Genomic DNA, 144179 nt, shown 5'->3' on the forward strand with positions numbered 1-144179 from the left:
AAGACGACATTGAAACTTTATCTGTTAATAGCTTAGCACCCACTGCTTCGCTCGCGTAGACTATATTGTTTGCACTGATTTTTTTTTTAAATTTTCCTTTAATTGATTTTTTTGTGTTGTTCACAAACTGTAACACCTTCTAAACTTGTCACGCTAAATAAAGCATTACAAGCATGGTCTTTTCCGAATGTATTTCCGACCAAAAAGCGATTCTGGTAGCTGGAGTAGAAGGCTTTTGTTAATCATGCCTTTTGCGCTCTTGTGATGATATTTACGTTCATCCCATAACACGTATTTTTTTATATTAACCGGGAAGTGAAATACCAGTTTTCATACCATCAACATTTTGTTAAAAAATGCAATGAAATGTTTTCTTAAAAATCTTCATTCCCTATTTCACCCCCTTAAGGCTTGAATTTCCAAAATCGGTGTAACACAATTTTTTTTATTTCCAACCGAGAAGTCAAAATACCAGTTTTATAGATGTAGCTTTAAAAATGCTTTAGTAGTTATGTAATAATGATTTACTTAAAAACAGAAATTTACCACCATTTCTCACTGATAGGGGTTAAATTTCCGAAAACGGTGTAACACGTATTCCTTTACTTCTGACCGAGAGACGAAATACCAATTTTCGTAGGTCTAGCTTCGAAGTGGCCTTAATAGCGACATACAGGGTGATTCAAAAAGAATACCACAACTTTAGGAATTTAAAACTCTGCAACGACAAAAGGCAGAGCTAAGCACTATCTGTCGGCGAATTAAGGGAGCTATAAAGTTTCATTTAGTTGTACATTTGTTCGCTTGAGGCGCTGTTGACTAGGCGTCAGCGTCAGTTGATGCTACGATGGCGACCGCTCAACAGAAAGTTTTTTGTGTTATTGAGTACGGCAGAAGTGAATCGACGACAGTTGTTCAGCGTGCATTTCGAACGAAGTATGGTGTTAAACCTCCTGATAGGTGGTGTATTAAACGTTGGTATAAACAGTTTACAGAGGATGGGTGTTTGTGCAAAGGGAAAAGTTCTGGACGGCCGAGAACGAGTGATGAAAATGTAGCACGCATCCAGCAAGCATTTGTTCGCAGCCCAGGAAAATCGACTCGCAGAGCTAGCAGAGAGCTGCAAATTCCACAATCAACTGTATGGAGAGTCCTACGAAAAAGGTTAGTTATGAAACCTTATCGTCTGAAATTGGTTCAAGCACTGTCTGCAGCTGATAAGATTAAAAGAATCGATTTCTGTGATTTTATCCTTGCTCAAATGGAAACAGATGAATCTTTCGTTTCAAAGATTGTGTTTAGTGATGAAGCAACTTTCCACACTAACGGGAAAGTCAACCGTCACAATGTCTGTATATGGGGCACTGAGAATCCGCGGGAAACAACTCAGTATGAACGTGACTCGCCTAAGGTGAACGTTTTCTGTGCCATTTCAGCCAATAAAGTTTTTGGTCCCTCTTTCTTCGAAGGTGCTACTGTAACTGGACTACAGTATCTGGAGATGTTAGAGAATTGGCTGTTCCCTCAGCTCGAACAAGAAGCACAACAATTCATATTTCAGCAGGATGGAGCGCCACCACATTGGCACTTATCTGTCCGAAACTACCTGAACGTCAACTACCCGAGGCGATGGATCGGCCTCCAGGCAGCCCGTGACAGAGCACTTCATCACTGGCCTCCAAGAAGCCCTGATCTTACCCCCTGCGATTTTTTCTTATGGGTGTATGTTAAGGATATGGTGTTTCGGCCACCTCTTCCAGCCACCATTGATGATTTGAAATGAGAAATAACAGCAGCTATCCAAACTGTTACGCCTGACATGCTACAGAGAGTGTGGAACGAGTTGGAGTGTCGGGTTGATATTGCTCGAGTGTCTGGAGGGGGCCATATTGAACATCTCTGAACTTGTTTTTGAGTGAAAAAAACCTTTTTAAATACTCTTTGTAATGATGTATAACAGAAGGTTATATTATGTTTCTTTCATTAAATACACATTTTTAAAGTTGTGGTATTCTTTTTGAATCACCCTGTATTTTCAAAAAACTTTTCATCTCCTATTTCACCTCATTAGGGGCGGAATTTCAGAAAAATTCTTCATAAACGACGCCTTCAGTATAAAAGCAACACCCTTTACAAATTTCAAGCTTTTATACTTAGCGATTTGGACTGAGCGTTCATTAGTCAGTGAGTGAATCAGTCAGTCGGGACATTGCCTTTTGCATATAGACACTATCGGTATATCTTTCTGAATATCCCAGCTATCTTCCTCCTGTCCGACGGTGACTCGCATCTCTGTCACATTACAACACTTTTCAGTGCATATATCATCCCTACATGTTTCTGTTTTTCCTCGTTCCAACTCACCTACCTGCTAAGCATAACCTATTACGTCTCGCACTTTCTTTGATCAGTCAACTTCTTCATCCTATTTGCTTCCTTTTGTACATCCTTGAGAGATATCATTACTCGTATTCGTCAAAAACGTAATGAGAAAATTTATTAACATAACACTAACAAAACTGGCATTCCTTAAATGCCATACATTCATTCATTAAAGTGTCTTATTATTATTGTTTTTATTATTATTTTAATACTACTCGTGTACAACGCATTTTGTAATATTGGCCCACTTAGGATTTCTAGTTATTTGTCAGAGCGAACCTGAAGCCCATTATCTTGCCACGTGAAATAAATGCGTAAATAAATACGTCTGGTTGTGAATCTCAGAAGGACGAACATTTAAAATAGCACAGATCGACCGCGACCCACAACTGTATCATGTATGACATTAAACGACTATACCTGCAGCTGCCAGACTTATTTAATCATAACAAAATTACTTTCCGTAAGATTCATACCTCGCACCACTAAATTATTCACGTATACAACACTGAAAATTGGTCAGTAACGGTAGAAGATACCAACATGTTGGATGCCTTTGAGAGGAACATATTCCACGGCATAATAAGTCATTGTTGTGAAAGACGAAGGTGAAGAAGGTGATGTTGCATTCCACTTCATACAATGGACCAAGATCCAACCATTATAAAAGTAGTGATTTCAGCAAGACGGCGTGCGTGTAGACAGATGGGTGACACCGAGGCTCCAAAGATGGTATTAAATGGAGACCTCAGTGGAGAATTAGAGCGCGGCTGACCAAACTTAAGATGGACAGTTGATGTTAAAGAAAACCTACAGAAAATGGGGTACAGGAGTTGGAAAGCACTAGCACAAATCCGGAGCATTTAGCGAGAAATCGTGGAAGAGTCGAAAGCCCACAATGGGCTGCAGAAGTGGGACTCCCAGCCGGCAGCTGCGGCCATTGTGTGCGGTTGTTAGCCTGTGGCGCCTGCCTAACAAATGTCAGCTGTCATCTCGTAGCCGGTGCGCACGGCGCGCACTTCCTGCAGGAATGCCTTCTCGATTTGTGAGATTACATTTTTATGACGGCCCGTGTTTCTGCCTCCCAATTACGGGCGAGTCGCTCGTTACTCAGTTCTCACTGCGCGCTGCTCTCTCTGCTTCCCTTGTAAAACATCTCCCCGGTATGCCCGCCGCCTTTTCCCTCGCAGCGCCGCCGCCGTTTTTCTCCCCATTTACGCAACAACCGGGGGTCGTTGAACGACGCGCAAGTGCGCACCTAGCACGCATTCCTCGGCCATGCCAGACGCGGTAGCTTCCAGTGATATTGGAATAGACATGGTAACGCGAATTCCAAGGACAAGCCACCAGAGACTGCCAGAGGAGCAATTCCTTATAAACAATACCTTGTCCCCATTGTGGCTTTAAAGATTCATGTTGTGCAACGCAATGATGATGGCTTAACGGCAGTGAAACGTGTGGGTAAAATTGGAAGACAAGAAGTTGTTTTGCTGAAGATGGCATTCTGAAATACAGGGTAAGACAGCTAAGAAAGGCCACCCAAAATAGGGTGCTCTACTTATGGGTTTTACCCAACCCACAGAGCCTTCAGATACCACACACATATTTTCATAGTCTCTCGCTCGCTGCGCGAAAATTAAGTTACTCTTACAGAAAAGTGAACAGGACCTTTTTGTTGGAAATAAACGTAGCTAACTTTCGTACTGGGATACGTTTTCGCTATAGGACATAGTTCTCGAATTATTCAAGAAAAACGTACGCGTTTTTGTGGAATAACTCGGAGACCGTGGCCTCAGGCGAAAGCGTATCCCGACACAAAATTTAACTACATTAAATTTCCTACAGAAAGGTCCTGTTCATCTGAGGACTAGTAGTTAGCGCGTAGCGAGCAAGGGAATGTGAAAATCTCACCTATGGTATTTGAAGGTGTTGCGGGTTGCATAAATCCATAGCTGAATTAAGCCTGTGTATCCAGAAAGAGTAAATGCAGGGTGTTCCAAAGTCTTTGCATCAAACATTTAGGGGTGGTAGATTACGTCATGGGGTACAACTTTTGCTAGAGACGAAACGTTCGGTGTCCGGACTGCAGCGCCTAGAACCGCTGGCCACAGCGGCCGGCAATGTTTGATACAGAACTGAATGCAGTTTATCAAAAATGGCTCTGAGCACTATGCGACTTAACTTCTGAGGTCATCAGTCGCCTAGAACTTAGAACTAATTAAACCTAACTAACCTAAGGACATCACACACATCCATGCCCGAGGCAGGATTCGAACCTGCGACCGTAGCGGTCGCCCGGTTCCAGACTGTAGCGCCTAGAACCGCACGGCCACTCCAGCCGGCTGCAGTTTATCTTTTAAGTTTTATTCTTGCCTAACACTGTTAGTTCCCGATGGTCCTGCTAGCTGGCATGCGCGAATGAGTTGATCCAAAAGTACCGATGGAGCTGTATAACGGTCCAGAGCCGGCACGATGTTGTTTATGGTTTCATGGACCCAAATCTGCCACTGCAGTTCACAGAATTCAGGACTAAATATCGCAAGCCAACACCTCAAAGACAGACTGCTGTTGATTTGTACAATCGTTTCACGGAAACAGGTAGTGTGTCACATAGGACGCCAGGTCAGTGTCTGTCAGGAGTCTCCAACGAAGCAAATGAACAAGATCGGCAGTCTTACATTCGTAGTCTGGGTCAATCAGCGAGATGTACCAGCTCAGAATTGAATATGCCTAGTGTTACAGTGTGGAAGGTATTACGGAAACGCCGGTCATTCGAACCCTGCAAACTGGAACTGTTGCAAACTTTAAAACGAAGTGACGAAGAGAAAAGAGCTGAATTTTGTGTAGAAATGTTTAGTAAACTGCAGACTGAAGATTATTTTCTTAATAATGTTGTGTTCAGTGACGAAGCCACCTTCCATATTTGCGGTAAAATGAGTCGGCATAATGTTTGGATATGGGGTGAGCAGAAAGACGTCACATACTCGAACATGTACGAGATTCGCTCAAGGTAAACGTTTTTTGTGCTGTAAGCTGATTATAGATGGAACATTTGTCGTGTTAAAAAAAGTAGCCACTTTGAACATTTGTATATAAAAGTTGAAGTTATACTGCATTCTGTGTTGTATCAACCATTTCTGCAACTTAGTTACCTTTTTCACAATTGAACATTACTTTTGTATAACTAATTTATAAACACCTGGTAATACAAGCCGCCTTGTGCCGCCAGGAAACATCAGTGGACATTTTGCCTGTAACAAAAGCTGTTCTCCACGACGTGATCTATCAGCCCTAGACGTTTGAGGCAAAGACTTCGAAACATCCTGTATATTAATGTAAATAGTATACACAGTGACTCGGATATTTCCTCATACGCAAATAATTTTTAATGTTTATAACTGCAAATTTTAAAACTTTTTTTTTAAAATAGAACTTTTATTCTTATTTATGTAGTGGTGGATAGACCCTTCACAGAGCACTTCAACTACTAAACACATGTGGAGCTCGGTCAAATAACAAAGATAACAGCTTTGCAATAAACGTTGTGCTTTCGTCAGGAGAAGAGGTCGCACAAACGTCTTCCGGTCTGTCCGGTACTGTACGTGTGCTTGTTATTTAGACTGTAATATACATTGGCCAAAATGTTGGACTTGAGGACTGATAAATGCTGAATAATGATTCCGGGCAACCTATATCGTACGCTGCTTTTCATCTGGACTTAACCGCAGCGGGGTGTAATACGGTTTTTCATGTCTTCGGGAGTCGTAGGTTGTTCCTTGTAAATCTCGCGCTTCAGTGTTCCCCAGAGGTAAAAGTCAAGAGGTGATGTACGACGAGAGTACAGGCCATTTTGCGTTTCCTCAACGATCTCCGGACGCCCTGTTAAGAAGGTTTACAATCATCTGCGGAATGGGAGGAATATTTACTATGCTGCTACCACACGAATTGCTTTATGTCCAGTTCTGAAAAGTTCAGCACCGCATATGTCACGAACTGTAAATACGTGAGTCCCACCAGTGAGACAGGGACCAATTATGCTTTCCTTCAAAAGCACGCTACATATGTTGACAAACCAAAGTCGTTGTTTATCTGTTTCTCTCAGCCAGGGTTGATTTTCAACAAACCATTTCTCCATATTGCGAAGACTGATATGTCCTTGGTATGTAAACGAAGCTTCATCCCTAAAACAAGTACTGCACAGAAATGCCGCCTCACTTAGCAGTTTTCGTAACCGCCATGCGAAAAACTGCAACTGCTATGAAGTGAAATATGGAAAGCATGAAAGGTGTTGAAATCTAGCAGTTCCTGAACACTCCTTTTGATGATGCCACTCGCACATTCAAGCTTCTTCGTTGTAACATATAGATTGTTTGTTACGGCTGCTAAAATGTTACATGCATCCCATCCATTTATTGCTGTTCCTTTTCATAGGCGTATTTTGTTCCTGACGCTTACAGTTTCATGGTTTTCTTTTATTTTTTTATTTTTTTAACTAAGTTTGTGAGGGTTTGGCATGATCAGAGGCCCTATCAGTTCACAACAATACTGCTGCTCTACCAGTTTGGCGATATTCTCCATAACCGAAAATCATTTCCACTTTTTCGACAGCCGTGTACATTATGGAAGTTGAAATGCCTCATGACCAATGTTGTCTAATCGTTACGACACACAAATCTGTGGTGAATGAAGTTGCGGAAACACGCTGGTCTTCGTTTCACGAGTCCCTGGCCAATGATCAGCTAGGTGAAAAGAGACTACCGATGTCCTTTTTTTCTGACCACGCCTGTTTCCCTCTGATACATTTGTATGAGCGGCATCCTATGTGCTTAACACCATATTTTTCCAGCCAACTGAAGATGCCTTGTATAAGGCTAAACACGTCATTTGAGGATAAATAAAATACAAGAAAATCCAGTTTAGCAACCAGGACTTGTTGTTCCTTCATATTGTTATCAATAGTTGCTGTATCGCACTGCAATAGAATGGAGAAAAAAAAGAAGTAAGTTAATGGGAAGCGTGGAGTAAGCATCGCATATTGCTTTCATTGTCTGCGGAATCATGCTTTGACGAACCGCTGTTGGATGCGTGAGTTGTCTATTCGACAAAATTAAACCGATATAAGTGAGACTTCCGCTGAACTTCGCAGTGTTTGCCGTTGAAAACAGACTGCGTTGGACAGCCAGAAGAATAAGCTAGTAAATGCTGTAGCAATCGGAGTTCACACATGAGCTTTCCTTTGTGTAGGTGAGTACGCGTCAGCCCTTCGCCTTGAGGCTTGGGGAGCAGGTAGTGGAGAAACGCCCCGCCACGCGTCCACACGTGGGGAGCACGTGGCGCGTCTTAGCTGCAACCCTAGCCTCTCGAGCGGCCAACCCTTCCCTACCTGTTCGCGTGTCAGTCGCGTGTCGTGTCGTTACTTCCCGCCTTTACTTTGCAGCCCCTCCACATCGCCAGGCACCTGTTTAACGACGACTGAAGGCATGCTCTTTGCAACTGGGGCCGCCAAGTTCTTCAATAGGGCTCACTGTAGGGGCATCGGTTACCGTTGAAACAACGGGTTTTCGGTTACGCCAATTCTTTGGTCTCCAGTTTCATCTGACTGTTAAAACCGCTCCAAATAAACAGTTTTCTGAAATAACCGATTTACCGTTTTTTATTGCTATTACTTCCGGTAACAAACGTAGACTTCGAACAAAGATCGAAAAATTCTGCTGAACATGAAGCAGTAGGAAATCACGAGAGCTGTGAGGTTGAGGCTACTGCAGAAATCAGTCTCACTGTCTCCAGTAAGTACTGCAAGGTGAAGGTGACGGTGGCCGAGCGGTTATAGGCGCTACAGTCTGGGACCGCGCGACCGCTACGGGCGCAGGTTCGAATCCTACCTCGGGCGTGGATGTGTGTGATGTCCTTAGGTTACTTAGGTTAAAGTAGTTCTAAGTTCTAGGGGACTGATGACCTCAGCAGTTAAGTCTCATAGTGCTCAAGGGCCATTTGAAGGTGACGGGAGCGGTGACAGCGAGAGAGAAAAGTCGTAAGTTGATGACTTCCCTGCGTCGTCTCTTTTGGATGGCATCAAATTTTCACCCTGAAGCAACCATAAAATTAAGTGCTCTTTTATTTCTCCATGTTTACAGCTCGACAGTAAAATTAAAGGTAAATCAATAAAATTTACCTTCTCTTCCATAGAACATGTTGCAAGTTTGTTGTGCCTCCTCCCGTTTTTAATCTTTTAAAGCAAATGGAGCATTTTACCTAATTGCTACCACACTTCGTAAAATACTTTCTAGCAAGAGATGATACCATTCTGTAGTACAACTAATGTCCGAGGACGACAGCGAGAAACTACAGCTTAGACCAGGTGGGTGGCGAGTCTCGCACTCTGCACGTACGTGCTTACAGTCTCATAGGCCACGCTACAGGGCAACAGGTGTGTCTGCTATGCTTTGCAAATTCTTATTTCATATGTTTGTACTAATTTGTAACTAGAGCCGTTGTTACTAAAAAAATGCTGATCACTCTTCTCAATTTACACAATTCTGGTAATGTTCGTTTACGACAAAAATGTTGCACCTTAGTTTTGAGTCCTCGTTAAACTTCAGATCCCCCTGTAAATGAAATGGATGGGTAAGAATAACATGCAGTCTGTCAATGGATATTGAATGACTGATGCATGTTCTTTTGTTTTAATTTTTTCACTTGGAATATCTTTTGTATTACTGTGTATTGGTGACAACGCAACGGAACGTTACATCACCGCTTCCAGCATATGCTTTTTATCTGAAGATGACCGTTGGGTGGTGGCGGCATTGAGAAATGCTGAAGTGTTTGTATTGTAATACGGCATTTCAAAGGCCGGAGGAAGGCAGCGGAATACCACCTCCAGTTGAACTATGGCTAGTAATGCACAGTAGTATGCAAACATCCTTCGGTTTGACGAGAGCTTCACATTTTACTAATTGAAGGGTAGTACGCCAATTCTAATCCGTTAGAATACGATCTTTGTAAACATATTGGGCATACCAGCGATCACAATGAACAGTAATAAATTATTGTATAGAACAGTTTGATGGTATAAAAACATTTTTGTTCATAAGTCGTGTTCGGTTTCGACCTGATGTGGATCACCATCGGACCATACTCCAGTATGAAGTCGACATCAGTGGGTGATATCCACAGTTCCTTCTCCGTGCCATTGTCAACACACGTAATCACTGGTGTGTTGTCCAAAGATATCCTTATTGCGTCAAAACCAGACGCCACTTATTAATAAAAGTATTTCTGTACGATGAAGACTGCTCTCTACGGCGTAATTCAGCTGCCCCTACCGATAGGTTTTATGCAACCCACAAAGCCTTCAAAAGTCATGCGCCAGATTTTAATATTCTCTCGCTACATACAAACCTGGAATTCGTCAGTAGGAAAAGGGAGAGAAGGAAACATAGTAGGTGAATATGGATTGGGGGAAAGAAATGAAAGAGGAAGCCGTCTGGTAGAATTTCGCACAGAGCATAACTTAATCATAGCTAACACTTGGTTCAAGAATCATAAAAGAAGGTTGTATACCTGGAAGAATCCTGGAGATACTAAAAGGTATCAGATAGATTATATAATGGTAAGACAGAGATTTAGGAACCAGGTTTTAAATTGTAAGACATTTCCAGGGGCAGATGTGGATTCTGACCACAATCTATTGGTTATGAACTGCAGATTGAAACTGAAGAAACTGCAAAAAGGTGGGAATTTAAGGAGATGGGACCTGGATAAACTGAAAGAACCAGAGGTTGTAGAGAGTTTCAGGGAGAGCATAAGGGAACAATTGACAGGAATGGGGGAAAGAAATACAGTAGAAGAAGAATAGGTAGCTTTGAGGGATGAAGTAGTGAAGGCAGCAGAGGATCAAGTAGGTAAAAAGACGAGAGCTAATAGAAATCCTTGGGTAACAGAAGAAATATTCAATTTAATTGATGAAAGGAGAAAATATAAAAATTCAGTAAATGAAGCAGGCAAAAAGGAATACAAACGTCTCAAAACCGAGATCGACAGGAAGTACAAAATTGCTAAGCAGGGATGGCTAGAGGACAAATGTAAGGATGTAGAGGCTTGTCTCACTAGGGGTAAGATAGATACTGCCTACAGGAAAATTAGAGAGACCTTTGGAGAGAAGAGAACCACTTGTTAGAATATCAAGAGCTCAGTCGGCAACCCAGTTCTAAGCAAAGAAGGGAAGGCAGAAAGGTGGAAGGAGTATATAGAGGGTTTATACAAGGGCGATGTACTTGAGGACAATATTATGGAAATGGAAGAGGATGTAGATGAAGATGAAATGGGAGATAAGATACTGCGTGAAGAGTTTGACAGAGCACTGAAAGACCTGAGTCGAAACAAGGCCCCGGGAGTAGACAACATTCCATTAGAACTACTGATGGCCTTGGGAGAGCCAGTCATGACAAAACTCTACCATCTGGTGAGCAAGATGTATGAGACAGGCGAAATACCCACAGACTTGAAGAAGAATATAATAATTCCAATCCCAAAGAAAGCAGGTGTTGACAGATGTGAAAATTACCGAACTATCAGTTTAATAAGTCACAGCTGCAAAATACTAACGCGAATTCTTTACAGACGAATGGAAAAACTGGTAGAAGCGGACCTCGGGGAAGATCTGTTTGGATTCCGTAGAAATGTTGGAACACGTGAGGCAATACTAACCTTACGACTTATCTTAGAAGAAAGATTAAGAAAAGGCAAACCTACGTTTCTAGCATTTGTAGACTTAGAGAAAGCTTTTGACAACGTTAACTGGAATACTCTCTTTCAAATTCTGAAGGTGGCAGGGGTAAAATACAGGGAGCGAAAGGCTATTTACAATTTGTACAGAAACCAGATGGCAGTTATAAGAGTCGAGGGGCATGAAAGGGAAGCAGCGGTTGGGAAAGGTGTGAGACAGGGTTGTAGCCTCTCCCCGATGTTATTCAATCTGTATATTGAACAAGCAGTAAAGGAAGCAAAAGAAAAATTCAGAGTAGGCATTAAAATTCATGGAGAAGAAGTAAAAACTTTTAGGTTCGCCGATGACATTGTAATTCTGTCAGAGACAGCAAAGGACGTGGAAGAGCAGTTGAACGGAATGGACAGTGTCTTGAATGGAGGGTACAAGATGAACCTCAACAAAAGCAAAACGAGGATAATGGAATGTAGTCAAATTAAATCGGGTGATGCTGAGGGGATTAGATTAGGAAATGAGACACTTAAAGTAGTAAAGGAGTTTTGCTATTTAGGGAGTAAAATAACTGATGATGGTCGAAGTAGAGAGGATATAAAATGTAGACTGGCAATGGCAAGGAAATTGTTTCTGAAGAAGAGAAATTTGTTAACATCGAGTATAGATTTAAGTGTCAGGAAGTCGTTTCTGAAAGTATTTGTATGGAGTGTAGCCATGTATGGAAGTGAAACATGGACGATAACCAGTTTGGACAAGAAGAGAATAGAAGCTTTCGAAATGTGGTGCTACAGAAGAATGCTGAAGATAAGGTGGGTAGATCACGTAACTAATGAGGAGGTATTGAATAGGATTGGGGAGAAAGGAAGTTTGTGGCACAACTTGACTAGAAGAAGGGATCGGTTGGTAGGACATGTTTTGAGGCATCAAGGGATCACAAATTTAGCATTGGAGGGCAGCGTGGAGGGTAAAAATCGTAGAGGGAGACCAAGAGAATAATACACTAAGCAGATTCAGGAGGATGTAGGTTGCAGTAGGTACTGGGAGATGAAGAAGCTTGCACAGGATAGAGTAGCATGGAGAGCTGCATCAAACCAGTCTCAGGACTGAAGACCACAACAACTACAACACATACAAACCATTAGTCATATACAAAAATGAACAGGAAATTTCTGTAGGAAATTTTAATATAATTAAATTTTGTACTGGGATAGGTTTTCACTGGATGCCATGGTTTTCAATACAAACGCGTTTCAAGATCACTTCAATTCAAAAATTGTGGCCTCTAGCGTAAAAGTATCCCAGTACAAAATTGAACTAGGGTACATTAAATTTGCTACAAAAAGGTCCTTTAAATGTTTTCTGTAGGACTAAAAGTTCGCGAGTGAGAGAACATGAAAATCTTGCACGTGGTATTGAAAGCGTTGCGGGTTGCATAAAACCCATGGGTAGCGGCAGCTAAAACCCTGTATAATATTTTATTACGTAAGGAGATGGTTTAGTGCATAAAATTTTGCGAGATCAGTAGCAAATTAGTGGAGTGTCAGGATTATGTTAATGCAAGGAACAATAATGGTTAATATTGTCTGAGTTCCGGCCACGGAGTGGAACTACAGCAACTGGCCGCGGTGGCCGTGCGGTTCTAGGCACTTCAGTCCGGAACCGCGTGACTGCTACGGTCGCAGGTTCGAATCCTGCCTCGGGCGTGGATGTGTGTGATGTCCTTAGGTTAGTTAGGTATAAGTAGTTCTAAGTTATAGGGGACTGATGACCTCAGATGTTGAGTCCCATAGTGCTCAGAGCCATTTGAACCATTTTTGGAACTACAGCAGTCGTATTACTGCTTGTTTGCAAGCTTTTCACTTCTCCCCGTTTTCTTCGTTGCGTCGCATGAGTTAACCAGATGATATTAAAGCATGTCTGCTCAGAAAGTCTCCTTGGACGCTGGACTCGGCCTTAGCGTTTATAGTCATTTCGCTAAGTTGCGCAGAGCAAATCCCGTTAAGAAAAGAAAAAAAGCCAAAATCCTTTCATAACACTAGCTTGAGCTCCGGCTCTATCGACCAAGCCGTCGACGAGATGTGAGACCTTAACCTTTTTCTTTTTCCTTTTTTTTTTTTTGATTCCTCATCCAGTATGGGTTTTTAATTCACTGCATAAAATCCGATGTATCCTCGACAGCCAGTTCCTAGTGTTACATCTCGCAAGCACTGTTTTGGGGGTTTTGAATTCTGGTGTGGCATCACTGTATATTCAGAAGAGTTTCTGCTGTATTTACAGAGATCTGTAACTGTGAAAGTACTGAAGGGCTCGTTCTATCCCTTCATAAAAGCCTCACAGAGAAATCGGAAGAACCTTTATAATTAAACTGTTGCCCTTTAAAAGACTGCTAAGACCTATCCATATAATTATGAGATCTATAGTAAATGAATGAGATATTTCGGAAAAGCTTTGAGTCGTATCACGCAGTCATGCGTTCACCTCTCAGATGCGTAACCAAAACTACAAAACTCAGTGGTTGACCTGTCAACCGATGAACGCGTCACGGCGTGTTAAGTATGGCATGGCATGGAATGGAAAGGCATGAAGAGAGGAGGCAGGAGGTAGTCGTAACAGACTACTATCTATAGTTTACACTTCGTTCTTTTTTTGTTTTCTTCTTTAATGACGCACTTTCAACGCTGTGTAATCTGAACGTGAATGATGAAAATCTCAGTGATATACATACTGCAGACACCCTCCTCGCCATTCACTTCACCCCCTTACTTTATCTATCTCAACGCAGAGATCATTTTGGTGAGCTCGTTAAATAATTAAGTTCATTCTTAATTTTCATTTGATGGACATTTCCTCATAAAAAGTATTATCTTGCACCTTACAGCATATCACTTCTTCCCGGGTGTCGCCGTCAATTGTTTCACAGGCAGTTAACCTCCCGGATGCCACTCGTGTTGCGTGACTGTACGTTATTTCCTGTTTTGCACAATGAAAAGTTTATCTGTGCTCCAGTACTAACAAGGGATTCGACATATTAAACACCATCATTCCGTTGTATGAAATTTTTTATTTCTGATTGCAGTGATACCAAACATTTTTCGTCGTAATGTTCTACACTTGCTTACTCTAGACTTCTAGCTACAAAAGATCAAATGGTTCAAATGGCTCTGAGCACTATGGGACTTAACTGCTGTGGTCATCAGTCCCCTAGAACTTAGAACTACTTAAACCTAACTAACCTAAGGACATCACAAACACCCATGCCCGAGGCAGGATTCGAACCTGCGACCGCAGTGGTCGCGCGGTTCCAAACTGTAGCGCCTAGAACCGCTCGGCCACTCGGCCGGCTACAAAAGATCGAAAGCGGCACTGCGAGGTTGGTATTTGTCTGGAAAAGTTTCGAATGCATTGTTTTTAGCGTCCTGGTGGCGTATGAATATGAAAACCACTTAGTAAGTATAAGTACTGAAACTAAAGATAGCCGTTGAGTTATCTGTGTAAACAATAATGAAAGGTAATTCTTGGACATGCTTTTCTCCCGTCAAGATATTCCGAACGAAATGGTAGTTTAAAAAGAACTTTCACACGTCCTGTAGAACTACGGTATTTGGAGATAAAACATAAAGGCAATGTTTCAGCTGTGTACCTTGTAAGCTTTCTAAACATGAGACAGTAAAAGATTGTGTAAAACTAGGTTTAAAAATTAACCTTAACATTCGTGATATACAAGCTGATACTTCTTATTTAAGCCGCAAATCTACGTACACAATTCTTTTGGCTTACTGAAGTTTCGAAGTGGCTTACAGCATAGGAGATCTCTTCTGATTGCGGAATTATCAAAAAATACGCCATCGTCGTTGGATTCATTGCTATGTAAGTAATAGATCTCGTTTTGTTCCAGAACGAGAAACTCCCCTGTAAGACACCAGTGGAGAACTCAACTATGCGACTAATGAATGATGGCAACTATTCTCAGCTCAGGAACGATGAACTACCTCATGTCAACAGTACCGAACATTCCCCTTTTACAGCATATTGCGCTGCATTCAGTTTCTAAATCCGTGCCTAGAAATCCAGAGTTTTCAGTTCCAAAACTGAAACGTACTGAGTACAAAAAGACAAGAGAATAAGACAGCTTCGTAATAAAATAGCAGAAACATTGTATTTCCCATCTCAAAAAATGTTCAAATGTGTGTGAAATCTTATGAGACTTAACTTCTAAGGTCATCAGTCCCTAAGCATACACACTACTTAACCTAAATTATCCTAAGGACAAACACATACACCCATGCCCGAGGGAGGACTCGAACCTCCGCCGGGACCTTTCCCATCTCAATATAAACGGTCAGCACTCCTGCAAAACACGTGGAAATCTGTAAGGACCCATCGTAATGTTCAGTTCATGAATCGCCATTTCATATCTATCCATACTAGAGCACACGTTGAACCGCTTTCTGTTATGTTTAATCTCCGTATTTATGTTTCAGTATTCATACCCTTACTGATTTGGATTAACTAGAGACATAGAGAAGACTGAAAGAAGAGCTGCCCGTTTCATAAAGGGTTTGTCTGGTGAACGTACCTCACAAAAATTTTCATAAATTCCGGACGAAGAAGCTGCAAGAATGTGGTCGTACATTCTACAGAACCTTACCATCAAAAGCCCTGCGAAGAAGACTGATATATGGCAGTCTGAGTGACTAACTCTGGATTGTGCAGACCTCCAAACCGATGTGCTTATTTTAAAGTAGTCACACTCACAAAAAGAAATTGCGGTACTGGTCCACGTGTCACGGAGAATGAATATGTGCAATGAATTATCTGTTCTCAAAAAATGAACGAAGATTAAACGCGTGACACCAGAAACTAAAAACAGTAGAATTTCGTCCCTGAAATGCATAAATGTGTAACAAATGCCAAATTTCTTCTGTCGCATCTCCCAGTTTAATGTCTTTTTGGGGATATTTCGTTTGGTCTTCATATCATGTTGCAATGACGCCACAAAGTAATTCATTGGTACAGGGACTTGGTAGTACGATGAAGTGCAGTAGAAAACCTAGATGTTTATCGCATCTATACCTATAATAATAATAATAAAAAGAAACAGCGACGTTTGAGAACTGACGTCGCAAACATGCAGAGTACCGTTGTATTTATCCCTTTAAAGCTTTAAGCCAAGTTCTTTCCAGATATCGAATGCCAGTTGTTCAGACGCTTATGAAACGCATGCGCAAAATACGTGATACTTTGGAGCTGAATTTATCTATACTAAAGATGTAATGACGTTCAAAATATGCGGCGTGCTAATAGACAAACTTTACGCCGGACCAGTATCACGTGATTGACGTATGTCGGTTCAACCATCTGAATGCCCCTGCCCTGAATATTTGTACTCTGTTATTGCGTTACTTTGTATTCTTTCCTGGTTTTTTGGTGGCTATCAATTCATCAGTTACATTTTGTTTCTACATCTATATAGGAAGCACTTTTTAAATGTTACATGTTACGTACACATTCAAACATGAAGACAAAATGAAATTAAATACTGACGTGTTAGTCTTTCAGATAGATTCCTATGATGTTATGGATTCTGAGATCATTCGCACTTAAAAGAACAGTAATGAATCTGGTCCATTTTGCAGTATAGTTTGGTTTGCTGTATTCGTTACTTAGGGCACGCTAATATTTCATGATTGAAACTGGCTTTTACTTTACGGTAAGGACTGTACTTTCGGGGATGTATAACGTTAGTTTCATAGGTATGACTACGATAACATTTGTGTCCTACCTGCATGAAGCTCTGCTACCGATTATTCATTCTCACTCTGTCAAACCATGATTTCCTCGCCAATTCCGGTTGAGAATGGGCGTAAGATATACCTTTGTTACTTCCGATTATTGTCCACTCCATATTCCGTTGTTCCGAGATTGTTGGCGTATTCTCCGTGTGAAGGAACTGCGTATGAGTCTAATTCCCTGGAACATCCTTTGCGCAATAATTGCCTTAGCATTTCTGTCGGTTATTTCGTTTTCAGTGACGTGACGTTTCAATGTTCTTTGACCCACACGAAGCTTACATCATGTCAACTTTTCTTGCAATATGAATCAAATTCGCTATATCTTGTGTGTCGTATTTCGATGTGATGTTTCTATGCCGTGTCATGTTCGTAATCCGTTAAGATCAGGGCATTTTTAAATCCGGTCCTTATTCCATAGGTAGCCGCATCTTGAAGTGCAAGTATTTCAACCATGTAATTAGATGTTTCATTTGCTTTACTACTTCCGACAGTCATTTGCTTTCGTGACAAAGACAGGTATGTTTATTGTCAGAAACTCAGTTTCCTGGGGAATTTATGTGGCAAGTTCATCGTGAATAGTTTGTACAAGAAATCTCTCACATTACGTTAGTTACAGAACGCCTTAGAACTACACAACATAGATATGAAACCATGAAAAGATCTATGTAATTGACTGTCGGAATCATGTTAGGCGATGGAAATTATAGCAAGCTGTAATCGCACAGCTAGAGGTTCCTGTATGTATACTAGCCAGTATCTGCTGTTACAGTTACTTTGCTGCTAAAGCCTGCACTGGAGCAGATATTAACATGTATGTATGTGGATTTTTACGATAAAAATTACTCTGTGCTTAAAAATTAAAGAATAATGTCAGTATTACGATTTTAGTACGATGTATGTGCATTACATGTGATCGATAACAATAATAATTTTGTATTAAATAATTATTATTAGCCATTCAGGGTAGAATGCCACTATATTGGTATGAAAGCTCACCTGCAGAGGATAGATGCGTTGATGACATTAGCAAGCGCTAAAGGTAGAGGCATGTCCATGATGCACTCGTAATTACACTTACATCCTATTCCCGTCGTATTTGCAGGTGTCTTACGTTTAAGGGTACCTTCGCAGCTACTATAATCTGTCAAAGCGACATGAAGGCTTGTTTGTTCCACGACAATCCATACAATGGAATCTTCGCTTCATAATCTAACTCATGTTTGTGGATAATGTGTAACATAAATAACGTACAATTGAAAATCATCGTAGATAATTGTTGTTGGGGTCTTCAGTCTGAAGATTGGTTTGATGTAGCTCTGCTAGCTAATCCCTACAAATTCCTTTACCTCTGCATAGCTACTATCACCTAGACTCATTTCAGCCTCGTTATTGTGTTCATGTCTTGAGTACCCTCTACAGTTTTTACCTCCAGTAACAAAGTAGCCATTCCTTCATGCCTGAGGATTCGTCTCATTAACATATTCTTCATTTTAGCGAAGTTGTGCTACAAGTCTCTCTTCTCCCTAATTCTGTTCAATAATTCGTCATTAACTATTGTAATGTAATTTTCGGTATTCTGCCGTTTAAAACCACAGAATGCTATTCTTCATGGACTGACAGGCGTGACAAATTAACATGATTCTAACTCAACGATGAATTAACGTACCTTTGCAAACGAACTAGATGGCTAATATTTAGCAATAAACAACGTGTGAGGCATCTTCTCGACTTCGACTTCCCACAGTTACAGAAATGCTTCACAGATAATTTCAAAAAAATCCTTTTCCCTGATTACGAAAGCACATTGTAACTTATGGAGCATGTGAAGATACAACAGGCTGTGCTGTATCAAAATGTGGCCATGATCATACCATATTTCTTAGTGTATGGTGTGCATATTTCGAAGTCCGGCTTCGGGAAACGTAAATTCACGCCAGGCGCATGCTTGTCGTTAGATCTCCGACGTATCTAATGGTTTAAGTGGTTTATAAATTTTTTCATACGAATTGAGCCACTACGGACTGTGAGTTAACAATCGATATCGTTTTCCATTTTTAGCTTTTGTCCGTCTGTCAGTTTTATGTCCCGCCATTAGCTCTTGAGCCCACCACTTAGCGCCTTCTTCCAGTCTTCTGAAAGGTGGTCTTCATCTTTTGAGTTTTTTTCCCAGATCATAATCTCGGTAGTGTTTCGCCATTTGTCAATGATTTTGTCCTCTGGGATACCGATTTCCTTAAGATCTTTATCACATGCATACAGCCATACAACTCTTTGTGCCTTGAGCCATATGAAATTTCACATTTTCTTTGTTAGACGATCATCTGACATTTTGTAGCTGCGCCTATAGAACAGAAAGTTATTTTTTGAAATCGATGATACTTCTGGTTCTATCTTTGTGTGCAGTTTCTCATTTGATCTCAAACATAAGTACTCCTTAACAAATGTGCAGTCTAAAATCTTCCTTAATATTATGCGTTCTCTTTTGACGAATACATCGACTACTCCCCGGCTATTCACTGTCAAAGTCTCCGAAGCATATAATTCTTCTGGTTTAACAATAGTGCTGTAGTGTCTTAACTTCGCTCCAGTGCTCAGCGACTTCCTATTATAATTTTTCATGCGGTAACTTACTCCAGTTTGCGGATCCTAGGATTAATCGCTTCCTGTTTTAACTATTCTGTTGGACGCCTGATGTAGGTATCTTAATTCCCTCAGACCATTAATCTTCCCTTAGTTAAACTAACTTCCATTCTTGTCCCTCGCTAGTGCTTCTCGCGTATTTTGCCTTTTCAAAGGAAACCCGAACCGCTACTACATAAAACAGATAGTGGAGAAACAGTTGCCAGACTCAGATTCATCGGAAGAATCTTAAGGAAATGTAACACCTACACGAAAAAGCAAATGGTTCTGAGCACTATGGGACTTAACATCTGGGGTCATCAGTCCCCTAGAACTTAGAACTACTTAAACCTAACTAACCTAAGGACATCACACACATCCATGCCCGAGGCAGGATTCGAACCTGCGACCGGACTGAAGCGCCTAGAACCACTCGGCCACCGCGCCCGGCCCTCCTACACGAAAGAAGTGGCTTATAAGGCGCTTATTCGCCCGATTCTTGAGTGTTGTTCACCTATCTGGGACCACTATTAGGTAGAACTGATAGAGGAGATAGCAAAGATCCAACGAAGAACGGCGCGTTTCGTCACGGGATCGTTTAGCTGGAGAGCGAGCGTAACGGTGATGCTAAACAAACTCCACTGGCAGACGTTACAAGAAAGGCGTTGTGCATCACGGAGAGATTTACTACTGAAATTTCGGGACCGCACTTTTCAGGAGGACTCGGACAACATATTACTTTCCCCCCACATACATCTCGCGTATTGGCCCCGAGGAGAGAATTCGAGAAATCAGAGCCAGTACAGAGGCTTACCTACAATCATTCCCACGCAGTATTCGCGAGTGGAACAGGATTGGAGGGATCAGATGTGGTACCGAAAGTATCCTCCGCCACACACTCCTAGGTGGCTTGCGAAGTATGATGTAAATGCAGAAGTACTCTCTCCACTGTCTCGTGTCTACCGATCATTCTTTAGGATTGCTGAATTAATATTGTGGGCAAAAATTATAATATCTGCGGGTGTGGGTAAAACAGTTGAGGTAGCGGATAAGGGAGTTGCGGACAGCACAGCACTGGTACGCATGGCGAGGCGGCTGGCCGCGGCTATGAACCCGTCCGCAGCGGCAAGCCGGCTCGGCTGGCAGCCGCCACTCTGCATGCGAAGCCCCGCCCCCCGGCGCGGCCGGCGAGTCGCGGCGGCCGGCGCGGAGGCGGCGCGCGCCGATTGGCCGGCGTCGCGGCCGTCAGCCCGCCCCACGCTAATTAGGAGCCGGGACACGAACCCGGTCCGCGGCGCGTGGGCGGAGCCAGGCGCAGGTCGTTAGCCGCTTCTTTGTCGCGCGCCGCGGGTCGTTAACTCCCGCGCAGGCAGTCGTTACGTGGCGCGCTTTACAGCTCCTCCGAAGGACTCGCGCTTGTTTGTCCGTCCGCGACGCAGGTATTTGTTGCTCTCCGCGCGCTCCTCATTGAAACTTGCACCTCCCGGCCATGGCGAGACGCAGGTACAGCAGCTCTTTATGCTATTCCCACGCAGTTCGCCACATTTCCATTTCCATCGCTCGCGTAACTCGTCGGTGCTGACGGCAGCATAATCTCGCCTTCAGTGTTGCAAAATGGAAGAACATGTGCAGGAAGACTTTCCATCGATTATTCATAGCCAAATTAGTTCCAAATGTTGAACTATTGTACTGGTGGAAAAGATAGACCTGAACGCCACCGACATAATTGCGACAGTTGTTCAAGGATTATTTGCTGTTTCAGGTTATTCCTGTTTTCAAGAAAGGTCGTCGAACAGACGGACAAAACTATTGATCCAAATCGTTGACATCGCCCAGTTGGAGACTTTAGGAACGCGTTTTAAGCTCTCGTGTTATGACATTTCTGAGACTGAATATCGCCTCTGTAGGAATCAACAAGGGTTTTGAAAACAACAATCGTTGAAACGCAGTAGCTCTATACGTCCAAGAGGCCCAGAAGACAGTAGATACCGCCGCCGAGGTGAATCCTGTCTGTCTTGAATTAGGTAAAGCATTTGATACAGTTCCGCAGTGCCGCCCAATGAACTAAATATGAGCGTGCAGAGTATCAGACGTGCTGTGTGACTGCACTGAAGAGTTTCTAGCGAAAAGAACAAAACGAGTCACTCTGAATGGAGAGAAGTCTTAGGACGTAAAAGTGATTTCGGGCGTACCGTTAGGAAATGTTACAGATCTATTACTCTTCGCAATACGTGTAAAACGACACATTAGACAACATCGAAAGTTCCATGAGGCTTTTCGTCGATGATGCTGTTGTATACAGAGAAGTGGCAACGCTAGAAAATTGTAGCACGATGCAGGAAGACCTGCAGGCAATCGACACTTGGTGTAGGGAGTAGCAATTGATCCTCAATATAAACGAAAGCAATGTACTGCGAATACATAAAGACTCATTATTATACGGTTACAGCATTGCAGAACAATCACTGGTAGCAGCTGCTTCCATAAAATATCTATGAGTTGTTCAAGGATTATTTGCTGTTTCAGGTTATTCCTGTTTTCAAGAAAGGTCGTCGAACAGACGGACAAAACTATTGATCCAAATCGTTGACATCGCCCAGTTGGAGACTTTAGGAACGCGTTTTAAGCTCTCGTGTTATGACATTTCTGAGACTGAATATCGCCATCTGAAGTAAGTTACAGTGGAAGAATCCTCGGGAAATGCAGTCCATGAACAAAGTAAGAAGCTTGTAAAAGACTCGTTCGGCCAATTTTTGAATATTGCTCGTCAGTATGCGGTCTGTACATACAGGACTGAAAGAGGAAATAGAGAAGATACAAAGAAGAGCAGTGCGATTCATTACAGGTTCATTTGGTAACCACGAAAACTTGTTGGAGATGGTCAACGAACTTCAGTGGCAAACGCAGCAAGACGCGGCCTGCATCACCGTGTCGTTACTGTTCCGAGAGCGTACGTTTCTAGAAGAGTCAACAAAGATATTACTTCCTCCGACGTAGTATTATGCGCGAAAACACCACCAACATAAGCGATTCGAGCCCAAACGGAGGCTTACCGGCAATAGTTATTTCCGCGAACCATTCGCGCTTGGAAAAGGAAAGGGGGGAAGTGACAGTGGTACAGAAAGTACCCTCCGCCACACACGTTAAGGTCGCTCGCGGAGTATGGATGTAGATATAGTTATAGATGCAAACTGGTATTAATGAGTCAAAATATCCGGCATTTCGTTGCAGAGTAGTTAAATTTCTTTTGATTTTTTAGTCCGCTTCATCTTCTGATATGTACTGCTCTAACATATGTGCACAATAAGTAGTAGAATATCTAGTGCGGCTCTTCTGGGCGGCGACAGTAGTCTGGATGCTGTCTTAAGGCACGACGCTGATAAATGAAATACGTGTTGTTGCACTCCGACTGGAGCAGGGTGTCCACTTTTATCCGCGTTTGGCGCATTGAAATCCTCTTGTGAATGTAAGGCGGAAGTGTGACGTACTTCGCGTTGTGTGTGCCCTCTGTGGTCCCTGGCTTTAACTATGTTGGATTAATCTGGAGGCTACCCTTGCCACGTGGCGTCATCTCTGTGTTTGGGTGTCACCGTACGTACTGGAGAACACAGAGTAGTTCATTCCTTATAAGGGAAACTCGCCATCGCACCCTCGTCAGATTTAGTGGTAAGATGGCCCAGTGGACAGCCCATCAAAAACTGAACATAGATCAAGCATGAAAACAAGATGTACTGAATTGTGCAAAAAGAAGCAAAATAGTGAACTGCCCAAACTCAAGAAGTGTAACATCGAGAGGATTCGAATAGCACCAGCGTCGTGGTTGTGCGGTCATGGTGTTGGACACTGAATAGGGAGACCCGTGTTCAAATCTCGCACGTGTCACTTTTTTTTCCACAAATTTATGAACTGTCCGTCCGGTCATTGACACGTTTGTTCGCCAAACTCAAGTTTGTGTCTGTGTCGTGGTCCAACGCCGGTTTTCAAGAGCGAGGTCTACGGAAGGGCCCTCCAGACGTACGTACCTCCTATTTGTTCTGCACAAGTACAACATGTTATGATCCTTGCGTTCCGACTGGGAAGTTTTGACTCTTGAATTACTTTGTGTAATATAGTTCGCACCTGTTTACTTGTTGTTTTCATTTCTGTGAGATGCTTATGTGGGATCTCGCCTGCTTTCACTATTCATCACATTTACTTGCGACGGTTAATATATCGTTACTACATGACTCCTATTCTGTAACCAGTGAATAGTATGACAATTGTCAAGACTACAGAAGGAGAACAGACACAACAGTGACCGGACGGAAAATTCATAATTTTGCGAGAAAATATTCGATATGAGGGAGATTTGAATATGGATTTCCAGCTTGACGGTCCAACACCATAACCATACAACCTCAATGGCGCTGTTCTCGCAATTTGCTCTATGTTTGTAAGGGATCCGTGATCCCACGAACATAGATGCTAGTATCCGACACCCAGGTCGATAGCAGTAGATTGTCGAGCGCTGCAGGAGGCAGTGAGATTAGTGTCGAATGAGCAACAGTCTGGGAGAGACGGGCAAGAATTGCGGTCCAGCTGGGTACAGTGTCAAGGGCGGATTTGCCGAGTGAGTAGTAAACGGTAAATTCACCGGAGTATGACAAATGAGCGCGTCCCCCTGATCGTCGTGGGGTTGACCCTCATCGATTCCGATTCGCGAGTGATATAAAACCAAAAGTGACAAGTGCCGAATTACGTGTTTCGCGTCAACCGCATCGGCCAGCGTCAACCGTGGATTGCAGTGAGGATTGTTGTAAATGTTAACCGTCATTATTGCGTGTGACGAAGTACTTAAAATCAGCAACCATTAAAAGATATAACCGTAATCAAACGTGTAAGGCGAAGGTAGCAATTGCCTTAGAATTTGTGTGTTAGTAGAAAATACATATCAGTTTGTACATCGCAACGTTTATGGCCTTTAATGATAGACAAACTTTCAGTCATTAAGTATTCCGTCTCAGAACAGCCGCACTTGGTTGAAATACCCCCCGAAACCACAGCAGAAAAACCGATAGCCTTTCATCCATTAAGCACACGGTCATATAATCATAATTAACTGTTTGGCGGCTTCGGTAAATCACACATAACCCAGTAAAGGACAAAACGGGGGTGTTTCATGTTCCATATCTTGAGCTCGAAGCGTTCACTGTTTCTATTTTGTTTCTTTTTACAAAGTTCAGTAGACTTACTTCCTGTTTTCATGCTTCATTTATGTTCAGTTTTTGACGTGCTACTCACTGGGACGTTTCACCGCTAAATCTGAGTGGGGTGAGATGGGGAGTTCCCTCTATAAGACGCTAACGTAAATTTATCAGAAAATCGCATACAACGAGTAACAATTTGTGCATCTTAACTTGATCGCCAGCAGTTAGCTAGTAGCACAACACTGAGTAACTTTCCGTTGATGAACAAGTTGCGTTAGAAGCGACACCTAACAGAGATTCACAAAAGAAACATCAATAGCAAGTGCTTTTGTCTGAAATACGATCGGAAAGTGCCATACAAAACAAACCTGAATGACGGGCGGGGCTACTATAATCATTCTCCAGGAAATGAAATCACCAGTTCGTCATTCCTTTCAGTGCTGTCGCCTTCCAGGCGCCGAAGACAGCAGAAGAAGTGTTTCTTGCAGCTTGCATCTAGATTCGTTGACTCGCTTTCCGTAAAATCACCTTTCCTCCGGGCCATTCTCGAGGTGGGTGACCTTCCGATAAAAATCTGATTTAGTGGCAGCTCGTAACTGTGGAAGAGACAGCACTGGGGAACGGGACGGAGAAATCGAATGAGGGCGCGAGACTTTGTGAGAACTAAAGAATGGACCCCGCTAGACGGCCGTTCGGACTGAATCTCCCCACGAGGGGGGGGGGGGGGGGCGTCACGGGGTGCGTGGGGCAGCGACCGCCACCTCTCAGCTTCCAGATTTAGACACACAGCTTTGGATACGCAGCCGTCAGCACGTAGCCTGGTATGGTATCAGACTGCTCAAACCTAACGTGGCACTTTTCACGTTTCGGAATCATTGCTAGAGGTGAAATAAGCAATATATAACAGGTAACACAGTTAAAATACAGAATGTGAAATAACCGATGGTTCTTTAGTCGAAAGAACAAAAACAACATTTACATTCATGAACTAGCATGTAGATATACTTGGGCTACATTCGAAGCATCCATCAAGTCACTGAATGGTAAAGAAAAGGAAGTAGGTTTGTGTCATACGCAGCGAAGTAAAACATATTAAGTAAATCTGCAAGCTTTCGTGGTCGTTGTCACTAAAGTTAAAATTTTCTGGGTTGTTAGGCCGCGTGATATTTCCTCTAAAATAATCGACGTTTCGACCCCTCTGCTGTGATCTTCTTCAGGATCTTCCTGTGTTCTAGCAGCAGTGGACACCGGAAGATCCTGAAGAACATCCCAGCAGAGGGGTCGAAACGTCGATTATTTTAAAGTTAAATATGACGCAGCCTAACAACCCAGAAGATTTTAACAAGTTAAGTAAGTTTGCATCCGTTGGCTGAGTTTACGGATGCGCGAAACATCCTAGAATCTTGTGATAGGTCTTTTGCCAGGGTCTATCTCTCGGTATTTTTGGTAGTTTAAGTCTACAAGCACAGCCATTCTTCCAAAAGCATGCATTATATTAATTTTTAAATCGACAGTTTCAGGACAGTCTCTTTTGTGACTAGAATGTAGCAATAGCAGGTTAATGGCACCGTTGGGAAAATTTTGCGAAAACAAAAAGGACCTTTTTTTATCTAGAGAGCATTTCATAATTCTTTGAGATATAGCCATTATTGTTTTGCGTTAGTCGGATTTGAACTAACTAAATGTTCTTGCTGGTCTGTTTGTCGTTGGTGAATATCGTTCCTCTAGCTGGATGTTCTAGTAAACAGATGTTTGCTGCTTTAAGAAAATCTGTTTCTAAACGAGCTCATGAGCATAGAATTTGTACCAAGAACTTTTGGATCAAGTTCCACCAAACTAGCGTCTTTTAGCGCTTCGCAGTAAATTTCTGTAAGAACGAAGTAGCATAAAAAGGGGTATCCTTTTTAATAGGTTAATAGGCTTGTTGAATTATTCATCTTTAGAATTAACTGCTGTTAAATTTGAGAAATTTACGAGACATTAAAAATATAGTAATTCACCGCACGATAGGGACAATCGCTTTCATTCCATTTTCTGTAAAGCGAGAGGCTTGTTTCTAATAATTGGTAGGATACTGGCAGACTGCAATATGTGTGCGAAAGAGATTGCTTTCAAGACACTTGTACAGTTCTTACTCACTGGGAGAAGTTGTTTCTCGAGTGTTTGGAATCTCCATCAGGTCAATCTGACAGTAGAAATCGTGCGCAGACGCTTCTTTGGCTGCAGAGGGAATGTAACAGAAATAATGAAATACCCAAAATCTCGCGAAAAATCACGCCAAATATCTCTCGAGAATTTTCTCAGCATGTACGAATTTTCTTGAGCTTCCTAAATATTCCGACTCACTTGCAAAAAGCATTTCACAAATACCACACAGAAAGTGTCAGCTAGAAATAATATGTCCACAAACAGAATGGTACCAGGTCGGGTATACAACCAGAATTTAGGTTTTCCGTGATTTCCCTAAATCGCTTCAGGCAAATGCCGGGATGGTTCCTTTGAAAGGGCACGGCCGATTTCCTTCCCCATCCTTCCCTCACCCGAGCTTGCGCTCCGTCTCTAATGACCTCGTTGTCGACGGGACGTTAAACACTAATCTCCTCCTCCTCCTACAACCAGAGATGGTGAGAATTACCGCCCTGTTTTACCGCAGTTTACTCGTCCTGTTTGTTTCAGATCCAGTGATACTAAACAAGTTGACACTTAACATGTATGTTTAACACTTCTCTGAAAGTAACACTCATCACTAGTTTCTTGAAGCCAACTACAGGTGATAGGGTTTACCGTTCGGTAGGAATCACTCCACCAGAATTTATAAGGCAAGCTGTGTCGATGCAAGAGAGATCTAAACCACTTGCATCACGCGTGCACTCATTGTATGGATATCAACCTGTCCACTAACGACTGGTGCCTAGGAGTAGTCATACAACCGTAAGTGTAAACGAACCTCCACAGACTGATAGGTTAACATTATAGAGCAGGGTGGACGCAAAAAATCGACCTTCACCCATCACCTTCAGAACACGAAGAATTCATGTCTACCTGGAAACCCTTAAACAGGTTTCTTACTGGTGCTTGAAGATCCACGATGAGTACGTTGAAGTGGGGCTTCCCGTCCGATCTAGGCTCTGAGAATGTGCTGGATTAAAAGCTCAGTCCACTTCATGAATTGCATCCAGTGCCCTTTGAAATGAACAGTAGGGTGAGGGAAAAGGGAGGGAACTTGATGTCAGTGACAACTAAGTTGAATTCTTTTATCTTGGCGGCTCGCGCATGCCCGCCGAGACGCGCGAGATTGCTGCGTTGCCAGTTGCACACGACGCACGCGCCAAGAGAAACAGCGCCATAGTATAGTATAGTTCGCAAGCTTACGTTTAGGGGGCAGCGCGCAGTTCATGAAGTAAAGCCACCACGGCCGCATTAACCCTTTCGCTGCTACAGAGACGTGCTCCCCGCATTCCGCGCTGTGCGCGATTTTGTCACTGCACTGCTCGCCTGTGCTGACACATGGTGTTTCCGACTGCTTTGACACACTTATCATTTGATTCCACAAAAACTATTTGGCCCAAAAAATTAGATTTTTACACATCATCTTGACTGATACCTTCCCCCCACTTCCTTTGACTGACTGAAGTGCTTTAAAATAAAGCCAAACGCGCCCGGTGTAAATAAAACTTTTTATTACAGTCGCGAAAGACGGAATATTTCTCAATATTACATACGACACCTATGTGGTACTTAAATTAAATGAGATATTGTTATACAGTAAATTTTATATGAAATTTAGGTACCTTGTCCACATTTCATTCTCAACATTGTGGCAACTAAAATCGACCATACGGAAAGTATACGCTATGGACTTTTACCTCTGCAAATTCTTCAAAATTTCGTGCAATGGTTTACTACATTTAATGCTGCACAATAACTGGGTTGAACATCGAAACAAAATTAAGTCATTTATGGGGGGAAGGTATCAGTCAAGAAGATGTGTAAAAATCTAATTTTTGGGCCAAATAGTTTTTGTGAAATCGAATGATAAGTGTGTCAAAGCAGTGGGAACACCATGTGTCTGCACATGCGAGCAGTGCAGCGATGACAAAATCGCGCACAGCGCGGAATGCGGGGAGCACGTGACTGCAGCAGCGAAAGGGTTAATGAAGAGACAAAGCACTAGAAATTTCAAAAAATTGCATTCAAACGAATAAAATTCATGAAGTAAGACACTTCGATATTGTTTTAAAATAAAAAAAAATTTAGCATCGCACAAGGTTTGAACTCTTTACCTACCTCTTTCCAACCCAACGCCTTAACCGTTACACTAACGCAGCTCGTCGTACAACGTCACTCCATGAGTGGCTATAACAGGTCACGCAAAATTCTGACAAACACTGTTGGTATGCCTATGAATTACTCGCACTTCGTCGAAGTACAATAGGAAATAAACAATTACCGCTGTTCTTTATTGCGAAAAAGCGGTTCGTGAAATTGATACAAACACCTTTCCTTGCTATCGCCTGAATTAAGAGTCTTATTGCTTGTTTGGTTTAATTAATTAATAGAAAATGAAGCAATTGGTATAAAGAATGGTTTTTCCAAACTTTCAAAAAACAAAGTCTGTTATCAAGACATTGCTTTTGTTCTATTACTTTGTTTATGACTGAACGTTTCTAAAACTGAAGACACTCGTCTGTGCTCTACTCTGCAGTCGAGATCTGGCAACGTCGTTCTCTGTTCATTGGCTGACTATATTTTTGCACGTCAGATGCGCAGAACGATCCTAAACTCGGCCGCCAACATAAATGACGCGCACTTTAATGCCAGTGATTTGGAATAATTTTGAGCAGACGCTATCTGAGCTGCTTTTTCATTAAGTACCATCATGGCATGTAATTTGTGTCTTTATCATTGTTTGCATATGATGCGAATAAATAGATCTGCAATGAAGTTCCACACCAGCGCACACAACGTTGCACACTGAAATACATTGAGGGAGCTAAAGTCATGGGACAAAGATATGCACACATAAAATGGCGGTAGTATTGTGTAGACAATGTATAAAAGGGCAGTCAGTTGGCGGAGCTGTCATCTGTGCTCAGATGATTTAAGTGAGAAGTATCCGAAGCGATAATGGCAGCATGATGGGAATTAACGGACGCTGAACGCGGAATGGTAGTTGGAGCTAGATGTATAGGACATCCACAATGTCAAGAGTGTGCCGAGAATAGCAAATTTCAGACATTACCTCTGGCACCGGACAACGCAGTAGCTAGCGGCCTTCATTTAACGACCGAGAGCAGCGGCGTTTGCGTAGAGTTTCATTGCTGACAGACAAACTGCACAGTGTGAAATAACCGCAGAAATCAATGTGGGACCACGAGGTACGTACCCGTTCGGCCAGTGCGAGAAATCTGGCGTCAGTGGGCTATGGCAGTAGACGACCAACACGAGTACCTTTGCTAACAGCACTTCATAGCCTGCAGCGCGTCTCCTGGGCTCCTGCCCATATCGTTGGACCCTAGACGACTGGAAAACCCGTCTGGTCAGATGAGTTCCGATTTCAGTAGGAGCTGATGGTAGGGTTCGAATGTAGAACAGATCCCGCAAAGCCGTGGACCCAAGTTGTCAAAAATACACTGTGTAACCTGATGATGGCTCCAGAATAGTGTGGGCTGTGTTTACATGGAATGGACTAGGTCCACTGATCCAACATCCATTGACTGGCAGTGGTTACGTTCCACTACTTGACACCATTCACAGCCATTCATACGTCTTGTTCCCGAACAACGACAGAATTTTTATGGATGACAATCCAGCGTGTCATCGGACCACAATTGTTCCCGATTGGTTTGAAGAACATTCTGGAATGTCCGAGTAAATAATTTGGCCACCGAGATCGGCCGGCATGAATCCTATCGATCAATTATGGGACATAATCGAGAGATCAGTTCGTGCACCAAATCCAGCGCCGGCAACACTTCCGCAGTTGCGGACGGCTATAGAGGTAGCATGGCTTAGTATTTCTGCAAGGGACTTCCAGCCGGACAAAAGGAGGTCCAATACGGTATTCGGAGGTATCCCATGAATTTTGTCGCCTCAGTGCATTCGCTCTGGAACGATTCCCATATTCGCAACGCGACGCTATATTCTCTTTCTTTCTGTGTGTGTGTGTGTGTGTGTGTGTGTGTGTGTGTGTGTGTGTGTGTGTGCGCGCGCGCACTCCTGCGTGTCACCAAGCGCTGGTGCACTCATCGGTACCGACCGACCACCGCGTCATCCTTTGCCACATTGGATGAGGTATCGAAGGGTCAGCACACTGCTGTCCCAACCATTGTCCGTTTTCGTGACAGGAAGCTGCTACTACTCGGTCAGGTAGGTCACCGCTTCCCACCACGGAAAAATCCCTGGCAGTATCCGGAATCGAACCCGGGTCTTCCGCGTGGCAGTCGCCCGCGCTCACCATTCGACTACGAAGGCGAACGCGCTCCGTCATAGGTCGATGTAAATCTGCCTACTCGATTCCACCGCGCGTCTCGGCCGTTAGCTGTTTTGCACGCCCGCACTCGGCCGGCAGTGGAGATACGTGGAGGCGTGCTGGTAGCTGGTCCTGCTGCGATGCGAGGTTTTGCGACGCGGCGCGGCAGGACGTTCAACCGCCGGCGACCACTTAGCGCCCAGAAAAGGAGACGGAGGCGTCCCCGTGTGGCAGCCGGGACAGGCCGGAGATATATGGCGGCGCGGCGGCTGCGACGGCCGGCTCAGCTTCCCGGAACGCGGCGCAGCGCGGCAAAAATCGCGGGCTGTTCCGCGACGCAAATCTCCGGCCGACCGCCTTATTTACCTGTCACGCCGCCTATGCGGTCGCCAGCCTCGAGCCGACCCCTCTCACCAGACGCCACTTTTTCGCAGATGACGAATCTGGACGACCATATGGTCACGATCTTTAACGTCATCAAATCCCCATGCGACGTGTTTCTTATCTACACTGAATAAGGACCACACGGGAAACCCTTAACGAGAACTTCATTGCAACAAGTACGCACTTACGCTGGTGCTCACTAAAACTGCGTCAGAAGGAATGTTAGCAAATAACTAAATGTTACTTGTTATGTGTTTTAAGAAGTACCTTACTTCTGAATAATTATTAATTGAAATGCCTTTCTGAAATACCTAAGAGCAGTTTTAAATGTAATGATATCTGTATCTGACTAGAATAGATAGTCGCTCTCCCGGAAATCACTCATAACTAAAGGAGTAGCTCGGCTACCGCCATTCGAGTCCTAGCCTAGGCTTTGAATGAGTTAAACATCTCAATGGAAAAGAGCGTTTGGCGTCATTGGCCGGAAGGCCCCTTACGGGGCAGGTCCGGCCGCCTTGGTGCAGGTCTTATTACATTCGACGCCACATTGGGCGACCTGCGCGCCGGACGGGGATGAAATGATGAAGAAGACAACACAACACCCAGTCCCTGAGCGGAGAAAATCCCCAACCCAGCCGGGAATCGAGCCAGGGCCCCTTAGGACGGCAGTCTGCCACGCTGACCATTCAACTATCGGGGCGGACAACATCTCAATGAAAATTTAGAGCTCAGAGAAAAACTGTTATCTGGTTTGAATAGATAATATCAGTGGTCATACAAATTATCGACTGAAACACTGAATTAAAGTTTCTCTAGTGACTCGTATAGTGTGGAATGTTCGTTAAACACAGAATGAGTCTCAATACGAACTGCTAACTGAGCGTGCCCGTCTCACGCGTCGCTGAACGCTTTGTAGAGCTTCAACTAAATAATCCGGCAACCTTAAATCGCTTGAGACTTCACGACGCTGCAGCTAAAGTCTTCTTGAGCAAACTAAAACTTGAAATACATCCATCAGAAAGGCGATGGCCGGCTGAACACTACAGGAATGCGATGTAGCTCCTCCCTTACTGGGCTGATTACTGATGTCGGAAAGAATAATATTAATCTCCAAAATAATGGCTATGCTGGTGCAACGTTTCACACTTTGCAAAGCCGGACCGCGTGCAGGTCAGTTGGTTTGGAATACAGCTGTCCAGGCAGATTTCTATTCTGTCTGAAGTATCCCAGAATGGTATCTTTAATGAAAAGTCTCAATGATCAGTTTACACTTCGTACACTTGATAGTGTGTAGTGCTTAAGAAAACTTTGACTAACTCCGAAATTAAACCTTGCAGGAGGCCAGCAATAAGAAGCTGTAAGTGCCTAGCTCATTAAGGTCCGTCTCTCTTCGGTCAACCCCAGAAAAATATTCTATCCTTCTTTCTTATTACGGAAACAAGAACTCGAAGAATTTACGATTAGATTATTAGGTGATTCGCCGGTATATACCTTTAAATTTGCAGATTCCACGTATTATTTAATGTCTTTCTTGGGTTCGTGACTCGAAGTGCCCCTTTTTATAAGTATTAGGTGACTTACTTACAAAATTACGCACGCCGCTTTATTGGCGTCACAAATGTCGTATTACAACATGTACAGTATGGTAGGAAGTTCAAATGTTCAAATGTGTGTGAATTCCTAAGGGACCAAACTACTTAGGCCATCGCTTTCTAGACTTACACACTAGTTAAACTAACTTATGCTAAGATGAACATATACACCCATGCCCGAAGGAGGACTCGAACCTCCGGCGGGAGAGGCCGTGCAGTTCATGACATGACGCCTCAAACCGCGCGGCCACTCCGCGCGGCATGGTAGGAAGTATATACGATTAAATTTGTAGATTATATGCGGGTATAGAGAGTGCGAAATTTACTACACAGAGCTGTCACCTCTGATGGGATCAAAGGTTCTATGCAAACTGTGTGTGGAGACAAATTGAGGCTGGGTAGTAGCTACGGCGTCATCCGTGCTGCTTCAACTCTATACACTAGTTCATCAGTCGAAGTCGTTACTGAGAGGTGACGTGACGATTTTGGCAGACCAGATATTATCAGTGAGTGAGAGATCTGGTGAACGTCCTATAGCCACTCAGGTCACGTCAGCACGGCCCGCATGCGGCCTTGCATTACCGTGTTGGGAGACGCAGACCACGCAGATTAGACCAAGCATTAACGCATCAGAAATCACCCACCGTATGTGCCGCAGGTGATCGTGTTGTCTACACAACGGTATCCCACACAATGCAGCAACGTTCGTTCTTCTCGGAACCTTCACACTTGAATTAAATCCATTGTAATGATGTACGCAGAACCAGGACGTATCTGTAAAGACAATTGCTGTGTCAACTGTTTTCCTCGGTCGCACCAACAGTCAGTGAACCTCTTTCTGTTTCCGCGTCGGAGGAAGCGGCAACAATGATGGCTGTGCCGAGAGTCGTTGGTGCTAGACACATCGTCGCACTGACCTTGGGTATACTTGTCATCCTGCATGTAAACCCCTGTTTTGATTCAAGGTACGTGACGTGGCTGTACGATATTGCCTGGTAGCATGCACAGTGTGCGCGTCCTCTCGCACGCTAGTCGCGTGGAGCTATTCGGATCCTGCATGGCGATAAGTAAGTCCTTCCGCAAGCCATCGATGTCTGCTGCCGTCAAATTCCAACACGGATAGTAGACGTTCTTCTCCTAACGCCAGACATAACAACAATCAGCGTTCTGGTACGTACAGTTTTTTGGCCCAGATGTTAAGATGTCGGCAGGCATAATGTTGTAAGAACGTACTAACCTCCAGATTTTTCAACGTGGTACCCTTACATGTCAACTTTACGGTGACACTGCACTCCTTCCTCATGTGCATCTTTTCAGTAGAGCATTCGTCTCCGATAACATTTTTATGGATGAAAATGCTCGACCGCATCGAACAACGTAGGTGGAGGACCTCTCGGAACGAGAGGGTATTCGTCGAGTGGACTGGCCTGCCCGATGCCCCGAATTAAGTCCGTCGATCACGTGTGAGAACTCCTTACAAATTTTTTGCCAGCATGGGAGTATGCTACAAATAATGCATTGCCATCCGCTGTCAACTCACGTCCTATTCAGAACCAAGTTCCGCCGTTTGTAACGTGGAAGGGACCATGATGAATCGTGGTAACTTCATCCTTATTATTGTCTTTCAATAAAAGTGTCGTCTCTGCTCATCTCAGTTCACATTTCTCTCAGTTACGTTCTGTAATTCACTGTAGCACTTCTATTTATGGTCCCAGTTTCAACGAGCTACGTTACTTGGCAGTGACGCATCATGCTAAAGTTCCTTCATACTTATGTTTTGCACAAAAGTCTATATAAGCACAGGACACATAAAAGTATGGCCCAATTTTAGATTCTTTACTCGTCTATAATGCGAATGTTAAACCAACGGAAAAGTGCTAACTTTGAAGGACTACGTATCTCAGATTTCATTATTCCTAGTTAAACGAACAATTATTTCTCTCATTTCTTTTGTGGGCCGTTGGAAATGTCTAAAATTATCGCAGGGAATTTGTTTGATCGAAAGCAAAAATAGAAATGCAACTGCAAAGGACACGTAGGGTCTGTCTACAAGCTGACGAGCGCGCAGCACTTGTGGTGGGGGAAGTGGTGTTCGTCGGAAAAAAAACTTCGAAGCAGTTTCCCGCCCAGCAATGTTGTGCAGCGTGCGGAGATTTACGTATCACTTGTTCTTGTGCCTTTCTTGTGTTAGTTATTTTACTAATTACTGTATTCCTTAACTATTACAACTCGTCAGTTTGCCGGCGGACTATAATAGCCATTCTTCTTTGCGGGGTTGAAGGCATAGAATACAGGGCTCGGAAAATATTTTATGAAGCTTAAAATAGGCAACCCAACTTAAATCATCGGCCCTGGGTGAGGATGACGTACACTGCCCAGTCACATTACTGTAACCACCTGCCAGAAGCTTGAATAACCACCTTTTGCAGTGCGGGAAGCTGCAGCATGTGAAGGAACAGTGCCAGTGAGGTTTGGAAGGTACCGGCAGTCATGCCGACTCCAGTCCTGTGGCCAATTGCGTTAGGTTTCTCGGTTAAGGGTCCATGGCGCGAACAACCCTATCGAATTAGTCTCACAGATTCTCGACTAGGATTAAAACCGGAAAGTTTGGTGGCCAGAGGAGTGCAGTAAACCAATTCTGCCGCGCGGGGTAGTCGCAAGGTCTGGGAAGCGTTGTCACGGTCCATGCGGCTCCCCCCCCCCCCCCCCCCCCCGTCGGAGGTTCGAGTCATCCCTCGGGCATGGTTGTGTGTGTGTGTGTGTGTTGTCCATAGCGTAAGTTAGTTTATGTTAGAGTAAGTAGTGTGTAGGCTTAGGGATCGATGACGTCAGCAGTTTGGTCCCATAAGAGCTTACTACAAATTTCCAAACCCATTCCGGTATTCTTCGAATCACCCACATACAATGCGAGCTGTGTGCATTGTCATGCTGGTAGAAATCATTGTGCCGAGGTAAAAACAAAGTGGCTGTAGGGGTGGACATGGTCCCCAAGGATAGATGCATACTTATTTTTATCCGTCATGCCTTCCAGAAAGAAGAAATCACCCAGGAAATGCCACGAAAGCGTTCCCCAGACCCTAAAGCTCCGTCCACCAGCCTGGACCCTTCTGATGATTTTTGTAGGGCCGTACACGCCAACGATCATCTATCCGATGCGCATAAAACTTGATTCATCTGAAAAGGCCACTTGTCGCCACTCAGCGCTAGAGGGCGTCCAGTTGCGGTATTGCCGTACAAATTCCAACATTCGTCGCCGATGAACAGCAGTGAGCATGGGTGCAAGAACCAGGCGCTTGCTGCGAGGTCCATACGCAGCAAAGTCCGCTCAACAGTCGTTGATGAGACACAGTTGGTACCCTCTTGGTTTATCCGGGCGGGCAGTTGCTCAACAGTCTATTCGCCCGCACACATCTCCTCAGCCATCATTCACCCCCATCATCTACGGTCCTCGATGCACCACAGTCGCCTCGACACCTGTTTTGGATAGTCCCATTTTGCCATCCACGGTATACTTTAACCACGATGGTACGCAAACAGTTTACAAACTTAACCGTTGTGTAAATGCTTCCTTCTTTGCCCGAAAGCCAACCATCATGTTCTTTTGGACATCAGATAAGTCTCATCGATTCCACATTACGACAACGACTGCGTTGTTTCCGCGTCCTCCCCCCCCCCCTCCCTCGGCATGCTTATTATACACTCTAGTGCTACTGCTGCCAGCGTCCGCATGTGAGTGGTTATTTGACGTTGACGTCGAACATAGGCGGTGGTCACATCAATATGTACTTCAATATTTCATGCACTTTAAGGTAGGCAACCCATCTCTAAGTTGAGTTGTCTACTTTAAGTTGCATGAAATACTGAAATACTTTCCGGTCCACCCAGTGTGAGTTATAACTTATAACTTATTGCTTGTCTTTTATCCTTTCGTATTTTACATCCATATCTACATTTATACTCCGCAAGCCACCCAACGGTGTGTGGCGGAGGGCACTTTACGTGCCACTGTCAGCACCTCCCTTTCCTGTTCCAGTCGCGTATGGTTCGCGGGAAGAACGACTGCCGGAAAGCCTCCGTGCGCGCTCGAATCTCTCTAATTTTACATTCGTGATCTACTCGGGAGGTATAAGTAGGGGGAAGCAATATATTCCATACCTCATCCAGAAACGCACCCTCTCGGAACCTGGACAGCAAGCTACACCGCGATGCAGATCGCCTCTCTTGCAGAGTCTGCCACTTGAGTTTGCTAGACATCTCCGTAACGCTATCACGCTTACCAAATAACCCTGTGACGAAACGCGCCGCTCTTCATTGGGTCTTCTCTACCTCCTCTGTCAACCTGGTCCTGGTACGGATCCCACACTGATGAGCAATACTCAAGTACAGGTCGAATGAGTGTTTTGTAAGCCCCCTCCTTTGTTGATGGACTACATTTTCTAAGGACTCTCCTAATGAATCTCAACCTGGCACCCGCCTTACCAACAATTAATTTTATATGATCATTCCACTTCAAATCGTTCCGTACGCATACTCCCAGATATTTTACAGAAGTAACTGCTACCAGTGTTTGTTCCGCTATCATATAATCATACAATAAAGGATCCTTCTTTCTATGTATTCGCAATACATTACATTTGTCTATGTTAAGGGTCAGTTGACACTCCCTGCACCAAGTGCCTATCCGCTGCAGATCTTCCGGCATTTCGTTGCAATTTTCTAATGCTGCAACTTCTCTGTATACTACAGCATCATCCGCGAAAAGCCGCATGGAACTTCCGACACTATCTACTAGGTCATTTATATATATTGCGAAAAGCAATGGTCCCATCACACTCCCCTGTGGCACGCCAGAGGTTACTTTAACGTCTGTAGACGTCTCTCCATTGAGAACAACATGCTGTGTTCTGTTTGCTAAAAACTCTTCAATCCAGCCACACAGCTGGTCTGATATTCCGTAGGCTCTTACTTTATCAGGCGACAGTGCGGAACTGTATCGAACGCCTTCCAGAAGTCAAGGAAAATGGCATGTACCTGGGAGCCTGTATCTAATATTTTCTGGGTCTCATGAACAAATAAAACGAGTTGGGTCTCACACGATCGCTGTTTCCGGAATCCATGTTGATTACCTGAAAGAGAGTTTTCAGACACCCTATATCGTACGTTTAGAGGAGAAAAACCAATCTGACCAATCTGAACGCAGTCCGCCTACTCGCCGCTGTGTTGGCTCTGGTACGGTCGGGTCGCGACGCAGGGCGTTACTGTCGGGAGAGCGAGAGGGAGAGAGCCGTTGGAGTTTATACAAATGACCGCCACTCTGGCCGCCTGGTGGAAGAGCCCCGTAAAAGTTAAAATACGCCGATTCGATTCCATTACCGGCCGCCACTCGGCGTGTCAGCTGCCGAGGAGGGCCATCCGCCGGGCGTTCTCTGGCCGGACAGGACCGCCTCCGCCCCCGCACCCGCAGCCAATATCGGACAAATTTAATGCCGTCCCCCGTAACGGTCGCCTCCCCTGCCAATCTAAATACGCTTTCAGGCGGGCCTCGCCAGGGAACGGCAAGGACCGCGAGATATGCTGCCCTAACAGTCTCCAGCCGATCGACGACAGTAGCCGCCTTCTCTGAGGTAAAGCTCTGCAGTATATAACACAGAGATGGCTGTCATAACGCGAGGATTACATATTCACTTAGAAGTGGCTGACCCTGACAGTACATCTGAATTCATGCCCTGCAAGTCCGAAGCACGGCGTGCAGAGAGAGAGAAGGAAAGACAGCCGAATGCCAGTGGTTAACTTCACGCCCACATCTAAGTTGTCAAAGACGTAGCAAGTAATACAGCAAGAGGAGGGTGGGGTAGTAATCGTCTGTGGTGATAGCGGGAGCCGTTCCGATATTGTCTTCAATATACGAGGGGAAGCAACGGTACGTCCAAATCTGAACGCTGAACCAACAAAAAAAATAATGGCTCTGAGCACTATGGGACTTAACATCTTAGGTCATCAGTCCCCTAGAACTTAGAACTACTTAAACCTAACTAACCTAAGGACATCACACACATCCATGCCCGAGGCAGGATTCGAACCTACGACCGTAGCGGTCGCGCGGTTCCAGATGGTAGCGCTGAACCAACACATCTTCGTTGTATCCTGAGGATGAGCAATTAATCAAACTGACTTTGTGAAGATGGTAAATATTTCGTTTGCTATGACTCATTCATAAACTCACTCACAATTGCGTCGGTGTCGTCCATATCTAGAGCTTATGTTCAATGAGAATTATAAGTTCACTCTTGTAAGCATGAATTTTAACATTTATGGTTCAAATGGCTTTAAGCACTATGGGACTTAACATCTGAGGTCATCAGTCCCCTAGGCTTAGAACTACTTAAACGTAACTAAACTAAGGACATCACACACATCCCTGCCCGAGGCAGGATTCGAACCTGCGACCGTAGCAGCCGCGTGGTTCCGGACTGAAGCGCCTAGAACCGCTCGGCCACAGCGGCCGCCTAAAGTGGACAGACTTCTCAGCGATAAATAATAATTTTTGCAGTCAAGATTGCGTGCTGTAATATTTAATTTCCTCGGTGTAGTTTCGACAGGTCTGGATGCCATCTTCAGATCTTCTGGAAATAATGTTATTGTGCGTGTATCGTACAACCATAACGATAGACACCTCATTTATGAAACACAGGCGCCACGCGATCGTGGCTGAAAAAGTTATAATTCTTCACTAAAGGTCAGATAGCACCTAGTAACGTGTGCAACTTATATACACCTTGTAGAGTCTTGTATCATAGGAAGCAAGAAAGAGGATGTTGTTGTGGGTGGCCAGTATCCACTTTCTACAACACAACAGCACACGTGGATTAGCACGGTTCTTTATTTACATGAACAGGAAGCTACTGATCTTGAATAGACAATCTGTGTTGCGGTACAAGCTCATCAATAATACACCTGTCTCAGACAATACCGGTAATCTTCCTATTACAAACTTCAGTCTCACTTTCTTTCTTTTGCTTACGCCATTGTCCCGCAGCGATCGCAAGGTCGGCGTGGTTACAACGGATTTGGCAATGTTAGTGTTAGGTATGGCCGAATGCCTTTCCTGCCGCCACCCCGTACCCCCAGGGCGGAATCGGTGCACCCCAACTGTCTGCGTCTAGTGTAAAGCGTGAAATAGTGCGGACGTGTTGCAAATGTCTGCGACGCGTGTAACTGAGGCAGGATGTGGAAAATCGCCTAAAAATCACATCCAGGCTGGCCGGCACACCAGCCCTCGTCGTTAATCCGCCGGGCGGATTCGATCCAGGGCCGGCGCGCTTACCCGAGTCCAGGAAGCAGCGCTCGGCTACCCTGGCGGGTAAAACTTCAGTCTCACTACTGGTCCGTAATTTGAACGCTGTGTACCGTCGTAACCTGCGATGAAATATACCCGCTCTGCGATTGAACTGACAGACGCCAAACTGGAGTGTGAGTTAGTCAGGCGCTCCCGTCAGCGGCGGCGGCCTAAATACATGCTGTCGAGAGGGCGTTGGCAGCTTGTTCTTGCCGGCGTGACTCTGGCCTCTCTCGTGACGAGTGCCGTTGATCCAGCGCTTACTGTCGATCTTCGCGCTATATCTGTGCCGACCGGTGTGCCAGCGGCAGTTTACACCAGCACACACCCCTCGGCAATCAACTAAAACATTAGGCCAGTTTAAATCAGAGGTATGAAAGAACCTTCAACAGTTTTCTGAGCCAATTTGCTTGAAAATTAATCAATTAACGAACTGTTTTTTTTATTCTAATTTTGATGTCTTGCAATAACGTAATTTGGCGTTTTCTGAATCTGTTACTCAAATATACTTCGCCTTATCATGCCATCCATTTTATTCGTGTTCTGCACTGAACAGAAATGAGCATTCTATTATGAATTCATAATAACACATTTATATAGTTACGTACCTACCAAATAGAAGTGCAGTCTACCTTCCTCACTGCTATCCCAAGGTTCATCGTCACTATCAACAGAGCGCAAATACACCAAAGCTTGTAGAAGAAATCTAACAAGTTCAAATACGGCGGGGGGGGGGGGGGGGGGGCTTGGTAGGCCATAGTATTGGCGAACCAAGTGTGGTAGTGCGCCATCATGCATGTATCACATGGGCATCCTTTAGGAACATCATCAAACATCTCTTCATCACAGAGGAGCACTTGCAACCCAAGAGCCAAATTACTTGCTGGATGTATTCCAATCTCTGTGTTCCTCTACACATTTTTACCCCCTACGGCTCTCTCCAGCAGCATGGAAGTTATTCCCTGATGTCTTAACAAATGCCCGCATCTCGTGGTCGTGCGGTAGCGTTCTCGCTTCCCACGCCCGGGTTCCCGGGTTCGATTCCCGGCGGGGTCAGGGATTTTCTCTGCCTCGTGATGGCTGGGTGTTGTGTGCTGTCCTTAGGTTAGTTAGGTTTAAGTAGTTCTAAGTTCTAGGGGACTTATGACCACAGCAGTTGAGTCCCATAGTGCTCAGAGCCATTTTCTTAACAAATATCCTATCATCCTGTCTCTTGTCCATATCAGCGTTTTCCATATATTCCTCTCCTCTTCGATTCTGCAGAGAACCTCCTTATTCCTTTCTGTATCAGCCTACATAATTTTCAACATTCGTCTGTAACACCACATCTCAAACGCTTCGTAAGTTTCTCGCTTTTCTGATTTATGCTACGTCTCATTACTTTCGTCTTCCATCGATTTACTCTCAGTCCATATTCTGAACTCATTAAACTGTCCATTTCGTGCAACACATCCTGTAATTCTTGTCCGCAGCTCGTGGTCGTGCGGTAGCGTTCCCGCTTCCCGCGCCCGAGTTCCCGGGTTCGATTCCCGGCGGGGTCAGGGATTTTCTCTGCCTCGTGATGACTGGGTGTTGTGTGCTGTCCTTAGGTTAGTTAGGTTTAAGTAGTTCTAAGCTGTAGGGGACTGATGACCATAAATGTTAAGTCCCATAGTGCTCAGAGCCATTTTGAACCTGTAATTCTTCCTCAGTTTCACTCTGGAGACCAATATCATCAGCGAATGTTATCACTGATTTCCTTTCATACCAATTCTATTTGAAACTTACTTTTATTTTCCTCATTGGTTCTTTAATGTATAGAATTAACAATAAGGGCGAAAAATTACACCCTAGTCTTACATTATATCTGAGCACTTCGTTGTTCCATTCCATTCTTATTGTTGCCTCTTCGTTCTTGTACATGTTGTATACCACCCGCCATTTCCTATACCTTACCCCTATTTTTCTCAGAATTTCGTGCTAGCTCGAAGGGAAAAGATTTTGAAGTGCAGGATTCGAATCGGAGTCCGCCGCCTGGACCGCTCACAGCCGCTGGCCGTGTTATTGATTTTAGAAGTGTACCTTTGAGCGGCCAGCGGCCGATGGCACCGCGGCCGCTGCAGACGGGGCTGGTATTTGCCGGCTCTGAGTCAGCGCGCGCTTAATTGTGTCCGCGTGCGTGGCCCGTTAATTGGCCGGCCTAATTTATCGGCCATTAGCCGGCCGGCCCGCCTGTCAGCGCCGCGTCGGCCCTACTTAATGGCCCGTGACGCTGGACACACTCTGCGCTCCCATTTCTCACCCTCCGGGACTCCCCCGCTGAGACAGTATGTAAACTGATCACTGCATTGCTCACGACAGACAGGCAGGCAAACAGAAGAAGTATAAGCAAGCTGGGGAGTAGAGACCTCAGTGTGAAGGATGTAGTAGACGCTGTTGCAGTTACGGGTTGGTAGCATTGTAGGCACATAGAGGGTGTTTCAAAAATGACCGGTATATTTCAAACGGCAATAAAAACTAAACGAGCAGCGATAGAAATACACCGTTTGTTGCAATATGCTTGGGACAACAGTACATTTTCAGGCAGACAAACTTTCGAAATTACAGTAGTTACAATTTTCAACATCAGATGGCGCTGCGGTCTGGGAAACTCTATAGTACGATATTTTCCACATATCCACCATGCGTAGCAATAATATGGCGTAGTCTCTGAATGAAATTACCCGAAACCTTTGACAACGTGTCTGGCGGAATGGCTTCACATGCAGATGAGATGTACTGCTTCAGCTGTTCAATTGTTTCTGGATTCTGGCGGTACACCTGGTCTTCAAGTGTCCCCACAGAAAGAAGTCACAGGGGTTCATGTCTGGCGAATAGGGAGGCCAATCCACGCCGCCTCCTGTATGTTTCGGATAGCCCAAAGCAATCACACGATCATCGAAATATTCATTCAGGAAATTAAAGACGTCGGCCGTGCGATGTGGCCGGGCACCATCTTGCATAAACCACGAGGTGTTCGCAGTGTCGTCTAAGGCAGTTTGTACCGCCACAAATTCACGAAGAATGTCCAGATAGCGTGATGCAGAAATCGTTTCGGATCTGAAAAATGGGCCAATGATTCCTTTGGAAGAAATGGCGGCCCAGACCAGTACTTTTTGAGGATGCAGGGACGATGGGACTGCAACATGGGGCTTTTCGGTTCCCCATATGCGCCAGTTCTGTTTATTGACGAAGCCGTCCAGGTAAAAATAAGCTTCGTCAGTAAACCAAATGCTGCCCACATGCATATCGCCGTCATCAATCCTGTGCACTATATCGTTAGCGAATGTCTCTCGTGCAGCAATGGTAGCGGCGCTGAGGGGTTGCCGCGTTTGAATTTTGTATGGATAGAGGTGTAAACTCTGGCGCATGAGACGATACGTGGACGTTGGCGTCATTTGGACCGGAGCTGCAACACGGCGAACGGAAACCCGAGGCCGCTGTTGGATCACCTGCTGCACTAGCTGCGCCTTGCCCTCTGTGGTTGCCGTACGCGGTCGCCCTACCTTTCCAGCACGTTCATCCGTCACGTTCCCAGTCCGTTGAAATTTTTCAAACAGTTCCTTTATTGTTTCGCTTTTCGGTCCTTTGGTTACATTAAACCTCCGTTGAAAACTTCGTCTTGTTGCAACAACACTGTGTTCTAGGCGGTGGAATTCCAACACCAGAAAAATCCTCTGTTCTAAGGAATAAACCATGTTGTCTACAGCACACTTGCACGTTGTGAACAGCACACGCTTACAGCAGAAATACGACGTACAGAATGGCGCACCCACAGACTGCGTTGTCTTCTATATCTTTCACATCACTTGCAGCGCCATCTGTTGTTGAAAATTGTAGCTACTGTAATTTCGAAAGTTTGTCCGCCTGAAAATGTACTGTTGTCCCAAGCATATTGCAACAAACGGTGTATTTCTATCGCTGCTCGTTTAGTTTGTATTGCCGTTTCAAATATACCGGTCATTTTTGAAACACCCTGTAAATGACCGCTAGCGCTTTACCGTTCGGGCTGAATTCCCATACTAAGTGGGCAGTCATAACGTATCGACTGCACACCGACCAACGCAGCGCCGCGAAACGACACAAGAAGGCGCTGACCCGCGCGACACTGGAAAGAGCAGGCAGGGCCACACAGTCGCCCCAGGATGACAGAGATCAGTGCTCCCTGTCAAAGATGACTTAACCAGCCGCCAGCCGCCCGTCGCTAGTCGGTCCCAGTCTGGTCGCAGACTTTGGGAGCACCAGTAATGAGGTGAGGCCACGACGTTGCACTCACGGATTTACTTCAAACTTTGTACACATTTAGTAGGCCATCAAAACAACATAAGGTACAAGTAGTAAGCTGCACTACACTCAAAATTCCAAGAAAATCATAAGTTCCACTGATGTACACTATGTGATCAAAAGTACCCGGACACCCCCATAAACATACGTTTTTCATATTAGGTGCATTGTGCTGCCACCTATTGCCAGGTACTCCATACTAGCGACCTCAGTAGTCATTAGACATCGTGAAAGAGCAGAATGGGGCGCTCCGTGGAACTCACGGACTTCGAAAGTGGTCAGGTGATTAGGTGTCACGTGTGTCATATGCCTGTACGCGAGATTTCCACACTCCTAAACATCCCTAGGTCCACTGTTTCCGATGTGACAGTGAAATGGACATGTGGGGGGACACGTACAGCACAAAAGCGTACAGGCCGACCTCGTCTGTTGACTGACAGAGAACGCCGACAGCTGAAGATGGTGGTAATGTGTAATAGGCAGACATCTATAAAACCATCACACAGGAATTCCAAACTGCATCAGGATCCATTGCAAGTACTATGACAGTTAGGCGGGAGGTGAGAAAACTTTGATTTCATGGTAGAGCGGCTGCTTATAAGCGACACATCACGCCGGTAAATGCCAAACGGAGCCTCGCTTGGTGTAAGGAGCGTAAACGTTGGATGATTGAACAGTGGACAAACGTCGTGTAGTGTGACGACTCGCGCTATACAATGTAGCGGTCGGATGGCAGGGTGTTGGTATGGCCAATACGCGGCGAACGTCATCTGCCAGCTTGTGCAGTGCCAACAGTAAAATTCAGAGGCGGTGGTGTTACGGTGTGGTCATGTTTTTCATGGAAGGGGGCTTGCATCCCTTGTTGTTTTGCGTGGCACTGTTACATCACAGGCCTACATTGGTGTTCTAAGCACCTTCTTGCTTCCCACTGTTGAAGAACAATTCGGGGATTGCGATTGCATCTTTCAACACGATCGAGCACCTGTCATAATGCACGGCCTGTGGCGGAGAGGTTACACGACAATAACATCCCTGTCATAGACTGGCCTGCACAGAGTCCTGATCTGAATCCTATAGAACACCTTTTGGGATGTTTTGGAACGCCGACTTCGTGGCAGGCCTCACCGACCGACATCTGTACCTCTCCTCAATGCGGTTGCCATTCCCCAAGAAACCTTCTAGCACCTGACTGAACGTATGCTTGCGAGATCGGAAGCTGTCATGAAGGCTAAGGATGGGCCAACTCCATATTGAATTCCAGCACTACCAACTGAGGGCGCCACGAACTTGTAAGTCATTTTCAGCCAAGTGTCCGGATACTTTTGACCACATAGTGTATCTGTGCGTGGCTCAAGCGGTTAGCGTTCGAGCTTCCTAAGACAAACGTGAATGAGGCGACGGTTCGACCGCCACTCAGACCTTCATTTTTGTAGTAAAAGTGTAAATTCCGTGGTATTTAAAAAAAATTGCACCTACACTATTCGTTCTTCCTTCATTACCTATGTCTCACCGCTGCGCAGGTTAACCGCCAAATCAGGCCTGCCTCTGTGACTGCAGCTCAAAGTGTTGAGGTGCAAAGTAGTTACGTGTACCTGACTAGTTGCTTGTATAACGTATATCGCAAATCACGACAGGCATTCGTTTTCAGGAAGACTCTATGCGTTCTTATAGACATCGGCTGTTACCATTGCAGAAAGAGAGCAGTTAAGGTAGTGCGAGAGAGCAATTCCTCTGAAAGCAGATAGCCGGCCGCTGTGACCGAGCGGTTCTAAGCGCTTTAGTGCGGAATCGCGCTGCTCTTACGGTCGCAGGTTCGAATCCTGCCTCGGGCATGGATGTGTGTGATGTCCTTAGGTTAGTCAGGTTTAAGGAGTTCTAAGTCTAGGGGACTGATGACCTCAGATGTTAAGTCCCACAGTGCTTAGAACCATTTCAACCATTTTGAAAGCAGATATACTTAAAGTTTTGTATGTACAGGTGAAGGAGTATCTTTTAGTGTCACCAAAACTATGAGATAGACTCAAATAAGATTTATCATTAGGAATGGCAGTTATCCTTAAAACAACCAGTTTTCAGCAACACCGGTCCTTTTCATCTCCAGTTTAACCCGACTGTTAAAAACTCTCAAAATAAATGGTTTCTGAAACAATCGATTTTAGGTTTTTCTCCGCCGTTAATTCCAGGAAAAAACGTAGACTTCCAACAAACATTGAAAAATTGTAATGAAGGTGAAGGAGTAAGAGACCACGATCGATATGTGGTTGATGTCGCGGCAAAACTGAGTCTCTTTGTCTCCAGGGAAGAGTGCGAAGGCGGAGAAGATGAGGGAGGCGACAGCGAGAGCGAAAGGTCACTAGTTGATGACTTCCCTGCATCATCACTTTTGGATGGTAACAAGTTTCCACCCTGAAGCAACCACAAAATTAAATCACCCCCAAGTCTATGGGACGTAAACAATATTATAAGTTTATCAACCAAATTTACCTTCTCTTCCAAGGAACATTGTGCATGTCTTCTCCTTGTGTGATGCACCAAGTTTGTTGTGGCTCCTCAAGTTTTTAATCTTTTAAAGCCAATGAAGCCATGTACTTCAGCGTTACAGCACTTCATAAAAAACTTCCAAGCTAGGTATGGTACAATTTTACAACGCAACTGATGTCACAATGAGAGCGACAAAACTACGGTAGACCAGGTTGCGGGCAAGTATTACACCTGACATGCACAGGTATACAGTCTAATAAGCCACTTCACACGGCAACAGGTACATTATTGTCCCTGCATTACTCTGCCAACTCTTACGTCATATTTTTGTTGTTAGTTTCTAACTGCAAGCATTGTTATTGAAATAATACTGATTGCTTCTCCCAATTTCTAGAATAATCCAATTTTCAAAACACTGGGTATTTTACGAATAAATTGTACTAGTTTCTTTAAAAAAAAAGAGGTATATTTAAAAACCAAAAATTTTACGACTGCAGCTATAGTAGCTGATTCTTTCCTGGTTGTTAACTGAAAGAAATCTAAACAAATACTGAAAAATGCTAGTTGTTCAGAACTAAAATACCGGTACCGGTTTATAACCACTCGGTTTTTCCCGACACTAGTTATTGTGCTGGTTGAACATCGCATATCTCCTGTCGCCCTCAAAAAAGTCGTTAAAGAGTCTCTAAATTCTGAAGAAACCCTCGAATAATGTGAAGCTCATTCCAACTTCATATAATCCAAATTGCGAATAATATCAACTAGGGTAATCAGGTACAAGACATGTGTTGACTTTCAGGAGCAAAAGTAACTTCTTCTAGTTGAATTACGTCAGGGCTGAGGTCTAGCAGAACAGCACGTTCCTGGAAATCGAGAAATCGCGGGATCGAAACCCTGTCGGGCCATGGGATTTTCAGACTGCCTTTTAATCTAGCATTCCCCTTCCAGTGATGTCAAGCTATGGCAGGAACTACTTGTGTGTAGGCCTCCCCGTTAAACTGCAGGTCACCTATACCCGGATGGCTAACTGTGGTAGGTTAAGGACACGCAAGTCGCCGAAGCGGCTCCACTTGAGGGGCTTGCACCGGCCCACTGAGCCACACGAAATTTTTATAGTTGAATGACGGCACATGGCGGTGCCATGCGTACTAAAACGAAGTATAGACCGTTGGCAGCAGACAGGCAGATGGTCTTAAAAGTTCGCAGTTGAACTGACGCGTGCCTCGCAGCAGCTGCGTGGCCACCCCCTTTCCATTGACCGCCGCCCGAGAAAGGGAGCCTTCCTAACGTGCCGTCGTCTGCTGCAGAGCTGGCTGGGTACTGGGCAGAGGGAGTGCGGCTGGTGGCTGGGAGTTATGCGGGGGCAGAGTTTTAATTGCGGCGCGGCAGCGTGCGTGGCGCGGGCCGGCGACTCGGCGACATGCATTATGCAGGCGGCGGCTCCATTATTCATCCCGCCGGAAGCCGGACCAGCGGACAGCGCCGCTCACCTGCGCCACCGCCGACGCCACGCCGCGCCGCGCTGCCAAATACGCCTACGCACTGTGCACCGCTCCGCTCCACCGCGTAAACCGTGGCCGATTGCTGCTCGGCATTGCTGTTGCTCAGCAGTTAACGGGAGGAGACCAGATGACGTCTAATGGTGTGCTTACACGGTCCGCATTTTACAACGATGTATGATCGCTGTAGTGTTGTCGTGTACATTGCTGCAATGTCGCTGCAGTTCACGACAGTATTTTCATGGCCCACTATATTGCTTACTGACCAGACTGTTTCAAGTACACTACTGGCCATTAAAATTGCTACACCAAGAAGAAATGCAGATGATAAACGGGTATTCATTGGACAAATATACGAGGGCTATCCACAAAGTACATTACGTTTTGGAATTAAAAATAAATAAAGTATTGGAAATATTTTTTATTATATACAGATGAAAGCCACACTTCAATACTACTTTTCTACATAGTTGCCATTCAAATTAAGGCACTTATCGTAGCGATGGACGAGCTTGGAAATTCCTTCGTCGTAAAATTCGGCCGCCTGCGCCTTCAACCACGTGGTTACCTCTTCTTGAAGCTGTGCGTCGTCATCAAAACGCTGCATAGCCAACTACTTCTTCATTGCTGGGAATAAGTAGAAGTCGCTCGGTGCCAGGTCGGGACTGTACGGCGGATGAGGAAACAACTCCCACTTAAAAGATTCGAGAACTTTGGCATGTGGGCCCGGGCGTCCTCGTGAATCAGCAAGATCTTTGAGCCCAACTTTCCCCTGCGCCTGTTTTGTATTGCTCTTCTGAGGTTGTACAGAGTTTGGCAATTCCTTTTTGAGAGTTTATTGTAGTGCCTCTTTCCAGGAAATCCACAAAAATCACACCTTTTCTGTCCCGAAAGACAGTCATTACGTGGTTGAAGGCGCAGGCGGCCGAATTTTACAACGAAGGAATTTCCAAGCTCGTCAATCGCTACGATAAGTGCCTTAATTTAAGTGGCAACTATGTAGAAAAGTAGTATTTAAGTGTGGCTTTCATCTTTAATTAATAAAAAAATTTCCAATACTTTATTTATTTTTAATTCTAAAACGTAATGTACTTTGTGGATAGCCCTCGTATTATACTAGAACTGACATGTGATTACATTTTCACGCAATTTGGGTGCTTAGATCCTGAGATATCAGTACCCAGAACAACCACCTCTGGCCGTAATAATGGCCTTGATACGCCTGGGCATTGAGTCAAACAGAGCTTGGACGGCGTATACAGGTACACCTGCCCATTCAGCTTCAACACGATACCACAGTTCATCAAGACTAGTGACTGGCGTATTGTGACCAGCCACTTGCTCGGCCACCATTGACCAGACGTTGTCAATTGGTGACAAATCTGTAGAATGTGCTGACCAGGGCAGCAGTCGAACATTTTCTGTATCCAGAAAGGCCCGCACACGAACTAAAAAATGGCTCTGAGCACTATGGGACTCAACTGCTGAGGTCATAAGTCCCCTAGAACTTAGAACTACTTAAACCTAACTAACCTAAGGACAACACACACATCCATGCCCGAGGCAGAATTCGAACCTGCGACCGTAGCGGTCGTGCGGTTCCAGACTGTAGCACCAGAACCGCTCGGCCACCAGCGGTCGGCCGCACACGAACTGCAACATGCGGTCGTGTTTTATCCTTCTGAAATGTAGGATTTCGCAGCGATTAAATGAAGGGTAGACCACGGGTCGTAACACATCTGAAATGTAACGTCCACTGTTCAAAGTGCCGTCGATGCGAACAAGAGGTGACCGAGACGTGTCACCAATGGCACCCCACACCATCACGCCGGGTGATACGCCAGTATGGCGATGACGAATACACGCTTCCAATGTCCCTCCACCGTGATGTCACCAAACACAGATGCGACCGTCATGATGCTGTAAACAGAACCTGGATTCATCCGAAAAAATGACGTTTTTCCATTCGTGCACCCAGGTTCGTCGTTGGGTACACCATCGCAGGCGCTCCTCTCTGTGATGCGGCGTCAAGGCTAACCGCAGCCATGGTCTCCGAGGTGATAGCCCATGCTGCTGCAAACGTCGTCGAACTGTTCGAGCAGATGGTTGTTGTCTTGCAAACGTCCCCATCTGTTGACTCAGGGATCGAGACGTGGCTGCACGATCCGTTGCAGCCATGCGGATAAGATGCCTGTCATCTCGACTGCTAGTGATACGAGGCCGTTGAGATCCAGCACGGCGTTCCGTACTACCCTCGTGAACCCACCGATTCCATATTCTGCTAACAGTCATTGGATCTTGACCAACGCGAGCAGCAATGTCGCGATACGATAATCCGCAATCGCGATAGGCTACAATCCGACCTATATCAAAGTGGGAAACGTGATGGCAGATTAAAAGTGCGTGGCGGACCAAACTCCAAACTCGATACCTTTGCCTATCGTTGGCACGTGCTCTGCCGACTGAGCTACCCAAGCACGACTCACGGACGTAAAGCTGTGAGGACGGATCGTGAGCTGCACATGGGTAGCTCAGTGGGTAGAACTTTTGCTTACGAAAGACAAAGGTCTCGAGTTCGAGTCCCGGTCCGGCATACTCTTTTAATCTGCTTGGAAGTTTCATATCAAATGGTTCAAATGGCTCTGAGCACTATGGGACTCAACTGCTGAGGTCATAAGTCCCCCAGAACTTAGAACTACTTAAACCCAACTAACCTAAGGACAACACACACATCCATGCCCGAGGCAGGATTCGAACCTGCGACCGTAGCGGTCGCACGGTTCCAGACTGTAGCGCCAGAACCGCTCGGCCGAAGTTTCATGTCAGCGCACACTCCACTGACGAGTGAAAATTTCATTCTGGTCGAGTAGGGTGGTTTTGAGGCGGCTTGTTACGCAATGACAGCCAGGGATGCCAACATACGTCGCAGAAAAGATTCTTAAAGTCGTACAGGAGGCAGTAGCTTACACAAGCGTTGAATGGAGCGGTACAAAATGGCCAGTGAGAATGCCTGTTTCTGATAGATGTTAAATAAATTCGTGGAGCGATTTGCAGCTCGCAAAATCAATGGAGTCGGCAGGTAGCCATTGTGGACTTGGAGGGGACATGTCGTCGGCCATCTGAGACGAAGCTTGGGTTTCAAACTAGTTATCATTTCTGAAGTTAGTGGGACTTCGTTATCGACAAAGTTACTTTTCCGGTGCAGTAGGTCTACAAACAATTCAAAAGTGAGTTCTTGTGCTTGGACGTCGAACTCTCCACAGGCACTTTCCTAATTTTATCTGAGAATATTGCGGGCTACTGAACGTTGTAACATTAGTTAGCTGTGGTTAGTGTTGAATAAAGGAAAAGGAAATGGTCTGGGCTAGGGTTGACAGAAGGAAGTAATTTTTATTTAGTTCCCTGTAAATTTGAGTATGTATCTTTGTACGACTTATTCCCTTATTGACGTAGCAGTGTATTCTCGTTGTTGTTATGGATATCATTGGCGAAAGTTGTTAGAAGCCAGCTGGAGGTAGTGTAGGAATGTATGCGATACACATTTTCCAGTCAAAAATGGTTCAAATGGCCCTGAGCACTATGGGACTTAACTTCTGAGGTCATCAGCCCCCTAGAACTTAGAACTACGTAAACCTGACTAACCTAAGGACATCACACACATCCATGCCCGAGGCAGGATTCGAACCTACGACCGTAGTGGTCGCGCGGTTCCGGACTGAAGCGCCTAGAACCGCTCGGCCACCCCGGCCGCACTGGACTCGCATTCGTGAGGACGACGGTTCAATTCCGCCTCCGGCCATCCTGATTTAAGTTTTCCATGATTTCCCTAAATCGCTCCAGGCAAATGCCGGGATGGTTCCTTTGAAAGGGCACGGCCGAGTTCTTTCCCCGTCCTTCCCTATTCCGATGAGACCGATGACTTCGCTGTCTGGTCTCCTTCCCCAAACAACCCCCACCCCGGCCGGCCTTTTCCAGTCCAATGACCGCCACTCTGAGTGTTTCCTAAAAGTAGTTAGATAGCTATAGGGCTTTTATTATTGACTTGGAAGTCCCACGAGTCAAAGCGAGTTTGTCATCCCTTATTTAAACTGAATTAATAATGTAGCAGAGCTGAGAGAGAATTAATAAGGGTCCGCCAATAAGCATTATTTTATTTTCTACTCGATATTTCGAAATACCTAACACATTTTACATTCGTGCAGGCAGACCATGCATATTCGTCCGGCATGTTGCTGTAGACCTCATTCCGCTCGGTTTGCAGTGAACTGAGCCACATGCCGTAATAAGGACACCGTGCAGTGTTTTTAAAGCTTTGACAAGAGACATTTACGTGACGGGATATTTCATGCGCGGTCTCCTATGTACCCATTGCTACCGAATAAATTTGTCTTGAGCGCTGTAAATCGCCAAGAGTGCGTGGGTTCTGATCTCTGCCACGAATGCGTCTTCGCGCGACGCCACGAAAGCTCCGGCGAACGGACGAAGGGAACGTTTCATCGCGGGGAGTACTTAAGTTGAGGTAGAAGTTCGGCAGGAGCACAGGTGCGTGCGACTACTCGTAGGATAAAACGCGAACAGAGCCAGAGAGAGAGAAGCGTGGAGCGTGCAGCGGTGCCGGCGCGGCTGGCAGTGCATCATAGCGCGGCTCGGGGCGCGCGTGGCGTGATTGGGGCGTGCATGTTTTATGGCGGGCCGCTCCAGCCAGGCCGGGCGCGGCTGTTTTATTCACAAAGGTCGGCGGGCGGGCAGCGGGCGCCGCGAATGCGCGATGCCTGGCCAGCTGACCGCGCGCGGGTCGATACCGCCAACTAATATGCCGCGCACGCAGCGGCCGGCATCTGCCCCGGCCGTGCAGTCAGTCACGCCGGCCGCACACCGCGACTGGAGGCCGCCGCTCGACTCCCACTGCGCGAGGGCCGCCTTTTAACGTACTACAAATCAAACCATTTCATTCTTTCTCCAAATATTCACCATTAAAATTCATATACTGCACTCAGGTGACAAAAGTCATGGGATAACCTCCTAACATGGTGTCGGACCTCCTGGCGTAGTGCAGCAACTCGTCGTCGCATGGACTCAACTAGTCGTTACAGATCCGAAACTTCCTGGCTGATTAAAACTGTGTGCCGGACCGAGGCTCGAACTCGGGACCTTTGCCTTTCGCGGGCAAGTGCTCTACCATCTGAACTACCAAAGCACGACTCACGCCCCGTCCTCACAGTTTTACTTCCGCCAGTACCTCGTCTTCTACTTTCCAAACTTGACAGAACCTCTCCTACGAACCTTGCAACGCAACTTAGGCCCTTTGCTGTTTCTTATCTATATAAACGATTTGGGAGACAATCTGAGCAGACGTATTCGGTTGTTTGCAGATGACGCTGTCGTTTATCGACTAGTAAAGTCATCCGAAGATCAAAACATTTTGCAAAACGATTTAGAAAGTATCAGTATAGTGCGAAAATTGGCAATTGACCCTAAATTACGAAAATTGTGAGGTCATACACATGAGTGCTAAGGAAAAAAAAAAAAAAACTGCGCGGTATTAGCCGAGCGGTCTGAGGCGCAGCAGTCATGGACTGTGCGACTGGTCCCGTCGGAGGTTCGAGTCCTTCCTCGGGCATGGGTGTGTGTGTTTGTCCTTAGGGTAATATAGGTTAAGTAGTGTGTAATCTTAGGGATTGATGACCTTAGCAGTTAAGTCCAATAAGATTTCATACACATTTGCATTTGAATTTTATTTTGCTAAAAAAAAATCCGTTAAACTTCAATTAAACGGTAAATCAGTCAAATCTAAAGGCCATAAATTCAACTAAATACTTAGGAATTACAATTACGAACAACTTAAACTGGAAGGAACACATAGAAAATGTTGTGGGGAAGGCTAACCAAAGACAGCGTTTTATTGGCAGAACACTTAGGAAATGCAATAGATCCGCCCTCTTTTAGAACACTACTGCGCGGTGTGGGATCCTTACCAGATAGGATTGACGGAGTACGTCGAAAAAGTTGAAAGAAAGGCAGCACGTTTTGTACTATCACGAAATATGCGGGAGAGTGATTTGGGCTGGACATAATTAAAACAAAGGCGTTTTTCGTTGTGACGAAATCTTCTCACGAAATTTCAATCACAAACTTTCTTCTCCGAATGTGAAAATATTTTGTTGACACCGACCTACATAGGGAGGAACGATCACCAAGATAAAATAAGGGTACTCAGAAAAAAATGGTTCAAATGGCTCTGAGCACTATGGGACTTAACATCTATGGTCATCAGTCCCCTAGAACTTAGAACTACTTAAACCTAACTAACCTAAGGACATCACACAACACCCAGCCATCACGAGGCAGAGAAAATCCCTGACCCCGCCGGGAATCGAACCCGGGAACCGGGAACTCAGAGCTCGTACGGAAACATATAGGTGTTCGTTCTTTCCGCACGGTATACGAGATTGGAATGATAGAGAATTGTGAAGGTGGTTCGATGAACCCTCTGCCAGGCTCTTAAATGTGATTTGCAGAGTGTCCATGTAGATGTAGATGAACAATAACAACCGATGCTGGCCGTCCTTCACAAAGTTCGTCGCTGGCGGAAACACGACCACAACAAAAATCTGGTAACCTATTGCAAGCTGTTATTCAAAGTGATCGATTACCAAGAGTAGAAAGAAGCGATTTGAGCCGTCATAGACGCGATGACCCTTTATGAAAACCGCAAAAAGAATTACCTAGTGAAAACATTCATGTGAAACAACTGCTTTTTGGGTTCCGTGCCTCAATCTGCAAAAGTGGAACTCTTATAGAACTGTTTTTGGTCCGTCTCTCTGCCTATCCATCCGAATGTTAATAATTCTTTGTCTCAGAAACGGATAGACGTATGAAGTTCAAATTTATGTCACATACTACAGTCTGTGGTCCCTAGGCGGTGTAAAATAATTACGCTTCTCAGTCACTGCGGCGAAAGGTACAGTCATTTATGTCACTTATTTTGATACTCGAAAACTCACTCATCAAAACCTATGGGATACTTCCTATTGACCTAGAATCACGCAGTTCGGCTAGAAGCAAGCTTTCACAGCACAAGTAAAGTTATTTATCATGAAACTTGTTAAATTATATCACTTAAAAAATCTTTTTGGCATTTAAACACACATTGCATTCATCATGCGACAAAAGCGTAATAGTTACTGCATGCAAACATAAGATGTAAGCTGCTACCATGTTTTAGTAAGCAAATAAAAAATATTTTATTAAATGTTCTCTGTGTATGTATGGTTCTTGTAGGTTTTTTTTATGACCGTGCGAATCTGAGGAACTACTGTGGAGAATTAATACGATCGCGAGTGCTACTCGCATCTGGACAATTATATTTCTATATCAGCCCTATTTTTTTTCTTTAAACGTCCACTGCAAACAAACAAATCGTTTAATTTCTCTGCTGCCGTTGTTTTAACAATAAAATATGACCATTTTTAAAACAAAAATAATAGTGCATCACACAATGCCACCTAGAGGTCGTTTGTAAAAACTCTTGGAGCACCACAGTGCCACTTAAAGCTCAGAAAATCTCTGAGTGTAACAGATGTAAAAGGGAATCTGAACGAATCTGGGGCACGCAGGAGTACAATCACGTCAGCAATAGAAGCTACATTAGCAGGTCCGCGAGGAGCCAGCGTAGTGTTTTGTGTTAGCGCTGCCTACCTGTTCGTACAGCCTTTTGAGCGCCGTGCCCTTCACCCTTCCGACACGTGTCTGCGGCTACCTGGCCACACGTGTGCGCCACGCGTCGCGCCTGCTCAATAATCCATCGTGGGCAGCACAATCATATCCAAACGCGGCGCACCGCCTCACCTGCAAATCGGAGAGTGCTCCTCAATATTTCAGCACCCGCCCCACGCTACCGCGCGTATACCTGCGAGGCGCGGGTCGGCCTGTAATAGATATTGCGCATTAAAACTGAGTAGCTGGCTACCACAGCCGGTTACCCCACACACAAAACGCTGAGGAGTGTTTCACAACTGGTGGTGTTGAAAACCGATTTAGTGTCAGCAGTGGAGTGGTAAGGTAGAGAAATCGCTTACGCTGGGTCCTTCTACCATATACACTGTCAGAAAAGGAATCGCAGTACCAAAAAAAATTAATCTAGAGTAATGAAATTTCAGGAATACATTTGTAAAACATATGTAAGTGGTTAACGTTGCAAGATCACAGGTTAATGTAAGCGCGAGACACGCCATTGCAGATGCGAAATGCTGGTACATTAATAACAGGTGTAACCGCCAGAATGTTGAAAGCAAGCATGCAAACGTGCATGCATTTTGCTGTACAGGTGCCGGGTGTCAGTTTGTAGGATGGAGTTCAATGCCTATTGCACTTGGTCGGGAGACGGCCGGTGTGGCCGTGCGGTTCTAGGCGCTTCAGTCTGGAACCGCGTGACCGCTACGGTCGCAGGTTCGAATCCTGCCCGGGGCATGGACGTGTATGATGTCCTTAGGTTAGTTAGGTTTAAGTAGTTCTGAGTTCTAGGGGACTGATGATCTCAGATGTTAAGTCCCATAGTGCTCAGAGCCATTTCACTTGGTCGGTCAACACAGGTTCGGTTAATGCTGTCTGTGGATGCTGCTAGAGTTGTCCGCTGCTGTCTCACATGTCCTCGGATGGAGACAGATTCGGTGATAGAGCAAACCAAGGCAACATGACGACACAGCGATTTGTGTTCGAGCGTTATCATGTTGGAATGCTGTTCATGAATGGCAGCACAACACGTCGAACCTCCAGACCTACAAATTCACAGTCACAGTGCGTGGGATAACCACGCTGTCATACGAAATCGTACCCCAGACCATAACTTCAGATAGATGTCCCGTGCGTGTAACGTGCAGACAGATTGGCTGTAAGTCCTCAACTGGCCTTCTTCTAAACAACACACTGGCATCACTGTCACTGAGGCAGAACCGCTTTCATCAGAAAACACAAGAGACCTCCACCTTGCCATCCAATTAGGTCTCGGTTGAAATTAGTGAAGCCTCAAATGTAGGTGGTTTGAAATCAGTGGAATGCACGCAACAGGGCATCTGGCTCGGATCTGTCCCTGAAGTACCCGGTTTGTAATATTTCGTTTTGTCACTGTGATGCCAACTGCTGCTCAAATTGCTTCTGTAGATACAGTACGATTCGACAGAGCCATACGCCGAACAAGGCGGTTTTCCCTCTCGGTAGTCACACGTGGCGACCGTACTTTCTCGTGAACACCGCTGCCGGAAATCATGTACAATGGCTGCATTCCTGCCAAGTTTTCTCTGCAATATCGCAGAAGGAACATCCTGGTTCCGGTAGCCCTATTACGTCCGATCTCAAAGGCAACTAACGCTCAGGACCGTTACAGCGCCTATTTGAAGCAAACCTGATTTTCACCCTTATCGTGGCGCTACTTGCGCCACTATTACGCGGATGGCACGAAATTCGAATAGAAGTTATCTTTCAGATGTAGAAACGCGCCTACCAAATTTCGTTTATGTCCTTCTTGGTGTTTTGATTCTTTTCCGTCAGTATACTTTGCTGAAACAAAAATAGAAACAAAAAGCAACTAATGTAGAATAAATCACTCAGAACTGAAATCTCGAAGAAAGAAGTGATTTTCGTAACTGTCCGATCCAACAAATACGAAGTGACTTCAAAAAGTAAGTTACACATTATAATGGCGGACCAGGTAGCTTTTATTGAATCGTTCCCTACACTTCAAAGTGACACAGATACCTGACACTATTTTTCAGCATTGTCACCGAGTTTCTGTAAATGATAGGAACATTGTATCGGTCGTTCATTTCCTCGACGATAGAAATCTATTTCTCGGTCACGGAGCCATTCGAGAACGACTGTGTGAACGTCATCAACGTCGTAAAATCTCCGATTGTGCGAAGTATTTCCTCGTTTGTCATCTGAGGTCGATGTCGAGGGCCCTCCTTCGCGATTAGCATCACCCTGCGTGTGTGCGTCCTCGGTCATATTGTTGGCACCATTTCACCACTGATGGGCGCAATATTGCATCTGGTCCACACAACGCCAGCGTTTTACAGTGAATCTCTGTGCAATTTAGATTTTCTGCCCACAAGAATCGTAGTGTCCCACATATTTCAACTTAGAAAAAGTAGCGGCAGCCGGAAACCTACTCACACACTATGATACACTTATTATCAGTCCCGAAACGGCGTTCGCAGCAAAGCCGGAACATATAATCTCTTTTGACTATATGTCACTCTTGTGCGCAATGGTCTTAGCGATAGACAACATTTGTAACTTACTTTTTGAAATCCGTGGGTAATATTGTTATAGGATAAATGCAGAAGCAAAACACAACTACATCCTTGTGAGTGAAATTTTACCTGTCGACTACATTAGTTTTCTTTTTCTTTTTAATTAAAAGAGCCTTGATTTCAATATATTCTTTTATTCATGTGCGTTTCACCTTCAGGAGGCATGTTCAGATTAATTATTGGAATTAAATGGTTCAAATGGCTCTGAGCACTATGGGACTTACATCTAAGGTCATCAGTCCCCTAGAACTTAGAACTACTTAAACCTAACTAACCTAAGTACATCACACACATCCATGCCCTAGGCAGGATTCGAACCTGCGACCGTAGCAGTCGAGCGGTTCCGGGCTGATGCATCTAGAACCGCTCGGCCACCGCGGCCGGCTATAGGAATTAACATTATACTCTGGCGTTACACGATGTCAGCATGTATTAGTTGTTTTTGACATCGCCTCTACAGGTTTATCTGCTGTGACGCGTGCTTCACTCTAGCACAGAGCAGTTTCTTTTTTAATGATGTAAAAGTATAATTCTAAGATTAGTAATAATTCCTTATTAACATTTAGAATCGGTCATGCTAGGACCGTACCCAATCTTTTGCTTATTTTCCTGTCGCTGTAGATAATCAATCTGAAGATGCCCCACAAAGGCGAAACGCGTTGTTAATAAAAGAACAAATTGTAACCAAGACTGTTGTATTTCAAATATTCTACATACGGGTGCTTTACCTAAAGGCCTAATGGAGTGGAACATATTTTGTTAGTTATTTTCGTCCGAAATCCTATTATTGTTAGAGAACCGTATGTTGAGGAACTACAGGTAGTGTAGAGTGTAACTGCTGCGTGCAAGACTGGTAGGTATATCATACCCGAAACGAATCGGCGCGACGGATTAACGTCCTGGTAACCAGCCGTACTCAGTGTGGTTTTAGGCGGTTTCCCACGCTCGTTTTGACAAATTCTCTCCTGGTCCCCAATCTCCGCCGTAGAAAATATGATACACCAACAGTTAAAATACGACAACACGAAGAGCAAATTTTACATGATTCACTGACAGATCACGCACACTAATTTCTTCCATTAGGTTAACCGACGATTGTTGAAACAGACGGAGAGGGGGGGGGGGATCTGAGCTCGTAGATGAAGTCAGTACCCCCGTCATGACTCTCAATTTCAGACATCTGATTACTTTGCAAACGAGTTACTGTGTTGTTTCCTGTCATACTCTGCGTAAGTAGAACACGGTTCACGACCGCTCGAACTGGCTGTAGCGCGGAGCCCAGTGGAACAAACTCGCCCTTCCTGAAGTTAATGACATTGGAGTTCACGAAGTGAATGGCTAGCCAGAACAAGTCCAGAGCGTAGGAAAGTCGTCTTCAAGCGTATACACAACAGTCCAGGCAGCAATCCATAGCACAAACGTAATACAGGCGAAGTCAGGACTCTACTGTTGAACGACGCGTGACCAAAGGCTTCAAAGAATAGCGAGCGACCGCATAACAAGTGCTAGGCCGCAGTGTTTCCAGGCAGTCTCGCGCCGGTGGACGGCTCCATGTGACTTGCATGCCGCGGCGGCGCCACTCGCTGGAGACAAGAGTTCTCTCTTGACCTGTTCTCTATATTGATACTGGGGCTGAGAGGCGAATCCGAGTCATGGCCGGATACTAAAATTTGCGCTCCGTTCCAATAAAAGCTAGTTTCTCACGCATCTCATTGTTTATGACCTCATATCTGCTGAACTACGTATCGTAGAATGACGAAAATTTGCAGGTATGTTCAGTGGTATATGGTGATACGTATTAATGTTTAATAACTCCCTAAGTGAAGTAGATGACGCTGAGATGAGTAATTTGATATAACACACGTCGGGTAGCGAATGGTGAGAGAAATCCCAAAGGTGGATAACAAACAGAACATGAACGTCATCAGATGACGTACCTCGCCTCACGTGTAGTGGTTGGGCTTGTTGATCGTACTCTTGCTGGCAGAGGCGGCGCTACACATCGCTCCACTAGGCTGCTCTGTTTTCGTAAGTGTTAACTGATTCATCGTAGTATTTGATTACTTCCGCCGCGCGCACTGCCGCGTCACACCGGACAGTCCAAGAATAAATACAGAGTGCGCTAGCGGAGCAATGTGTAACACTACCCACAGCCGGCGAGGGTAGGATCGACAAGCCCAGCCACTGCACGTGCGGTGACTTACGTCATCTGCTGATGTCACATGTTCAACTTTTGTCATCCACTTTTGGGGTCTTTCCCGACCCTGTGTGTCTTATATTAAATTACTTACTTGTCATGACGTCATGTACTTCACTCCGTAGGGTTTTTAAACGTTAATGAGAACCACCTCTGCAAAATGTGTTGGGAATAGGGTTAGTAGAAAAGCAAAGTAATAAATTAAAGTGACATGCCTGATGCTGAAGTTTTGCTCTATGAGCAGTGACAATGTAGTGAGCGATAGTCTTTCTTCGTTTAGTTATTCTGAGGGTCACGTCAGCGAGGAAAAGTTCCGAAAAAGTTTGAAATTACGTGTGTGCTATTTGGTGATAGTCGTCAAGTGCTCTCATTTTCAAATACTGGATAAATGTAGCCTGGGTAATTGGTGCGCTGCGACTTACGCTCCCTCAAGACATACACACACTTTCTAACATTAATTCCTGATTGTGTTAAATGTTTAATGTAAGATTATACCTCTTAACCTTGTGAGTCCCAAAAATATGAAAAATAGGCCTATATAATTTTAAGATTTTTTACGTATTAACTTTTATTATCATAACAAGCAACGAATTCAATAGAAAATCGGTAAATAGTAAACAGTTGTTTTAAGGCGGTATTACAGGATTATGCTCGTGGTCTTGCGGTAGCGTTCTCGCTTCGCGCGTACGGGATCCCGGGTTCGATTCCCGGCGGGGGACTTGGATTTTTCCTGCCTCGAGACGACTGAGTGTTGTGTCGTTTTCATCTTCGGAGGAAGGCAATGGCAAACCACCTCCGCTAGGATCTTCCCTAGTACGGCGGTGCGGGTCTCCCGCATCGTCCCCTACGCTCCTCGACGTATGGGACATCATCATCATCACAGGGTGGAGCCCCTCCACGCCCACATCACCATCATGACCAACAAAAAAGGTCTACTGCCATCTCTAGGGTTAGTGTTCACTAAGTGAGATCTCGCAGGATGTGGGTACTGCGAAGTTTCCACATGTCTGGTTGTGATGAACCATTAATACGCACTCATAAGGAGATAGATGGGGTCGAAAATTGAACGAAGGGAACGATTTGAAGGGCAGAGGAAAAAAATTGACAAGGCAACAGTCAAGGGTAAAAAGCATCTGCGATAGTCGTGTCCCGTAGTAAGAGCAATAGCGGATTGCTTGTTCTCTGCGACAGATTAGGTTCATTTGCAACCACTAGAAGGTACAGTTTTCAACCACCCATCATTTCATGTGATATACTGAAAAGCAAATTTGCATTTATCGTAAATAATATCCCACATCTCGAAACTTCCATGAACTCATAACGCCTAAAATTGATGATAGTCGTAAATAACTAGCAAGAACGGGCCTAAAATTTAATAAATCTTATATCAAAATTCATTTCAATTACACTCATAAAATCAGTAGCACAAACTTTAATTTACATTAAAGTAACTTAAATATACGAGTACTTATTTTCGCTACTGAGATCTCCTCAATATGGCCATTACAAAACAAACAAAAAAAGGTCGTATGTCAGAATCTCCAAAAACCCCGTAGCACAACCTCAGCGCCAACTGTTGCTTTGAGCGCTGTAAGTGACTGCTACAGCGCACTACATTCGTAGAAGTACCTCATTGTAAGAGTAGAAGTCGCTGTCTTGCAATATCATCGGTGGTTTCATGCGAAAGGTACTGGTACTTAAAATAATAATAATAATAATAATAAAGCTATGATTTCAGGAAAGAACCGCTGGTATTCAAAGGGTCAGTGAATAGATCATGACCCCATTTCAATTTTTTGAATTTGGCCAATAATTCTATCAATTATTGAAAATCATTGTTGCCCCAGGAAGCCCGCGGGCCCGGGGACTGGGTGGCGGTTCCTGCCGTTACCTAAATTTGCAAACCATGAGACACATCGGATCCCGTGCGGCAGTATAATAAACTCAAGAAAACAGTGATAAATTGTTGACTGACTTCACTTGGCTGGGCTAGGCTGTGACGGCGTCTTCTGTTGCAGGGGTGGAGCGGGGAGGCGACGCGGCCGGAGACCACGACGCGCTCTCGCCCACACGCGCAGGTGAGTCGACACAGCAACGGTGAAGCGGGACGCCTCTCCGCATTCACAGGGGAACGTTCCCAGGTGTAAATAAACGATCTTGATGAAACTTGGCAGAGCTCTTACTAGTCATTGCAGAATGTGACGAATTTTGCGAAATAGGGGGCGTTGTCAAAACTACTATGTAACATAACAATCTGTACCATATTTTAAAATTAATGAAGTAAGCAATGCCATGGAGAACCCTCCGTTAACCATCGTAAAGTGGCATATACTATTATTACCCTTCCTTAAGATCATTAAAATTCTTTTTTGCTAAAACACTCCTTAAAAACTGAATCTGAGTTATGATTTACACAACGGTGAATTAAAAAAAAAGAACAGATAATAAACAGTGCACGCTAACGCCGCATGGCCGGTTCCTGTAAGTCTGTCAACGTCTGAATGGAGATTATTGTCAAACCATCAATATTTGACCTCACACGTTCAGTATTATTGACAATAATGAAAATATTTTGAGGTCCATCAACATTGCTCATCAATATTTCTCGTACTGACAATACGTTAATACACACCCTCAGACGGTCAACATATTGACTGCTTGACAATATTATTGAACGTTTGAGGGCCGTTTAATGTGTTGTACTAGCGACAGGAGCAAGGCTTACTGTAAACATATTTCTCGTTCTTACTTTCAGTGGGTTTTCGTGCATTGGCTGTGGAAGGAAACGGCAGAGAGAGAGAGAGAGAGAGAGAGGGGTAGAAGCCGGGCCATCGTTCGCGCAGAGCCGGCAGGTAAATCAGCAGATAATGCGCCGGGTGGTCAGAGAGCCCCAGGGGCCTTGCGTTGCCAGGCGACGCCCCCCGGTCATTACCGCCGCTGGTCACTCGGCCGCCACCACCCCCACATTCCCTCCTCCCACCGCAGGCAACAGCCGTCTGAGGGGGTGGGCTGCCCCTGATGTACTGCTGGGGTTTCCCGCCTGCGAAACTTCGCAACGCGCGACGCTCGAGTAAGGCGCGCTCTGTGCCCACCCCAGCACTCACACACGTATGGAGATGGAGTGCCAGTATAGTTCTGTTTTATTTTCATTGTGGTCCCCGCTCCTGGAGCATTTACTTTGCCATTCTCACGTACCACGAGGCACCGGTATCAACAAAGTGAGGATGTTTCTGTCCTGTGTTAACCTATCTTCACAGAGCGAATCTACGATTTAGTCGAAACGTGGTGTACAGATCCATTAATATTATCTATCTCATGGAGCCGAGGTAGCAAAATGGTTCAAATGGCTCTGAGCACTATGGGATTTTACTTCTGAGGTCATCAGTCCCCTATAACTTAGAACTACTTAAACCTAACTAATCTAAGAACATCACACACATCCATGCCAGAGGCAGGATTCGAACCTGCGACCGTAGCAGTCGCACGATGCCGGACTGAAGGGCCTAGAACCGCTCTGCCACATCGGCCGGCGCCGAGGTAGCGGTTGTTAAGCCGATAATATTAGCTATCCAAAAATGGTTCAAATGGCTCTGAGCACTATGGGACTCAACTGCTGAGGTCATTAGACCCCTAGAACTTAGAACTAGTTAAACCTAACTAACCTAAGGACATCACAAACAACCATGCCCGAGGCAGGATTCGAACCTGCGACCGTAGCGGTCTTGCGGTTCCAGACTGCAGCGCCTTTAACCGCACGGCCACTTCGGCCGGCATTAGCTATCCACTTTACAATACACAATTTATGTAATATAAGAATCTACTAGAAAAAAGAACAACAGTAGAAACATTTAATTTAAATAGTAGCATGTAAGTCTGCAATTGTGAAGCAAATACCGCTGATGAAATTTAGGAAAGAAGACTGTTATTGTTTGGGTACATCCAACAGATGGTTGGTTGGTTGGTTGATCTGGGAGGAGGGGACCGGACAAGGAGGTCATTGGTCCCATCGGATTAGGGAAGGATGGGGAAGGAAGTCAGCCGTGCCCTTTTATAGGAACCATTCCGGCATTTGCCTCAAGAGATTTAGGGAAATCACGGAGAACCTAAATCAGAATGGCCGGACGCGGGTTTGAGCCGTCGTCCTCCCGAATGCGAGTCCGATGTGCTAACCACTGCGCCACCTCGCTCGGTGTACATCCAACGAATGATCCCTAGTAGATTGATAACAATAATTGTACAGCTTTTTGAACACCTAAGAGGTACATCTAACTGGAAAGTGCGTGGGACGTAGAATAAATTGGCATGATTAGGCGAGAAATCGAAGACGGAACAAAGAATACACTGTCCAGTCGCATCAATGTGGCCACCTGGCCGTGGAGTTCGGAGGCCAATAAAATACGGTAAACGTACCCTGGTGCTCTTCGAACCACGCACGGACACTGCGAGCTGTGTGACAAGTTGCATTTTCCTACTTGTAGATGTCATCGTGCCGAGGAGAGACTAACTGCATGTAGGGGTGGACATGGTCCCCAAGTACAGACACATAACTGTGTTTATCCATTGTGCCTTCCATTATGACGAGATCACCCATGGAGCCCCACGAAAACATTCTCCAGACAATAAGGCTCCCCCTCCAGCCATGGACTCTTCCGACGATTGTTGCAGGGTGACTGCTTTCAAACGTTTCACTTTCAGATGTTTCACGTCAACGGTCGCAGGTTCGAATCCTGCCTCGGGCATGGATGTGTGTGATGTCCTTAGGATGGTTAGGTTTAAGTAGTTCTAAGTTCTAGGTGACTGATGACCTCAGAAGTTAAATCCCATAGTGCTCAGAGCCATTTGAACCATTTTGAACCTGCTGCGGACGCACATACGCGGGAACGTTCGCTGAACGGTCGTTCAGGAGGCAGTATTGGTAGCCCCCTTGCCTCATCTGGTCGTTTAGATGCTTAACAGTTTCACGTCTATTCGCCTGTACGCATCTTCGCAGCAATAGTTCATGCTTGTCGCCTGTGGCCCGTGGTACACCACTGTTGCCTTGGCGCTGGTTTTGGAATGTTACCATCCTTGTTCTTTTAGAAGTCAGATAAATCGCTTTGTTTCCGCATTATGACAACGACTGCACTGTTTTCCGCATCCCCAACACGCTTTATATACCCTCCACTGCCAGTGTTGCCATCTGCTATCTGTGAGTAGTTACTGCTTGTTGACGTCGAACATAGGCGTTAGTCGCATTAATGTGACTGGACTGTGTATTAAAAAAAATATATATTTCGGAAGGTTTCCAAGGAACCATTCCAAAAAGGAAAGTAATCTGTGAACAGGCGAAGGAGTATTGGTGAAAGACAACTGTGAAAGCCGTCCTTAGCTAGCCTGAAAGGAAAGAAGAAGAAGGAACGTATGCTAGGAGTCCTGCGAATGCGAGTTTTGTCATTTAGGAAGACAGGAGTGTCCACAGCATATCCGTCATGAAGATGTAGAAGAAGCGACAACACCTGGTCAGCCGGCCGATGTGGCCGTGCGGTTCTAGGCGCTTCAGTCCGGAACCGCGCTGCTGCTACGGTCGCAGGTTCGAATCCTGACTCGGGCATGGATGTGTGTGATGTCCTTAGGTTAGTTAGGTTTAAGTAGCTCTAAGTCTAGTGGACTGATGATCTCAGATGTTAAGTCCCATAGTGCTGAGAGCCATTTGAACCATTTGAACACCTGGTCACGGAGGATGTTGAAATATGCACCCTGGCTCATGTACACAGTAGCCTGAATGAGTAGGCCCAGGTCGTGGTACGAAAAACAGCACAGAATCACGTCTGGCGTGAACTTTAGTCTACACACAGTATGGTTACACATCTCTTTGGGTAGTCGGAGCATTCGGCACCCTGCATCATTTGAAGAGGGAAAACAGTGACTTGACGATCCATACCACATGTTTCCAGTCAGCTAACGCCCAGTTCCTGCTTTACCGCTGCGAGAAATAGTCTTTTGCAAGGTACCATATTCAAAATGTCATTCGCATCTAGGTTCCTTCGGAACGTTCACTCGAGAGCTCACTGATACGGACCTGCGTTCTGTGGCAGCAGCAATTTCTGATAGACTCGAAACCGACTGTCATTGACAGAATACGACAGTCGTCTCAGGTTTCTATCCACTACATTCTTTTTACAACAACTATTTTTAGGCCGGAATTTAGTTTCCCGTAGTTCTCCTAAATCGATTAAAGCGGATGCCGGTATGGTTCTCTGATAAAACACGGCCGATTTCCTTCCCTGAACAGAGCTTCCTCTCTATGACCATGTCGTCGACGGGACATCTTCCTCCTTTTTAGCACACGTGTGTACATTAATACTAGGTACTTTAACATTTCAGGATTTCTTCTTAACTGAATTAACAGCTGCAAAGATGTAAATAAACTTTAAACAGTACAAGTAGTTTCCCTCCTCCTTGCTCATTCGATTTGTTTTATCAAAACGCAGTATTCTTGGTACCTATTTTAGTTAGTTTTTTAGGTTCACATTTTGTATGTTATCATTAAACTTATTCTGTGGGTCTGTTATTTAATGTAGCTGACACCATATTTATATTACTGTCTGCCATCACATTGCGTTGCTATCCGAAAACATTCGACGTGTATAGTAGATTACTGTAGACTTTTGCAGACACCACTCGCGAAATATTCAGACTGTTTGTCTTCTGAGTTTGATGATGTCGACTCTTCTGAGTTGGTAATTTTCTGGCAATAGCCACAACCCGTTCCTTGTTATCACAATTCTCCAACAAGGTGAACATATAGCATCTGGAGAAAATTCTGAATGATTTATGTGTAATGAAAAGAAAAAGAGAGATTGTACGGATATCTGCAACTGACAATTCGCTATGACTGGTTTTTAATTGATACGTCAGCGACTCAGGGACACACATGGAAATAATAAGACAAACTACAGTGGTTTTTAGCGCATTTCTTGGTGGTTTGCTTTTCCTTTTTTGTTTCCATGGTCGGCCAACCACTGTCACACTCTGCGTGATTTTAATTCCTTTTTCTGGTCTCTGTCTGTGTCTTTCTTGTCCTGCGTCGTCTCTTCTCATCTCCAATGTTTGTTTTTATTCTTTGTAGGTGTCTCAAGTTCGTGGAAAAATGGACCGATGGCCCTAGTAGTCTGGTCCCTTCAATCCCACAAACCAACCAACCAACTACAGGAAGAGCCTAACATCAACAACTATTCAATACTTTCTTTATATCCTGAGCTTCTTGCACAGAGAAAGAAATTGAATGTTCTTGAGGTATAACCTTGTAACATGTATGCTTATATGGTAGGGGCTGAAATAAACTGACTCGCGATGACACTGCGCTCGAACAATCGAGATCCCCGTATAGCTCTCGCAGTTCCCTAAAGAGGCAAATAAAGAGCATTGTAGATGTAGACGTAGCCGTAGCCGTGGATGTAAACATGTAAGAAGGAGTTTGCCGTTCCTGTCTATCGTTGGAGGATCTCAAACGTGTGAGGGTGGCCCCCACAGCCGTCGCTCTTAACACAGACCCTGGAGGGTTGCTTGATTTGACTAAACAAACAACTCACAAAGGTCGGGGTGCATACCAACACACGGAAGCTACAACCGAGGGCAGAATATGGCTCAATCCATGTCCCTCCCTTCCGTTAAAACTTCAAGCTGTATATACTGTCAGCTCTTAAATCAATGTGCACAAGGGCTTGACTCCAGTGGGGACTAAGATATGGGGGACACAAGGAGGAGAGAGTGAATAAGTGTAACTTGTTGAGAAGAGATCCATTGCTGTTCGATTTGGCCTTTGAAACATTAACACCTGTAGAATGACTGGGAGTAACCGTCCAGAGCCACCTAAAATGCAATGGTCACATAAAACTGAGTTTAGGAAAATTAGACGCGAGGCTGATATTCATTGCGAGAATGTTTGGGGAGACATAATTAATTCATCCACGAAGTACGTGTCTTTGAAGCACTTGTTCGATCGATTCCTGTGAATTGCTCATCAGTCTGGCACCCTTACCATACTGGATTAATAGAAGCGGTAGAGAAGATCCAACAAGAAGTGGCGCGTCTAGTCACGGGATCGTATAGTAAGCGCGAGAGCATGCGCTACAAATGATGAGTTCTGCGCCGCAGAAAAGTTTTTCTCTTGGTATTCCGAGAGGGTACATTCTGAAAAGATTCAAGTAACATATTACTTTTCGCCACATATATCTCGTGAAAAGACCACGATGAGAAAATCGGAGAAATTAGAGCTCATTGGGTGACAGTAACACCCGAAGTACTCTTCGGTTGCGGCATATAACTGGAGATCTGTCCATATAGATAATCGTTTGAGCGCATTATAAGCTCTCTATACTCATAACTATCATATTCCTCCCAATATTGCTACTATTTATTCTTATGAACTATAAAAAATGATTCAAATGGCTCTGAGCACTATGGGACAACTTCTGAGGTCATCAGTCCCCTAGAACTTAGAACTACTTAAACCTAACTAACCTCAGGACATCACACACATCCATGCCCCAGGCACGATTAGAACCTGCGACCGTAGCGGTCGCACGGTTCCAGACTGTAGCGCCTAGAGCCGCTCGACCACCACGGCCGGCCATGAACTATAGACAGTGAAGTTCTGACCGAAGTTCGCAATAGATAAGCTAGATCTAACACGAGACGATTCGGAATTAGTACTTCAGCCAATCCCGATATCTGCTCTGTCATTTGACGGCCCCACACCTCTGAGAACAATAAGCATATATAAAAAAACGTTCATATTTCACGTTATACTGTAGGTTCACTTGTAACTGACTGGATTAGGTCACTGGAAAATGTTCACACACATTATCACCCGTAAAAGAACAATAGGGAAACAAATATGTCATTTCCTCTAGGTCTAGGGCTACCCGTCCGTTTTGAGCAATTTCATTCTTTACTTATCTCTTCAAATAGACGTCAGGGGGGGGGGGGGGGGGGGAACTCTCGTCATATACATTTGTTTCCTCCATTGTAGAACATCCAACAGAACTTTCTCACATTTCTTTCGTTCATTACTGTATCAGCTCTCATAACTTTTACAATCATTCAGAAATTGAATAACATCTCTGAGCTGACAGTCGGAGGAACGTTTGTATCACACACTTCAAGTTGAACGCTCATAGAATGCACAATGAGACCTAGTTTCGACTGACACACGGCACTGAGCCGGCCGCGGTGGCCGTGCGGTTCTAGGCGCTGCAGTCCGGAACCGCGGGACTGCTACGGTTGCAGGTTCGAATCCTTCCTCGGGCATGGATGTGTGTGATGTCCTTAGGTTAGTTAGGTTTAAGTAGTTCTAAGTTATAGGGGACTGATGACCTCAGATGTTAAGTCCCATAGTGCTCAGAGCCATTTGAACCATTTTGAACTTATGCCAAGAACAACACACACACACACACACACACGCATTCCCGAAGGAGGACTCGAACCTCCGGCGGGAGCGGCCGCGACTAATTGTTGCAACCGTGCATATAGAGTACATGAAATGATTACATTTACAGAGCAATACCACAAGCGGTTCTGTGGTACCAGGTATCAACCCACGCTGATACACCCATAATAGTACGTGGTGTAGTCTCCACCGGCGGCAATGTAGGAACTGACTCTGAAATCCAGTCGATCGTACAGATGGCGGATACTGTCCTGGGATACGTTACACCAGCCTGCTCGACTTATTCACGTAGTTTTGTAAGAAGTGTTGGCTGACGAATCACTTCTCGTCTCACCATATCCCATATGTGCTCGGCTGGAGTAAAGTCTGGAGACCGTGCTGGCCAGGAAAGTTGCTGTACGTCTTGCAGAGCAAAATGAGTTTCACAGGCAGTGTGTGGGCGAGCATTATCCTGTTGGAAAAACACATTATCTTCCTGTTTGCAAGACCAGGAAAAGAATTGGCCTAACAACATTATGCACATACCGAGCGCTGGTTAGCGTCCACTCCAGAAACAAAGGTGAAAGAGAGTTGTAGTTTATCGCTCTACAGATCATAAGGCCTGGAGTGAGACCAGTGTGTTTTGACGAATACACTATGTGTGACAGCGCTTACCAGGACTGCGTGGTACGAGCAAACGGCCATCCCTTGCGTTAAGGCAGAATCTGCTTTCATCACTGAAGACCAGGCGCGCCATTCCAAGCGATGCTCTGACAGCACCTGTACGTCGATGTTGTGGCGTGAGTGCAAGACGGACTGGAGGTGCGTGTGCCCGTCATCCCACTGCTAACAACCATTTCGCAACAGATGTTGTTGACAAGCCCTCTTATCTGTGCTCTGGTAGTTGGACGATGTACCACTGCTGTTCTTAGAATACGACGATCCTGGAGGGCGTCTCTGCTGCGTAGACGTCCATCTACAGCTGTGAGAATGTCACGTGACAACTGACACTAACATCTTTGCACAACTGACGCAGCATGTTCAACTTCCAGAATGAGATTTTCACTCTGCAGCGGAGTGTGCGCTGATATGAAACTTCCTGGCAAATTAAAACTGTGTGCCGGACCGAGATTCGAACTCGGGAACTTTGCCTTTCGCGGACATGGGCTCTACCATCTGAGCTACCCAAGCACGACTGACGCCTCGTCCTCACAGCTTTACTTCTGCCAGTACCGCGTCTCCTACTTTCCAAACTTTACAGAAGTTTCATAGCAGCGCACACTCCGCCGTAGAGTGAAAATTTCATTCTAGAAACAACCCCCAGGCTGTGGCTAAGCCATGTCTCCGCAGTATCCTTTCTTCCAGGAGTGCTAGTTCTGCAAGGTTAGCAGGAGAGCTTCTGTGAAGTTTGGAAGGTAGGTACTGGCAGAAGTAAAGCTGTGAGAATGGGGCGTGAGTCGTGCTTGGGTAGCTCAGTTGGTGGAGCACTTGCCCGCGAAAGGCAAAGGTCCTGAGTTCGAGTCTCGGTCCGGCACACAGTTTTAATCTGCCAGGAAGTTTCACGCTCAACTTGTGTGACAGTTCTCCGAAATGAACCATCCCGCCAGTCAGGTCATAATTTGACCCCTTTCAGACTCGCTCACTTGGCTGTAGGAAGCACGAGTGTGTCACCATGGCGTGTTAGCTGCTTGCTTCAGCCATTTGCACCACACTGAGCCTTCTGACTGTATTCCCTATTAAAGGGTAGACACGGATGACGCTCTGGTAGCTGCACCACTACAAGAATTGTTCATATGGCTCTGAACACTATGGGACTTAACATCTGAGGTCATCAGTCCCCTAGAACTTAGAACTACTTAAACCTAACTAACCTAAGGACGTCACACACATCCATGCCCGAGGCAGGATTCGAACCTGCGACCGTAGCGGTCACGCGGTTCCAGACTGAAGCGCCTAGAACCGCACGGCCGGCTATACCACTACGCTATCTGTTGGCGAACGACGTTGAAATCAATATTGGTACATCTGCTTCCCTCAGCTGGCATATGCCGTCGTCTTTCCAGGTTTATTAGTTTATTTCCGGCAGTGTAATCCCAGATGAGTTTGGCAGAAGGGGATTTGAACACCATTGATCACAAATACGAACCACTATTCTTCTTAGATCTATGACGATGCAGCGGAAGGCGTGAATACGGCAAATAAGAATACTCACGATCACGAATTTTGCACGTAAGAGTGGCTTAAAAAACGTGGGAAGCGAAAAGAGCGGACAGGAGTGGCGTCGTGGCTGGCTGTCGCGTGCCCCTCCGCGCCGGGAGAGGAGTTTAATGAAAAGGCTGATGGGGCTGCGAGCAACAGGATGGGGCGGAGCGGAGCGGGGGCGGCGGGGGTGTGTTTTACGAGCGCGACCGGCGGCGCTCAGCAGGTGGATGGCCGCCTGGAGGGCCCTCAGCACCTCGCCAGCCGCCAGCCGCGGGGGTTCCCCGGCCCTCGCTGGTCACCTCTGCGGCCGCGAAGGGAGCCGCTTAAAAGGCAGGGCTGACAACTACCGCTTCTGGACAACTGCGCAACCGTGACAGCGGCGTCATATTACACTTCTACACCTCCAAGTATCAACTGATAAATGACTACGTAGGTTGGCCTTGATGCAAAACATATGTTTTTTGCCTTTCCCGTACTCAGTTTGAAAAGTCATTGCCCATTTTCAGATTGCAGCAGTTTCAACCAGACTTGGTAAACACATGACTCAGAACCAGGAGACACTTCAAAGTTGAACATAATCCTCGAATAGCCGGCCGGTGTGGCCGAGCGGTTCTAGGCGCTTCAGTCTGGAACCATGCGACCGCTACGGTCGCAGGTTCGAATCCTGCCTCGGACATGGATGTGTGTGATGTCCTTGGGTTAGATAGGTTTAAGTAGTTCTAAGTTCTAGGGGACTGATGACCTCAGATGTTAAGTCCCATATTGCTCAGAGCCATTTTGAACATAACTAAATTTGTACGGAACCCTTAGAGCGCGAGACGCACTCGCACCCGGCCAATTTTTTTCTCTTGCTCAGCTCGATCAGTAAAAAGAAAGTTGATAGCGTCGGCACGATTTATCCTTAGCCATACTCTGTGCAATGACTCGCAGATGTGGATGTACAGTATCTGTCTCATTGTGGAGGCCATCTTCCCAGAAGACTGTTGATGGAAGTTTGAAATGAACTGCTACGAATGTGGTCCTCTGGGAGAGGAGCTCCCGACCGGTAGCCGGAGGCGGCGGGTGGTCCACTCGCGCCCCCGCGTCCGCCCCGGGCAGGAAATCACATTTCCCTACGGCGGCCGCCTCCGCGCCTCCATAAATCGCTGCGAGGCCGGGAAGCGCGGCGTGAATGCGCGATGAGCGGCCGGATGACGGATTGCCGCCCACGTGGTCGCCCTCGTGTCTGCATGCAGGCGCGTGCCCGCCGCCCAGTGGCGGGCGCTCAGCTCGAGGCGAGGTCTGCCGGGCCGGACTTTGCGGCAGATCCACTGTCACTGCACAGCCAAGCGCTCCGAAATTACTGCGTGTCACGTGCACTGCTAGTATCGGTTCAGGTCCATATACTCCGTAACAAAGTGTTACAGGAGTGCTCGGGGAACTATTACTGTCTGATCGAAAGTATCCGGACACCTATTAGTGGACATTACAGTGGGTGACAGAAGTCATGGGATAACGATATGCACACACACAGGTGGCGGTAGTATCGCGTACACAAAGTACACAAGAGCAATACATTGGCGCAACTCGGGCAAGTCATGTGAAAAGCTTTACGGTATGATTTTGGCTGCATGACGAGAATTAACAGACTTTGAACGCGGAATGGTAGTTGGAGCTATAAGCATGGGACATTCCATGTCGGAAATCGTTGGGGAATTCAATATTCCGACATTCATAGTGTCAAGGGTGTGCCGAGAATACCAAATTTCAGGCATTACCTCTCACCATGGACAACGCAGTGGCCGACGTCCTTCACTTACGAAAGAGAGCAGCGCCGTGTGAAGTTGTCGACAAACGACACTCGGTGAAATAACCACAGGAATCAATGTGGGACGTACGACGAGCGTATTCGTTAGGACAGTGCTGTGAAGTTTTGCCGTTAATGCTTCAAATGGCTCTAAGCACTATGGGACTTACCATCTGAGGTCATCAGTCCCCTACACTTAGAACTACTTAACCTAAATAACCGCCGGCCCCTGTGGCCGAGTGGTTCTAGGCGCTTCAGTCCGGAACCGCGCATCCGCAGGTTCGAATCCTGCCTCGAGCATGGATGTGTGTGATGACCTTAGGTTAGTTAGGTTTAAGTAGTTCTCAGTCTAGGGGACTGATGACCTCAGATGTTAAGTCCCATAGTGCTTAAAGCCATTTGAACCATTTCTGTGGGGACCCTTGCTGTTCATGTTGTATATTGATCATCTTGCGGAGAATGTTAACCGTAACTTCAGACAGTTTTTCAAATGACGCAATTGTCAGTAACAAAGTACAGTCTGAAAGAAACTGCACAAATGCATAGTCAGATCTTAATAAGATTTCAAAGTGTTGTAAAGATTGGCAACTTGCTTTAAATGTCCTGAAATGTAAAATTGTATACTTTACAAAAGGAAAAAAAAAGACATAGTACCTTATGGCTGTAATATCAGTGAGTCAGTCTGGAATAGGTAAACTCATACAAGTACGTGAATGAAACATTTTGTAGGGACATGAAATGGAATAGTCGCATAGGCTCAGTCGTGAGTAAAGCAGCTAGCAGACTTTTTTTTTTTTTTTTTTTTTTTTTTTTTTTTTTTTTTTTTTTTTTTTACAGACTAGTAGGAAAATCATAGCTCTGCGATGGAGACTGCTTACAAGTCACTCATGTGACTCGTTCTGGAAGATTGCTCATTTGTCTGGGACCCATACCAAATTCAAAATAGGACTAACAGGAGATACTGCATCTACACAGAGAAGGGCAGCACGTTTGGTCACATGTTTGTTTGGCCAGTATGGAGGAGTGTCACAGAGATGCTAAAGAAACTATACCGGCAGACTCTTGAATATAGATGTAAACCGTTCTTAGAAAGCCAACTTGCAGAGGTTCAAGAATCGGCTTAAAAAGATTACTCTGGGAATATACTCCAACCGTCTACGTATCGTTCACAGAGCGATCGTGAAGACAAGATTAGATTAATTACAGCACACACAGGGGCGTTTAAGCAATCATTGTTTCTGCTCTCCATTCGTGAACAGAATAGGAAAAGAGGCTGTTAATGGTCCAATTGGCCAATGGCCTTGCCGTAGTGGTAACATTGGTTCCACTCAGATCACCAAAGTTAAGCGCTGTCGCGCTTGTCTAGCACACGGATGGATCACCGGCCGGGTCTGCCGAATGCTGTTGTCAAGCGGGGTGCATTCAACCCTTGTGAAGCCAATTGAGCAATTACTTAATTGAGAAGTAGCGGCGCAGGGCACGAAACATGTGAATTGCTGGGAGAGCGGTGTGCTGACCACGTGCCCCCTATGCACATCTGGTGACGCCTAACGACTGAGGATGACACGGCGGTCCGTCGGTTCTGTTGGGCCTTCAACGCCTGTTCGGACGGTGCTTTTATGTTTTAATGGCACAAATGGACGTATCCTGTACTATGCACTTCACAATTTCTGCTGGCGGTGGCAGTTCTGACGTGTTAATACACGCATACTGCATCTCTCTCAGGATAGTGTGACACTGTGAGACTCCGTAGACACTGAGCCTTAGAGTGCCACTGCAACTAGCTGAATGGAGCTGTGTATCTGCTTAAATCCTCAGTTGGCGGAAAAATGTTCATTTGCGAAGTGTTTTCCTGACGTCAGGCGGAAACAGCACATAGACCGTTTTTCGAGCGCTCAGACCATAACTGTGGCTAACTAATAGGGCTATCTGAGGCTGAAGAGAAAGACAGGCCGTGGTGTGTACATCACAGCACGTAATACTACAGGTCTTACGAATGCTAGCAGCCGTCTCCGATAGAAGGCGAGTAGCTATTTCAGATGAATGTAATAATTCTCGATGTATGCCAGCACAATGGCATTACTGGGGCGTTGCCACGGTAACGTTAACAAAAGCTCACGATCTGATTGGCCGTCGTGGATGCGCGAAGCACATGCGCCAAGGACACATCAACTGTCAGAGCTCTTCTCTCGCCGTTATAGCCGACTATTGTGACGTCACAAGTCCGTTGCGAGGACTGTATTTCTCGTGGGCTTTGAAGACAATTAGAACGACGTACAGTAGAAGGGAGAGGTAGTTCCTGTTATGCGCTGTCTCTATGGCGCCTGACCATAACTACAGTATGTGGTAGGGTGGCCAACTTTTTTAAAAGAAAATAAGGGAGATACTTATAAACTTTACGAAAAGTAAGGTAGATTAAGAGTACAGCGAAATTTCACCAAAAAACAAAGCAGTATTTGTAAAAGATAACTATTTAATTCAAATAGTTCAAATGGCTCTGAGCACTATGGGACTTAACATCTAAGGTCATCAGTCCCCTAGACTTAGAACTACTTAAACCTAACTAACCTAAAGAAATCACACGTCCATGCCCGAGGCAGGATTCGAACCTGCGACTGTAGAAGCAGCACGGTTCCGGACTGAAGCGCCTAGAACTGCCCGGTCACAATGGCCGGCAACTATTTAATTACACGTCCTAAATACATACACATATTTTGCAACAGATTTTGCCTCAGTCAGTAGTTTTATGTCATTTTTAACAAATTTAATGAATTCACTGCACGAATAAGGAAAATTAATGGCAACTTGCAGTTCAGATTTGATTAGGATTGTACTACTTCTATTTCTTACATCTATCCACTTATTATTCATAAGAGCATTACCCTCTCTCAGTGTGAGCACCACATTCTGGTATACTTATAACATAACCTTCTGGCTTAACCAAGTTTTAAAAATTCAAATTGTTTGATTTGAATGTTGTTAAAACTAGAAAATCTATATTCCATTCTCTGTCTAGCTTCACTGATTAGTAAAGCCCATCATAAAATCTTGAACATCGATTCGCAATAGGCACTGGCACTGAAACTAAGTCCCATCCAACCGCCAAGCGTCGGTTGACCATTTCTCAGATAATCTATAGACATAATGTCAATATAGAATCAGTTGTCTCTACTGTCCGACGTCTCAACGAACTCTGACCGTGCGCGAAAAATTTAATTGCTTGAAAAATATTTGTACATTTTTGAAAACAAAAAAGTGAAGTTAAAGACTGGAGGAAAGGCCCAATGAGCTTGAAAATACGGGAGCCAGTAGATTACGAAAAAATACGATGGTCACTCCAAAAGAAATGCACACTATTTATTTTTTAAATCCATCTTTTATTCTACATTTTTTAAAGTTTTACAGTGTATAGATTCATCCTTTAGGGACAATATTTTCTCCACATAATTTCCATCCCTCTCAACTGCCTTATGCCATCTTGGAACTAGCGCCTGTATACCCGCACGGTAAAATTCTGAACCAACCTGTTGGAGCCACTGTTTGGCAGCGTGCACATGGGAGTCATCATCTTCAAACCTTGTTCCACGAAGAGAGTCTTTCAGTTTCCCAAAGAGATGATAGTCACATGGAGCCAGGTCAGGACTGTAAGGCGGGTGTTTCAGTGTTGTCCATCCGAGTTTTGTGATCGCTTCCATGGTTTTTTGACTGACATGTGGCCGTACATTGTCGTGCAACAGCAAAACATTCTGCTTTTTCCGATGTGCTCGAACACGACACAGTCGAGCTTCAAGTTTCTTCAATGTCGTCACATATGCATCAGAATTTATGGTGGTTCCACTTGGCATGATGTCCACAAGCAAGAGTCCTTCGGAATCGACAAACACCGTAGCCATAACTTTTCCAGCAGAAGGTGTGGTTTTGAATTTTTTTCTTGGGTGAATTTGCATGATGCCACACCATTGATTACCTCTTCGTCTCTGGTGAAAAATGATGGAGCCATGTTTCATCACCTGTCACAGTTCTTTCAAGAAATTCATCTCCACCATTTTCGTACTGTTCCAAAAGTTCGCTGCATACCGTTTTTATTGTTTCTTTGTGAGCCACTGTCAACATTCTGGGAACCCACCCGGCACAAACCTTTTTTAACGCCAACAGTTTTAGTATTCTGCAAACACTTCCTTCCCTTATCCCAACGTAGCATGACAATTCGTTCACTGTGATGCGTCTGTCAGCAGTCACCAATTCGTTAACTCTCTGCACATTGTCTGGAGAGTGTGCAGTACGAGGCCTGCCGCTGCGAGGACAATCCTCAATATTGCCATGGCCGCTTTCATCACGTAACCTGCTTGCCCACCGACTAACTGTACTGCGATCGACAGCAGCATCTCCATACACCCTTTTCAACCTCTTGTGGGTGTTTCCCACTGTCTCGTTTTCACAGCACAGGAATTCTATGACAGGACGTTGCTTCTGTCGAACGTCAAGTGTAGCAGCCATGTTGAAGACATGCTGTGACGGCGCCACTCACGGGAACAGGTTGAACTAAGTTTGAAAACAAGCGTGAAGGATGTATCTACACACTGTAAAACTTTCACACATGCAGAATGAAAACTGTATTTTTACAAAAATAGTGTGCATTTCCTTTGGAGTGACCCTCTGGCCGTAATAACGACCTTGATACGCCTGGGAATTGAGTAAAACAGAGCTTGGATGGCGTGTACAGGTACAGCTGCCCATGCAGCTTCAACACGATACCACAGTTCATCAACAGTAGTGACTGGCGTATTGTGACGACCCAGTTGCTCGGCCACCATTGACCAGACGGTTTCAATTCGTGAGAGATCTGGAGAATGCGCTAGCCAGGGCAGCAGTCGAACATATCCCGGGAAATACGGGAGAGTTGGTCACCCTAGTATATGGCAGCACTGTATCTGCCGCTGCCGTGTGGCGCCCCCTCCGTATTGCCTGTGTACCATATACACAGTTAGGTACAACCGTGCGGAAGGTGACCAAAATCTGTGAGCCGTGGGTCGTATGCTTCCTTGTGAGTGGACAGGACAGGACAGGATAGGCAAGGTAAGGTGTGGTCACGACCAGTAGCGGAAGATCCGTTACAGGTATGGCGACATGAAGAAAAAGTCGAAAAAGCGTTCAAAATTTTGGAAGGTTACCGGATAAGGGTGTGGGAAAAGTAGGGAGAGTACGCAGTAGGGCGTTGGTGGCACCGGGTTCAGATCGTCCAGTGGCAGTGTCCGCGTCAGCGATCGGCGGTGTCCGCGTCTCGGCTGTCGTCGCGGGCTTCGTGCGCCGCTCCCCGGCTAATCCAATTACGGGCCGCCACTTATCGCGCGCTCATCGCCCAAATTAATTGGCGCCTTTGTAATTAACGGGCCGGCCCGGCGGACTGGAGCGCGCTAGCATCTCGCCGCAGCCGCTGCCGCTGCCGCCACCGGCACCTCTGCGCCCGTGTCCACGTCCGCCGGCCGCCTCCACATCCACCTCCGCCTCCCCGCCTGTTTTCATGCATGCTTGGACACGGAAATTGAGCGCCTCCTCGCCCGCAGGGCTGCACAAACTCAGCGACGTGGCCCTCTCTCCGCTTTCCTGTCCCCTCGCCACTCTCGCACACGTGTGATATACCTCTAACCACAGCTGCTAAAGTCAGCCCTGTCCCTAAAACTGCTGCTGATTTTCCTTCACATGCGTGTTATTCTTGGTTGTTGTTGGTGGTGGTGGTTGTAGTCAGTAGATTGAAGAGTGATTGTATGCAGTTCCCCATGCTAGTTACCTTACATCTCTTCGTAAGTACTACTACCGTAAGGGACAGTCAGATGAAAACGAGACAAATGGAAAAAAAACATTAGTTAGGTGCGAGTACGACTCGCAACACTGTTTCGTACAAACTTAATTATGTACACACTAAAATTGCTACACCAAGAAGAAATGCAGATGAGGAACGGGTATTCATTGCACAAATATATTATACTAGAAGTGACATGTGATTACATTTTCACGCAATTTGGGTGCATAGATCCTGAGAAATCAGTACCCGGCACAACCACCTCTGGCCGTAATAACGACCTTGATACGCCTGGGAATTGAGTAAAACAGAGCTTGGATGGCGTGTACAGGTACAGCTGCCCATGCAGCTTCAACACGATACCACAGTTCATCAACAGTAGTGACTGGCGTATTGTGACGACCCAGTTGCTCGGCCACCATTGACCAGACGGTTTCAATTCGTGAGAGATCTGGAGAATGCGCTAGCCAGGGCAGCAGTCGAACATTTTCTCTACCCCGAAAGGGATCGAATGAAGGGTAGAGCCACGGGTCGTACCACATCTGAAATGTAACGTCTACTGTTCAAAGTGCCGTCAATGTGAACAAGAGGTGACCGTGACATGCACCCCATACCATCACGCCAGGTGATAGCCAGTATGGCGATGACGAATACACGCTCCCAATGTGCGTTCAGCGCGATGTCGCCAAACACGGATGCGACCATCATGGTGCTGTAAACAGAACCTGGATTCATCCGAAAAAATGACGTTTTGCCATTCGTGCACCCAGGTTCGTCGTTGAGTACACCATTGCAGACGCTCCAGTGTGTGATGCAGCGTCAAGGGTAACCGCAGCCACGGTCTCCGAGCTGATAGTCCATGCTGCTGCAAACGTCGTCGAACTGTTCGTGCAGATGGTGGTTGTTTTGCAAACGTCCCCATCTGTTGACTCAGGGATCGAGACGTGGCTGCACGATCCGTTGCAGCCATGCGGGTAAGATGCCTGTCATCTCGACTGCCAGTGATACGAGGCCGTTGCGATCCAGCACGGCGTTCCATATTACCCTCCTGAACCCATCGAATCCATATTCTGCTAACAGTCATTGGATCTTGACCAACGCGAGCAGCAAAGTCGCGATACGATAAACCGCTGTCGCTATAGGCTACAATCCGACGTTTATCAAAGTCGGAAACGTGATGGTACACATTTCTCCTCCTTACACGAGGCATCACAACAACGTTTCACAGGCAATGCCGGTCAACTGCTGTTTGTGTATAATAAATCGGCTGGTAACTTTCCTCATGTCAGCACGTTGTAGGTGTCGCCACCGGGCCAAGCTTGTGTGAATGCTCTGAAAAGCTAATCATTTGCATATCACAGCATCTTCTTCCTGTCGGTTAAATTTCGTGTCTGTAGCACGTCATCTTCGTGGTGTAGCAATTTTAATGGCCAGTAGTGTATATAAAGGTTCATCTAATCAGGGAATCGAGGGTATTGACGATTTTCGCCTGTTGTCGAGATTGATACTTGCAAGATATCGGTTATATGTGATCTTTTACATCACTTCAGGCTAATTTCCATATAGTTCCTTCAACAAAACCACCGGCCAGTTACTTCTTCATCTTTATACAGCTTAAGTTAATGCTACTTGTATGCAATGATTGTCGTATCGGACAGAAACCAATTGTAGCCTTCGCCCTTTCTTACTTTCGCTAATCGTTAAAGTAATTAACATTTTGTTATTCCTGCACTTTGCTGATTGTGCGACTTCAGTAGATTTCACACTACAACAATGCGGAATTCTTATTCAGCATGTTATAGGTTGAACCACGAGGTGTCTACCATTATTCTTTAAACGGTGAAGCTTGAGAGGTCTGGATTGAGATATATTACACGAGCAAACGCTCTACTCTAGGAATGTTAGAGAAGTCAATCGAAATTAGAAGGGAAGTACTAGTACAAGCGGCACTATACAAAGTGACCAGTACTTTCACGTAACTTCTGATTGACGATCTCTCCAGACAGCAGTTCTGTGCGACTATTTAAGCTGCTGTAAAGGCGCTGCTACTTTGTAATCTAAACTGCTCTCAGCGCTCTTCGGCGTAAGTAGATGCAATTAAAATGCCAAAGACAATATCCTGCTCTGCGCCTGTTGACGCATCGTAATGTAATGGCTGTAGGTCGGGGCATTTCAGTACGCCGAGAAACGACGTCACTACAGCTGACAAACAGTCTTAAACTTTTAGTTATTTCATACTTTTGGATATATCTCAGTCCTGTTCCAACTACATACCAACCAAAATGCGTAAAGTAGTTATATCCATGTACTAGGCAAAGACAATTGCATGAAATCGAAGATACCGAAACAGAGTTGTCCAAAAGAAGTAATCATCGATGATTTAACACAACACAAAACGAAAACAGATGTGTCGAAAATTCCTGGAAGTAAATATATCCCTCCTAATGAAACACATACACGCTACAAACGGTGTAACTATAGATATCGTTTAAATACTTAAATCGACGTAATATACGAATTTCCCAAGCAAAGGAAGTGCGTGACTTCGAACGCTTAGAACGGCAGGAAGATGTGCTTAGAATAAAAATCACTTATCCCAAAAACAGCTGTATGATCCATTCTCTGCTCGTCTTACCGCGAGACATTTGATGATCTCCTATTCCAGGTCTAGGAGAGAAATGTCGGTAGCGCGAAGAAACTAAGTATCAACATGATAGGATCAAAAACACACACATTTCAATGTCGTGACTTATTGCTATATTGCCAGCCTCTTTGTGTGTGTGCTTCTTTAGGCAATATATGCTCTACATGAAAGGAATCGTTGATTTCCTAAGACTGCAATGTCAGAAACCACAAATAAAGTTACACGATCGTCATTCCATCATCAGTCTTTACTCTGTGGCGCACAGTCAACTTTCTACACCGAACTACGCTTGCCAGAAGGCCGTTTATGAGACGTATATCATCGTTTGAAAACGCAGTTAGTGCGACGTTTGATATCGGACAGTTTGAATGCGGAAGTGATGTTGAATGTGAAAACGTTATTTTAGTCAGACGTACATATTGTTCTGTTCCACTTTGCTTTGAGCACTTCACTGAAATACCATACCAACACTTTGAATACTTGTGCAGTACTATTAGATCAGTATAAAAAAAGTTTATTGTTCGTATAGCGTAATTGTTTCAAACAGAGAAAATATAGCAATAATCCATGACATTCAAATATGTGTTTTTTATCGTATTATATCGATATTTTATCTGTACGCGTTACTGAAATTCCTCCCTTAAACTTTGAACAAGAGATCATTAAAATGTCTCTCATTGCAAGACGCGCAGTTATACTACTGTCTTGGGGATGAGCGATTTATATCTTAAGCATTTTCGTGATGTCCTGAAAGTTCGATATGACACTCTTCCCTTGGCAAGGTATTTGATTGAGCGGTGGAAACTAAATAAAATTTGTTGACACTGACTGACGAGAAACCTTAATGCCTTCGTTTCTGCTGAAAAACTGCTGATACTTCCCGTGCAAATGTTTGTGCTACTTGCTATTCCATATAGCAACGTACTTTTTCGTACTTAAGCAGGCTGCTATGAAAATATTGAGGACAATAATGCTCATTGCTGCTGTTCCGATTTCTTTGACACTTTTTCAAAGTGTTATCCTGACGCATCCGCCTTACGCAGAATGTTCTGAAAAAAGAAACGGTATTGAAAGTTGTCATATAAAGACACCTGCTCGCTGAGTTAAAATAGGTGCCGAAAGTGCTTACCCGCAGAACGCTAACGCCGTGCACATCTGCAACCGTTCTTACCGCTGTGGTTGGCGTGTAGCCACCATGTTCACAGATACGACGTGCCTGCACGGTGAGGCCACACGGTTCGCACAATCACTTTTATTCAGGATTGCGATATATATTCAGAACTGCAGATCGTGCGATTGCGACCTGCAGGCGACAACGAAGTTCGAAGAGTAAAAATCCGGTTTCATTAACTAACCAACATTTTAAGCGCAGAGTATCGAATTTCAACATATTCTTTCCTGACATACACTGCTGGCCACCGTAAATGCAACACCCTGAAGGAAGCATCCGAATCAAGTGAAATTTACAGCATGGGTTTGCAGCGATGAGATATGCAACTGATTAGAATTTCAGCGCAGACGCACATCACGCGCGCCTGTGGCGCCACCTCATAGCGCCATTTAAGGCTTGGCGATTTCGACGAGTGTACGTTCGGCACGTGTGTTTACCTTGTGGTTGTTTCACAAGACGATCAGTTATGCCTCGTAGACAACAGCGAACATCTTTTGATCAAGTATCCGAGTTCGACAGAGGAAGGATAGTGGCTTACCGAGATTGTGGATTATCATACAGAGACGGCAGAATGGAATGACGTTGTCTTTACTGACGAGGCACGCTTCTGTCTGCAGCACCACGATGGTCGGATTCGAGTGTGGAGACACCGTGGAGAGAGGATGCTGGACAGCTGCATTATGCACCGCCACACTGGTCTTGCACCGGGTATTACGGTACGGGGCGGTATTGGATATTAGTATCGCACGCCTCTGGTACGCATTGCCGGTACTTTAAATAGCCGGCGCTACATATCCGAGGTGCTGGAGCCAGTTGTCCTTCCTTACCTTCAGGGCTCGGCCACAGCCATATTTCAACAGGATAATGCGCGACCACACGTGGCACGCATTGTCCGAAGGTTCTTCGTCAATAACCAGATTGAATTGCTTCCCTGGCCGGCTCGCTCTCTGTATCTTTCGCCGATAGAAAACATGTGGTCCATGGTTGCTCAACGAGTGACCCAGATTACATCCCCAGCTGCCACACCAGATGATCTTTGGCAACGTGTGGAAGCTGCTTGGGCTGCTGTACCCCAGGCACACATCCAACGTCTCTTTGACTCAATGCCGAGACGTGTGGCAGCGGTGATCTCCAACAATGGCGGCTACTCTGGCTACTGATTCTGGCAGGAACCACATGTCACAGACGTCTGTAAACGTAATCATTTGATACTTGGTCAACATGTTATCTGCAAAATAAATTTTGTTGTGCTACCTCTTGTCTTTCTTGGTGTTGCATTTACGGTGGCCAGAAGTGTACATAAACATCTTCGTCACTGATTTACTATGTGTATTCCAGATGAAAACGGATAAAACCTATTATCCCCACATGTCCGTATCAATTAGGACTTTGTTTTTGACTGGCCGATTCAGGTAAACCAATAATTTGCGAATGCCACAATACTGTCATGGTGCATAAAACACAATGATAACCTGTGCCCACTACAGAGCAGAGTCGTTGACGCATGTGACTATGAGTTCTAGCTGTAGTTATTTCCTAAATGGTAACACTGCGATAGTTGGTTTACCTACGTGTAGAGGACGTTACCTGATTGAAACGTACCAGGCAATTTAAGTGTAACCAATCTGTGTCAGCAGCCATGGCCGCCACGTTTAACAGCTAAAGAGCTCCAGAAAGCTATTGCACCGAAAAAAAAAGTTGCTCTGGTGTCTTCATTGAAAAAGAAATGTTAACCATACAGTAAATAACTCACTCGCTTTGCTTTCTACCATTAGTTCTAAAGCTTATTTCGATACCGACGACGGTTTGCAAACTATATTAGGTATGACACATCATATACGAATATAAGAAGGATATTTTGAACAAAACAGTGTTATTTCAGGACGCTGTTTTATTTTCAGAGAGTGACTTTTATCTTCTCAGAATACTTGTAAGAGAATTCGGAACAAGTTACATATAATGTGAATTTGGTATTGTCAAGGAAAGTTCAGTTTCAATGCGAATATGTACAAAATAATGCACATAAGCGGGGGCTAGAATAGAATTAGATTGCGGCATTGGTGATAATCATTTCCAATCGGGTAAATATGTTGATCTAAACTTTACAGTGCAACATGCGATGGAACTAACACACAAAGTCACTTCTAGGAAGGCGAAGTGAAAGACTGAGAGTTTACGGAGGAGAATGGATGCAAAAAACTAGTGGAATCTTTTATTGAATTGTGATGTATTGGTACCCTCGCGAAGTCGGCATGAGACGACAGGTGTGAGATGTGTTGTTAGAGATGGGATCGTTTGATTCTGTTAGTCTACGAAGATGCTTGAAGAAGTCAGGAAAGAAAATAGTTAAGAAAGATCAGTTTTCTTCCCAAGAGATGCTGTTCGGTAAATTTCGGGAAACAGTTCTGCTGGATTCACCCTGTATAGCGCATAAGGATTATAAGGACATACAAACGGATATTTTGGCGCTTACGGAGGCAAGAAGGTAGCCATTTTTGCCTGACTCGTATGCTACGGGAAAGACAACGGCCGATGATATCACTAAACACAATACCAGCCACTCTCTCCATAATTCTCAACAAATATACAGTGGCCAGAAAAGAACACAAGCTGTTCGACTATTGTGGGTAAAAATGAAGAAGGCGCACGAGGACAGTCGAACACGCAAATGATGTTAATAAACTAATATTTTCCCCGATATGACGTATTACAACTGAGTGCATGAACACTTTATAACAGAGTACCCGAGAATTCAAACTGCAGTTATGTGCCTGAAGACAAATACTTTACAAAAATTGTTTCACAAGGCCACCGTTCATGTGCAAAAAGAAAGCAAGATTGGAGTTTAATGTCCGGTCTACAGCGCGGCCATTAGAGACGGAGCACAAGCTCGGACTATCAAGGATGGGGAAGGAAATCGGCCGGGCCCTTCTCAAGGGAACTGTCCCGGCATTTACCTGGAGCGATTTAGGGAAGACATAGAAAACATGAACCTGTCCGAACGGGGATTTGAATCGTCGTCTGCCCGAATGCGCGTCCTGTGTTCTAAGCCGCAGCGCCACCTCGCTTGATCGTTTATGTGAGGCGGGCTTCAGCACGTCTCATCGTCGATGCCCGTACACGTTCAAAAATCGAAGGAGTGTTCCGAATGCATTGGCAAGCATCCACAATGCGCCCGCGGATTTCGTCGACTAAAAAAAATCCAACAGATTCACGCAGGTTCCAACGGCCCAAGCTTCGGGAACTCAAACGGGAATCCCTGGAGGGAAGGCTTTTCGAGGAACGCTATTGAAAAAACGTAGAGAAGCGGCATTTGAAACTGAGTGCAGAACGATTCCATTGCCGCCACCTACGTCTCGCCAAAGTGCCACGAAGATACGAGAAATCAGGGCTCATATAGAGGCATATATAGATAGTCGTTTAAGGTGGCTTGCGGAATATGTATGTAGGAGTAAAAATCAGGGGACACTGGAAGCCATGATATCAGCTACGGCCGACAAACTTCCTGCCGAAATGCTCTTTACCAGTACTTAGGTGTCGGGAATGATGATAAATTCAAACGAGGGCAGTTCATTGCTTTGTAATTTACGCCTCACTTGCAGTGTTTCGAAACGCAGCCTTAGATATTAATAACGTTGAAACATTAGCAGAACTGTAGTTTTGCTTACGTCGTATTGGCTAAACATTTGGTTTCCGGACCTGTCTTTGTTGCGATTATTTGTGTGCCTCATTGCCCGCTACTTACCTCTTTTGGTTGCAACTGTACGGGAAGAAAAATGGTACAAATAGCTCTACGCACTATGGGACTTAACATCTGATGTCATCAATCCCCTAGCCTTAGAACTACTTATACCTAACTAACCTAAGGACATCACACAAGACCATTCCCGATGCAGGATTCGAACATGCGACCCTAGCAGCAGCGCCGTTTCGGACTGAAGCGCCTAGATCCGCTCGGCCAGAGAGGCCGGTTTGTGCGGGAATATTGCTGTCGATGACCCACGTACACAAAATGTGCAATAAAATCCTCGAATATTGTAATAATTATTTTAAGTGTAACTTGAACATAATCTTTTGCATCTGGCTATAGCGGATACAGAAGTCATAAATATTCAGTGTTCATTAAATGTTTGAAAAATCAAAAGATGCGTCAAGGGGCCAAGCAAGAGGACTGGTTTCCTTTATTGTGCCAGGTAGCTTCTGTGAATGGGATATAAAGTAACAGCTGTTAAATACTACACACATCTAAATAAGCATCAAAACATTTCATATTACCAGAATGAGATTTTCACTCTGCAGCGGAGTGTGCGCTGATATGAAACTTCCTGGCAGATTAAAACTGTGTGCCCGACCGAGACTCGAACTCGGGACCTTTGCCTTTCGCGGGCAAGTGCTCTACCAACTGAGCTACCGAAGCACGACTCACGCCCGGTACCCACCGCTTTACTTCTGCCAGTACCTCGTCTCCTACCTTCCAAACTTTACAGAAGCTCTCCTGCGAACCTTGCAGAACTAGCACTCCTGAAAGAAAGGATATTGCGGAGACATGGCTTAGCCACAGCCTGGGGGATGTTTCCAGAAGCACTTGCCCGCGAAAGGCAAAGGTCCCGAGTTCGAGTCTCGGTCGGGCACACAGTTTTAATCTGCCAGGAAGTTTCATTTCATATTATTTTGTTATTTTTAGAAGTTTTTTGTTGACATCTGAAACCAAAGAGGCTAAAAGTAGAAACGTCGCCTTATAACGTAAAAAATTACAAAAAAATTAAAATACATTGACTGATTATCAGAACACATGCAGACTTCTAGAAAACATTTAATGACAACTTGTACTTCAATTTTGTTCGCAGTGGCCGTCTTAGGCCTACGATTAGACAAAATTCAAAGTGCTTCATTATTGCACTGCATTGGTTAACACAAAAAAAAAAAAAAAAAATGGCTCTGAGCTATATATAGGACTTAACATTGGAGGTCATCAGTCCCCTAGAACTTAAAACTACTTAAACCTAACTAACCTAAGGACATCACTCACATCCATTCCAGAGGCAGGATTTGAACCTGCAACCGTAGCAGTCGCGCCGTTCCGGACTGAAGTGCCTAGAACTGCTCGGCCACCGCGGTCGGCTTAACAACGCCTATTCTCCATCCACAACACCTAATTTTATATTGTATGACAAAATGGTACGAATTTACATACTTGCCAATGATAGCTGTAAAAATTTAATCATTATCACTGCATCACTAGACTTTTCAATCATCAGTACTAGTCATTTACAAGGAGAAACTGCATATCTTACATTTTTCCACTGTTTCTGTGTGCCTTTGTGGATAAACTCACCACTAAGAAGGCGAATCATAGATAACGGGAGGTACGCTTAGTGATTCCTAGAATGCACCTGTTGTCAATATCCACAGAGAAATCGAGCCGGCCTGTCAATGGAGCCTGCCCTTAGGTAGCAAGCTTACCGTAGTAGTCAAAAGCCTGTAATCTGTATTAAAAATATTTAGAATAAAGTCAGTTCTGTTGCTTGAATTCAGTTATACCTTAAGCAACTGCGTAGTAATTGTACCTCGGAAATGTAAATAATTTTGCAAAGAGTGCAGAATGAGATTTTCACTCTGCAGCGGAGTGTGCGCTGATATGAATCTTCCTGGGAGATTAAAACTGTATGCCGGACCGAGACTCGAACTTGGGACCTTTACCTTTCGCGGGCAAGTGCTCTACCATCTGGCAGAAGTTAAGCTGTGAAGACGGGGCGTGAGTCGTGCTTGAGTAGCTCAGATGGTAGAGCACTTGCCCGCGAAAGGCAAAGGTCCCGAGATCGAGTCTCGGTCCGGCACACAGTTTTAATCTGCCAGGAAGTTGGCAAAGAGTGTCTGTAATATGAGGAGCAGTTTTCCCATTAGCAGTAAAGTACGAACGGCAGGCTTCTGGTAGTCTGGTGACCGTTACACGCCACACCGTTTCGGGAAGAACGTTATCTGATTGAGTGGTAAAGCGGAAGAGAGAGACTGTACGTAAGGATGCGTTTGTGGTGTTTACAGGCAGCAGCAGCGACTCGGAGGCTGCGGCGCCGGCGGCGAGGGTGGGCGTGGCCGTCGGAAGCCCGCCCGCGCACCGCCCCGCTGACGACGACGATGACGAGGACGACGACGACTCGGTGGCGTCGGCCGACAGCCGTGCCGGCCCCGCGCACGCCGCCCTCAACCTCGTGAGTCTTCCACAAGCGTCCACTAGTCCTAAACACGAATAATTAAATAAACGCTGGAAATCTTCAACTTTTTTAATCCTGTCTTCCTCAGTTGCGTGTAATATTACGGTATATTGATAATTTTTACTTATGGACCGTCTGACAGCAACTGAATAAAACACAAATTGTGTTTTATTCAGTTCCACCAGACGGTCCATAAGTAAAAATTATCAATATACCGTAATAAAACGCTGGAAATATTTACGAAGGTATTCACAGAGGTATTACAAGTTTTTGGGTTTGCAGTTCGGCTGCAAACCAACTAACCTGTAAACCATCAATTTCGCAGAGAAGCTGTCAAAGCTGCGCCAAAACAGCGAAATTCAGTTTATGTCTAGACGATGAATTAAAAGCAAAGGGTAGATCGCAAATTAACTTTTCTGCATCTTCCCACTTCTTTTCAACGTTATACAAAGAAAATTTGATACAGCCCAGGCTGCCTCATATTCAGTCGAGGAAGTTTGCGTATAATCGAGTTTGGGAGTAGAACCGGGAACACTCATATTTCTCTTTCCGAGTGGGTCACATTATTTTTTGATCGTTAGACCATGAAGACAGCTGCCAACTCCGGTATCGCCCTAATGCTTGGTAGTATCAGACACGTTGTTGTTGAGCAAAATAATTTGTTAGATTTTTGTCGTTGTGTGTCTTACTTTGTGATGTTTTGTGTTCGATAAGGAACCTATACGTCGTATTACAAGCTGAAACTAGTAATACAATAAATAATACTTTTAACAGGTTTTATGAATAAATGCCATGTTAAACAATCTTCACATTCCTTCTTATGCGGAAGGAGTTTTAGAGTTAAGGTACAGCAGGGGTGAAGCCGGGTAGCGGCAATGAGTTAAAGCCGAGACTACCTGATATTACCTCATAACTTCGTTACATGTAACTTATATGTGCGACGTAACAAGTTTATGCCGTTAACGTTACGCTACTTGCGTGCACACGTTGCAATATCTTCAGTTTAATAATTATGTATAGAATTCACAACTATTTTGCCCTAATATTTAGATTACTTTTGTCACTGATAGTGCGATTAATTCTCCCTTATTGAAGAGGTGTATTTTCGTTTGAGGTGGGACCATACGGTCAGGTAATTAAGATATGGCTTAACAGCCATCCGAGAAGAGTGGCAACCCAGTAATGACAGATCAGTTTTTCGAACATTGATGTCCTAGAACAGCAACAATGCGAAATGACCTATCTTAGTTTAAAAACGCGGGTATGTTCCCGCTTAATGCGAATGAATTTGGCGAAGAGAAATTAGCGCCATCAAATACAGCAGAAAGAATAATGCTAGATTTCCAGAATACAACACAGTCATTATTGCTGCGTCTCCGGATACTGGTCCGTCGACTGATCTGTAAACACAGCCTTCATTCACTGTATCACCGGAGAGTTAAAGCCAGTTCCTTATTACGAGAGACCATCACCAACCAGGTCAAGAGGAAAATGCGCCGTGATCACGGGCTTCCTACAAAAATGAACTCAGTACAAGAAAAGCATCTTCCCGGCATTCTCAAAAAAAAAAAAAAAAAAAAAAATCGAGGGTCTTCGGATCTAGACCGCAAAAAAGAATCAGAAGTGTCCGAAGACGAATGAGGTTAACAACTCTTCTGAAGATGACAACGAAACGCTTTTTCGTCTTTGCAAAGAGACCTACTTGTCAGTCAGATGCTTGTTGAGAAGTGGGCTCATGGATTGCACAGGGTGGAGTTAAGATGACTAGCATGAGTATCTGTGTCCCATGCCTCAGATGGAGAATATAACATTGCCTGTTTGTGCCCCACCTTAAGGTATGGGGTACAAACCCTATATTGCACAGCGCTGAGTTGTATTAAATATAATTTAAACCATCAAAAATATGTCCTCATAGTTCATATATGTTGATCATGCCTTGTTATCTTTCACTGAAATAGTCCGGCCCCGGTAGCTGAGTGGTCAGCGTGACAGAATGTCAATCCTAAGGTCCCGGATTCGATTCCCGGCTGGGTCGGAGATTTTCTCCGCTCAGGGACTGGGTGTTGTGTTGTCCTAATCATCATCATTTCATCCCCATCGACGCGCAGGTTGCCGAAGTGGCGTCAAATCGAAAGATCTGCACCAGGCGAACGGTCTACCCGACGGGAGGCCCTAGCCACACGACATTTCATTTCATTTCACTAAAATAGATTTGAAGTCCCAACAATGAAAATTGTCGTTATCATCTAGCTTTCCCCTTAGCTATCCGATTATACCCCAACTCCTCCCAGTTTCACATTTCTTCGGCGTGATTCATTCATGCGAGTGAGGCGGCGCAGTGGTGTCACAATGGAGTCTTTATCGAGATAATGGCGTTCAGATCGCTGCCCTGTCACCCAGCTTTAGGTTTTATTGTGATTTCCCTACTTCATTTAAGGCAAATGTCGGGATGGTTCCTTTGAACGGACACAGCGGATTTCCTTCTCCAGTCTGAGTCTGCGTTTCGTCTCCAGTGACAGCGTCATTGACGGGACGTTAAAACCCATTGTTACCTCATCCCATACGTGATCATTTCGTATTACAGAAACTGTTGAAACAGACAGCAAAAAAGAAGGGAAAATCTCGTGGTAGTCCCACCCAGTTCGTAAAGTCGTCAGAGTTGTTCAAACAACTGTAAGAAGTTGCTGAACAGAGGGACGTCTAAACCACTGTCCAGTTTTCAGTACAGTGGTAACGTTCCATACTGCCAACTAAATAGATTGATGTGCTGCCTCTTCTGGCACAGTTACAAATGAAAATTGTCACTTTTCCGAGCCTCAGTGATGATGACAATGAGTTTAAAGCGGGATTAAGGCACCGGATTTGATGTGGGAAAGAAAGAGTATGGTTCACCTTTGTAGCTGAGTGGTCAGTGCGGGTGACTGCCATGCGGTGGGCCCGTGTTTGATTCCCGGTATTGCCTTGGACTTTTCCGTGGTGGGAAGAGTGGAACGGGGTGCACTCAGCCTCGTGATGACAACTGACGAGCTACCTGGCTGAGTAGTAGCGGCTCCCGATCACGAAAACTGACATCGGCCGGAAGAGCGGAGTGCTGACCACGCGCCACTCCATATCGCATCCAACGACGCCATTGGTAGAGGATGACATGGCGGGCGGTCGGTACCGAAGGATCCAGCAGGGCCTGTCGATGGAATTACAGAAAAAAATTGACACCACTGTGCGCTTTTCTCAGTTTGCCTCACTCCCTGCAAGAGGAGCGATGCTAATAATAGCAATTCCTATTCTCTCCTTGATACTTGTCCGATATGAACTACACTCCTGGAAATGGAAAAAAGAACACATTGACACCGGTGTGTCAGACCCACCATACTTGCTCCGGACACTGCGAGAGGGCTGTACAAGCAATGATCACACGCACGGCACAGCGGACACACCAGGAACCGCGGTGTTGGCCGTCGAATGGCGCTAGCTGCGCAGCATTTGTGCACCGCCGCCGTCAGTGTCAGCCAGTTTGCCGTGGCATACGGAGCTCCATCGCAGTCTTTTAACACTGGTAGCATGCCGCGACAGCGTGGACGTGAACCGTATGTGCAGTTGACGGACTTTGAGCGAGGGCGTAAAGTGGGCATGCGGGAGGCCGGGTGGACGTACCGCCGAATTGCTCAACACGTGGGGCGTGAGGTCTCCACAGTACATCGATGTTGTCGCCAGTGGTCGGCGGAAGGTGCACGTGCCCGTCGACCTGGGACCGGACCGCAGCGACGCACGGATGCACGCCAAGACCGTAGGATCCTACGCAGTGCCGTAGGGGACCGCACCGCCACTTCCCAGCAAATTAGGGACACTGTTGCTCCTGGGGTATCGGCGAGGACCATTCGCAACCGTCTCCATGAAGCTGGGCTACGGTCCCGCACACCGTTAGGCCGTCTTCCGCTCACGCCCCAACATCGTGCAGCCCGCCTCCAGTGGTGTCGCGACAGGCGTAAATGGAGGGACGAATGGAGACGTGTCGTCTTCAGCGATGAGAGTCGCTTCTGCCTTGGTGCCAATGATGGTCGTATGCGTGTTTGGCGCCGTGCAGGTGAGCGCCACAATCAGGACTGCATACGACCGAGGCACACAGGGCCAACACCCGGCATCATGGTGTGGGGAGCGATCTCCTACACTGGCCGTACACCACTGGTGATCGTTGAGGGGACACTGAATAGTGCACGGTACATCCAAACCGTCATCGAACCCATCGTTCTACCATTCCTAGACCGGCAAGGGAACTTGCTGTTCCAACAGGACAATGCACGTCCGCATGTATCCCGTGCCACCCAACGTGCTCTAGAAGGTGTAAGTCAACTACCCTGGCCAGCAAGATCTCCGGATCTGTCCCCCATTGAGCATGTTTGGGACTGGATGAAGCGTCGTCTCACGCGGTCTGCACGTCCAGCACGAACGCTGGTCCAACTGAGGCGCCAGGTGGAAATGGCATGGCAAGCCGTTCCACAGGACTACATCCAGCATCTCTACGATCGTCTCCATGGGAGAATAGCAGCCTGCATTGCTGCGAAAGGTGGATATACACTGTACTAGTGCCGACATTGTGCATGCTCTGTTGCCTGTGTCTATGTGACTGTGGTTCTGTCGGTGTGATCATGTGATGTATCTGACCCCAGGAATGTGTCAATAAAGTTTCCCCTTCCTGGGACAATGAATTCACGGTGTTCTTATTTCAATTTCCAGGAGTGTATTTTGCGGAACTTAGCGGTTCGTACCCAAACCGAAAACTTTCGAGCGTCCTAGACAGACCGGAATTTGGATGATTCAGTTCTTCCAATCTCTAGGGATGGTTAAAGAATTGTGGCAGTGTCTAGTCACATTCCTTGTCGTTAAACAGTCTCACAGCTGAACGATAGGAACAAGTAACCCACAGCTGAAGGGGGGCGCGTGCTGCGTTCCGGAGGTCGCATCTGCTGCTGTGGCTGGGGCGAAGGGCGCCTGGGGACGAACGTGATCGTCAGGCGCCCTCGCTGTCGACAAATCCGATTTATCAAGTGTTTTAAGGGACGACAACAGCTCCCCTCTCCGCTCCGTGATGCTCTTTTTTAAGCGAGTCCTCAAGCCCGAACTTGAATGCTTCCAGAATGCTGACAATCTCGTTACTCGTGCTGAGACGCTAGTGTGGGAAAACAAAGTGGTACCGAAAAAAAAGTCAGAATGTCGTGTTGCCTTCTGGCTCTTCTTTCTTTGAAATTTTTAGTTGTTTACTGAAAGATTCTCGTTGCGAGAATGTCTCTTTAGCCGTGGTATTAATGCAGACTTCGCTGACATATTTCGTCTGGCCAGGTAGGTGCTATCACGGTATGGTTTATTAAACTCACAGTTTATGTTTAGTTATTCACACAAGTAAGCGAACATAGTTTTTAATTTTTGAGTAAACAACTTCCACTAGTTTACACGATAATCCCAAGGCGACAAAGGTATTTGTATTTACTCGTGCTCTATTGCTCCAGTTTACTCACATGTTATATTATCGCCTCGTTTGGTTATAAACCCAGAATTATGGTCTAATTTAAATTAGTTGGTATCTGATGTTTAAAGTCCGATGCTAAAAACACGTAGAACACACATAATTGTCAATAGTGTATCTAAACATACCAGATTCTGCTCTTCGTTTTAATTAGGATCAGACTTTCGTTTTTTCATAAAATAGGTGAAATTTGCTAAATTAGAAAAGTTTCCTACTTGAGAAATGGCGGAAACAATGTTTTGCGCAGCCGGAATGGCAAACAGACAGATCCCACAATGACAATACAACTGACATCGACGATTTTCTGGCGGGAGCGTTCCATCCCGCTTGCTGTCGGATGCCAGTTAATTTAAATTCAACTGTCTACAGTTCTACTTTTAACTAGTTTGGATTTTACGGTGAGAGGGCTGTACTGCTCTCGCCAGCATGACACCATTGAGAGTCTGGGGTTGTCGGTTCCCACTGCGTTGCCGTTTCCGCTGCGCGAAGAATTGCGTCTGCCAGCTCTCAAATATGAAACGTATTTGTATACAAAAATTTCGTCTATTTAAAGAAAAATTCCAGCTCTAATTAAAATTAACAATCGTTGTCTGAAATGCTTACAGACATTGTAGATATGTGAATTGTAGGTATGTGAATTTCGGATTTTTTAATTTTTTTTACTTTTTTATTCATTTTTATTTATTTATTTATTTATTTTTTTTTTTAGAAGATGGAGACTGAAATTTCGTCTTCATGTTGTAAGGATGATGCCTTCAGCTATATTTACAGGTCCCTACTTCCTAACAATAGTCATGCTGACCGCTGCCGTAGTTCTCACCATAGCAGGAACTGAGGCGCACCTTCTATGATACGTATAACGATGATTACCCGGAATCCACATGATCACGTGGTATCATAGATCGGGCCTGAAGAACTTCTTGTTATTTATTTGGCTTCCAGCGTGTCTACTCTGTGTAGCCATCTGAAACAAATGGTTACAACGTACATTCAATTGTATGAAAAGAATACACAAGTTCATAATTACAGTTAAAAGAGCCAAAGCTATCAAAATTTTGTCCATCTTTAATTGTTAAAAAACACCCCGTATGCGCTGTAAATATTTGGTTGCACATTATTGACATGGTTTTTGCATTTTCGCAAATTTTGTCTATGTTACGATGATTTGAAAATTGGACCCGGCCTGAAACTGGTCATCGACCGAATAAAAGAAGTGAAATTTGCAATTTTGACTGGTTTTTCGTTGTACTCTTAGCAAACAGATTTAGAAGTAAAGTACATAGTTTTGATTTATCAATTCACACCATTTCTGAAGTTTCATCACAAACAAGATTTGTCCCAACTTTGTTAAGAAAATTAACAATAATTTTATAGTAAACGAAAAGGAAGAAGCTGAGCGAGGTAATATTCCATACAGAATTTCGCAATAGAATTTCACAAACCTCTTCCCTCCCCACTGTACAGCACTTCGCTTTCGAGCGTTAGGCAGCTGCAGTGGGGCGGAACGAACGACGAACGACCTGTGCACGCGAAAATTTAAACGGTGTACTTGCAAAAAGTCACAACTGCCTGCTATCAGAGTTACGTCCCAGACTTTTGCCCAGCATCGATTACTGGTGCTGATTATCTTACAAGTGTGCTTTTCTTTCCTCCTTAAAATAAGAGGTCAAGTTAGTGATGTTTCCTTGTTAGAGGTAGAACAGAAGTCGATGCCGTACGTGAATTTAAGGTTCTTTAATGTATCTTTACGGAACGCAGAGAATTTCAAGCTATTTTCTGTCGCAGCGGAGCGCTGTGCTAACTGTAGACGGTGCTTGTTGCGACAACGGCACAACTTCGGACCTTAAATATCAGATGCCAACTAATTTCAATGGAGTCACGTTCTCCGTTAAATCCTAGACGCCGTCCAGTCTTGGGCAGCGACCCATCAATGCGAGACTGTTGAAGGGCAGGTTTGGTCCTTGACAGGTGACGGAGGTGGTGTCGCAGCGTAGCTCCGGAGGCGGGTCGCCGGGGCCACCGATGACGCCGGGGGCGGTTCCGGGGGCGGCGTCAGGGGCGGGGCCGGCGTCCGCTTCCGCCTCCGTTCAGGCCGCGCTACTCTCCCTCAACCAGGTAAGTGGCACTTCCACATCCATTCTGTGTGTGTCGCACTTCCACCGGTAACCTTTTCCTCTCCAGTTTTCAAACCTCGACCGACATACCAGTTCTAGCTTTTGCGCCGCTGTATTTGTCATTTTATCGCCTGGTCTGCTGTCGCAAACAGTCAAACATGTTCTGTTGTGAAACACTGACTGTTCCTTGTTATACTGTAGACTAACTGATGACACTAACAGCGTTAACCTCAGACTTCTCACAGATGATGCAGATATCTGTAATGAAGTACTATCAGAAAAAAGCTGCAAAAATCCAGTAACATCTACATCCATACTCCGCAAGCCACCTGACGGTGTGTGGCGGAGGGTACCCTGAGTACCTCTATCGGTTCTCCCTTCTATTCCAGTCTCATATTGTTCGTGGAATGAAGGATTGTCGGTATGCCTCTGTGTGGGCTCTAATCTCTCTGATTTTATCCTCATGGTCTCTTCGCGAGATATACGTAGGAGGAAGCAATATACTGCTTGACTCCTCGGTGAAGGTATGTTCTCGAAACTTCAACAAAAGCCCGTACCTAGCTACTGAGCGTCTCTCCTGCAGAGTCTTCCACTGGAGTTTATCTATCACCTCCGTAACGATTTCGCGATTACTAAATGATCCTGTAACGAAGCGCGCTGCTCTCCGTTGGATCTTCCATATCTCTTCTATCAACCCTATCTGGTATGGATCCCACACTGCTGAGCAGTATTCAAGCAGTGGGCGAACAAGCGTACTGTAACCTACTTCCTTTGTTTTCGGATTGCATTTCCTTAGGATTCTTCCAATGAATCTCAGTCTGGCATCTGCTTTACCGACGATCAACTTTATATGATCATTCCATTTTAAATCACTCTTAATGCGTACTCCCAGATAACTGCGTACTCCCAATTAACTGCTTCCAGTTACTGACCTGCTATATTGTAGCTAAATGATAAGGGATCTTTCTTTCTATGTATTCGCAGGACATTACACTTGTTTACATTCAGATTCAATTGCCATTCCCTGCACCTTGCGTCAATTCGCTGCAGATCCTCCTGCATTTCAGTACAATTTTCCATTGTTACAACCTGTCGATATACCACAGCATCATCCGCAAAAAGCCTCAGTGAACTTCCGATGTCATCCACAAGGTCATTTATGTACATTGTGAATAGCAACGGTCCTGCGACACTCCCCTGCGGCACACCTGAAATCACTCTTACTTCGGAAGACTTCTCTCCATTGAGAATGACATGCTGCGTTCTGTTATCTAGGAACTCTTCAATCCAATCACACAATTGGTCTGATAGTCCATATGCTCTTACTTTGTTCATTAAACGACTGTGGGGAACTGTATCGAACGCCTTGCGGAAGTCAAGAAACACGGCATCTACCTGAGAACCCGCGTCTATGGCCCTCTGAGTCTCGTGGACTTGACAAGATTTCAGCATGGTGCAAAGATTGGCAACCTACCTCAAATATACAGCAGCATCAATAGTGTTATGCCCAAATGCAGATTTCCACATAGTAGCTCTCCATATGCTTCCCTGTCTTCCGCTATACTCTTCACGTCTGAGTAATTTTCGCTTACCTTTATAGCGTCTATCGTCCTGTATCTCCTCCTTATTCTCAATCTCCCTCCCTCACTAACTATTGCTTCCAAAGCAAGCATTCCCATCTCAACGAATGTCCCATCCAGTTCTTCCTGACTCTTACAATTTCCAGCATTTTTCTCGTTTCACCAATCATTTCCAACAGTCTTTCGTTACTCACTCTTTTCATCTAGCTTATCCTCTCCATTCTCCTCCACATTCACCTCTCAAATGCATCTAGCCTTTTTTCATCATCTCACGTTAATGTCCACGTTCTTGCCCCATAAGTGCATCATTCCAGATGAAACACTTGCCCAGCCTTATCCTCAGACCTTTATCTAGTTGGCTACATAATTATCTCCTTTTTCTACTGAACGCTTCCTTCACTATAGCAGTGCGAGTTTTCACCTCCTGATGACATCTCTTCAGTGAACTTACTTCCAACATATGTGAATGCTCTTACTTAGCTAGTAATAACTCGTCCTGTCTTGATATTTGCTAGTCTCCTTCCGTGATTACCACTAAACTCCTTGTTTTTGCTGTATTGATGCTCATCCTATAATCCACACAAGCTTCATTCAGATCTTTTAGCATTTTATTTATGCCACTAATAACACATCATTAGCAAACTATATAATACTATTCTCTCCCCATCAACACACATTCCTCTTTTTTCCATCCAAGCCTGTCGCAATAATCTCTTCCACATGTATGTTAAACAAGAAAGGTGGAGGCAACAATCATGTCTAACACCCTTTCCACCGCTGCTTGCCTCTGACATTTCTTTTCCAATCCTTAGTCTTACCTTCTGGTGTAAATATAGATTCTGTACCAATCGTCTTCCTCCCACTTTACTCCTTTCCTCTTCAAAATAACCATCGTTCCATTGAACTCTGTCACAAGCATTTCCCAAACCGGTCGGTACAGCACAAATTTCTCTATCTTTCTCATACATATTTTCCGTGCGATTTTTAGCAGGTCCTTGTTCCTTTTCCTCTTCGAAATTCTAAAATGTTCCTCCCCAGTCCGTATACACAATTTGCCATGTAGCCGTTTATTCAGCACTCTCAGCAGTATTTACGTCCGCAGTTCATGGTCTAGTGGCTAGCGTTGCTACCTCTGGGGTAGAACCCTCCCAGGTTCGACTCCCGGTCGGGATGGGGTACTTCTCTGTCCAGGAACTGGGTTTGTGTTTCCCTCATCATTTCATCATCATCATTATTTGTGACTGTGGCTAGATTGTACTGTGTAAAAAAACTGGACTGTGTAAAAATTGGAACTTTGTACGGGCACTGATGACTGAGCAGTTGAGTGACCCCCAATCATCATCTCAGCAGTATTTTATTTGCTTGAGAAATTGGACTGACGTATACTCTTCACATATTTTTGGTATTTCTCTTTTTCTCAATTGGTATCATCATCATTGCAAGAAAGTCATCAGAGCATTCCCTTTCATCATATGTCTCATTACAGAGCTAGACTATTTACTTCGTTCCTCTGTTTCCAAAACTCTTCAACACTATTGGCAAGGTAAGGTAAGAACGTTTGGCTACCCTGGGCTACATGGTGGTAAAACAAGTGACTGTGTGAGAAAATTTAGCTCCGCAAATGAACTGCTAAAGAGACTCTTTCCCATTAGGAGAATGTGAGATTTGAAGAGTTAGGTAGATATATTTCAAATGTAAATCTAACAGCTGGGTCTGGGTTGAACCTTACCGATTTGGCTTACGTAATGGTGAAAATTTCAAAATACTTGTAAAATATTTTGATCAGCTTCTTAATTGTCCAGAACTAATCCATAAATTCAGATACTCAAACACTCTTGAAAATCTAGGAGAATATGTACTCTCAGCTATCAAAGAAGTTATTTAAGTCTTCTAAAGTTAATGGAGAGTACTCTATTACAGCAGAACCTTTGAAATGGTCTCTACCAAAAATAAAAAAATGAGCTAAAATTAATATTTGAGAAAACTTGGAAAACAGAAAAACTGCCAGGAGAGTGGAAGGTGGCATCAATTCATCTATAACATAAGAAAGATAAGCAAGATATTTAATAACTACATTTGAATTTCTTTGCAACTAGCTGCAAATGACATGTTTTCGGAGATTACATTGAACAGAGTAGAAACAATACTAGAGAGAATTTTGGCGAATATCAAGATGGTTTTAGGAAGGGTAGATCATTTCTGAACAAATATTTAATTTGAAGTCAATCACTTGCCACAGATTACTGAATTCAAAAGGCCAGTATTTCCCTCTGAAATTGCATCTAGTGTATTGTGCGAGTGTATAGTATGAGGTATTCTTAAAATTTCATTGTCGCGATGGTACCATAGGTTAGTCATCCAAATTCCAGGCTGTCAGCTCACCAACCCATTATTTTATTCCACAAAGTTAATTCACTGATTATAAGATTTAAATATAATAAATTTAGTTGTCCTTGTAAGTGAAAAAATTACACATGCAGAGAATGTGCAAGTGCCAGTGATGTTGCCGAGTATTTATGTCAGGATACTGAGAATAAAAGATAGTTAAATGTTGAAATTGAAGATAAAGGCATTATTCCTTTATCCACTGATGTGAGTCTGTAGTTAATGACAATGAAGGAAGTGGCAGTAAATTGCATTCTGTCACGTGTAAATGGAGGGTTTATGGTGATATTATCAAGCTCCCATTCTCTGTTTTACAATAGTGACTCACGCTTCCTCAGAATGCTATGCTAACAATGGAACTCGAACGTTCCCAGCTCCATTTCACAGGCATTATTCATGAAATTGTGTGTGCAACAAAAAAGTACCAAAGGTGATTTCAGTAACAACACATTCAGTGAGATACACGTGGAAACATGTTTCACCAAAAGAAATTAGGCTATTCCTTATAAAAAAGCAAAACATGGCTCTGTATTCAAAGGCAGACTTAGGTGACTATACAGCTGAATGTTGGTAAGCCAATCAGCATGCATTAAGGATTTTTTTTGCCTTGTCTCAGATTTTTCCTGGTATTCCCTAACCCTATTTTCCACACAAACCAAACAGCAGTTGGGGTGGACACAAATGGTAAAAAATAGGTGTGGAAATGCTCCAAAAGAATGGCACCACTAACCGCACGACCGCTACGGTCGCAGGTTCGAATCCTGCCTTGGGCATGGATGTGTGTGATGTCCTTAGGTTAGTTAGGTTTAAGTAGTTCTAAGTTCTAGGGGACTGATGACCTCAGATGTTGAGTCCCATAGTGCTCAGAGCCATTTGAACCAATTTTTTGAACATCTTACAAGAGTACAACAAAAGTATGTAGCTGACTCTACAGTTGTCAACTGAATGAATATCGTGATGAGTGGAGGCAACCATTTCACCTTGCCCACAATACTTTCTTTAGCAAAACAGCAAACAGAAAATTTTCATTTGGTTTCTCAGTTGTGTGACTAAGTTTATTGAACATAACTATAGATTGTTGTTTTTAGATGCCTTGACTTTTGAATTCTTCAGTCAGTATTTGGTACCATATCACTTAGTGAGACCAAATGTTCGAAAACATTTGTTTGTGTTAGAGTATCCACTCTATACTCTTCTCAGTCTCAACAAAAGTTTTACAATGATCTTTTTAATAAAGTTTTCTTCTATTTTTGTGGTCACAGGGATCCAGAGCATTGTTTCTGAGAGACAATGTTCTTTGTCCCAAGTCATTTTACAGTGCTCCTTCGCAGACACACAAAACCATTTCTCCATTATCTTGCAGGGAAGAGGCATTCTCTCCAACACAAGAAGAGAGGAAGAGAGACACAAATATTGAAATGGCCATATCTTTATATGATTAAATACTATAATGGACTCCTTGTTCATACTTATATGCACCACTCAGCATCTCCATTACATGCTAATTTATTGTGTTTACTTATTCCATCAGTCAGCTGTACCTATTTTGTTCTCTTGTTGAGAACTGCAAAATCCACCCATCCCAATCCTTTTTCATGTTGAACAGGAAAATGTAAATAATTGACACTACTGATAATTTTTTACTGCAAAAAATTACTAATTTGTATTTTTATAGTGCATTAAAAATTTGATATTAATGAAGAGACGCTGTCCCATCCTAACAGCTACAGATAAAAATTTTTGAAAATAGAGAGTAAGGTTTTAAATAATGTGTACATTTACATGAAATGAATATTAAAAGGATGCATCCAAGATGAAATAAATATTACAAGGTCACATCCAAGATAGGTGTTTCAAACAGTAATTCATTATCAAATGTTAAATTGCTGATTTGTGTTAACTGATTGTTTCAGCTGATGAGCCAGGGACAGCAGCTGTTCTTGCAGAATCAGCTGGCTGCTGCAGCAGCGGCATCGGGCTCTCTTGGACTGGGCTCCAGTACACAGCAAGTTCTGCAGCAGTTTGTGCTTTTCCAGCCTGGAGCCACTTCTTCACCTACTGCTCCAGCTCCTGGAAGTCAGGCACATTTCTTTCTGCAAAGTAGGGTGAGTGATTTTTGCCAAATATGTTGCCAACACAGTATTCCTTAGACCCGAGTCAGCTGTATTGTTTTCTAACATAATCTAAATTTGACAATTTCAACAACAGACTCATTAATTCAGTTTATGATGCTAATGAGAATGGATTCCTAATGTTCTGCAATTATGAAAATGGCTGGGAAATAGGCCAATCAAGATGCATCAAGTCAGAGCAATATCCTAGTCTGCAATGGATATATTACCTACAATTTTTGTTCATTTATCATGCTGCTCTGTACTAAATATAGATGAGGTAAATTACACAGAATGAAGTGCATGTTGAAAATATGTCATCATGTTTCACAGAAATGTGAATCTGGGTTTAAAATTTTCTTATAAACAAACATTTCTCCAGTGATAAAAAGAAATATATACTCTAATGCTGCAGACAGCATGCTCAGTTTTAATTATTTTGCCATAATTCTTTTACATAAAAAACTGTGAAGGTCCTATCATGAAAGTTAATGAACTGCAAAACCACTACAGAAGATAACATTATCTTAAATATTTTATAATAAAGTGTACACTTTATAGAAATGTGTATAATAGTGTCAGTTCCATCAGTTCTGTGTACTGTGGTTATTCTTGGCAGAACCAGTAACTACTGAAAATTGATTGTGTGTATTATAACGACAGAAGATAAAATTTAATTTTCATTTTTCAAAGTACTGTCGAGTACAAAGAAAGAGAGAATTTACATGTGGTGCATGTTCCTTGTAGTAAACCCAATCTGTTATCAAACTAGAAGAAAATTACACTTTGCTAATGCACTAAATGTGGACTTACATTGCAGAATGTGATGGGTGTGTCTTGGAAAAAATAATGATTTCAAAGGTTTTTGAAATATTAAGAAAATGATATACAGATATCAATAATTTTCAAAAGCTTTGCGCCATTCTGTTCTCTCCCCACTTTCTCAAAGTTACAATACTCTGTCATTGTCATCTGTAAGATAGGATTTTCTTTTAAAATGTTTTTGCTTATCATACATAAAATTCCCGGTACAACCAGTCTTCCCTTTCTAATTCAATGCCATATTCTCTCTGTAGCAACTGCAAACAACAGTAAGTTTCTGTTCTTGGCTATATGCCTCTGATGTTTACAGGATCTGTTACAACAAGGGTTTACTCATCAAAATCTGTCTGGGCGCGGAGTACCTACGCAGACAGCGCAGGTAACTCGCCCTTTCCTTGACTACCTGCTTGAATGCATTGTTTCCTTCCCTGTGAAACATTTGGTTTTTTGAAACCGTAGTAATTCCTGCATATTATTAGCCGCATGTCAAACATCTGCAGAGTTTCAGGATGCATGAGTAGGCTATAGTGCAATCTCAGAAAGAACCTCACATTTTTAGAGACAGAATTAATTCATGACAGAAGGCTGCAGTTTTTTGTATTTAATTGTTTAGTGCTTGGGGAATCCAGCAATCTCTCTTGTTTAAACAGTTTTCTCCATATTCAGAAAACAAAACAATTATGCTCCATGCAAAGTTTTACTGATAATATTCCTCTCATTGAATAAGATGATACACAAATGCTCTTTTTTGTATCTGCTGTCACTTGTCTAATTACAGCACCCACCATTTTGCAGTCTCTCCTCATGCACTGACCTTAGCTTCAGCAAGAAAAGCCCTGATGCTTATATGATTTATTTATCTTAGCATGGCATGCTTATTTTATACTTTGTGACAGAGGGTCAAAAGTCAGCATTAAGCAATTATGTGTTGTAGTACATCATAATAATTATCCAATGTGAAATGTTCATAGAATGAAGGCTTTTACAACTGGATGACATTGCTGCTGGTAAACCATTCAAGGTATAAGGCTGTGGTCCTTGAAATTCTTCTGTTCCTAACATTTTGTCCAGAACTGTGCCAGACATCTTCAGATGTGTTGCTTCTCCATTGGCAAGACTCAACATTCGAGCAACGTCACTGAGACATCCAGTGCAGTTCTGAATGAAACATTAAGAACAGAAGAGTTTTGTGGATCATGACCCTGTACCTCAAAAGATTTACCAGCAGCAATGTGAAATGTGTTCCTCAACATGATTCAACTTTGTAGTTTTCCATTGTGATTCCAGATCATTTTCTTACATTATAAAATGCAAAATACAAAAATCTAGTAAATGAGAAGAAACAAGAGTTTGGATCCACATCTATGGGTAACAAGAGCATTAAAGTACAAGAAATTAGAATCAGTCAGTATCATGAATATCATAGAAAATAAACCTGAAACGAGGAAAACTGAAGTATGAAATATATAACAGGAAAAGACAAGCTCATTTAACTGTATCAAGAGGTATATTCGCTACATAAAATTACTGAGACAGAATGGTTGGCCATACTTTAAGTACCTTTGGGGGGCCAAATTCCAGTCCTGCCAATACACATATTAAAATTTAAAGTGACAGACTTTCTACTATAAGTTTCTGTCTCAGAAAAAGAGAGGGATGGGTTGGGGAAGGTTAGAAAGGGTGAGGTATGGCTTTTCCTCCTATAGGAAGAAACAAATCTTTGACTACACTTATCCTGTGATACTTTTCATAATGTATTCTGAGTGACCTGTCCTTCTGTCCTAACCTTCCCTAACCTGTCACTCCCTCTTTCCTGAGGAAGGAACTAATAGTGCAGAAGGCTAGGATAGTTTTTTGTACTTTTATATGTTTCTCCAGGTAGTACTGGAATTTGGATACCTGAATTTAAAATACAAGGCCACTTAATAAATATAGGAACTGGAAATGAGTTGATGAGGGAGAGGAAACTGAGGAGCAGCAAAAGTAAATAAGAAATGACATGACTTGTCAAAGATACAGAATACTGACAAGTACAGTTTCCTTCTGTTCATTGTTTCTCAGCCCAGTTGCAATAGTTACTTTTTCAATATAAATGTCAGTTGAATCACCTCTGCACAAAATAAAATATTTCTATGTGGAAATTTATAAAAATATAACCTGGCAAAGTTTCCTTGGCTATCATGTCCCAGAGTTAACAAAGTAATACTTATTTCTGGAAATACGTTCTCACCATGTGAGACATATTCACAGCGATCACAGAAAAGCACAATGAGCAGTTGCATGTGTGCCATGTATTTCCTAGTATATTCAAAAGAATGGATATGTCTTCTAATACCCACTGACAGTTCAAAGCATTACGAAAGAGAAATGACTCTTACTGTTAGAGAAAGTAGGAAAAACATAGACAACATTAGTAAGAGAAATCATTAGTGAACAGGAAGGCCAAGGATAAATGATATCACAACAAGGAAAAAAAATAAGCTTGCACATAAAAAGCAGCTGAAATTATGTATTCGTCAGGTACACACAAAAGGAAAGTAAGTTTTTATTTTCATATATTGGTAGCCCAAGCTTTCCCAGCAAAAAATGTCCTAGCTGAGTAGCTGATAAAAAATGAAACAAGGATTTTGTGCATACACTAAAAAATACATTAAAGAGCCAAAGAAGGTGGTACACCTATCTAATATCGAGCAGGGCCCCCACAAGCATGCAGAAGTGCCGAAACACTACATGGCATGTACTCAACTAATGTCTGAAGTAGTGCTGCATGGAACTGAAACCAGAAATCTTGCAGGGCTGTCCATAAATCCATAAGAGTAGGAGGGTGTGGAATTCTCTTCTGAACAGCATGTTGCAAGGCATCCCAGATGTGCTCAATAATGTTGATGTCGGGGGAGTTCGGTGGCCAACGGAAGTATTTAAACTCAACAGAGCGTTCCTGGAGCCACTCCGTAGCGAGTCTGGACTTGTGGGGTGTCGCATTGTCCTACTGGAATTCCCCAAGATCATCGGAATGCACAATGGACATGAATAGATGCAAGTTATCAAACAGGATGCTTACCTATGTGTCACCTTTCAGAGTCATATCTAGACATGTCAGGGGTCCCATATCACTCCAACTGCACCCCCCCCCCCACACCCTTACAGAACCTCTACCAGCTTGAACAGTCCCCTGCTGAAATGCAGGAACCATGGATTCATGAGGTTGTCTCCATACCCGTACACGTTCATCCATTTCATACAATTTTAAACGAGACTCGTCCGACCAGGCAACATGTTTCCAGTCATCAACAGTCCAATATTGGTGTTGATGAGCCCAGGCGAGGCATAAAGCTTTGTGAAGTGCAGTTATCGAGGGTACACGAGTGGGCCTTCAGCTCCAAAAGCCCATATCAATGATGTTTCATTGAATGGTTCACACACTGACACTTGTTCATGGCCCAGTATTAAAATCTGCAACAATCTGCAGAAGGGTTGCACTTCTGTCATGCTGAACGATTCTCTTCAGTCATTGTTGGTCCCCTTCTTGCAGGATCTTTTTCTGGCCTTAGTGATGTCGGAGATATGAAATTTTACCGGATTCATGATATACTCATGAAATTGTCATATGGGAAAAATCTTCACTTCATCCCTATCTCAGACGTGCTGTGTCCAATCACTCATGTGCTGTATTCTGCCTGTTTACATATCTGTGTATTTGAGTATGTATGCCTATACCAGTTTCTTTGGCACTTCATTGTATTACTAGTCACAAATTCTTTAACTTTTTTTCTGTTTTATATCCAGAATATCTCAGAAATTACATTACCGTTGTGATGATGCTGTGTGTACAAGAATTGTATAATGTTCATGCTGATAGACAGAAAAATATAATGAATGTGTTCCCAGGTGCAGCATGCAGTGGCGCAAGCAGCACAACAGCTGCAGCAGTTGCAGAAGCAACAGGCATCACAGCAACACAGTCATGCTCATGGGCCATCTCCCCACAACCATCATAACCATCACCACCACCACAATCACCATCACCAACATCACAAGGCTGGTGCAACAGTGATGAGGACTCCAGAACCGCAACCACCAGGCCCAGACGAGACAACTGACCTGGAAGAATTGGAACAGTTTGCAAAAACTTTTAAGCAGCGACGCATAAAATTGGGGTTCACTCAAGGTGATGTTGGACTTGCTATGGGGAAACTATATGGGAATGACTTCTCACAAACCACAATCTCCAGGTTAGTTGTTAAAATTTTCTGCAAGTGGCATGAGAAAACTTATAATGTGTTTTACAACTCTTCTGGTATTATGAGAGAGCAATGCCAAATCTACAGTTTCATCTAAAATTGTCTGTAACTCACATTTGATAATATCATTGCTGACTAATGACAGAGAGTTTCTGGGTTCAGTCTCAGGAAACAACCTTGGATGTTATTTCAGTGAAATACACTCAGTATCATGGGGCCTTTATATGCATATTACCATAGCAACATCTTGCCACTTTTGTCTGATTCTGAGTCACAACTCCATTTATAATTCTCACATTTCAACTTTATGACTTTGAATATTGAAATTCTGTAAGTGTGTAATGAATTAATGAATTTAAATGTATTTTTCAAAAAAATTAAGACTGACACAAACGTTCATTGGGTGTTTTTTTTTTTTTTTTTTTTTTTTTTTTTTTTTTTTTTTTTTTTTTTTTTTTGCTCATTGCTTTGCTGTACCTAATGTATCAATGAATAATTACATTTGCCTCTTTATCAGATATTTATTGAGTGTGCTGCATGCAGAAGTATTTTTTATTAAAAGATACAAATTATTCTGTGATGTTTAACCTTTACCCTTCTTAATCATAATTTCTGTAGCAGTATTTTTTTTTTTCATCACAATGAAAAAATGGCCAAAGTTGCAAATTTAACTTTTACTTATTTGATGACTAGATTCAATTTGGGACCCAGTTTCAAATCATCCAGATAGTCAAAACTGTATTTTCCAAAATATAAGAACCATATCAAGATAACAAACTTGTATTTACAACAAAGTGCAAATGAACAGTTATACAGCAGAGTTATCTGTATTTTCTGTAACTGTCACTAACACTTGGTTAATAGGTATATCTTGGCATGGTTCTTACATTTTGGGAAATGCCATTTTGACTATCTGGATGATTTGAAAATGGGTCCTGAACCAAAACTAGTTATCAAGTAAATAAAAGTGAAATTGGCAGCGTTGGCTGGTTTTCTATTGTATTGATTAACATAAGTTGTTGCCCTGCAATTACTCTAGCATCCCGAAAGTTCATAAGTATTTTTTATTCCCACATATGCTAAAGTAATGCAGTCTTAAGCTGCTCTCAGGAATAGTGTGTTAGATTTTCCAGTTAATTGATCATTAACAGTACATGAACCCTTTCCCACTTCTGACATAGTAAATTGATATCTATCCAATTTAGTCCAAGTATAACCAACAGTGTAATATATCTAAAAACAAAGATGATGTGACTTACCGAACGAAAGTGCTGGCAGGTCGATAGACACACAAACATACACACGAAATTCAAGCTTTCGCAAACAATGGTTGCTTCGTCAGGAAAGAGAGAAGGAGAGGGAAAGATGAAAGGATGTGGGTTTTAAGGGAGAGGGTAAGGAGTCATTCCAATCCCGGGAGCGGAAAGACTTACCTTAGGGGGAAAAAAGGACAGGTATACGCTCCATCTCTGCCCAAACTCTTTGCCTTTACAAATGTCTGCTTGTGTCTGTGTATGTGCAGATGGATATGTGTGTGTGTGCGAGTGTATACCTGTCCTTTTTTCCCCCTAAGGTAAGTCTTTCCACTCCCAGGATTGGAATGACTCCTTACCCTCTCCCTTAAAACCCACATCCTTTCATCTTTCCCTCTCCTTCCCTCTTTCCTGACGAAGCAACCATTGTTTGCGAAAGCTTGAATTTCGTGTGTATGTTTGTGTTTGTTTGTGTGTCTATCGACCTGCCAGCAGTTTCGTTCGGTAAGTCACATCATCTTTGTTTTTAGATATATTTTTCCCATGTGGAATGTTTCCCTCTATTATATTCATATCATTAATTTGAACCCAACAGTGTAATATATTTGAGAAAGTCTTATTCTTGAGAGTTATTGTTGTGTTTCAGGTTTGAAGCTCTAAATCTGTCATTCAAGAACATGTGCAAATTGAAGCCACTGTTACAAAAGTGGTTAGAGGATGCAGACAGCTCAGCAAGCAACCCTGGCTCCTTAAGCAACCCTCTGACAACACCAGAGGCTGTAGGCCGTCGTCGCAAGAAGCGCACATCTATTGAGACAAGTGTTCGTGTAGCACTTGAGAAGGCTTTCCTACAGAATCCAAAGCCAACAAGTGAAGAAATTGCTGTGCTTGCTGAAAGTCTGGTCATGGAAAAGGAGGTGGTGCGAGTATGGTTCTGTAACAGGTATGGGGCACACAAACTACTGTTGTTGTGGTGTAGGAGTAGCTTTCTTGACATATTAATAAATTGTTGGTTCTGTGAGTTTGTTTTAGTCATTTACAGGAAATATGTGTGATTTTCAAAGAGCAGATGCAGCCTCTTGCAGAAATGCATGTGATGTGGATTCATCTGGTGCTGTTAGGCCAGTGATGTTACAGAATGTAAAACACCAGGAAATATCATGTTTTTTTAAAGAAATTTCAAACATATTTTCACTGTACCAGCAGTGACATCATAAAGGGAATTTTGATTCACAATGAAATACTTGAATGTGATCGGAAAAAAAATATGAGAACAACTTGCACTGTGAATTCCATGGGACAACTGTTATGACTATTTACAGATGACAAAAATGCAACTACACATATGCAAATGCATTTCAGTGATCTGTAAGTTGAGTAGCTAGAAGTGAGACAAAACAAAGATTTTTGAGAGAATCAGTAAAAGCTGAAGATGAAACAAAAAAAAGGGTACTACAATAATGAAAGATCACAAATAATAGGTGTAGAATTATGTTCCATTTTTAGTACCAGAGCTGAAATAAAAATAAACTTACCTAAACAAATATCCATCAAACGTAAATCTGAGATGGAATAGAATTATGTATAGGAGGCAGCATCTCTACTTGCAGGCATAACAGTGCTGAACAGTAGACAGGTCTGTAGAAGGGATATTAAACTGCTAAATGTTCAGATTGTGTCCATCTTCAGAGCTAGCTTCGAAAGCACAGCAATTAATGTTCATTTCTAAATGCCTGTCTACTACTCAGTGCCCTTTTTATGTCATGAGAAGTGATCTACTCTACTTGGCACAAACATGCATTCAACTACTTTGAGGAAACAGTTGAAGGACCTCTGGAAACCATTATCAGAATATAAGTGCTCAGATGCAGATTTTAGAAACAAGTATGATTAAGGACTCAGTACAAAATATGGATGTATGTGGAATTGAAACTAAAGTGAGTAAGAGGAACAGAAGAACTCAGAGAACAATGGAAAAAATGGCCTTAAAACAAATAAAGGGGTACTTCAAAAGGAGGAAATTCTAGACAAAGAAAATGATTGAAGTTTCTGAATGTTTGTAAGTGAACATTTTGCTATCAAATCTAGGTGGAGATACTGCATCTGACTGGAAATTGTTACCACAGTTCACAATAATTTTGTTGTAGAAGATATTACCTAATTCTGAAAGTTATTAAATGCTGAACTGTTATTATCTTCTTCCCTCGAATCTGTTTGTCGGCCATAGCAATTATAATTTTATGTAAAAATATTACCATTATTTACATTATATAATATACTTCTGTGCTCAATGTTTACAGTTTTGGAACTCCATTAATTCATCATATATATCAGTTACAATCTCCACTGATTGTGTCAGATGTAGATATAACATCTTGGGCTGATATTTGGGGCCATTTTTGCAACACAGCCACTCGCTATTTTGTTTATTGCTCTTGTGTGGAATACTTCACCCCCTAAAATGATCCAGTCCTGCAGAAAAATAGACCATTTGATGTTTTAGTGCCAACAAACAGTTCTTATTACAATCTAATTTCAAAATTAGCCCATTCATTTGCTCCATAACACAACCTAACTAGCCCGGGAACAGGGTTATTTCGCTACCACCCCCTGCGTTGTTGCAGGCGCCAGAAGGAGAAGAGGATCAACCCCCCGAGTGCGGCGATGGGCGGGCCACCCGGCAGCAACACCCCTAGCAGCGGCAGTGCCGGCGGAGCGGGCTCCGGGAATGGCAGCACTGGCAGTACCACCGTGTTTGGCCACCTGGCTGGGCCCCTGGCTGCCACAGGCGCCCTGAGCATCAACGCCCACGCGCACGCCCACCCTCACCCTCACCCTCACCCACACCCGCACCCTCACGGCCCACTGTCGCTCGTCACAGGTGTGGGTGTAGGAGGACCTACAGCGAATTACTCTGCTCCTGCTGTCAAGACGGAATGACCTTTCTGAACTGTCGTGCCATGGCGCATGACATATTGACTGCTCTCGATTGGTGGCAGTGTGGTGTCATTCTCTACATCAGTGAATATGTATTCTGAAAGTAGCTGTAAAAACAGTGTAAATAATGGTCGAAGTCATTCAGTAGAAGAGGAGCAAGAAACTGGACAGCTATTCACATAACTATGGACTCTTTAAGTGTGTGTAAACTACCCAGTTTTACAAATTCATTTGTATCTGCTGGTGTAATAGAATCTATTGACTTGGCACTGTCAAAGTGTCTGTAACATAGTGTAAGTTAAGAGTGAATTATATTGGGACAATGTTGCAAACTGGCCACAGCACCATGGGGATGGGCCACTATCACACTATATGAGGCTTGATGAGGTCAAATAATGTTTTTAAAAAGTAAGGTCTTCTGTGTCATAGATGATAGGATGAGTCAGATATTACCATGATAATTTTTTACAAAAATAATAAATAATGTTCTATTTATGGTATTTAATCTCATTTATAAATTTCCAAAGAACATTTGACCAAGTTATTGCCTGATTTCAAGAAGTATAATTTTTTAACTGTAGCAAACTAAATTTATGGACTCCCTTTTGGCACTTCTTGCTATTCCTCAGAGATCATTACATTATGTAATGTATTTCTTCCATGAAGAGAGTGAAAGGAAAGTGTAATAGTGGAAAATGTCTTCCATCAAAGAAGTTCCTACCAATTCTAGTATTATCTGATATGTAAATGCAATATATGGTTATTTGTTTGTGTGTAGAGTCTTCATTCATCGGTTGAACTTTTTTGGAAATGCCATTAAATTTGACCCATGCTCATGTGCTGATGGTCTGCAAACATATGTTCATATGTAGGTGTGTGTGATCAAGACAATGCCGTACCTATGCACCCCATGTACCCACCCGTCAAAGCAGGGTTCCTCATCAAATTCTGGGCAGGACATGGGCAGCTGTGTGCGGCACAACCCGAACTCTCGACTTTCATTCTCTGCTTGTCAAGAGGACCAAGAATAAAGTGAAAGTTCCTATTGCCATCTTGGCACAACCAAATATGGTTTGAAATGTCGAATGAGTTTCGGTTCTTTTTTATTTCAGTGTGAAAACAGATGTATTGTGTACTCTTTTAAATTTAAATTATGATCATAAAAGCTAAAAAATATAATAGCAGAGTTCATCATTTTAAAATTCTGCTTAATATTGTTACTTTTCATTGATTTCTTCCTATGAAAGATCTTCTCAGTCTGCTTTTCTCTGTGTTTCCACCATTGCAAAGGATGTTTCTTGGAAATACCAAAAATTAAGTTACCTCTGAGGTCATACAAGTGTTTTTATTTTCCTTGGGCTGTTAACCGTTATTGTTGTAGGATATCGATGTTATTACTTTATACCTGATTTTGTTTAGAATTTGGAATAGATTGACCAAATGTAAGCTAGTAGCAACCTATATTAACAAATGGTCATGGTGTTTATATGACCTTTTGTACTGTTGTGTACTATCTTGTGACTTCCTTCTTTTCCTTCTTGCAATTACTCATTGCAAAAAAAGTCATGTGTATCTATTCACTACTGTAGACTAAATATGAGCTGTATTGTAAATCTATTGTTTCTAATCTATCCACTTCCAAAGACTACAGACTGAGGCTATTGAAGGTGGCTTCAAAAATTCTTTTTTATTGGTGTGATATATGTCGTCCATATTTGTTTCTTAAGGTTCATTGGTACAGAATATTAGGTTCTGTGCCAGCTTACTGTGGTATTCTATAAATAGAAAATACACAAGAAGTAGGAACCATCTGTTGTCAGCATGTGTCTTGTCATCTTGTCACAGTAACACAAACTTTATATATCACATTGTGTTAACTTAGATGTTTAGAAATGATATAATAAAAACTGAGCATAAAATGAACCAATCAAATTTCTGGCCTCAGGAGTGTAAATTACTTATTTTAAACCTATTACTTTGATTGGTTCATTCTGAGAACTCTACTTGTAAAAGAAATATATAGCTGATGAACTTCAGTTTTTAAAGATTTTTCAAATATATTATGAGCAAAGATGTTTTTCAATTTTATGGAAGTTTGTTGATGAAGGAGATTTATATATTTGTGTCTGTGGAGAGATGATGTGAAAACTGAAAAGGACTCCTTCAGAGCAGCTATCCTTTTATTTTATGACTTATTTCAAACAATTTTGATACATATCATTCTGAATTTGGTGTACAAATTACAAAAGTTGTTTTGTTACTTATCTGTTAGATATTTAAATTGTTTGAAGTTTGGTGAGTTGACTGTTTTAATGCCATTTGCACTGTACAGTGATTGCTTATGCTGAAACTGATATATGTAATTTTTTTCCACACACAAAGCAGCCACCTGCCACTTTGTTACTGCCTTACATTATTGTTTCTGTTCAGAAAAGATGTACACCCTGCCAGTCCTTATATGGTTTAAGTTATTATGCTTCATACATGGTCTAATCAATTATCTGTCAATTTCTTACACTGTGGCTGAGTAAAATTGTGCTGCTATTCTGTTGTTTTCCACAAAGGACTCCAATCACTGCGGGTTAGCAAATTTTGTCCTTTTGAACATGTCATTGTTTCATGATCTTGCTTAATATTATAAAGTGGGAAAAACTTCCATATATATATATATATATGTAATATTTTATTCTACAATACATACAAAGTGAAATAAGAAAAAAATATTTGAAGTTGTGAACTTTGTAAGATATATTCCATTCTTTTTACAGGTATGACTTAATTAAGCGCTGATGACTGTGCAGTTGAGTGCCCCCCCCCCCCCCCCCCCCAAACCAAACTTCCAAACTTAAATAAGTTGTGAAGCAGATTTGCTATTGTAGACAGCAGTTAACTCTGGTTTTTGCATGAGTGTACTGTTCATAAAGTCAGCAGAGAAGTATTTTGATTACGGAAAAATTCCTAGCTATGTCACTGATGTACTTTCTCCATAGTCATTATTCAGTGTGAACTACATTTCTGATCAGTGGAGTTCAGTATGAAAACAGCTACTAAGCAAATGAAAGTGAAATATGTTAACTATACCATAGATAACACTATTTATAACTTTACTTTGTCCATTGGCAGTGTTGATATTTCAGTTTGTAACAAATGAGAATTGGTCACATAAGAAGCTACATTTGGTAGTTGTGTCTTGTTGTAGCTGAATTTTTATTATGAAACATGTCACTTAAATGGAAAGTAAGATTTATGTTTAAATATTTAGGCAGTAGATATTGACTTACCTGCTGACTATTTGCATCATATATATCTTCTGTGTCTGCAATCTTCTCCATTTTATTCCATCCAAAAAACTGCTGACAAACAAGTAACAAGGTGTGCAGTGGTGTTACACAATACTATGGGTTCAGAAAACCTAACCAAGAGACATAAGAAAAGGGAATTAGTTGCTTGTAAATGAAGGGTGTGTGTGGAGAAATTTTGTTTCTAAGCTAAAGGTGCTAGCAAATAACAGAAATATTCTAGATGTATGAACATCAGAAGGTAGCTTCATTTTTGTTACACATTTTGTTTAAATGATTTGATGATTGTATATTTAATGAAAAATAAGTTTTTATATAAATACTTGTGTTTCAAAGATATAATTTTGCCATTGTTAATACGAGGTGTAAGAGTGGGGGCAGGGGAACAAGTACAGGATATGCACATTGGAGCTACCTGGTTGTACAGAAACTGTAAAGGAAATATATGTTATATTATTTCATGGTGTTTTGACAAGTAATGCATATCTGTACTGTACCTGCCCTCTGATTAATGAAGAAATAGGCAATAAAATTATACTGCACATTATTTTCATTAAGTAAATGTGCTCTCAGTTTATCAAGTTGTCATGTTGTCCTGATATTCTGTTGAACTAAGTTGATCTATGAATTTAAATTAAAAAATGTCGAAAAAACTGACATTATACATGAAGAAGACATTAAGATGATATCAGTTACAAACTTAAGAGATTGTGTGCAGTATTATATATTAACAAATATATAATGATAACTTTCAAGAAAATCACTGATGCATTGAAGAAAGTCTTACACATTACATTACAGAACACAGTGCCATACTTCAATTACTCATCTCAGAAATAATAGAAATAATTGACATTCATCATTTACATGTTTTTGTATTGAGACTGCAAAAATGTCTCATAACATGGTACAGAACACAGTGCCTTGCTTCTCAGGAATAACTGTAGCAGATGCTATTCATCATTTAAACAGTTTTATATTGGGACTACATCTTTTACTACTCAGCAAATATTTTTGCACTAATAACATTCTAGACCAGGAGAGACAAGATGTGCATATTTTGTTTTTCAGTAGCAATGTAAGAACTGGCCAAGATAGCCACACACATTAGCACACTGCTTCTGGGATTCTGAGAGGTGTACCAACCCTGGATCAAATCTGCCCCATTGATTAATGACCTGAGTCGGTGTGTCTGGATGCAGTTTCACACATCCGACTAGGCTGGTACTTGCACCCCCAACTCAGTTACAAGATCTGCAAACATTTTAAAAATGTTCTCACACTTTCACATGAGATAACACTAGATGCAGATAGGTGGAGTACACAGATTCTGTCCTGGAGAGGAAGGGGTGGTGACAGGTGTGGGATCTGGCCACCCTCTACAACTAACACTGCCAAATCCCAGTCAACATGGCAACCATGTGAAGGTACAAGGAAAAGAAGAAGAAGAATAATAGTAATCTAGGATTTTCATCATCCAATTACATGGGACTTTTGACTAAGTTCTTCCAAGCATCTGTTTATCTGTTTTCCTATATCTTCCATTACTTCCTTTGCATCCATTACACTAGCCCACTGTGTATTTCAGTCAGTTCTAAAATGGTTGTTTTCATGAAAAATTGTCCATATATGGTATGAAGCTCTTCTTGGAGTTCCTGCTTACTAACATGTCATGCTTACTAATGTGTCTGTACACCCAAACATTTTATGCAGAAATGGATCCCTCTGTACCACCGCTTCAGGTCTGATTACATGAAGTGTTTAAGTCTCTCTTAAGTTCTACCTGGCTGGTTTCCTGTTAGTGTATGCTGGCAAGAAGAAGAAAACACAGGTGGGTAACACTGGATATGATGAGTGGAGAGAAAGTCCTCTTCTCTCTTCATGCTGTCCATACTGGTAAATGAATTTCACCCTTCCTTCCTGTAAGCTCAAAGAAAAATTAAAAAAAATATATAATGGACTATTATTTAACATTAGACTGCATGTGCTGATAGGGTGAGTTTGGGAAATAATCAAGAAGTAGATGGCTTATTTGTGGTGGCAGCACATCCTACTCTGCACTTACTTTTGTTTATAAAACCACAGAAAAAGAAAAATGACTTTCTGTGAGGAAGATGCAGGGCAACTAAAATGCTGTTAGAAGTGTTTATTTCGTGTTAACATAGTTCAATAAGTCATTAGTGCCTACACTACTAGAAAATATTTAGAAATGTGGCATTTTCAGATGTTTTAAAAGGCTTCAACCTTTCTTATGAAACAGGAAGATGCAGAAGTTAACAAATTCATCACCATATTAATGAGTAATTGGCAAATACTGGATTAAAATTTTTGATTATTCAGCTGAATAATAAGTTCATTTCAACATCTCACAATAAAATCACTAACTAATTAAAATACAGCCACACACAAAAGTAGTTCAGTGGAGTTACCTATTGATGAGCATCAATTTTTCTGATTCTTCTGGATTAGCTACTGCAGAAAAGGAAAACTAATTGTGCTATTTGTGGCACAAATCTAGTTGTGGACAGTTCTGACCAATTAATAAAATCTGGTAATGGGCTAGTTCTGTTTACTTATCATAATTCAACAAAACATTTCATTGTTTGAGACTCTCTTGTAATGTTATGTTTAAAGGCCAACCATCAAAGGCTAAATGTTATTTACTCTAATGAACAGCAACAATAGGTGATTGCTTGGTGTTGCAGGTGAATTTTAACTGTAATGAAGTTTGCAATAAAGGACAAGATAATGTGAATGAAAATTTCCATTACCATACTCTATTTAGAACTGTATCATATTTAAAAATGATGCACATTACAATCCAGAATTCAGCATAGAGCCCCCAAAGATGGCAGTCTGAACTAGAATAAACTTTGGAAAGAACAATTATTGCAATGAAATATTTTAGGGGCATAGTGATTTTTGCAATGGAACTAAAACCAGTAATTTTAGGTGTGAAAAGGCTGGCTCTTACAACATATCACAAAAAGGAAATTGAAAATATCCTCATGAACACTAGAGAACCTCTACGAGAACTTTGTGTAGATACAAACTTAAAAGAGAAAAGTATAGACTTAAACATGTCATGGAAGAAATGTTATTTAGTATAAAATCCACTGCTTTTCCACTATTTCTATCACCATACTGTTTATCTACCCCAGCAGACTTTAAATACTGATGCTTAATGGAAGAACAATACCTTGTAATAGAATGGAGTTTTACTTTACTATTTATTGAGGTTTATGTGTAATGTATTTGCAAGCAGAATGAAGGATTATATTTGCTTGTTCTGTCAAGTGGGATAAGGCACCATAGTAAATAATATTTTTTGTTAGCAAAACTAATCCTTGAAATAAATTATGAAGATGCAGAAAGAAAAATGAGCATATAACATCTCATTTACCAGCAATGTCAGCATTTTGACTGAACAATGCATCCCCATTGTACAATATTGATGTGTCCTAAGACGACAGGGCCTCTGTTCTCACAGCACGCATCGTCCGGGACTGGTGAATTTTCTCCCCTGGGCACCACAGTCGCCAGGTCTCAGTATATTGAGCCTTTTTGGTCTGCTTTGGAGAGAAGGGTGCATGATCACTATACATCTCCATCGTTGTTACTGAAACTGGCCACTATTTTGTAGGAAGAATGGTACAAAATTCACTTAAAAACCACACAGGACCTGTATTCATCCATTCAAGATGGCTGGAAGCTGTTCTGAATGCCAACAGGTTTCCTGCACTGTATTGGGCATGTTAATGTATTGTGTTTCTGGTGTTTCCATATTTTTGTCCAATCCCTGTATTATATGTCCATTTAGCTTTCTTACCACATGGAGAAAAAAAAAAAAAAAAGGATGATCATGTCATTTCTCAACTGTATCTAAATCATCTACTTATTTCATCATTCTGTTTTTCATTAGGACTCTTGAGTCTGAGCAGCTCCCATTCTAGATCTTTCCACAGCAGAAGAACAAATCCAGGACCTCTGTGTTTGTCAGCACTAAATCATTACTCATTATGCTGAAAAATATTTTTGAATAATAATCATCATTAAGGACTCGGTGAGAAAGACAACAGAAGGTTTAAATTTCATGCACATACCACCTCCGGATTCTATGCTACAGTGAATAAAGATGGAAAATATCACAAATCAAGAAAATTCAACACAAAGCCCATAATGGTGATAGACTTTATTTACTAGGTAAACAAAGCTCTTGCCATTCTGATTTTACTCACTCCACTACGTAATAGATTTCTATCTTTTTTATTTTTTCTCTGAAATTCCCATATTAAATTTTATATTTTCATTAAGGTTAATTTTTGTTTTTCTCTTTGGTTAGCATAAGAAGGCAAAGCTAGGAATATTGTGGAATACCTGTACTTCTTTTTTTCCTTTTTTTTTTCTTTTTTTTCTCACATGAATATTCGTACTGGCATAAATTGCAGTACCATGAAAAGGAGTAATAAAGATGGTTTGACAGAACAGTGTTTATAAGATGATTGCATCAGTGAATTACAATTTGTTTCATTTTCAACAGTATACAACATTAAGCATCGTTGCTGTTATTCTTGCTACTTGTGAGGTTGGATTTAATTTTCACCCTGGATTAATTTCTATATTTTGCTCCATTATTTAGTCTAGTCCATCAGAAAACCAGGCAAATCAAGGGAATGGTCTCCAACCTCAGAGACATTTAGTTATTTTACATATGGTAACTATCATTACAGTATTTTGACAAATAAGTTTCACTATTTTCATTGGAGAAATTTTACACAAAATAATGTTCCTTATTGGTTGGATGCCTTTTGTAAAGGCCTACAATTATTTACCAAATGAATAGTTTCCATGGAAAAATATCTTCTTTATATGATTCATTAGTTGATGCAGTTCTTTTCATAATTGGTCAAATGGAGTTTTTACATTAATACTTGTTTGGTTTTCATAGCTGTTTGGCATTTACAAGGGGTATTCATAGAGAGACTCTTGCTTCACAAATGTAACAAGAGTGGAGATTGTTCATATGGATTACATATATGGTTGTCAGTGGAGCTTTGTCTCAGAGCTTCAGCCAAGGAAGCAGTGTGATGATCCACAGCACATGGAACCACCATCCATCATGGCAGGAACACATGAAACCATTGAACACAGGTATCAAAAACATATAACAGTAATAGCTCTCTGATGGGAAAACAAGGTAAACATCAACTGTTAAACTGGAGGCAGAGATATTCTCGCTCATAAGAGATATCCTAACCTAGCACAATTTGTAAACATGCAGATTAGGGAGAAGCAATCTACAACAAAGTTCATTTGATAATGAATGATTAGCAGAAAAATGGCTCTGAGCACTATGGGACTTAACTTCTGAGGTCATCAGTCCCCTAGAACTTAGAACTACTTAAACCTAACTAATCTAAGGACATCACACACATCCATGCCCGAGGCAGGATTCGAACCTGCGACAGTAGCAGTCACGCAGTTCCAGACTGTAGCACCTAGAACTGCTTGGCCACCCCGGTCGGCTAATGGTTAGCAGAATCTGTCTGTGAGCCAGTTGAGATCACTGTTCATCAACTTGTGACTCACACCACAGCCCACAGTCATAGCAATACAGGCCATTATATCTACAAATGCACTTACATTGTACATGTATAGTTAGTTTACTGCACTCTTGATAAGCCGTAACACATATTTTGAAGGTGCCTGATGCACACAGTTTTTATTACCAATGCCAGCTGGCCAAACTAATTGTCATCTCCGCAGCAGTTGCTCAGTAGTAGCATGTCTCTACTTCCATTTACTTGTGTAATGCTCACGGCAGTGCTTCCATCACACAGTCCATCAAGTGACACAAAAACGCAACTAACATATTTGTGATAACTCTTTACAAATCATTTTAGGTTTATTCCACAACAGGCAGAGTAGTCTACACCACACAGCAGAAATTTGTACCCCAATAGCAGAGTAGCTGATTGAAAGTAGTGTTACTCACAGTTTTTTGGTGTTTGCCGTTGCAGTTTACTGTTCCTTCTCCACACTGTAAAGTCAGTCAAGCAACTAACCAGCTAATATTTTGAATGTTCATATTGTCAATCTATAGATATAAATCTAGTAGACTCATATGGCATCCTCACAATATATCATTTTTAAGACTGCCATCACAAATCACTAGTGACTGTGAGCCATATTATACGGTACTCAACCGAAATTAACATAGTAACATAAACAAAAACGTAAAATTATCTTGGCAACTCTGCTTCTGAATTGTTTTATGTACACCTTTGGTTCCTTATATGCTCAGGTGCTTAATGTGTACAGATGTAGAAAGTACACAGTGCTGTATATTTCATTGTTCATTTATTTATGTGCTGTACTCACTTGCATCAACCTCAGTGACATATGCAACTGACAGCAAAACTAAGTGAGGAAGAAAAATTCTAGATATCATATCAACTTTGAATGTAAACCTATACCTAACTAATACCCCATTCAATTGAGAATCACTCAAAATCTAGGAAACCCTTAATATATTACTAGCTTACGAAATGGATAACAGCTTTCACTGCTATGGCTTAGCTTAATTACTTTATCAATAGATTATTATCTTAAGAATCTCATTAGCCTCAAATTAGGTGGTGACAGCGGATTAAACTCCTTATCAACAGAGTTTCATGGAGAGCATAAGGGAACAATTGACAGGAATGGGGAAAGAAATACAGTAGAAGAAGAATGAGTAGCTTTGAGGGATAAAGTTGTGAAGGCAGCAGAGGATCAAGTAGGTAAAAAGACGAGGGCTAGTAGAAATCCTTGGGTAACAGAAGAGATACTGAATTTAATTGATGAAAGAAGAAAATACAAAAATGCAGCAAGTGAAGCAGGCAAAAAGGAATACAAACGTCCCAAAAATGAGATCGACAGGAAGTGCAAAATAGTTAAGCAGGGATGGCTAGAGGACAAATGTAAGGACGTAGAGGCTTATCTCATGAGGGGTAAGATAGATACAGCCTACAGAAAAAGTAAAGAGACCTTTGGAGAAAAGAGAGCCACTTGTATGAATGTCAAGAGCTCAGATGGAAACTCTGTTCTAAGCAAAGAAGGGAAAGCAGAAAGGTGGAAGGAGTATATAGAGGGTCTATACAGGGGCGATTTTCTTGAGGGCAATATTATGGAAATGGAAGAGGAGGTAGATGAAGATGAAATGGGAGATATGATACTGCGTGAAGAGTTTGACAGAGCACTGAAAGACCTGAGTCGAAACAAGGCCCCGGGAGTAGACAACATTCCATTAGAACTACTGACAGCCTTGGGAGAGCCAGTCCTGATGAAACTCTACCATCTGGTGAGCAAGATGTATGAAACAGGCGAAATACCCTCAGACTTCAAGAAGAATATAATAATTCCAATCCCAAAGAAAGCAGGTGTTGACAAATGTGAAAATTACCGAACTATCAGTTTAATAAGTCACGGCTGCAAAATACTAACACAGGTTCTTTACAGACGAATGGAAAAACTAGTAGAAGCCGACCTCGGGGAAGATCAGTTTGGATTCCGTAGAAATGTCGGAACACGTGAGGCAATACTGACCCTACGACGTATCTTAGAAGCAAGATTAAGAAAAGGCAAACCTACGTTTCTAGCATTTGTAGACTTGGAGAAAGCTTTTGACAATGTTGACTGGAATAGTCTCTTTCAAATTCTGAAGGTGGCAGGGGTAAAATACAGGGAGCGAAAGGCTATTTACAATTTGTACAGAAACCAGATGGCAGTTATAAGAGTCGAAGGACATGAAAGTGAAGCAGTGGTTGGGAAGGGAGTGAGACAGGGTTGTAGCCTGTCCCCGATGTTATTCAATCTGTATATTGAGCAAGCAGTGAAGGAAACAAAAACAAAAAATTCGGAGTAGGTTTTAAAATCCATGGAGAAGAAATAAAAACTTTGAGGTTCGCCGATGACATTGTAATTCCATCAGAGACAGCAAAGGACTTGGAAGAGCAGTTGAATGGAATGGATAGTGTCTTGAAAGGAGGGTATAAGATGAACATCAACAAAAGCAAAACGAGGATAATGGAATGTAGTCGAATTAAGTCGGGTGATGCTGAGGGAATTAGATTAGGAAATGACACACTTAAAGTAGTAAAGGAATTTTGCTATTAGGAGAGCAAAATAACTGATGATGGTCGAAGTAGAGAGGATATAAAATGTAGACTGGCAATGGCAAGGAAAGCGTTTCTGAAGAAGAGAAATTTGTTAACATTGAGTATAGTTTAAAGTGTCAGGAAGTCATTTCTGAAACTATTTGTATGGAGTGTAGCCATTTATGGAAGTGAAACATGGACGATAAATAGTTTGGACAAGAAGAGAATAGAAGCTTTCGAATTGTGGTGCTACAGAAGAACGCTGAAGATTAGATGGGTAGATCACATAACTACTGAGGAAGTATTGAATAGGATTGGGGAGAAGAGAAGTTTGTGGCACAACTTGACTAGAAGAAGGAATCGATTGGTAGGACATGTGTTGAGGCATCAAGGGATCACCAATTTAGTATTGGAGGGCAATGTGGAGGGTAAAAAGCATAGAGGGAGACCAAGAGATGAATACACTAAGCAAATTCAGAAGGATGTAGGTTGCAGCAGGTACTGGGAGATGAAGAAGCTTGCACAGGATAGAGTAGCATGGAGAGCTGCATCAAACCATTCTCAGGACTGAAGACCACAACAACAACAACATCAACTAATACAGGACAATGTCCATCTTATGATACATAACTATAACTGTTATCATCTCCATGTACACACATTATACTCTGACCCTGGCTGTATTTCAGAATTAAAATGTTCTTCATGCTTTTAGTTTTGTCAATATGAATATAAGATACAATCCATCAAGTGACACAAAAACGCAATTAAATTACTAATGGCAATTCTTTACAAATCATTTTAGCTTTATTCACACAATAGAAAGAGTAGTCTACACCACATAAGTACACACTATTACATTTTGTACAATGCATATGTCTCGGTGTAAAGCAGTTTGTCTGGTAATTATTGTGACTGTACAGGTTGAATGAGAATGTGCGTGTTGTGTGTGACGAAATAAAATACAATCTCTCTCATAAATGCACCAAAAATCAAAGTTCTAAACTGTTCACAAGTTCTGTATCAGCTCAGAGCCCCAGGTGCTACCGCATGAAAAGATTTACCCACAAACTACACAGCACCAACACTTCAATGTGCCCCTGCAACTACAGTTGGACTTGCAAGTCTGATTAAGTTTCATCTATGGGGTGCTAACTCACATTCACTGCAGTGTACGCAATGCTCCACAAACGTGTTTAATATAGATGCAGACAGCATTTCTATGCAAAAATCATGTACACACACACATATTTTTTGAAGTTTCACATAATCGAGTTTATAGTAATACGAATACAGAAATATCGAAAGGCACAGTTCAAAATAAATTAATTTCAGAGCCTGACCAAATTTTTCTTAAGATCTTGGAGGTGGCTGAATAAATCACAATTAACTGTGTGTGTTATCTTTAGAAAATTGTTAAAGTTGCACAGTATCTCAAACTACAAATTCCACAATGGCTACACACTGAAACCTTCTAATGCAGCATGCAACCCGAAAAATAACAAGGCCATAAGATGCTGAAAACTTTAGTGTCCAAAAGTAGGAACTCCGAATAATTCACACACATGGACTAGCAGCTATTTCAGTGCTCCTCAAATAAACATTCTCAAATTACAGGCTAACACACCTTCAATGGCATTTTTCTTCTATCTGTCATAGTTTATTTATAAACAATAATTGTTACGGTTTTCCTCCATCTTCAGATTTATAAGTGTAAATATTACAAAAAATATAAATTATACATTAAATTATTTCCTATATACCTAAAGTTAGCAGTACTGCCACTACTTTTAATGGTTCCTCTATTTATTTGGTAAGAAAAGCAGTTTTAACTGCGCAAAATTCACTTTTTGGCCTCTCATTCGAATATGTGGATAATTTCAGTAAATTTGCTATCACAGTCTGACACAGTTTTATGAGATGTATCCGTAGACAACTCATTTGTTGCAATCACATACTGCATTGCTAAGATATTCACTTTTACAATTCAGGAATTATTTATAAAATTTGACTTACAGTAACTTACAAACTAATGCGGATATTGAAGGGATGCCTTCACACATGAAATCGTCCGTTTCTGCTTCAAATGAGCCTACTGGCTCTTCACTGACACGTATGGTTCCACATTTCTTAATTTTGGGGTAAGCTTTAATTTTGTGCTGGACATGAAAAGCTGCCATGATAAATGAGCAGCCATTATGCTGCACAACGGATGGGTTTTCCCAGTCACATGGTCACTTTAGCGGCCAGTGGAAATCCAGAGACAACCATATCTGTGGAGCATAGTGTGAAACTGGCCCTCCACATGTTCCTGTCAATCTGATTTCAGCTGTCAGCACAAATATGACTTGATCTTAACCCTGCCTGCACATCTGCAGTCACATCTTCATGACTGAAGGGTGTCTCTTTCCTTTACAATAGGCTATCATGTTGCAATACTCCCACTTGCTACACCACATACATAGTAAATGGTGTCACAAATAGCACCAAACACAGTACTGGATTATTAGAAATAATTTACCCTAAAAACTCTCACACGAAAACCAAAAAAACTTAACTAAATAAACCTATAAATGAACTTATTTGGCAGCACATGTCTACCTTAATATAAACATAATTATCCTGAACAGATGTGAACAAAATTACACACTCTATCAAACAATAAATGAACAAATTTAATATCTGAGAACAAGTTACACCATCAACTAAACATTGCAATTTCACTGATTTCTTTGACCATAAACAATTTGCACAAACACTACAATACACCTTTCACTGTCTTCATATGTGACTCATTTAGCTGTGATGCACCCTATAACTTTGGCACAGTTTTCCAAGCTCTCCTGCCAGCCCGTTGGTGTGACACTAACAAGAAACAAAAGTCACCCAGTCAATTTCATATCAGCAAAAGCGACTGGGTACTGAGGATTGGGCAGATTAAAAACCCAGCCCCTTCGCCTTCCAGACTTTATGCAATGAAACTAAATTTCAGGGCAAAAACTGACACAGACAAACAGATGATCATGTGTGCAAGGAATGTATGCTAGGTACAGATTTTTCATTTAAGTACCAACAACTTGTATTAAGGACAGAAAAGCCCAAATCATAGCAGCTGTACAAGACAAAGACAAAATTTCTCCAAACAAAGTGAAATGAAAAAGTGACTAGGATGGTACTCAGAATATCTAGACATAACTGGTTTCATGGTAGGTGTCAGCTACAATCTTGGCTACTCACTTTGCAAACATTATATTAACTGCTGTTCATTACTATTTGACCTAAATTTTATGCAAATGAATAAAAGTAAAAATTTATAAATACCCCATTATACAGCACAACACAGAATCTCATTCTAATCTGACTGAATAAAGTAACCAATGAAAACACAGATAGAAAACTATATACCACAAAAAATATTTTCATCAATTCATATAACTTCTTATACATTATTTCATTCCCATCGCCTGACAAGTCAATCACATCTAAACTACAAACTTCCTCCCCATGCACCAAAAAGAAGCTTGGTGTGTGACCAAAATAACCACTTATACATCTGTGTTTGTCACATTCCAAAACAACAGTACGTAAAATTTCATTTACAAAGTTCCTCAACCTTCTTCCATATCCTACGATGCTCATATTATATGTATTAAAATGGAATTTGTTCATTTGGACATGTCCGAAAGAACAGATACCATCGGTGACCGTGCAGCTTGTTAGAATGAAATTACAATAAAATCAATACAATGAAATGAATACCCTTAGCTGCATACGGGAACAGTTGAAAATGTGTGGCCCGACCATGACTTGAACCCGGTATCTCCTGCTTACATTGCAGACGCTCTATCCATCTGAGCCCCCGAGGACACAGAGAATAGTGCAACTGCAATGACTTATCTCTGGCACACCTCCCATGAGATCCACATTCTGAACTTATTGTCCCACACTATATTTGTAGTGCCCCTGCCCATTACACTCATTACTCACGGCTTTACCAATTCCCGTAAGATTTCGGGCAATGTGTGTGCATCCACACAGAAGATCGTCAAATGGCCAGTGAGCCTTAACTATACGGGGTGTTACAAAAAGGTACGGCCAAACTTTCAGGAAACATTCCTCACACACAAAGAAAGAAAATATGTTATGTGGACATGTGTTCGGAAACGCTTACTTTCCATGTTAGAGCTCATTTTATTACTTCTCTTCACATCACATTAATCATGGAATGGAAACACACAGCAACAGAATGTACCAGCATGACTTCAAACACTTTGTTACAGGAAATGTTCAAAATGTCCTCCATTAGCGAGCATACATGCATCCACCCTCCATTGCATGGAATCCGTGATGTGCTGATGCAGCCCTGGAGAATGGCGTATTGTATTACAGCTGTCCACAATACGAGCACGAAGAGTCTCTACATTTGGTACCGGGATTGCATAGACAAGAGCTTTCAAATGCCCCCATAAATGAAAGTCAAGAGGGTTGAGGTCAAATGGGCATCTGCCAACTCCGCATTTGTAAACATTGCACTGACTGCAAAACCACGTTCATGATGAACACTAACCTGTTGATGCTACGTACTGATGTGCTTGATGCTAGTACTGTAGAGCAATGAGTCGCATGTCAACACAAGCACCGAAGTCAACATTACCTTCCTTCAATTGGGTCAACTGGCGGTGAATCGACTAAGTACAGTACATACTGACGAAACTAAAATGAGCTCTAACATGGAAATTAAGCGTTTCCGGACACATGTCCACATAACATCTTTTCTTTATTTGTGTGTGAGGAATGTTTCCTGAAAGTTTGGCCGTACCTTTTTGTAACACCCTGTATATATGAAGATGGTATCTGTCCGAAAGAACAGACACCATCTTCATATATATAATTAAGGCTCACCGGCCATTTGACCATCTTCTGTGTGGATGCACACACATTGCCCGAACTCTTACGGAAAGATGGTATCTGTTATAGTTAAGGCTCACTGGCCATTAGACTATCTTCTATATGGATGAACACACATTGCCCGAACTCTTATGGGAATCAGTAAAGCCTCGAGTAATGAGTGTAATGGGCAGGGGTACTATGAATATAGTGCAGGACAGTAAGTTGGGAACGTGGGTCCCACAGGAGGTGTGCCAGAATTAAGTCCCTGCAGTCGCACTATCCTCTGTGTCATCGGTGGCTCAGATGGATAGAACACTTTCCATGTAAGGAGGAGATCCCGGGTTCGGGTCCCAGTCGGGGCACACATTTTCAACTGTCCCCTATGATGTATATCAATGCCTATATGCAGATACAGGTATTCATTTCATTGTATTGATTTAATTGTAATTTCACCCCAAGTATTAACCAACATATGTACAATTCAACAAACGTATATATTTCATATCATCAAAATTATGTACCACTCATTATTTTGGTTGTTTGTACAGCCAGGGCTCAGTCACATTCCTGAGTCCCAATTGTTTCTGTTCTTCAGGGTACTCCAACCTGTATGCATTTAGGTGAGGACAACTCACTACAACAAAATTCTTTGACAGTTCCTTTGTTTTTACTAGTACCAGGCCAACAATCCCATACTCTGTTGGTATATACCTACAGTCATACCTTATGTTTCCTCTGTAATGATCTCTTGCCATTTGCTTCACAATTAATTTCTTTCTCACCTGTTCAGAGATAGGTGTACCTGCTGAGAAACCCATTGTCTTCGCTATCAGGTGCCTTCTCAATCCACATTATTGCATGTTGTGTGAACCGCATAGCACAACTTTTCACAATGTTCATCACATCATCAAATGTGGTTACATTTTCTGCCTAGCAAATGAGACTTTTATGTCTCAGCAGAATCCTCCTACAATCTTTTAACAAATTTAATTTGTCTCTTATCTCTCAACCCATCTATGGATCAGCCTTTGCATGCTATAAGGAAATCTGGCACCTACATCATAAGCCACCCCACATTTCCAGAAGCACCACATAATTCTAAATTACTTATCCTATGATTTACCTTTTTAATTTCATTATTATTAGTGGCAACTCGTTCTCCAGTTCTTTTCTCAGATTGTCAGCTGTGCTTGCCAATTCACCCATGAATAAATTTCTGTTTCATCACAGTTAGCCACAATTTTTCTATCTACCTCAACAAGAGCTTGCCTTGTTTCCTCATCCCTCGCATTATACAACTGCCAGCCTGAACCAGTCTCAACCCTCAGTTCAGCCTCAACTGTATCAGTTCTGGCAAACACATTCTTTTCCACCTTGTCAAATTTTATTGATAAATCCTCCACTTAACTGATTAATCCCTCAATTTTACCACTCAAATCATCTTTAAAACTCTCCACAGAACTATTCACATTGTGCATATCCATTCTCAGATTTCCCATCTCATTCATCAGTGACCTAAGCATGTCCTTCATGGTTGTATCCTCTACTTTTTCCTGTCTCTGTGGACTCTAAGACTCACTACTGCTAGCTTTGGATTCACAATCACTAGGTGATTTTTTTTTATTTCACCAATTTCATGCTCCATCACTCTGGCTGGCACAAAAGTTGGAATTACAAAGGAAACTGCGCCTGTTGCAGCACTTAATTGTAACTGTGACTCTGCCACTGCTGCTGATGAATGCTGCATTGCTGTGCTGTTGCTGCAGTGAGGTGTAGGGTGGCTTCTGGTAGCTGAACAAGCAGCAGCAGGGACCTCAGGTTGCAGCAGTCAGTCTCGGCACTTGGCATTCTCTACGATGAACTGTGTAGCACTGGTCGTAATCGTAGCTTCAACAGCAATTACTTCCATGGCGTGGCAGTGGTTGCAGTGCGCCAGCATGTAGCGATGTTTGATGAAACTGTTCTACACTCAAGGAACTGCTTCACTTGATGCAATGCTTCACTGACTTCTGGATCTGTTCACTCGGAACTATCGCAGACGAGGCCCCCCCCCCCCGTGCAACCATACAAGTCGAATAGGAATATGCATGTGTTGTGGATGATGAAATAAAATACAATCTCTCTCATAAACTCACCGAAAATCAAAGTTCTAAGCTGTTCACAAGTTCTGTATCAGCTCAGAGTCCCCAGGTGCTACTACATGAAAAGATTTACCCACAAACTACACAGCACAAACACTTCAATATGCCCCTGTAACTACAGTTGGATTTACAAGTCTGACTAAGTTTCATCTATGGGGTGCTAACTCACATTCACTACAGTGTACGTAATGCTCCACAAACTTGTTTAATGTAGATGCAGACAGTATGCCTATGCAAAACTCATGTACAAACTCACATGTTTTTTAAACTTTCACAAAGTCGAATTAATAATAATAAGATCACAGAGACATTGAAAGTAGTTGTTGTTGTTGTGGTCCTCAGTCCCGAGACTGGTCTGATGCAGCTCTCCATGCTACTCTGTTCTGTGCAAGCTTCTTCATCTCCCAGTACCTACTGCAACCTACATCCTTCTGAATCTGCTTAGTGTATTCATCTCTTGGTCTCCCTCTACGATTTTTACCCTCCACGCTGCCCTCCAGTGCTAAATTTGTGATCCCTTGATGCCTCAAAACATGTCCTACCAACCGATCCCTTCTTCTAGTCAAGTTGTGCCACAAACTTCTCTTCTCCCCAATCCTATTCAATACCTCCTCATTAGTGACGTGATCTACCCACCTTATCTTCAGCATTCTTCTGTAGCACCACATTTCGAAAGCTTCTATTCTCTTCTTGTCCATACTAGTTATCGTCCATGTTTCACTTCCATACATGGCTACACTCCATACAAATACTTTCAGAAACGACTTCCTGACACTTAAATCTATACTCGATGTTAACAAATTTCTCTTCTTCAGAAACGATTTCCTTGCCATTGCCAGTCTACATTTTATATCCACTCTACTTTGACCATCATCAGTTATTTTACTCCCTAAATAGCAAAACTCCTTTACTACTTTAAGTGTCTCATTTCCTAATCTAATTCCCTCAGCATCACCCGATTTAATTTGACTACATTCCATTATCCTCGTTTTGCTTTTGTTGATGTTCATCTTATATCCTCCTTTCAAGACACTGTCCATTCCGTTCAACTGCTCTTCCTAGTCCTTTGCTGTCTCTGACAGAATTACAATGTCATCGGCGAACCTCAAAGTTTTTACTTCTTCTCCATGAATTTTAATACCTACTCTGAATTTTTCTTTTGTTTCCTTTACTGCTTGTTCAATATACAGATTGAATAACATCGGGGACAGGCTACAACCCTGTCTCACTCCCTTCCCAACCACTGCTTCACTTTCATGTCCCTCGACTCTTATAACTGCTATCTGGTTTCTGTACAAATTGTAAATAGCCTTTCGCTCCCTGTATTTTATCCCTGCCACCTTTAGAATGTGAAAGAGAGTATTCCAGTCAACATTGTCAAAAGCTTTCTCCAAGTCTACAAATGCTAGAAACGTAGGTTTGCCTTTTCTTAATCTTTCTTCTAAGATAAGTCGTAAGGTTAGTATTGCCTCACGTGTTCCAACATTTCTACGGAATCCAAACTGATCTTCCCCGAGGTCCACTTCTACTAGTTTTTCCATTCGTCTGTAAAGAATTCGCATTATTATTTTGCAGCTGTGACTTATTAAACTGATAGTTCGGTAATTTTCACATCTGTCAACACCTGCTTTCTTTGGGATTGGAATTATTATATTCTTCTTGAAGTCTGAGGGTATTTCACCTGTCTCATACATCTTGCTCACCAGATGGTAGAGTTTTGTCAGGACTGGCTCTCCCAAGGCCGTCAGTAGTTCTAATGGAATGTTGTCTACTCCCGGGGCCTTGTTTCGACTCAGGTCTTTCAGTGCTCTGTCGAACTCTTCACGCAGTATCGTATCTCCCATTTCATCTTCATCTACATCCTCTTCCATTTCCATAATATTGTCCTCAAGTACATCACCCTTGTATAAACCCTCTATATACTCCTTCCACCTTTGTGCCTTCCCTTCTTTGCTTAGAACTGGGTTTCCATCTGAGCTCTTGATATTCATACAAGTGGTTCTCTTCTCTCCAAAGGTCTCTTTAATTTTCCTGTAGGCAGTATCTATCTTACCCCTAGTGAGACAAGCCTCTACATCCTTACATTTGTCCTCTAGCCATCCCTGCTTAACTATTTTGCACTTCCTGTCGATCTCATTTTTGAGACGTTTGTATTCCTTTTTGCCTGCTTCATTTACTGTATTTTTATATTTTCTCCTTTCATCAATTAAATTCAATATTTCTTCTGTTACCCAAGGATTTCTATTAGCCCTCGTCTTTTTACCTACTTGATCGTCTGCTGCCTTCAATACTTCATCCCTCAGAGGTACCCATTCTTCTTCTACTGTATTTCTTTCCCCTATTCTAGTCAATCATTCCCTAATGCTCTCCCTGAAACTCTCTACAACCTCTCGTTCTTTCAGTTTATCCAGGTCCCATCTCCTTAAATTCCCACATTTTTGCAGTTTCTTCAGTTTCAATCTGCAGTTCATAACCAAGAGATTGTGTTCAGAATCCATATCTGCCCCTGGAAATGTCTTACAATTTAAAACCTGGTTCCTAAATCTCTGTCTTACCATTATATAATCTATCTGATACCTTTTAGTATCTCCAGGATTCTTCCAGGTATACAACCTTCTTTTATGATTCTTGAACCAAGTGTTAGCTATGATTAAGTTATGCTCTGTGCAAAATTCTACAAGGCGGCTTCCTCTTTCATTTCTTCCCCCCAATCCATATTCACCTACTATGTTTCCTTCTCTCCCTTTTCCTACTGACGAATTCCAGTCACTCATGACTATTAAATTTTCGTCTCCCTTCACTACCTGAATAATTTCTTTTATCTCGTCATACATTTCATCAATTTCTTCATCATCTGCAGAGCTAGTTGGCGTATAAACTTGTACTACTGTAGCAGGCATGGGCTTTGTGTCTATCGTGGCCACAATAATGCGTTCACTATGCTGTTTGTAGTAGCTTACGCGCATTCCTATTTTTTTATTCATTATTAAACCTACTCCCGCATTACCTCTATTTGATTTTGTATTTATAACCCTGTAATCACCTGACCAAAAGTCTTGTTCCTCCTGCCACCGAACTTCACTAATTCCCACTATATCTAACTTTAACCTATCCATTTCCCTTTTTAAATTTTCTAACCTACCTGCCCGATTAAGGGATCTGACATTCCACGCTCCGATCTGTAGAATGCCAGTTTTCTTTCTCCTGATAACGACGTCCTCTTGAGTAGTCCCCGCCCAGAGATCCGAATGGGGGACTATTTTACCTCCGGAATATTTTACCCAAGAGGACGCCATCATCATTTAATCATACAGTAAAGCTGCATATCCTCGGGAAAAATTACAGCTGTAGTTTCCCCTTGCTTTCAGCCGTTTGAAAGTCACAGTTCAGAATAAATTAATTTCGGATCCTGGCCAAGTTTCTCAAGATCTTGGGGGTGGTTGAATAAACTACAGTTAATTCTACGATTTATCTTCAGAAAACTTTATCTCGAACTACACATTCCACAATGGTTACACACTGAAACCTTCTAAAATGGCTTCTGTCACATGGAACCCAAAAAATAACAAGTCCATCAGATGCCCAGAAGTAGGAACTCTAATAATTCACCTATGCAAACTAGAGCTATTGCACTGTTTATCATATAAACTTCCTTGAAACACAAAGTAACACAGCCTGACCATCTCCAACATAAATTCGCCCACCAAAATGCTGCTGTTCACCCAGGAAACCTCAGTCAAGGACCACTTAAGTCATATAAACTACTGACTTGATTTGAGTTTTTATTTGGTCCTGTTGATTACGTATAGTACAGATGGTGTACTAGTAATATAGGGCACATCAAGTGAAATAATAAAACAAAATTATGTGAGAATTTTATGTGTCACATAAATACTTATTTTCTATGAAAGATTGATTATGGACAATACTATGATCTTCATTTTACTGGTATAGTAGAACTAGAAGTTTATCATCTCGCAACATACAGTTTCAAGCCACTGACTTAAAGTACAAGAGACTCATCAAAACACAAAAACTGGTTTACAATATTCCTTATAACACCAGTAATATAATATACAGCACTGAATAATTACTTAATTATGCAATTAATAATTTTTCTTCAAAAGTAACAAACTTCTAAAGATTAACAGCCCTAAGTACTTGCTTCTGCTGCTCAAATTTTCAGGTTGTCATTGATAAATTCTTCTACTGAATAGTAGCATTTCTGCACTAGTTTCTCATATAAGGATTTTTTTTCAGTGTTTCTAAATTTATACTGAGCAATTCTCTTGCTTTCACTTTAATACATTTTCATACCCACATAATGTGGAGTTTGAGCATAAAGTTTTAAATGGTGGGTGGGCAGCATAAAATTATATTGATTTCTGGTGTTGTAATCGTGTTGAAAATGATTTGCTACAAATAAATCAGGGTTACTCTGTAGAAATATAATCAGCTCATGTATGTGTAGAGAGGGAACACTTAATATACTTAGATTTTTCAGTTGTGGGTGACATGAATTTCTTCGCCCTATGTTGTGCATATTTCTAGTGATGGTATTCTGAAGTTTTAGTATTCGACACATATGGCTTGAGATACCCCAAAAAACAATTCCATACCTTACTACTGACTCAAAGTAGCTGTAATACACTACTCCTCTTATGCCCATAGTGGTAGCATTGTATAATAGTCTCATTGCAAATGCTAAGCTATTTAATTTATTTGCAAGGTGCTGTAGCTATATGTGATCCCCATGATAGATTTTTATCTAGTTGCATTCCTAGGAATTTCACGGAGCTAGCTTCCTGCAAATCTTGGTTTCTGTGACTGACCTGAATATCATTTAATTATATATATATATATATATATATATATATATATATATATATATATATATATATATATATATATATATATATTACTGCGTCTTTTCCATGTTTAATTCTAACCTGTTTGAATCAAACCAGGTATCTAATTTTTATAAAGTATTTAATACAGTTTGTGGAATTTGATCAGTACTGCTACTTTCAATGATTAAAGGTGAATCATCTGCAAATAAAACTACGTGACACTCAGTATTAAGTGGCAGATCATTTATGTAAAACAAAAACAAAATGGGACCTAAGACAGAACCCTGGGGTACCCCATGTGAAATGGTTTTTCCATTTTGAAGTATACATTTCTCTCTCTGAGGTTATAAACACTTTTTGTCTTCGGTTCGTTAGATAGGACTGAAACTATTGTAATACCATGACCCTAATTCCATACTTTTCCAGTTTACAGACTAGCAAGGAGTGATTCACACTATCAAAAAACTCCTGTGGCGTGCAGTGAGTTGTCTAGAGATGAGCTAATTTTATCAACAAAATTATTTATAGCAGATACTGTGGTTTTGCCTTTTTGAAATCCATACGGATTTTTTGAGATTATTTTAAATTTCTCTGTGAAATTTTGAATTTGTATAGTGATAGCGGTGGAAGAAGAGAGACTGGTCAATAGTTTCCATGTGTTCTTTTGTGCCTTTTTTTAATAGTGGCTAAACTACTGTGTACTTCAGTGTGTCTTGAAAATACCCTTCTTGAAGGAACTGGTTAACTATTGTAGTTAGTGGCTACACAATTATTTTAGAGACTGTTTGTAACACTTTGCTACATCTTTTACAGTAGTTTTGGAAAATGTACTGAAAAATTCATCATCAAATTGCTCTCTGTTGAAGAAATTTACATTGTCTGGGCACTCTGCTACATTGACATTAGATTTGTTTACATTTCTAGAGAATTCATGAAATAATTCAGAAATCTGAAAACGATTTACAATAGTTTTATCCTTTATCTTGATTTCAGAAATACCATGGCCTCTACCTGTGGCACCTGTTTCAGCTTTGATCACTGACCATGATGGCATTGATTTATTTTCACTGTCCAATATAAATCTGTTATTGGCTAGTTATTTGGCTGCTGTTACAACTTTTTTAAAAATATTTTTGTAATTTCTTACATAGGCTACGAAATCAGGACTTTTGGGATGTTTTAGTTCCCTGTGCAGCTGTCTTTTTCTTGCACTAGAGATTTTTATTCCTTCAGTAACCCACTTTACTTTATTCCTACTTTTTTATGATGTACAGTAAAGTGGAAAGTTTCATTAAAAACATGTAGACGTTTTCCAAGAAAGTAGCAAAATTTCAGAGCATTAAATACAAGGATCTATAGCCCACTCCACCTTATTAAATGTATGATAGAATAAGTTCATATTTTCTTTGCTGAAATGGCGTTTGGTGTAGGTTTTTTGGAGTAAGGTTCTATTGTTTTTGGTAGCTCCATAAACAGAGCGCAATGATCAGAAAGTCCTAAATCTAAAAAAAACTTATTTGCCTCATCATTAGTGTAATCGGTTAAAATATTATCTATACGTGTTGCTGACATTTCGTTAATCTGTGAAATTTGCGCTGAAACACGATATTGGAATCATAGCAATGAATTTTCTTGAGTAATTGGCTTCACTGGCTAGATCTATGTTGAGATCAGCAGTTATTATGGCTCTTGTCTTGGTTTCTCTTTGAAGGTTTTTTGCAGTAGACACTGGAATTTCGACAAATAATGTTTCGTTATTTCTGCTCCTGGAATTCTATACACAGATAAAATTACAATATTTTGCTCTAACTCAACGCAGCAGCTTTCAAACATACAATCTTCATAAAGGGAATCGAAATCGAGTCTTCCTCTAAACTCCATTGATCTTTCCACAAGTGTGCACGCTCCTCCTCAAGTTAAATTACTCCTACAAAAGCTGCTGGCAACATAAAAGTTATAAAGGTTATTTTAGATTTAGATACTAACCTTGGTAAGCCAGTATTCATTCAAGCATACAACCTTGATATTTGGTATTTCTGACACAATGATTTGCAAGTCGTTAAGATTTGTTTCCTTGCCATTTGTATAGTTTGAACTTAACCCGTTTATGTTAAAGTGCATTCCGAAGGTATGATTACTTTTTTGAATATTCCCAATGGCATCTGGTTTGAAAAGCTGTTTGTATATTTTCGTTTAAACTTCATTACCAATTTCTGCATACTAGTTTCCCCTTACTTTACACATTGATGAATGTTGCCGATTCTAGACTGTTTAGATGCAGTCCATCTTGTCCTACACATTTATCACTGATAAATTTATTCGAATCGACGAAAACTACACCAAGTCTGTTACACTGCTCTCTGATGCGATTGTTTATCCTGTCTATGTATTTATCACTTACCGATATTCTGTGCTACTAATTATTAACTTTGATGCTGGGTACACGTTTTTCGCCGTCCGGATTTGATTTATTGCTTCGTTTGCCGTCTCTTTTTCACTGCTGTTACGCAGCGAGTTCGTCCCCACGTGGATGAATGCACCTTCGTAGTTTTCTCTGCGATGTACCGGCGAGAATGCATTTTGTTCGTTGTCTGCATGTTCTTGAGGTGATGTATACCTGTCCCTGAGTGGACATCAATTTTAGCATTTGGTACTGCAGCGTTTTTAATTAGTGAATCATCAATTATTAAGAAGCCATTTCCGGTGCTTTGTTTACCACCTTCTTGATGCTTCCTTCCTTTGTTTTGTACGTTACTGCAACCCACGTATATTTATTTCTACGTTCAACGTACACTCCTGGAAATTGAAATAAGAACACCGTGATTTCATTGTCCCAGGAAGGGGAAACTTTATTGACACATTCCTGGGGTCAGATACATCACATGATCACACTGACAGAACCACAGGCACATAGACACAGGCAACAGAGTATGCACAATGTCGGCACTAGTACAGTGTATATCCACCTTTCGCAGCAATGCAGGCTGCTATTCTCCCATGGAGACGATCGTAGAGATGTTGGATGTAGTCCTGTGGAACGGCTTGCCATGCCATTTCCACCTGGCGCCTCAGTTGGACCAGCGTTCGTGCTGGACGTGCAGACCGCGTGAGACGACGCTTCATCCAGTCCCAAACATGCTCAATGGGGGACAGATCCGGAGATCTTGCTGGCCAGGGTAGTTGACTTACACCTTCTAGAGCACGTTGGGTGGCACGGGATACATGCGGACGTGCATTGTCCTGTTGGAACAGCAAGTTCCCTTGCTGGTCTAGGAATGGTAGAACGATGGGTTCGATGACGGTTTGGATGTACCGTGCACTATTCAGTGTCCCCTCGACGATCACCAGTGGTGTACGGCCAGTGTAGGAGATCGCTCCCCACACCATGATGCCGGGTGTTGGCCCTGTGTGCCTCGGTCGTATGCAGTCCTGATTGTGGCGCTCACCTGCACGGCGCCAAACACGCATACGACCATCATTGGCACCAAGGCAGAAGCGACTCTCATCGCTGAAGACGACACGTCTCCATTCGTCCCTCCATTCACGCCTGTCGCGACACCACTGGAGGCGGGCTGCACGATGTTGGGGCGTGAGCGGAAGACGGCCTAACGGTGTGCGGGATCGTAGCCCAGCTTCATGGAGACGGTTGCGAATGGTCCTCGCCGATACCCCAGGAGCAACAGTGTCCCTAATTTGCTGGGAAGTGGCGGTGCGGTCCCCTACGGCACTGCGTAGGATCCTACGGTCTTGGCGTGCATCCGTGCGTCGCTGCGGTCCGGTCCCAGGTGACGGGCACGTGCACCTTCCGCCGACCACTGGCGACAACATCGATGTACTGTGGAGACCTCACGCCCCACGTGTTGAGCAATTCGGCGGTACGTGCACCCGGCCTCCCGCATGCCCACTATACGCCCTCGCTCAAAGTCCGTCAACTGCACATACGGTTCACGTCCACGCTGTCGCGGCATGCTACCAGTGTTAAAGACTGCGATGGAGCTCCGTATGCCACGGCAAACCGGCTGACACTGACGGCGGCGGTGCACAAATGCTGCGCAGCTAGCGCCATTCGACGGCCAACACCGCGGTTCCTGGTGTGTCCGCTGTGCCGTGCGTGTGATCATTGCTTGTACAGCCCTCTCGCAGTGCCCGGAGCAAGTATGGTGGGTCTGACACACCGGTGTCAATGTGTTCTTTTTTCCATTTCCAGGAGTGAATTTTGTATTTTTTTCTACTTGACTTTCGTCATTATCATCACTTTTGTCGGTCTGCATATCAGTTTTAAAACTGAGTTTGACTGTTTTTTTCGCCATTTTCCTTCACTGATTCGCTGTTTCCACGGATTCATAGACGTTTTTCATTTAGCAGTCACCCGTTTTCTTACTTCAAGATTACAATTTCTTTTCTGAGAGTGTCAATGTCACTACTATTCAGTACCTTATTAATTTCGTCTTTTGAATTTATCGCGTTGAGAAAATCTTCACGTTCGTCACTAGCACAGTTACGACATGACCACCTAATATCGTCATTTACGAACTTGAGATTCTCATTTTTATCTTCACCACATAAGTAAGTTCAAGTGAATACTTAAAAGTGTAGAATAGATTGAAGTACACATTTTATCCTATTATATAAAAAAATAAATTTACATTTTATCCCTATAATTTATATTAGAAATACACAATTTTGTCTTCTTGATATAAGTAAAGGTTTTCTTTCCTCTATTTTTACTCAGCAGAATTCCTTATTACTCTAGAAATTCATTCACGCACCGTACCGCCGCTTGTGGAGTATCTATGTAGATGTAGATGTAGAATATCGTCAGGTCAAAGATAATTACGATGATCCATGAAATCCCGCATAGAGTTGGAGCAGCAAGGACTGAAGTACTCGTACCTGTCATCCAAGATCAGTTCTTTTAGGTGACCAGTGTTGCTGCAAAATGTAGCAACTCTGTACGCCCCCAAGTCACCTACAAATGTAACTGTGTATTCATACCACCCGGCAGTATACCTAAAACGTGTAACATTTCGTTAATTGCTTTTTTTCCTGGTGTTGTAGTCTCAATGACCAGGAGTGTAACTAACCATAATGTGGCATACTGCCTAGTAAACATCATGGTCACTAGTAAACAGAGAAACAGGTAAATCTGGGAAACATACAACTGCAAATCACTTGCTAATAAATGGCACAATAGAAACTGATCAGAATAAGGTAGCAGATCTATCTAACAATAACTTTGCTTCTGTTGGCTTCAGCATAAACAATCAGCTTGAAAATCATAAATACAAATTCAAAGGAACACCAGTGTCAGGAAGTATATTTTTGACACCAACAAGTGAAGAAGAAATAATTAAAATAGTGAGTAGCTTGAAGAATACTCATGCAGCAGGATATGATGCTCTAAGTCTGGACACTCTTAAGAAATGCAGTCATAAAATTGCATCACCTTTATCAGCAATTGTCAACATCCATATGGAAGATGCTCTTGTTCCAGATGAGTTGAAAATTACTAGAGTTGTACCTATTTTTAAAAAAAAGGAAACAGAAATCTAGTAGAAAACTTTCGACCCATATCTGTTATTCCAATAATATCCAAAATCTTTGAGAAAGTCATACACATAAGAATCTAGAACTTCCCGGTAAGCAAAACTTCTGTGTGGCAGTATGGGTTTGTCAAGGGGTCATCCACCATTGCAGCAACATCCAACTTAATCGAAGATGTCATTCAAGCAATAGATAGTAAAGAACGTGTATTTTGCATCTTTCTAGACTTACTGAAAGAATTTGACTGTATTGATATGACAATATTCCTGGGCAAACTGTGGAACTATGGCATTCGAGGCACAGCCCATAATCTGATTCTATCCTACTTGACAAATAGGTAGCAGTTTGTGTCTAGTAGCACTTCAAAAGGAGCATACAAATCAAACACCACTTACATTAATTTTGGTATTCCACAGGGATCAATATTAGGACCACTTCTTTTTATTATTTATGTTAATTATATTCAGTCTATAACTAACCCCACTAAACCTATATTATGTGCAGATGATACCGCATTAATATGCCACAATCTAAGCTGTTTGCAGCTCGATGTGGAATCCAATGCTGCAGAGGGCATAATTCTGCAGTATTTTAATGAAAACAAACTAAAATTAAACATTATTAAATCTGTCTATATTGAATTTGATCTTGTGAGGAAAAAAACTCATGAAAACCAAATTTTAATGAGTGATGAATACATTAAAAAAGAATACTCGACCAAATTTCTTGGCCTGACACTTGATGTAGAGTTCAACTGGTCTGATGATGTAACTTGGAAGTCCATCCCACAACTGACATCTGTCACCTGTACAACACAATGCAGGCACATTTGCAGGGTTGCATTCAACATTCTGGCGGTTACACCAGTTATCAACATACGAGCGTTTCACATTTGCAATGGCTTACCTCACGTTTATGTTAACTTGTGACCTTGCAATGTGATCACTTAAATATGTTACACAGACAAACATACTCCCAAAATTTCACTAATCTACATTAATTATTTTTTGGTGTTGTGATTTTTTACATTGGTGTGAATAAGATACGTCGTACTACAGGAATTACCCATAATCCTATTAGGTTAAGAGAAGATCCCAGTGTTGTAGAAAGTGGATCGTTATTTTGGGATGCTCGCAGTGTAGCCCAGATATGGCAATGAGAAGTTGTCAATAGTTCTTCTAAGTCATTATGAGAGTATTGAACAGTATTGAGGCTAACATTAAACCAAATGATAATCATTATATATCTATAAACCAGAGGTTTGTTGATTTTCGTAACCTGCTGCATTTCTTCATCTAGTGGTAATTTGTCAATATGCATGTGCGAAAATGATGTTCGTGAGGGTAAAAAAAGGAAAAAAAAACAGTCTGGATAACAGATCCTTCAGGCAGCCAGTACTAAATATTTGTTACTGAAGAAGTAAATATATCAATTTTAAAATAGCTGCACAGGCAGAGTGTGTCATTTGGCTGTTTTATTGTCTCTACCAGTGTTCCACTGTAAGAAAATTAGTAAAGCAGTCAAGAATTTGAGGCTCGTTTTTAACAAATCAGTGCTTCTCTAGGCATGCAACTCTCGGAAGTGGTATGCTTCTGCCTTCCTTCGATCTTTGAGCTGCCTTACCCAGCCTGTTATACCGGAACCTACAGTTTAACATGGACTCAAAACCACGGTGCAACTCGGCATTTTTCACATCAACAAACTTTTCCAGAAGTGATAAGTGAGAGGTAAAAATCCTAGGATCGATCATTGATCGAGCCTGACTGTGCTGTGCAAAGAACCCTCCTGAAAGTTATTTTGTTTTTTTGCTGACTTTGTACCCCTCTGGTGGAGCCGGTCGTGGTACATATTCTCTTTG

The 144179-nt window shown here is 42.9% G+C and overlaps 1 protein-coding gene across 1 annotated transcript; it reads left to right on the forward strand.

The window, feature by feature from the left end:
* Positions 1-53451: 53451 nt before the first annotated feature.
* On the forward strand, positions 53452-117320 carry LOC126195695 (POU domain protein 2). The gene is made up of 11 exons (XM_049934322.1): positions 53452-53621; positions 56478-56689; positions 63293-63352; positions 72918-73175; positions 90329-90495; positions 97985-98131; positions 104009-104200; positions 105339-105407; positions 108917-109260; positions 111169-111465; positions 113147-117320. The coding sequence occupies exons 1-11, from the start codon at positions 53452-53454 to the stop codon at positions 113460-113462; spliced, it is 2232 nt and encodes a 743-aa protein (XP_049790279.1). The 3' UTR covers positions 113463-117320.
* The last annotated feature ends 26859 nt before the right edge of the window (positions 117321-144179 follow it).

Source organism: Schistocerca nitens, chromosome 7 (genome assembly GCF_023898315.1).
Source record: "Schistocerca nitens isolate TAMUIC-IGC-003100 chromosome 7, iqSchNite1.1, whole genome shotgun sequence".
NCBI classification, from domain to species: Eukaryota; Metazoa; Arthropoda; class Insecta; order Orthoptera; family Acrididae; genus Schistocerca; species Schistocerca nitens.

What these genes read in the sequence shown, in the direction of transcription:
- LOC126195695 (XM_049934322.1), top strand. Translation starts at nt 53,452, where the DNA reads ATGGCGGGCCGCTCCAGCCAGGCCGGGCGCGGCTGTTTTATTCACAAA. An exon ending in GCATCTGCCCCGGCCGTGCA is followed by an intron (nt 53,622 to 56,477) that starts GTCAGTCACGCC and finishes CTGTTCGTACAG; the next exon opens with CCTTTTGAGCGCCGTGCCCT. An exon ending in TACCTACGCAGACAGCGCAG is followed by an intron (nt 105,408 to 108,916) that starts GTAACTCGCCCT and finishes ATGTGTTCCCAG; the next exon opens with GTGCAGCATGCAGTGGCGCA.